Source organism: Triturus cristatus, chromosome 6 (assembly GCF_964204655.1).
Source record: "Triturus cristatus chromosome 6, aTriCri1.1, whole genome shotgun sequence".
Taxonomy (NCBI): Eukaryota; Metazoa; Chordata; class Amphibia; order Caudata; family Salamandridae; genus Triturus; species Triturus cristatus.
This window is the reverse complement of record NC_140589.1, coordinates 614,612,351-614,756,529: the sequence shown is the minus strand read 5'-3', so window position 1 is coordinate 614,756,529 and position 144,179 is coordinate 614,612,351. Positions and strand designations below refer to the sequence as shown.

The following is a 144,179-nucleotide window of genomic DNA, read 5'->3' as shown; positions in this document are numbered from 1 at the left end:
TGCGGGGTCACATACAAGTTCACGACCCCATATCACCCTCAGGGGAACGGACTGGTTGAGCGGTTCAACCGAACATTGAAAGGGATGATCCAGGGCCTGGAAGAACCACTCAGGAGGAAATGGGATGTCCTGCTGCCCTGCCTCCTGTTCGCCTATCGGGAGGTCCCGCAGAAGTCCCTGGGGTTCAGCCCGTTTGAACTATTGTATGGACACCCGGTCCGCGGACCGCTCAGTCTGGTCAAGGAGGGCTGGGAGATGAAGCCCCGAGGCGCCCCTCCTGACGTCTACCGATACCTCCTGACCCTCCGAAACCAGACCCGCAAGTTCCGAGCCCTCGCCGAAGCCAACCTCGAGGCCAGCCAGGAGGACATGAAGCGGTGGTACGATCGCAACACTTCTACTGTAGAATTCGAGCCAGGTCAGAAAGTATGGGTCATGGCCCCGGTCGAACCCGGCGCCCTCCAGGACAAGTGGACCGGGCCCTTCAAGGTGGTGGAGAAGAAAAGTCCCGTCACCTACTTGGTCGATCTGGAGTCCCCCCGGAACCCCCTCCGGGTCCTACATGCTAACAGGCTAAAACCCCACTTCGCCCGGACCGAACTGAGCCTGCTGCTGGCGACCGACGAGGGGGGCGAGGACGACTCCGAGCCCCTGCCCGACCTCTTGCAATCCGACATTCACGATGGATCGATCGAAGGGGTCCAACTCGCCTCGTCCCTGACCCCGGAACAGCGCAACGACTGCCAGCGATTACTGCGGGACTACGCAGCCCTCTTCTCTCTCACCCCGGGGGTGACCCACTGGTGCGTCCACGACGTCGACACCGGGGAGAACCCCCCCATACGACACAGAGCCTACCGGGTGCCTGACCGAGTGCGGGCCTGCATCCAGGCCGAAGTAGCGAAGATGCTGGCCCTGGGGGTCATCGAGCCTTCCGACAGCCCGTGGGCCAGCCCTGTCGTCCTGGTGCCCAAGGCCGCAGCTCCCGGCCACCCCCCGGAGTTGCGATTCTGCGTGGACTACCGAGCCCTGAATGTAGTAACCAAGACAGACGCACACCCGATACCCCGGGCCGACGAACTCATCGACCGCCTAGGGGCCGCTCGCTACCTGAGCACGCTGGACCTCACCGCCGGGTACTGGCAAATCCAGCTCACCCCCGGCGCCCAAGAAAGATCCGCCTTTTCGACTCCGGATGGGCATTACCACTTTCGGGTGATGCCCTTCAGAATGAAGAACGCCCCGGCCACCTTCCAGCGACTGGTGAACAAGGTTTTGGCCGGGCTTGAGGCCTTCAGCGCGGCCTACTTAGATGACATTGCCGTGTACAGCAACCACTGGGCCGAGCACCTCCTCCACCTAAAGGCCGTCCTGTCCGCCCTCCAGCGGGCCGGGCTCACAATCAAGGCCAGCAAATGCCAAATCGGCCACGGATCCGTGACCTACCTGGGCCCTCAAGTGGGGAGCGGGCAGGTGGCCCCCCTCCAAGCAAAGATAGATGCCATCCAGACCTGGGAACCCCCCACTACCCAGACCGCTGTCCGGGCCTTCCTGGGCCTCACCGGATACTACCGACGGTTTATCCGGGACTATGGGAGCATTGTCGGCCCCCTCACAGAGTTAACGTCCAAAAAGCAGCCCAAGAAGGTACACTGGACACCCCGCTGCCAAACAGCCTTCGACACCCTCAAAACAGCCATGTGTACTGCTCCGGTGCTGCAGGCCCCGGACTACCAGAAGGAGTTCGTGGTACAGACGGACGCCTCCGAGTATGGGATCGGGGCCGTTCTCTCCCAAACTGACGAAAAGGGGCTCGACCGACCAGTGGCCTTCATCAGCCGGCGACTACTGCCCCGGGAGCAACGCTGGAGCACTATTGAGCGCGAGGCCTTCGCTGTGGTGTGGGCCCTCAAGAAGCTCCGGCCCTACCTCTTTGGCGCCCACTTCCGGGTCCAGACCGACCACCGGCCCTTGCAATGGTTAATGCGAATGCGGGGCGAGAACCCCAAACTGCTGCGATGGTCCATCTCGCTACAAGGGATGGACTTTGACGTCGAACACCGGCCCGGCAATGACCACGCCAACGCCGACGGCCTGTCCCGCTTCTTCCGCCTTGACGAGGAGAATCCCCAAGGAGATGGGTGACTCTCCATGCCTTCGGCTGGGGGGGACGCCTGTTGGACCCGGCCTCGTGGCGTGGTCCTTAACCCCCCTGGACTGTGGCCGTTCCCCGCCCCGGCCTTCACGGGCCACCCGTCTGAACTGCTCCAAGGCCCTTCACCTGGAACTGCACGTGGTCGCATGCTCCTCAGGGCTCCGCCATCTTGTTGGCATCTACGTCACCCCGTACACCAGCCGGCGCGACCCCGCTCAACCCGGCCTCGACCCCAGCGAAGCCCCGACATCGAGGCACCACGGACTGGCCAGGGGGTGCCGCAGGAACCATTCATCGCCCCCGGCGGAGGACGGTCTCGTTGGGACCCCCAACTGTCCTTCCCTCTCGAGGTGTGATCGCCCTGCAAACTCCCATGGGCCTGGCGCCTCTCCTGCTGGGCGTCTGGCCACCTCCACCCGGCCACTCCGCCCCCTCGGGCGCAAGGGTCCGGACATCAAAGGGCTCCAGACCTATATCTGGGGCGACCCCACCACAGCTCGGCAGTTGTATCCCGGAGTCGAGAGCCCTGCTGATCGAATCGCGGCTGACCCTACGGAGAAGAACTCTTGTCGGAACCATCACGAGCCCTGCTGACTGCGTCGCGGCTCCCTCTTGTGAACCTTTCCTGAACCACCTGGAACATCGGAGCCCTGCAGACGCCGTCGCGGCCCCACCTCGCTGAGACCTTCCTCGGAGCCCTGCTGACGACGTCGCGGCTCGAGCTGAGCAGAAACCATCTTGAGAGCCCTGCTGATTGAATCGCGGCTCTCCACGAACGGTACGCCAGAGCCCTGCTGACGCCGTCGCGGCTCGACCCCTCCGAGATCGGAGGTCCTCCAGCTTGAGGATACGAACTGGGCCCCAGGTACCCCCGTACCACATTCCTGCCAAAGACTGTCCCGCTACCCCTACCCTTCTAAAGAGACATTGAGACTTTTGGTGGATCCCTCGATCCCTTCGTGTAAATATTGAACTCGTAACCTTTTATTGATGATAAAGAATTGCTTGTCTTGAGACAACCTCCTTGAGTCCGGTGTGGTGGTGTTACTGTGCTAGTACGTGATAGGAGAAGGATCTCTCAGGAGACTTCTCGGCAGCGCTCGGCTACTTCGTGCAGTGCGAGGGCCCCCCCCTTGGTGGTCTCACCAACTCCTCGGGGTCCGCCTTCCAACAGGAAACCTAGCAAACCTACACATTTTTTTAAACTAGACATCCACGGGAATCCAAGATGGGGTGATTTGTGTGGCTCTCACCAGGGTTTGTTACCCAGAATCCCTTGTAAACCTCAAACTTTGTAAAATAAAAACACGTTTTCCTCACATTTCGTGATGAAAAGTTCCAGAATCTACGTGGATCCACAGACTTCTACCCACCCAGCATTCCCCAAAGTCTCCTGATAAAAATGGTACCTCACTTGTGTACGTAGGACTAGTGCTCGCAAAAAGGAAACATCCCAAAATGTAATGTGGACACATCACATTTTTCCACATAAAACTGACCCTTTTTTTTGCACTGTGCCTAGCTGTGGATTTGGGACCCTAGCTCAGCCAGCATTAAGGCAAACCTAGCAAACCTGTACATTTTTCAAAACTAGACACCCAGGGGAATCCTGGATGGGGTGACTTGTGTGGCTCTCCCCAGGTTCTGTTACCCAGAATTCCTTTGCAAACCTTGAACATTGTCAAAAAAACACCTTTTCCTCACATTTCTGTGATGGAAGGTTCTGCAATCTGTGTGGATCCACAATCCTCCACGCACACAGCATTCCCCGAAGTCTCCAGATACAAATTATACCTCACTTGTGTGTGTAGGCCTAGTGTCCGCGACAGGAAACATCCCAAAACACAAGGTAGACACATCATATTTTTACAGTGAAAACTAACTCTTTTTTTTGCAATGTGTCTAGCTGTGTATTTCGGACCCTAGCTCAGCCGGCACCTAGCAAACCTATACATTTTGGAAAACTGTAAATCCCGGGAAATCCTGGATGGGGTGACTTGTGTGGCTCTCACTAGGTTCGATTACCCAGAATCCCTTGCAAACTTCAAACGTTGTAAAAAAAAATGAACATTTTAATCAAATTTCTTTGATGGGAAGTTCTGGAATATGTGGAGAGCCACAAACTTCCAGTCACCCAGCATTTCCCAAAGTCTACCGATAAAAGTGGTGCCTCTCTTGTGTGGGTAAGCATAGTATCCGCGAGATGAAATGGCCCAAAACGGAAGATAGACACATCACATTTTTCCAGTGAAAACTGACCTTTTTTTTCGAAAAGTGCCTAGTTGTGGACTTTGGACCACAGCTCTGCCGGCACCCAAGGGAACCTAGAAAGCATACACATTTTTGGAAACTAGACATCCAGGGGAATCTAGGATGGGGTGACTTGTGCGGCTCTCACCAGGTTATGTTACCCAGAATCCCTTGCAAACCTCAAATTTATAATAAGAAAAGAAAAAACACACATTTTCCTCACATTTCTGTGATGGAAAGTTCTGGAATCTGTGGGGAGCCACAAACTTCCACCCACCCAGCATTCTATAAAGTCTCCCAATCAAAATCAGTTGTGTGGGTAGGCCTATCACTCGCAACAGGAAAAAGCCCAAAACACAATGTGGACATATTACATTTTTCCAGAGAAAACTGACCCTTTTTTCTCAATGTGCCTAGCTGTGGATTTTGGACCTTAGCTCTGCCGGCACCCAGGGAAACCTAGCAAACCTATACATTTATGAAAACTAGATATCCAGGTGAATATAGGATGAGGTGTAGCATCACACCCTTTACGTCCCGCCCTAGAGATATATGGAGCCCATTTCGGAGATATGTGGAAGCAACTATGCAGGCCTCAAACTCTCAATCAGAAAATGGTATTGTGCCTGAGGGAGTGGGATGATTGAATCAGAATCATTAACGTACATGTTGAGGGTGACGATCGGTGATGTTGTATTACTATGTGCCTACACTGAAGGTAAACAAGAAGATGGGAATCCCGCACACCTGGGACACGAAATGGGGGTGGGCTAGTGGTAGGGCTATTTGGGTAAGATATTTACTGTTATGATGTGTCATTGTACTAGACGTGCCAACTACACTTGCTATTGTACTATCAAGATAGACATGTAGATCTTGCGAAGTGAATGTTTACGACTTGATGGACGTGGTGACTTATATGTAACATTTGTATGTGCTATATATTTAAAAAAGCCCTCAACCAACCGGCCATCGGGCAAAACATGAAAAAATATATATATATATAGGATGAGGTGACTTGTGTGGCTCTCACCAGGTTCAGTTACCCAGAATCCCTTGCAAACATCAAACTTTGTAAAAGAAAACACATCTTCCTCACATTTCTGTAATGGAAAGTTCTGGAATCTGCATTGATCCAAAAACTTCCACCCAGCCAGCATTTCCCAAAGTCTCCTAATTAAAGTGGTACCTCACTTGGGTAGGTAGGTTTAGTGCCCGTGACAGGAAATGTCCCAAAACGCAACGTGGACACGTCACATTTTTCCACAGAAAACTTACCCTTTTTTTGCAGTGTGCCTAGCTGTGGATGTTGGACCCTAGCTCTGCAGGCATCTTAGGAAACCTAGCAAACCTATACATTTTTAAAAACTAGACACCCAGGGGAACACACAATGGGGTGACTTGTGTGGCTCTCACCAGGTTCTGTTACCCAGAATCCCTTGCAAACCTCAAACTTTATAAAAAAACATTTTCCTCACATTTCTGTGATGGAAAGTTTTGGAATCTTCGTGAAACCACAAACTTACACACACCCAGAATTCCCCCAAGTCTCTTGATAAAAATGGTACCGCACTTGGGTAGGTAGGGCTGGTACCCGCGACAGGAAACAGCTCAAAACGCAACATGAACACATCACATTTTTCCTGTGAAAACTGACCCTGTTGCGGGGATTCTGCTCATGCACAGAACTATGCACAGGAAACCAGGACCTCAGTGAATTGTGGTGTACCAAAAAACTCACCTCAGTACCCTGAACCCCTATCCGACTAGCATCAGTGTCTCATTCGTTCTCCGTATCATCTCGAAGCTACCAATGATTAGACAACCCAGAACAAGCGACTTAGAGTACTCTCAGGAATGGTGGGAATCAGAAACACCTTTTCGTTATTATTCTCATATCAGTCCACAACAAGAGTAATCAGAGACACAGAAAAGTTTAAAATGTTTATTTTTAACTACGTGCTCTAAGGTGCAGTACTTTGGCTAATATAAGCAGGCAAATGATTAAACACAAAACCATCAGCATTGTTACAATACCATAAAAAATGAAGGGAGAAATCATATTAAAAATGATAGTGGAAAACAAGTCCTTTAATACTCTGTGAACCACACTCACTTCGCTAGTAAACTAGTTTTATAAACTAATAGGTCTCTAGGTTTGAATGGGGAACCCCATACCTCAAAGATCCGCTTAGGTGAATCACATCACAGGATCAGCTCTGCTCTCTGTGTCTGGAAAGGTTTTCTCCAAGTGTCTGAATCATGCATGCAAATGCAGTATTAAAGGCACCCGAGTTTCAGATATTTGCAGCTGTGTGCATGTTGTGTCTAGAGAGTGGGCCGATCAACCTGAATTCAACAGCATACATTGTTATTTGACCTTGATGGATTCTGAAAAACAGTGTTCAGACTAAGGTCGCGGTGCATGTCTAGGGATGTGAACAACAGACCGTTCTCACGTGAAGAAAAAACAAGCAAGCAGTTTTACTTGTAATAACAGCTACCTGTAGTGTCGTGTGCAAAATCAGCAAAGTGGCAAGATGGCGTTTAGTTTCTAAAATGCTTATGCTAACATAGCAATGTGTGTACATAAAACACCGTCCTCACTACACCCCCCCTCGATCGGACCACAAACAGAATAGGGAAGCAATGTAGGAACGCAGAGTTCAAGTTCGAGTGAGAGAGAACCAAGTTCATGTATTGCCAAGCCATATTATTGGTAGTAAGAGTTCGAAATATTTGTTGGTAAAAGTAAAAAATTAAAACATCTCTCAGGGGCGGTATACAGCCCAATGTTGAGTAAAAAAGAAAAATGCAAAAATCTGGAATAGGACATGCGGAAGATGGACAACTGACAATTTAATCCATCAACGTGTAGGCACAGTAAGTTGCAACTGCCTCCAAGAGGAAGTCATTATAATATTCAGTAAAAGACTCAGCCATCCAGTCAAGTAAAGTAAATGGGGAGCCTAGCGCTTGACCAAGATGGCCGCGTGAGCTTAGAGCTCCCGAGACCCCCGCGCCCTCCGTCGACTATCCTGTCTCTAATCCTGATGGTATGCATGGCATCGTGTTGTTGAGTTGTCAGGGAGGCAATTGATGCTACCCGCGGTCGGATCGCCCATCGGGAACCGGACTTACGCCTGGCGGACGATTGCGGCCTATCCCCCCGGGGATGCCAGGGACTAGAGTTGGCAGGATGCCCGGCTCCTAGTTGATCAACAACGGCCAGGCGAGGTGTGAACTGTCGGACGGAGGTCCCCGCTCTTTCACTTTCGATTTCGTTCCCTTTGTCGGCCCGGACACTGGAGAGCTCTGGGTGGCTTTATTACCCCAAGGACGCTCGGCGGGCTACTCTGGCAGCATACGGCAGAACTGCTCACTCCTTATTCCTCTCCCTGAGAGGGAACAGTCTTAACTGCACTGGACTGCCTGGAGTCCATTATGTCGGGCAAAGCAGAAGGGGATCGGCTGAAGACTAAGTCTACCAGGCGGGGAACATATACTCAAGTCAACAGCATGGACCGCTACGCTCTCCAGAAAGCATCACCGAGTGGATCGAGCCAGGCACCGGATGCCCAGAAGGAGGACTCGCCTGTGACACCGGAGCTCTCCCTACAGGATGTCATGGGCGCGCTCGACGGGATGCAGACCTCGATAGGGAGACAGTTCGAGGCCCTGGCGCATAAGGTGGATGCCATCCTGGTGGATGTCAATCTGATCCGCTCGGACCTGGGCAAGACGAACGAACGTGTTAAGAACCTGGACCTCAAGACCACGGGCCTCACTGATGATGTTGCGGAACTGCAGACCGAGGTCCGTAAGCTGAGGGCCGAGAGTGACCTCGTCGCCCGCCGGCTGGAGGACTTCGAGAGCCGGGCCAGGCGCAACAACGTGCGCGTCATCGGGGTCCCGGAGTCCTCGGATGAGGCTTCGGCGGACCTGCTTGTTGAGGATTTGGTCCTTAATCATCTGAAGCCTAGGGGCCTTGGAAAGTTTTTTGCGGTGGAAAGGGGCCATAGGGTGCCGGGCGGGCGGCCCAAGGCGGGTGCCCCGCCGCGGCCGATTGTCGCCCGGCTCTTTCATTTTCGAGATCGGGACGCTATCCTGCAAGCATCGAGGGTGGCGGGCCCAGTTCCTTTCCAGAATGCGTCGGTGAATTTTTATCCGGACTTCACCCAGCAGGTGCAGAGACAGAGACAGAGCTTCCTGGGGGTGAAGCGGAGGCTTCGGGAACTGGATCTGAAGTATGCCATGCTTTTCCCTGCCAGACTACGGGTGGTGCACGAAGATCGGACATTCTTTTTTGACTCTCCTGTTATGGCCGACGAATGGCTGGACGCTTTGCCCCGGCGACGGACGGGGGACGACACAGCCGAGCATGGAGACAGTGGCCGGGATGGACAGGGCTGATATCTCAGAGCCGGCCTGACTTGATTTGACTATACTTGAGAAATTGAACAGAGTGCAGTAACTGTGGAGGGTTGCGGGAGGACGAGGGGTGCTCTTTTCCTCCCTTAGGGTACTTTTTGTAGACTTTTGGTTTTGTAGGGCGACAGGCACACTGCAAGTTGGGGGGGCTTTGTAAGCTGCAGCAGGGGTGCAGGGTGGGGGGAGTTTCGGGGATTTGGAGTTTGTTGTTGGGGGGTTTATTTCTGCAAGGCATGATGATTATCCTCAGGGCTGTTCCATGGTGGCTCCTCGGGTGTGGGGTGGGCCTCTTTCCGTTTGAGGATGGGGGGTAGAGGCTTAAGTGTTATAAGCTGGAATGTTAATGGTTTGGGGGATCGCATCAAGAGGGGGATTGTTTTGCAATTTTTGAAACGCTCAATGCCAGATGTTGCCCTGCTGCAGGAGACGCATCTCATAGGTAATACGTGCTATGCCCTGAATAGGAAGGGGTATAAATTCATTGCACACTCGGGATTCTCTTCTGGGTCCAGGGGTGTGGGCATCCTAGTTAGAGCATCGTTGCCTTTTGAGGTGGACTCCACCATTGTTGACGATAGAGGGAGGTTTGTGGCGGTGGCGGGGCGGTGGGAAGGAAGGACTTTGGTTTTGGTTTCGGTTTATGTCCCGCCGGCCCTGCAGGCCTCCACATTTGCTGATCTGGGCAGGGCTTTGCTGACTCTCCCGAGGGGTATGCTGGTAGTGGGAGGGGATTTCAACGCTGTGGGCTCCGGAATGTTGGATAGATACCCGCCCAGGGACACAGGGGGGGCTCAGAAATGGCTTCCAGATTTCCTAGACACGCTTGGTCTGATAGACTGCTGGAGGCTCCGGCACCCCACACAGAGTCAATACACGTTCCACTCCGGGGCGCATGGTAGCCTCTCCAGGATTGACTACCTGCTCACTCTTGCCGCACATGCCTTGTTGGTATCCGAGGCGAGGCACATGGCACGCGGTATCTCTGACCACTCGCCAGTGTGGATCCGGCTGGATCTAGGTCGGGCGGGAGGAGGGAGGGTGGCCCCCATCAACCCATGGTATTTCCGAGACCCCAAGATGCGCAGCGCCCTGGTAAAGAAGGTAGATAATTACTTCAAGGACAATCTGGGAACCGTGGACTCGGCGGTGTCGCTGTGGGAAGCTTTCAAGACCGTGCTTCGGGGGGAAGCCCTCTCCCTGGTGGTGGCTGCCAAGAGTCGGAGGAATGGCGAGGTACGGCAGGTAGAGGAGGAGATCGCGGCCCTTGAGGGAGCTATGGAGGAGGGGGTTACAGAGTCCTCACTGCATGAGCTTTGCTTGAAGCAGATGGAGTATAGGGACCTGGTGACGAACGCCGCTAAGACCCTCAGTAGGGAACAACAGGGCCGCCTGTATGATGTTGGCGATAAGGCAGGGAAACTCCTGCCGTGGTTGGACAGGAAAGAACGGGTCAATAGAGTGGTGCCAGAGTTGACGGGAGAGAGGGGAGAGGCGATTGTGGAACCTGAGGGGATTGTGAAGGGTTTCGCGGAGTATTTTCGTAGGGTTTATTCCTCTGTGTCGGACAGGCTGCCCGAGGACTCATCGGATCTCCTCCGTGATATCGAGTTGCCCTGCCTCTCTGACATAGATAGGGACGATTTGGATGGTGATATAACGGTTGACGAGGTGGCGGGGGCTATTCGCGCGTTAAACTCGGGTAAGGCCTCTGGGCCGAACGGATTGCCGATCGATCTGTACAAGCTGTTCCCGGATAGGGTCGCCCCTCACCTGCGCGCCATGTTTTTGGAGGTGCGGGGGGATGGGATCCTTCCGTTGGATCAGCGGCTAGCGTCGATCGTGGTCATACATAAAGAGGGTAAACCCCGAGATAGGTGCGCCTCCTATCGGCCCATTTCACTCCTCAACGCTGAGCCGAAAATTCTGGCTAAACTCCTGGCGACCCGTTTGATTAGGGTACTTGGCGACTTGGTCCACCCGGATCAATCCGGCTTTATCCCGCACCGAAACACAGCATTAAACCTTAGGCGTCTTCATGGCGTCATCGCCAGGGCGGGCACGCTGCGTGAACCGGCTATTGTGGCGTCTCTTGATGCCACGATGGCCTTTGACACGGTGGAGTGGGCATACTTATGGGCCGTGCTGGCCAAGTTTGGTTTTGGTCGCGGATTCGTGAGTTGGGTTAGGTTGCTGTACGAGGGGCCGCTAGCGAATGTTGTGGTGAATGGTCGGGCATCTACTCCGTTTCGGCTTGGTAGGGGTACTCGGCAGGGTTGCCCCCTGTCGCCTCTGTTGTTCGCCCTCGCCCTTGAGCCGTTGGCTGCGTGGATACGTTGGCACCCGGATATACGGGGCCTTCGGTGGTCGCCTGATCACGAGGACCGTATCTCGCTTTATGCCGATGATATCCTGTTGTATCTTGCCTCACCTAAGAAGTCACTTATAGTGGTCTGTGACGTACTCGCATCGTTCGGTAGGAACTCGGGGCTCGTTATTAATTGGGGCAAATCGTACTTGTACGTTCTTAGTGGCGAGGTCCCACCGATCCCTAGAACATGTTCGATACAGGTCGCCCAGCAGGGTTTCGTGTATTTGGGGATCTTTATATCCATGGACCCTGCTGTGCGCTACGAGAAGAATCTGCTCCCCCCCCTGGCACGCTTGAGGCGAGATGTTGAAGGTTGGCGGAGGCTGCCGCTCTCCCTTGTTGGGCGTGCGGCCCTGTTCAAAATGATGTCTCTTCCCCGCTTCCTCTACGCCCTCCAGAACACTTTGGACTGGGTACCGGCCAAATACTTTCGGGAGGTCGAAGGCCTCCAACGGACGTTGCTGTGGGATGGGAGGCCGCGAATAGCTATTGCAAAGTTGACGCTCCCGTGGTACGATGGGGGCATTGCGCTCCCAGACATCCGACGGTACTATTGGGCCACGCAGCTGAGTGCGATCAACCATGGGTTTTATGGCCCCGCCCTCAGCCCTGGGTATGCCATGGACAGGTGGTTGCTGCGTGGTGGCAACTACTACAGGGCGTTGTATTCGCGGTCCCTAGACTCGTCCCTCACGGGGCCCACAGGTGTGGCGGTGCGTGTGTGGAAGATGGCGACTGACTCGCTGGGCTGGAAGGATAGGCTCACCCTCGCTACCCCATTGTTTGAATCGGAGAGATTGGGAAGGCTCTGGCATACGAAGGGCTTTGATAAGTGGGACCTGATAGGTATATCCAAGGTGGGAGATGTGCTGCATAAGGGGAGGGTGAAGTCCTTCGAGGAATTGCAGACTGAGTATGAGCTGGGGCCCTCCGAGTATTTCAGGTATATCCAGCTGCGCCACGCCCTCCGATCAGTCCTCGTGGAGGGTGAGAAGGTGCCGGAGTCCTCTCCCCTTGAGGACCGGGTCCTTGATGGTCATATGCCCGAGAGCACGATCTCGCTCATATATAAGAAATTGATTAACGTCCGGGCAGACATGCTTTTGGGGCTGAGAGAACAGTGGACTAGGGATGGCCTTGAGTTGGATAATGAGGACTGGCAGTCAGCGGTTTCTTCTCCTAAGGAGGTTGCGATCCCGTCGTGTCTGAGGCTGGTGCAGCTTAAAATACTGCACCAGGTGTATGTGACGGGGCCAAGGCTGGTCCACATGGGATTCTCGGAGGACGGCCTGTGCAGGAGGGGTTGTGGTATGGTGGGTACTTTCCTGCACATCATTTGGGAATGTGGTGTCATTGTGGAGTTCTGGAGGAGAGTCCATGCAGTTATGGGGGAGGTGACGGGCATTGCTGTGCAGCCGGAGGCGCGGTGCTGCCTCCTGAACGTCTGGGGGCCCACTGACCTCGATGAGGCGCAGACCCAATGGGTGACTCTGGGTAACATGGTCGCTAAAAGGGATATCGCGCGATTGTGGGGCTCCTCGGGACCCCCTACACTGACCGCGTGGAAAGAGAACATGGACTGGAGCATGTTTAGGGAGAAGACGGTCTATTGCTCCAGAGGTCGCCCCCGGAAGTGGCATGCCATCTGGGGGCGGTGGAACCAATACAGGGGGGGAATATGTCTTGCCCCGGATTTGGAACCTCCCGAGGAACAGCTTTCCCCCTGACCTTCTTTCCAGCACAGTTTGGCTTTAGGAACCGTTTTGGGCCTCTGCTGTCCCCCTTCTTCCTCCGTACACTGTCTTGTAACTAGTAGATGAGTGGGGTCCGGCCTCCCCTGGGGGCTTTCACCATGGGCTTTCAATGTTCTTGCCTTGCTGGGGTTTGTTGTGGGTTTTTTTTGTGTTTACCTAAAATTGGACCTTTGCACTACTCTTTGTACTGTACTGGGGACACATCACTGTATCTAACTCTCAATGCTGCCGAACCTTCGGGCTGTCGGCTGAATAGCTGTGTCCTGATTTTTGAAATAAAGGTTTTTCAAAAAAAAAAAAAAAAAAAGTATAGTAAATGAACATACATGTTCTTCGATAACAGGAACCTCTAGCACTATCAGAGGACAACTTGCGTGGTCTTCAAGATAACTTCTCGCCAGGAAGTCATATGCTGCCGCATATATATCCCAATTCCTTAGGACTCCGTGCGCCGCTCTACAGGCCATAATCCCGATACCAGAACAGTCCAACTCATGAGCCACTAAGGGACTTATTAGTCGATCATAATCCAGGGCAGGAGACGTCATGTTTGACAGATACAAATCCAGGGCCCATTCGAATGGACAATATAGGCAATGGAAAACAGGTTGCACGCAAGTAAAGTATGAGAACCGGAAGGATAATCCATAGGCTACGCTCAAGGTGGCCAGTGGTAATGTTCCATAGTATTCAAGCATCCGGTTGCGCAGTTGAAGCAGCCGGGCCAGGCTGTCGTGTGATACAGATCGTGCAGCCATTGCGGAGCAAGCAAACCAACAGGAGCACACCAGCAGTCAAGGCGAGAATCAACGGAAACCCGCCGAAGACGCTGGAAAAAATAGAATGAAAAAATGCCGGTATCACACCAAATATTGTTTAGAAGGAGGTCACAAGGCCGGAGCCCACAACTTTGAAAAAATGCACAAAGCCAGTTGTTGATGAGGCATTGAATATAGTATGAATCAGAGCACCGAAATGAAGGAGGAGATTAGTATTTAAAAGCGCATGCACCTCAGTGCGGGTGTTTGCTACGTGAAGGCCAAATGTTTCACGGGAGGAAGTCAAGGCGACTTCTTTTTGAGACAATAGAGCCCTTATTCTGCTCATTTTGTTGAACTCTGCTTTCAAGGTAGGTATGGAAGGCCAGATGGATACATCTAGTCTCCCATGCGGGGGTGGGAAGAGGACATTTTTACAACAGACTACGCGTTGTGAGACAGTTACAATGTACGGAATCCCCACTAGCATCCCATAGCATGCCTCATTATTTAAAAGCAAATAACTACTGTTAGCTAATAACGTAAAAGTTGGTGTAATTGCTGGCACAGGATTTCCCTTCAGAATGCAAGCTAAATTCGGTGCCTGAACGTTGCGTGCGCCATGCAATTGGATGTTCCTACAGACTACTGAGTGATCAGGTGTGGAAGTGCAATCCTCTCCTTTCAAATAAACTTCCTTACCCTCTCTCAGGCACCTGTATGTAAATGGGAGTGACCAAACTTCATGCTGGAAAGCAGTACCCAATGGTTTGTATCTGCCTAGGGCATAATCTTTCATACATGAACTGAACTTAAACAATGGAAATGGTAAGGTGATTAAACCATGGATAAGCCACACAGCTGAGTTCGATTCGGCCACAGAGAAAGGTAAAGGTTCCAACTTTTCAATATGCAATAATGAGTATGTTGCATCTTTCATGGACATGAACTGTTGTTAAGCAGTCAGATTAAACGGCAGGAATAAAGATGATGTGTTCATGTAGTCCCATGGAACTTTCCCAGCTTTCAATATTTGTAAAGTCCATGCAAACTGCATTATAGACCGCAACTGATTTTGACCATGGTATAAATCAGACATATCATCCTGAACAATATCCACAACAGATGAAACAATATTATCTAACATATAAATTCTGGAAGAAAGGGTGTTAATGCTATTATCGATGACAGCTAGCACTTTTTCTAAATTGGCTTGATCAATAGCCCTTAATCTAGAAGCAGCTTCAATTTGAGATAATTTCCAAACTTCGTTGTATACAGCATACACCCATCTTTTGGACCAGCCACCCACAGGGCCTTTAACGAAATCATTTAAATCTACCTTGTGATTCAATTTTGATAAATGAAGTTTAACAGATGCCAAGGTGGAATGTCGCAGCCAGGTTTGACATAACTTTCCTACAGAATAAGTAGTAACATAATGGAAAGATTCAAATTGGGGGTCCACCCTAATGGGGTCCAGCCCATCTGAGCTTTTCTGCCATATTAAGAACCCTTCAGGGTCTAGGTTGGAAATGTTGAAGGATGTATTAGTAATAAATGACTGCAATGCATCAAGGGACAGATCTGTGCGATTATCCCATCTTGGATAAGTGCCCAGATCAGGAATAGAGGGCGAATTCATCTTTTTAGAGGTAGCCAATCCAAAACAGGTGGTCTGAAAAATGGTGGAATTCAAAAACAACATGTGGTTTGGGATAAGGCACGCACGATGCAGAGCTTCTGTACCCTGTACCTGCCAAGTCTTAGAACCCCAAACTGATTTAAGATCAATGGTATCTTTCCACAGCTCATAGCCCCCTATAGCTAATTCATCCATAAAGGAATTGGAATACAATAATTTAGTGTGGGTCAGCCTAACCTTGGAAGCTGACTCAGCAGTCAATTTAAAATAAAAAGCTTCAGGTTTATAAGCACTGAAATCAGTAAAATATGTAATTTTTCACTAGAGTTTTAGAGCTGCCTTCAATTGGTGCTGGACAATGTTCCCATTGCGTATAATTGACGATATTTCTAAATGTATTTGCTTTATGCAGGAAATGATTGCCATAGTGTTGGTAGCAAAACAACTCTCCATAATTTGCTGCGTCTAAATACAAATCTTCAGCATCAAATGCAGCATAATATTTCAAATCAGAAAAAAGAGCCTCTACGGCTTGGACATCCAAATCATCAGAGCGTATGTTTTGTTTCACAACATCCCCCATAGAAACACGAACTACATTGGGGACATTTATCACCTCCGTGGGACCATGATTCTGAAATTTGACAGCATCCCATACAACCCCATCTAACACAGGCCAAGCAGTAATATTCACAAAAGTCTGGTCCCTCTTCATGATGTGTGATGAGGAGTGGGGTGCCAAAGTTCCATCAATTAATCTAATTGCAGATCTTTCGGTTAGATGGTGTCCATTTACTAGACGAAAAATACAACCATAAATCCAATTGACATATACAAAAAAATAGTTATGAGCAGTAGCCAAATGTAAGTCCAAGGGGGAATTAAAAAATGTCTTTTAAACCAAACAGCAAAAATAGAAATTTTCGATGGGGCATTGGAAGTAATAGAGTTAGTGTCAATTGAAAAACGTGACTGGTCCACAGCACTTGATTGTAAACCAGGCAACGACACATCTGTGGGATAAGTATACTCAGGATCTTCAACTTGACCACCAGCCGGTGGAGGCAATAAAGGATTAGTAACTGTATGCATCTCGATGGCAATGTCAGGCCGGTTGGTAGTCGACGGAGCAAAAACAGAATTCCTCAGCATTGCTGGACAAGAGACCGCTGGAGTCATACTAAGAATCGGCCACTCGTCGCAGTTTGACATTGTCAATGGAGATGTACCTGTTATCCTTGCGACCAGGAAGTGGAGTTAAAATGACTGTTCTTGTACCCTGCATGCCAAGCACTGGAAGCGGTGCACAATAAGAGGGGTCAAACTCCTTCTTGTTCTCCACCTTCTCACGTACCAGGTCACCAACTCGAGGTAGCCAACCGCCTACCGGAATCTGAAGCGCAGCATCAGTTGTGGAGTGCAAGTGTTCCTTTGCAAGACTGTCTCTGGTCTCTTGTAGATTCTGTAATACAGCAGAGTGATCGTCTACGTCAAATGGTGCGGCCGATGCCGCCATGTCTAGACCATCAAGGTCTGGGACAAACATCTTTATGCCAAAGAGCATTTCGTATGGGGTCCGCCCACCCAGAGACCTTCTAGGGAGATTATTAAGTGCACGTTGAACGCTATACAAATGGGCCAACCAGTTCCTGCCAGTACCTAAAACCCTAGCTGTCAGGGATTGCTTTAAGTCACGGTTCATTCGCTCCACAACGCTATTGCCCTCAGGCTGGTATAGAGACGAAAATTTGACTCGGACCCCCAAAGATCTCATGGCTTCCTTGTACGCCTTAGAGGCGAATGCTAGACCTTGGTCGGAATGGACGGTATCACACGCAAAAATTCCTGCAAATCCCTGATGACAGTTCGAGCATCAGCACTCCTTTGTGGCCAGACCCATAGAAAACGTGTGCACGAATCCACTGCAACTAAGATGTACTTATACGCAGTATCAGAGGAGAAAAGGACCGCAGTGATCTAAATAAACACAGCCAAGTGGTTTATTAGATATGTAGAACTGTGTTTGTGGCGGACGCGCAGCAGTCGAAGGTTTAATCTGCTGGCAAATGTCACAATTAAGAACATAAGCACGAGTCTGTTTATATAATCCCCGCCACCAGTAACGTTGTTGTAAGATAGGAACAGTCACAGAAACGCCGGCATGGGCAGAAGCCAATCTTCGTGAGCGGCTGTTATCAATGAAAGTCTGCAGTCCGCGTTGGGAATCAGTCTGCCACCAACATCGTTAATTCTCACATAGGGAACTTTATCAGGACTTAAATGATAAGAGTATTTAGAAGGGAAACCCCAAGGGTAATTATCACTCTTCTCTGTTGCAGCAATTGCTGCCAAGATGTCATCATCAATCTTACTTTTCGTTCTTGTAACTGCTGCTACTAGATATGTTGCCACTGCTGTTTTCGCTGGTTCGTCAGCTAAGCTGTTTCCGACAGCGTGGACACCTACGCGCTGGTGCCCAAGAGTGTGAATCACATTCACGAGCGGCAGACGTTGTTTAAGGTCTGCGACACGAACCCAAAGCATTTTATGCTTGATTGTGCTACCTTTGGAATCACAATACTCATTTTGAGACCAAAATAATAAATTGTCGTTGTATGACTGTTAGAAATGGGGGTCTCTAGTTGGCAATGGCTGGCCACTGTCCAAGTAGGGACTCTTCTTCCTAAGTCAGAGTAAGAGGGCTACACCCTTTGATAACCCCTGCTCAACCCTGTGGTAACGTAGCACGAGCAGCTAGGCTTATCTCAGAAGCAGTGTGTCAAGCATTTATGACCATACACAGTAACACAGTGAAGGACACTACAAAGGGACACCACACAAGTAGTTATAAAAAATAAGTATCTTTATATATAGACTTCGCAACACAAGACCAATAACAGTAAAAAGCCACAATACTAGAAAATAAGGTTACTCTTGAAATGCTGCAAAAATAATTCAAAGTGTGCACAGAGGAGTTCAGTTCAAAGCAGTGGTCTCTGCGACCCTTTTACTTACAAAGTACCTGGATTTCGTAGCAAACCAAACAAAATGTCGCAAACGAGCTGTAGCGATGATTTTCCTCACGCGAGACCGGCGATGCGTTGAATCCTTGCCGCAAGGGAGGATGATGCGCTGATCTGCAGATGCGTGCGGGACAAAGCGACAAACTTCTTCACACTAAGCCGGCGATGCGTTGAATCCTTGCCGCAAGGGAGGATGATGCGCCGAACCTGTTGCGTGTGCAACCTTGTTGCGATGAGAGGAAATGGCGCTACGCGAGGGAACGACAATCCTGGTGCGATGCGATGAAAATGGCAGACGCCCGGCGTCCACGCTGCGATGTCGTGAAGCGATGAACTCGATGCGAGGATCTTTGATTAGCGAGCCCTTGACAGCTCGTAAACGTGCGATGCGATGATCTTTGGGTTAGCGAGCATTTGGCAGCCCGCAAACGTGTGATGCGATGATCTTTGGGTTAGCAAGCATTTGGCAGCCCGCAAACATGCGATGATCTCCGGTAGGGAGCACTCAGCGGCAGCAGCGCGATGATTTTCCGTGTGCTTTCAGCTGCGGCGGCTCGCAATTTCAGCACTCTCTTCTCTGTAGTAGAACTAGGGGCCCTGGAACTCTGCTGAGAGGAATCAGGAGGCTGGTGGTGGAGTCTGATGTTCCTGAGACTCCAGCAGGAGGCTAGCTCTGTTCTAGGCCTTGGGTGATTGCTTTAGCAAGTTGAAATAAAAAGTTCTCTCAAAGTCCTATTTAGGTCTCGCCTGACCCAGCGCATGCGCTGGTCTGGCGAGACTTATTGAGAGGGCTCCAAAAAATGCTACCAGGCCAGCCTAGAGCTACAGTGTACGTGCGCGGGCGCGCACGCCACTTTTACCGAGATTACTTTCACTTTAGCGGCCGCTTTGATGTGTGATCGTGATCGCGATCACTTTCGCTTTTGGGACCTTATAAGTATTTAGTTATGCAACTGTTGCATAGCTAAACACTTATAAGGTCCCAAATGCGAGACCTATTGGCTATGCCAATGCTTGTTCCTCTTCTTCCTAGTCCAGTGAAAACTACTGCAGGCCAATCCAAGAAACAGCACACAAGCACAAGGACAGTCACCTCCTGCAGATTCCTTCAGTTACACGGTCAGAGGTTCCTCACGTTGTCCAGGAGCAATACAAATTGTAGGGGTTTCAGCACAGATATTTATACCCCAAACGTCTTTGTTCTCAGAAGCTACAAGTCACTGAACCCAGCCAGAACCAGTTCTGCCCAGTCCTGGAGCACTTTGTTTACCAGGCTGCATCCTTCCTTTCAGAAAGAGGGGGTCTGTCATCCGACGCTCAGTAGGAGGTGGAGCCAGCATTCACCTTGCCAGGCACAGCCCTATTCAGGTCAAGGAGCTACCCCTCCCCATACTCCAATGCAGATCTCTCTATTCAACCCAGGTCAGACTCAGCCTGCCCTGTCCCTCCAAAACCAGACAGCCAATACACATAACAGCAGAGCACACTGGAAGGGTTAGGCAAGAAAATACCTACTTTCTAAAAGTGGTATTTTCAAACACAGAATATAAAAAATAAACTTCACTAAAAGATGTATTTTAATATTCTGAGCTCAGGCATACTAAATTCGTTTTTCTACCATGTTCTTTGGGTCAGTTAGGACTATAGAATGTAATAGTCAAGCCTCCCATTCTGGCCTATGGAGAACAGGTAGCCTTACAGTAGTGAAAAACGAAATTGGGTGTAATTCACTACCAGGACATGCTACACACATCAGGGCATGTCCTACCTTACACATACAATCCACCCTACCATAGGGGTGACTCACATGATGCCAAGGGAAGGTTCAGGGGCTGGGAAGTGGGTGCACTTCACAGCCAAGATGGCAGTTCTGGACTGCACACAGACTCTGCAGTGGCAGGTCTGAGACACACTTTACAAGCTGCTTCTGTGGGTGGCGTAAACCAGCGCTGCAGGCCCACCAGCAGCATTTGGTTTACCAGCCCTGGGAACACACAGGCCACGCTACTAGGGACTAACAGGTAAACCAAATAAGCCAATCATGGATATACCAATTCACATGTCATATTTACACAGGGAGCATCCTCACTGTGGCACTGGATGTCAGTGGCACAGCGCCCCCAGAGCATCTAATACCAGCAAAACAGAGGAGACAACAGTGAAAAATGGGAGACCCACGCCAATGGTGCCAGGTCTAACAATGACTGAACACAGTAAAAAGAGTCACTCACTATAAGAGTAGTCACACTTGGATCAGCAAACTCCAGTGCGAGCACCAGAGCACGAAGCTCTGCCAATTGGGCAGTACAATCACCCAATGTCTGCATGTGCACGACATCAGACTTGAATTCACCATTGACGAAAGTACCAGCCACTATTGCGCAGGCCGCTGAATAAGCATGCTTAGAATCCATTGCCGGTTGCGCCGAACCGTCTGTGTAAATGATACAATGGTAATCCTCAAGCGTGTGCAAGGACAGAGGAGCTGGATGAACAAATTCATACTGCAAATACTCCTGAGTCTGCAATGAGGCATCAAAGATGTAAGTGAAATCCGGAGATGTCAAAGAAGCGGCCCATTGTATCCAACGTGGATGCAAAGCTTTAGATATTTGGTACACTGGCTTTCGTTACTGCCTCTAGGGCAGGACATGGTGTGACAACCAACGTGCGTTTCCCTTGCGACAGGGCTCTCTCTTTCAGAATCGCCATCTGCACTGCAGTCAAAACTTTTTCGACAGTGGAAAAGCGCATTTCAGCCGAAGTGTACAGGTGTGACTTATAAGCAATAGGGACTGTGTCACCCTCATTGAACGTCAAGTACGTGAAACCCACTGCGCCACCCACGGCACGATTCTTATTACCAGGTTTGTGTGGTTATCACGCGTCAGTAAGTATTTAGAAGCAAGAAGATCAGCCTGCAAAGATTGCAGGATAGCTGAATGTTCTGGCAGCCAGCTCGATTTGGAAAAAGTTGGTTGTACCAAGGCATATAGCGTCTTGATACGCTGGGCATAATCGGGAATGTAAGTACGACCGAAATTTAACACACCTAGCAAAAACTGTAGTTTCTACAGTGTTGTGGGAGCGCGCAAACATGCACATTTCTCAAGGAAGTGAGATGCTAAACCTCTACCTTCGTTGTTGAGTTCATAGCCCAAAAACGACACTGTATACTCTGCAATGTGTGATTTTGCAAAGTTGAATTTTTAACCGAAGTCCGCAAACATAACAATGATGCGGTCGGGGGAGGAGCCTAGCGCGCAACCAAGATGGCCGCGTAGGCACAGGGCTCCCGAGGGCCTCCACAACTTCCCACGTCTATCCTGAATTTATCCTGATTCTATCGACGGGCTTCTACGGGCGAACCTACGTGGAGGTGATACCTGCTGTCCAAATTCAAATCGGACATCGGGAACCGGTATAGTATCGATTCCAAGTTGGCGGCCTACTCCGGACCTTGCCCCGGACTCGAGTTGGCATGGTGCCCGGGCAGAAAGTGAACAACAACGGCATGCAGGACTTGGGCCGGTGCGCACCCCCTACTTTCACTTTCGGTTTCGGGTCTCCTCGCTGAAACTGAGGGGCCTTGGATTGTCAGCACACATTTATAGTGGGACGATTGGGTAACCTGCCTGCTCCTGGACACTAGCCGGGACTACCCTTTGGGATCGCCGAGGCTCCCTAGATTGGTTCTCCGGGGATCGCTCATCGTGTTGGTGGCCGACACCCTTGACGACCATCAGACAATGGCGGCTAGATTGGACGGAGATAAGCAAAAATCCAAGACGACTAGGCGGGGAGCTCATACCCAAGCTAACAACATGGACCGCTATACCCAGTCGAGAGGTTCCCCTGGTGGCCCGCATAAGTAACCGGAGAGACCCAAGGATGGCCCGGGATCGTTGACGGAGTTAACATTGCAGGACGTCATGGGTGCCATCGATGAGATGAAAGCGGCGGTCGGCCAGCGATTCGATACATTGGCCCATAAATTGGACACAGTTTTGATCGACGTTAAACTAGTCAGAGCGGACCTTTCACAAACGAATGAAAAGGTCAAATCCTTGGGTCTGACGACGTCGAGTCTGGTAACGGACGTGTCTGACCTGCAAGCCGAGGTCCGTCATCTGTGGACGTCCACTGCTTTGTCTGTCCGTCGACTGGAGGATTTTGAAAGTAGGGCTCGGCGGAATAATGTGCGCATAATCGGGGTGCCGGAGAAATCGGAGGTCCCTGCGGCTGACCTCTTAGTGGAAGACCTTGTGATCAACCATCTCGCACCCAAAGGCTTGAGTAAATTCTTTGCGGTTGAGCGGGCCCATAGAGTTCCGGGTGGTAAGCCCAAACCGGGCGCTCCCCCACGGCCCATCATCGCCAGAATTTTTCATTTCAGGGACAGGGATGCTATACTGCAGGCCTCGAGGGTGAGTGGGCCGACAAAGTTCGAGAACACTCATATAAGTTTCTACCCGGACTTCACACAATTGGTCCAAAAGCAGCGACAGGAGTTCATGGGTGTCAAACGGCGACTGAGAGACATGGACCTGAAATATGCGATGCTCTTTCCGGCCAGGTTGCGTGTTGAGTTTGAGGATCGGACGCACTTCTTTGATCGGCCGGAGGAGGTTGGAGATTGGCTTGATACCCTGCCTCAGCAACGACGTCGAGAGGGACAGACCGAAGGGAACGGAGTGGGCTCGGCTGGACAGGAGTAGACTTTTGGTTCCTGGTGACTGACTATTGTGATGGCACTTCCATATTTTGGTTTGGTGTTTCTATTCAGCGCTTTATCCTTCAATGCCCGGGGGTTGTGGGGTGCTCAGTGAGGCTCTTTCCTCCTCTGGGTTTTCTTTTTGTAGCGTAGTTAATGTTAGGGCGACAGGCACACTGCAAGTTGGGGGGGCTACATGGGCTCACGCAGGGGTGCAGGGTGGGGGGAGTTGTAACGGGAAGGTTGGTGGGGAGGGGGGGAGTTGGGGAATGTTTGTTTGTTTCACAAGGCAATGTGAGGTTAGCTGCTGATTTGTCCTGGTTGTGTTCTCCGGGATGTGGGCATCATGCACGGGAGCGGGGTGGGGGGTAAGGGATTGAGAATACTTTCGTGGGATGTGAACGGACTGGGGGATAGGATCAAGCGCGGGGTGGTGTTGCAATTTTTTGAACGGATCTCGCCCGACATTGTTTTCCTGCAGGAGACACATCTGATTGGGAACTCCTTCCATGCCCTGAATAGGCGGGGCTATCGCCTTGCTGTTCACTCTGGTTTCACTTCTGGCTCTAGGGGTGTAGGTCAGGGCCTCTCTCCCGTTGGAGGTGGACGAGGTGCTCCACGATGATAGAGGGCGATATGCAGCATTGGTGGGGAGATGGGAGGGTAGAACTGTTTCGCTCGTTGCTGTTTATGTGCCACCGGGATTGCAGACGGCTACATTTGCGGATTTGGGGCGTTTGGTCCTGGGACTCCCTGGGGGGGTTCTGGTGTTAGGGGGTGATTTTAACGCTGTTGTATCCGGTATAGAGGACCGTCACCCCCCCAGGGATCCCCCTAGAGCCCAGGCCTGGCTGGGTGGCTTTCTAGATACTTTAGGACTTAAAGATTGGTGGAGACTGATGCACCCGGGACAGGCACAATACACCTTTCACTCGGGGGCCCACGGGAGTCTCTCGAGACTTGATTATATACTTATGCCGGCGTTCCAGGCTGGAATGATCGGGGAGGTGCGTCATTTGGCCCGAGGTATTTCTGACCATTCCCCTCTACTGTTGCAGATGGAGGTTGTTCCTGGGGCAGTGGGAAGAGTAGCGCCAATTAACCCCTGGTATTTACATAACCCTAATATTCGCGCTGAAATGGTCAAGTCCATTGATCACTACTTCAACGATAATGTAGGGTCAGTGTCGTCTGCTGTCTCCCTATGGGAAGGTTATAAAACGGTGATCCGGGGGCATGCCTTGTCTCTTATTTCCCATGCTAGGAGGTGCGGGAGGGAAGAGGTGGTTCGCCTGGAAACTGACATAGCTGAGATGGAGGGGGATTTGGAGCGGGGTTTTGTGGATGAGAAATTGCACGTTCTCAGCCTTAAACAGTCGGATTATAGAGCGCTGGTCACGGATGCTGCTAAAAGGATGAGTAGAGAGCAACAAGGACGACTTTATGATGTGGGAGATAAGGCCGGAAAGTTGATTGCTTGGTTGGACAGGAAGGAGAGAGCGAGTAGAGTGGTGCCGGTTGTGGAGAGAGTGGATGGCGTGTGTGTGACTGACCCGGTAGAAATTGTTGACTGCTTCGCGGATTACTTCCGTGGGGTATACTCTCCGGTCTCTGGGCGCTCGGAGGAGGACTCTCATATGTTGCTTAGAGATATTGCATTGCCGTCCCTCTCGGAGGCTGATAGCATATTGATGGAGGCGAAGTTGTCGCCGGATGAGATTGCTCTGGCCATTCGCTCGATCGCTTCTGGTAAGGCCATGGGTCCCAATGGTCTCCCCATTGAACTATATAAGTTGCGTCCAGATAAGATAGCACCGTATCTCCGTGACATGTTCCTCGCTGCCCGGGCGGTGGGCTCCCTCCCCCTTGACCAACGTCTTGCCACCATAGTTGTGATACATAAAGAGGGGAAGCCGCAAGACCGCTGTGCCTCCTACAGGCCTATCTCGTTGTTGAACGCGGAACCCAAAATTCTGGCTAAAGTATTGGCCAATCGTCTAGTTCGGGTCGTGGGCGACTTGATTCATCAGGACCAGTCCGGTTTTATACCTCATCGTAATACCGCCCTGAACCTGAGGCGGTTGCATGGCGTGCTTGCTAGAGCGGAGTTTATGCGTGAGCCGGCCATCTTGGCGTCTTCGGACGCTACCATGGCGTTCGATACTTTAGAGTGGCCGTATATTTGGGCTGCATTAGCGAAATTCGGGTTTGGCCCTGAATTCATTGGGTGGGTAAAATTACTATACGCTGACCCATTGGCGCAGGTTGTGGTGAATGGTAGGGTGTCGGCTCCCTTCGCGCTGGGGAGAGGTACGCGACAGGGCTGTCCGTTGTCGCCCCTCCTCTTTGCACTTTCTTTAGAACCTCTCGCTGTCTGGTTGCGTTGGGAGCCGTCGTTGCGGGGCATTAGATGGACGCCGGAATTTGAGGACCGTGTCTCCCTTTATGCGGATGACATCCTTCTGTATCTCACCTCTCCTCGACAGTCGCTAATTGTATTGGTGGACGTATTGAATTCCTTCGGTCGTAATTCTGGCCTGGTTATCAACTGGACCAAGTCATGTGTTTACGTCCTCTCGGGCGGGGCCCCCTCCTGCCGCGGGGGTGCCCTATTCAGATTGCTACATTGGGGTTCAAATATTTGGGAATCTTCATATCACTGGACCCCGCGGTCCGCTATGAGCGAAACCTTCTCCCTCCACTCCAGCGATTGAAGGCCGACGTCGCGAGGTGGCGACGGCTTCCGCTCTCGCCGCTCGGACGGGCGGCATTGTTTAAAATGATGTCGCTGCCTCGCTTCTTGTACGCTTTACAAAATACGCTAGATGTCGTGCCGGCCCGTTACTTCCGTGAGGTGGAGGGTCTTCAGCGCCAACTGTTTTGGGACGGGCGACCGAGGATCGCTCTCGCCAAGTTGACACACCCTTGGTATGATGGGGGTGTTGCCCTCCCCGATATTAAAAGATACTATTGGGCGTCTCAGTTGGCGGTGGTGAACCACGGGATATACGGTCCTGCTTTGAATCCGGCCTTCGAGATGGATAAGTTATTACTTCCGGGCGGGGATTACAATAGGGCACTGTATTCTGCGACTCCGGATGCACGGTTGACAGGACCAACGCAAGTTGCGGTACGCGTGTGGCATGCGGCGAATGCTGCGATGGGGTGGAGGGATCGCTTGACTCGAGCGACGCCGTTGTATGCCTCCCAGCGCTTGGGTTGTCTGTGGAAAACGAAAGGCTTTGAGAAATGGGATATGATTGGTATAAGTAAGGTGGGTGACCTCTGGGCGAAAGGGTCCTTTAAAACGTTTGAAATGCTCAAAACTGAATACAAATTAAATGATAGGAAGTACTTCCGATATGCACAGGTCCACCATGCGCTGTGTTCGGCTTTTCCGGATGTTGCTGCTATCCCAGAATATTCCCCGTTGGAAGATAGAGTGTTAGATGGCTATGTGCCCGACAGCACTATTTCTCTGATCTATAAAAAACGTATTAATGATCGTACGGACTTGCTGACCCATCTGCGGGAGGCGTGGACGGCCGACGGATTGGAACTGGACGATGAGGATTGGGTATCGGCGGTGGCCTCCCCGAAAGAGGTGGCGATCCTGGCCCGCCTTAGATTTGTGCAGCTGAAGATACTCCATAGAGTGTATGTCACAGGGCCTGGTTTGATACGGATGGGTTATTCGAGGGATGGAATGTGTAAGCGTGGCTGTGGCTTGTTGGGTACCTTTCTTCATATCCTATGGGAATGTTCGGAGGTCGTACGATTTTGGAACGGGGTACACACTGTAATGGAGGAGGTCACGCATGTCGCTTTGTTACCAGAGGCCAGGAGGTGTTTGCTGAATGTCTGGGAACCAAATGACTATAATGCGGCGCAGACGCAGTGGGTGACTTTGGGGTACATGGTGGCTAAGCGCAATATCGCACAGTTGTGGGGTTCCCCGAGGCCGCCTACGATTTCGGTATGGAAGGAGAATATGGATTGGTGTATGTTCAGGGAGAAGATGGTGTATGTGGCGAGAGGCAAGCCTGGGAGGTGGACTAAGGTGTGGGGTCCATGGAATTCCTATCGTGGAAATATCTGCGCTCCGCCTCTGCCGCGAGAGGTCGACGTCGCTTTGTCCCCCTAGCCGCACATTCTACGTAATTGTGTGTGCTTTGTCCTCTTCTCCGCCGCCCCCCACTACCACCTCCTGTCAAGAGTTATTCCAGATAATGTGGATCTTCCCCCGTCCTGGGGAGCGCACGCTGCTATTTCGGACTCTCATTGCCTTGTTTGTGTGTTATTGTTTGTTTTTTAATAGAAAATATGAAACCGTCCTTTTTGATCGCCCTTGGACTATGGCCGCGGCCTGTTATATGTGCTTACGAACTTTCGGGAGCTTTTGCTTCTGGCTCATTTGAATGCATGGCGTTGCCTTGCTGGCTCCCGAGCTTTCTAGCGGCCGGCCCTTGTGGTTGTAGGCCCTTGTTTGTATCTTTTTAATGTGTAATAAAGGTTTCTTATAAAAAAAAAAACAATGATGCGGTCAACGGGACACAGATGTGGCCATAATTCGTCGTCTGTGAGATAGATATCATCAACATACGAGTACGCCTCAGGGTCAATGCTCTCCAACAGAGAGACTACATGTGCGGCAAAGACACCTGGACTGTTTTTGTAGCCCATGGCTAATCTTTTAAACTGTTTCTGTTTGCCGCCAGAAGTAAAGGCTGTCTATTGACTACTAATAGAGGACAGGTTATGGCTATAAAAGCCATATGAGATGTCAAGTGTGGTCTTAAACCTTTTTCTCACAAGACTATCAACGAGGGCAGAACTGTGGGTATTCTGTACCGCGCACGTCCGACAATGAGAGTTCAAATGCCAATAATCCTAAAACTAGGCGGTACGACCCGTCAGGTTTGGTTACAGTGAAAAGGGGATTATTCATGGGTGACACACATGTTTCAATTACACCTTGATATTCCAATTGTTCAAGGATTTCTGCGACATGAGATCTAGCTTCACGGCGCATGGGATATTGGGGTTGTGGCTGTGGCATAGACCGTAATGGAATCTCATGGTTAGGGGACCATCTACCCAACCCAACCTGAGCACGGTACAATGCCGGAGCAAGCACCTGTGCCCATTCTTCTGCAAAGTTCTGAGCTTGCTCCTTCGGCACAGTGTGCGCGAAAGATGGGAGGATTACCTCCTCCCCTCTGGGAGCGCCCAAAACGATAGCTGGGGGCCAGTCTGCCTCTGCTAACAGAATGTCATATGTAGAGGTTACATTTTCCCAAAAAATCCCTTTTATGGTACGTCGTATGTCACCTTCTATTAAAAGGACTATATCATATAGTCTGTCAGGGGGAGCCACTCTAGTGTCAGCAGTTTCTACAGTGATGAATGTATCAGTTGCTGTCGCCTTCAGATATGGATGCAGTGCTTGCCGCACTATAGTAACTTCCGCCGCGCTGTCTAGCAGCGTTAGTGCCCATGTCAGGTTCCGAAGCTGCGTTCTCACTATCTGTGGCATACCTCGCTGTTAGTGCAGCAACCTGAAACGGGGGTCGCTGACGTGCAAACTCTTCCTGCTTGCCTTTACCATCAGCCTGGCGGGGCTGCTCACGTCCTAGTTTGGCACCCCGACCTTTGCCACGTTCTCCTCCACCGGACTGTGAGACCGATGTTTCCTGTGAAGAACGAAGAGAACGTTGTTCAGGAACCTGAAATCTATCAGGAGACCTAATTCTAGTGCGATCACGCAATTCATATGTGCGTTCAGTAGTCACTTGTACTGGCGAAGCGGGGCGAGACCCCTGTTTATGTTGCTGCTTCCCCTGTTTCTTAGTTTTCTAATTTTGTTTAGGAAAAGCTGGACGGTCGTCTTTAGGAGGCGTAACCGTCTGAGTTTGCGGTTGCGCTATTGTTTTAGCAAAAGGCTTAAGCCCTAACTATTGCGGCCAATGGTCTTATAAGCCTCCGCAATAATTTTCGGTAACTGTCGCGTTTATCGACGTTGGCGACGAAGCGCAGCTCATTCGACACTTGAAAGTTAGCCGCATCTCCCTTGACGTTAGCAAGGATGAGATCAGCAACTATGTCGACAAGCCTCATTCCTAACTCGACTGCCGCCTCCAGACCGTGTTGATCTTGAACACGCTTGATCATGGAGGGTAGTACAGTCATAGACGGTGTGCCGAAGCACTTCGAGTAGACTGCTGCAAACACTTTACCCCAGTTTTCACAATCAGTTACCTCTGGGACTAAGTCTTTCTGCAAACTAATGGTAAGGATCCTGTGTTTTTCCTCAGGAATTGAATTCGGACAAACTGCTTCCAGCTGGTCAAATTTCTCAGCAAGCCAATAAGGCATATCGTCCTTATTCTGGGGGCGCTTGCCCATTACCGAATTAACCATGACGGGACTAATAGTGGTCCCGGCCGGGCCAGCTGGTTGCGTCGCAACTCCAGGTGCCCCCACCTGGACATTGTGAGAAACGTATTGCACTAAAGTCCTATGTACTGTAATCAAGGCCGTATGGAGTTAACGTAAGTCATCCAGTGGGACTTGCAAATAACGTCGATGTGGTGTAAACCCGGCCAAGAGTGGCCAAGTGGCCCCTGGAATGGACAAGGGACCCAAACGAACTGGTGTAACTGTGTGGGGGAGGGCGCCATTGAACCAAATACGATGCTGCCAAGTAGAAATGGGAAATTCCTGCATCCTATATGGCGTGTAATTAGCTGGGACTGCCATAGGAGTGTATGTGTGAAACGTATGATCATCTGCATTCACCTCCGGCAAAGTAACCTAAGAGTAAAATAGCTCATAGGGATACGATGCATCGGCACTCACTACAAAGGTGATAGACATCCCATCGTCAGGCACCCCGAACTGCGTCAAATGACGCCGGAGAGGTGCGCGACTATGCGCTGCAATAGCGACTTCAGCCATAAGGATACAGAGAAGAAAAACAATCTATATTGATTGTAGCACAAAAGGGTATAATTTAAAACAAAACCTTTTTAATTGTCAAGCTTGAGAGAACCTATATATTAACTATTCAGGTAGGTTTAAACCATCCCTCCCGTCAACCGGAAACAAGAGTGAGGGTGTTGTGGACAAATATAAGCACTACTAAGGCGTCTCAATCATAAGACCAAAACGTTAGGTGCGCCATGTTGCGGGGATTCTGCTCATGCATAGAACTATGCACAGGAAAGCAGGCAAAAGATTAATAACAAAACCATCAGCATTGTTACAATACCATAAAAAATGAAGGGAGAAATCATATTAAAAATGATAGTGGAAAACAAGTCCTATAATACTCTGTGAACCACACTCCCTTCGCTAGTAAACTAGTTTTATAAACTAATAGAAGGTCTCTAGGTTTGAATGGGGAACCCCATACCTCAAAGATCAGCTTAGGTGAATCACATCACAGGATCAGCTCTGCTCTCTGTGTCTGGAAAGGTTTTCTCCAAGTGTCTGAATCATGCATGCAAATGCAATATTAAAGGCACCCGAGTTTCAGATATTTGCAGCTGTGTGCGTGTTGTGTCTAGAGCGTGGGCCGATCAACCTGAATTCAACAGCATACGTTGTTATTTGACCTTGACGGCTTCTGCACACAGCGTTCAGACTAAGGTCGCGGTGCACGTCTAGGGATGTGAACAACAGACCGTTCTCACGTGAAGAAAAAGCAAGTAAGCAGTTTTACTTGTAATAACAGCTACCTGTAGTGTCGTGTGCAAAAGCAGAAAAAGTGGCAAGATGGCGTTTAGTTTTTAAAACGCTTATGCTAACTTAGCAATGTGTGTACATAAAACACCGTCCTGGATGTGGATTTTGGACCCTAGCTCTGCCAGCACCATAGGAAACCTAGCAAACCTATACATTTTTAAAAAGTAGACATCAAGGGGAATCCAGGATGGGGTGACTTGTGTGGCTCTCACCAGGTTCTGTTACCCAGAATCCCTTGCAAACCCCAAACTTTGTAAAAACATAACACATTTTCCTCATTTTCTGCGATGGAACGTTCTGGAATCTGCAGGCAGCCACAAACTTCCACCCACCCAGCATTTCCACAAGTCTCCCGATAAAAATGGTACCTCACTTGTGTGGGTAGGCCAAGTGCCCACAACAGGAACCGCCTAAAGCGTATTCTGGAGACATCAAAATTATCGATTACAAAAAGACCTTGTTTTGCGAGGGAGTAACCTGCGTTCTTGATCCTGGGCTACGCTGCCATCTAAGGAAACCTACCAAACCCACACATTTCTGAAAACTAGACACCCAGGGGAGTGCAGGGAGGTTTGGCTTATATGAATCCCCAAACGTTTGCCTACCCAGAATCCCCATGCAAACCTCAAATGTAGCTAGAAACATATTTTCCTAACATGTCAATGTGGAATCACCGCGCCGGCACAAATGTTATACCACTCATTGTTCTCCTTGGTCTCCTGATAAAAATGATACCTCATTGGTGTCCAATGCAGAATTGCCTAAAAACATATTTTTAAAAAATATAGTGCTTAGAGTTTACTGTGCTATCCCCTCAATCCCTTTGTTTTTAACCCTTCCCAGTCGCAGGCCCTTGGCCCAAACACACAAATGAGATATCATTTTACTCAGGAGACTGGGAGGAATGCTTGGTAGGTTTCACTAGATAGCCGCCGAGCCCCGGTGCCCACCTTGCAAAACCGGGTCGTTTTGTGATAATGTTGATGTATCCGCAATACGTTTTGGGCCATTACCTGCCGTGGGTACTTGGTCCATCTACGCAAGTGAGGTACCATTTTTATCGGGAGACCTGGGGGAATGCTGGGTGGCAGGAAACTTGTGTCAGCCTGGTGACCCCACAACTTTCCCACACATAAATGTGAGAAAAATGTGATTTCTTGAGCTAGATTTGAGGTTTGCAAGGGATTCTTGGTAGGAAAACGTTTGAGGGATCCACGCAAGTCACACTTCCCTGGACTTCTCTAGGTGTCTGGTTTTCAGAAATGTCTGGGTTTGGATGGTTTCGCTAGATGGCCGTCGAGCCCGGGAATAAAAAACGAAAGTGCCCACCTTGCAAAACCAAGTCATTTGGTGATAGATAATTTTGATGTATCCACAATACGTTTTGGGCCCTTCCCTGCCAAGGGTACTTGGCCCACTCACACAAGTGAGGTACCATTTTTATCGGTATACCTGGGGGAATGCTGGGTGGTAGGAAACTTGTCAGCCCTGTGATCCCACAACTTTCCCACACAGAAATGTGAGAAAATTGGATTTTTACAGCTAAATTTCAGGTTTGCAAGGGATTCTGGGTAGAAAAACATTGGGGGAGTGTTGGACCTGGCCCTTTTGGCCGGATGGTCCCTAGACTTTTCGCCTTCCACCTGTACTTTTTCTGACCTGTTGTTGGCTATTTTATGACTCTGGGCACTTTACCACTGCTGTTCAGTGCTAAAGTGCATATGCTCTCCCTATTTAAAATGTATATGTTGGTTGGATTCCATGATTGGCTTATTTGGTTTACTGTCAGAACCCAGTAAAGTGCACCAGGAGTGCCAGGGCTTGTAAATACAAATGCTGCTGGTGGGCTTGCAGCACTGGTTGTGCCACCCACAGAAGCGGCCTGGTAAAATGTATCTAAGGTCTGCCATTGCAGAACCTGCATGCAGTCTGGTACTGTCATGCTGACTGGGCAAGTGCACACACTTGCCAGTCCCTAAACCTTCCCTTAACTTCATATCAGTCACCCCTATGGTAGGCCCAAGGGCAGGGTGCATTGTAAGCATAAGGTAGGACAAGGCCGGATGTGTGTGGCATGTCCTAATAGTGAATGACAGCCATTTTCGTTTTTCACTATTGTAAGGCTACCTGTTCTCCATAGGCTAGAATGGGCTGTTAGAATTGTTACATTCTATGATCCTAACAGACCCAGGGAACATGGTAGAAATTCGAGTTTAGTATGCCTGAACTCAGAATTCACTAGATGGCCACCGAGCACGGGAACGAAATCGCAGGTGCCACCTTTCAAAACCAAGTTGTTTTGTGATAGATAATTTTTATGTCTCCACAATATGTTTTGGGCCCTTACCTGCTACGGGTACTTTGCCCACCCACACATGTGAGGTACCAATTTTATTGGGAGATCTGGGGGAATGCTGGGTGGTAGGAAATTTGTGTCAGCCCGGTAATACCACAACTTTCTCAGACTGAAATGTGAGGAAAATGTGATTTTTTAGCTAAATTTGAGGTTTGAAGGGGATTCTGGGTAAGAAAACATTGGGGGATGCACGCAAGCCACACCTCCCTGGACTCCGCCCGGTATCTAGTATTTAGAAATGTCTGGGATTGGTAGATTTCCCTAGATTGCCACACTGCCAGGGACCAAAAAAGCAGGTGACTCCCTCGCAAGACCAAATCTTTTTGTGATAGTTAATTTTGAAGTCTCCACAGTACGTTTTGGGCCATTTCCTGTCACTTGCTCTAGGCCTAACCACACAAGTGAGGTACCATTTGTATCGGGAGACTTGGGGGAATGCTGGGTGGGTGGAAGTTTATGTCTCCCTGCAGAATCTAAAACTTTCCATCATAGAAATGTGAGGAAAATGTGTTTCTTTTTACAAAGTTTAAAGTTCGCAAGGGATTCTGGGTAACAGAACCTGGTTAGAGGCACACAAGTTCCCCATCCTGGATTCCCCTTGGTGTCTAATTTTCAAAAATGTACAGGTTTGCTAGGTTTCCCTACGTGTCGGCTGCGCTAGGGTCCTAAATCCACAACTAGACACATTACAAAGAGAAGGTCAATACCTAGTGGGCTTTCTGCCGCCCGGGTAAGCCAGATAGGGGACAATTGCCCCAATATGCCCCCAAAGGGGGCAGAAAGACTGTGGGCACTTTATGGGGGGGCATTGGCATGCCCATTCTGGGCAGACCACACCCCTATGTATTAAAAAAACAGCATAATCCCTGGCACCTTGTGGCCTCTTTGCCACCTCTGGGGGGTGGGGGCAGATCAGGGGCTAATGTCCCATCTGCCTCCAGGGGGGCAGAAAGACTGTGGCAATGTTTTTGGGGTGGGGGCTTTGGCATGCCCATTCAAGGTGGCCCCTAAGTATAAAAAAATCCCTGCTGACAAGTGGGCTTTTTGCCGCCCCCCCCCACACTCCCGGGCGCAGATCAGGGGCTATTGCCCCCATCTGCCTCCTGGGGAGGCAGAAAGACTGTGGCATTTTGGAGGGGGGCATTGGCATGCCCATTATGGGCAGGCCCTACACCTATGTATAAAAAAAACCTAATCCCTGGTGCCTAGTGGGCTTTCTGCACCCCCTACCCCACCCCAGGGGACAAATCAGGGGCTATTGCCCCAATTTGCCTCCTGCGGGAGGCAGAAAGATTTGCATTTTTTGAGGGGGGTGGGGGCACTAGAATGCCCATTCTGGCAGCCTCCACCCCAGAGCTTTGAAGAAAAAAAAGCTCTGGTGCCTAGTGGGCTTTATACCCTCCATGAGAGACAGAAAGACTGATTATGGCAATTTTTATTGGGGAGTAAAGGCCCTGGCCAAAGGGGCCTCTCCCCCCTCCCCTGTGATTCAGTTTTTTGGGGGCTGAGATAGCCCCACGAGCACCGCATCAGTGCACTGTGTCCTCGAATAAGGGCAGTAAATGTGGGGCAAGCATGGAGGAGTACATCTTAAAGAATGCAGGGGGTGAACAATTAATGCCCAATGTCTTGCCTGACAGCATTAAGACAATATCCTATGCACCTCCTCCACCGTGATAGAGAGGTCTAGGTCAGCCCCTTCCTCCCCAGTGCTCGCCAGTCAATTGTTGGAAATGGCACTTTCTGCAGAATCACCCATAATCTTTTTGTCTTCCTCCTCCCCTTTTTGCTGAATTCGTTTTTGTTGGCTTTAGGACCCAGGGCACTTTACCACTGCTAAACGGCGCTAAAGTGCATGTGCTCTCTGCTTAAAACATGGCAACATTGGCTTATCCACAATTGGCATGTTTAATTGACTTATACGTCCCTGGCAATGTGCACTACCTGTGCCCAGGGCATGTAAATTAAATGCTACTGTTGGGCCTGCAACACTGATTGTGACACCCACTTACGTAGCCCTGTAAACATGTCTCAGGTCTGCCATTGCAGAGCCTGTGTGTGAAGTTTAAACTGCCATGTCGGCCAGGCTCAAACTTTCCTTTTTAATACATATAAGTCATCCCTATGGTAGGCCTTGGACAAACCAGTGGGCAGAGAGAAGTATATTGAAAAAGTAGGACATGAGCCCAGGTGGTGGTGAATGGTAGAGTGTCGGCTCCTTTTGAATTGGGTAGGGGCACGCGACAGGGTTGTCCGCTGTCGCCTCTCCTCTTTGCGCTCGCCTTGGAGCCCCTGGCGGAGTGGCTGCGGTGGCACCCTTCGATTCGTGGTCTCCGATGGACTCCTGAGTATGAGGATCGAGTCTCTCTCTACGCGGACGATATTCTTTTGTATCTTGCTTCCCCGCGTGAATCGTTGATTGTGTTAGTGGATGTGCTGAATTCCTTTGGCCGTAACTCAGGCCTAGTCATCAACTGGGCTAAATCCTGTGTATATGTCCTCTCAGGGGAGGCCCCTATCCTCCCGCGGGGTTGTCCTATCCAGGTTGCTCAACAGGGATTTAAGTATCTGGGTATTTTTATTACCCTGGACTCTGCGGCCCGATACACACAGAACCTACTCCCCCCCCTCCAACGTTTGAAGGCGGATGCGGCGCGTTGGAGGCGCTTGCCGCTCTCGCCGCTCGGCCGGGTGGCGCTGTTTAAGATGATGTCGTTGCCACGGTTTTTATATGCCTTGCAAAACACGATGGATGTCGTTCCGGCTAGTTACTTTCGGGAGGTGGAGGGTCTGCAACGCCAACTGTTTTGGGATGGGAGGCCGCGGATCGCCCTCGCGAAGCTGACGCTCCCGTGGTACGATGGGGGGGTCGCCCTCCCCGACATCAAACGTTATTACTGGGCCTCCCAGCTGGCTGCGATAAACCACGGGCTTTATGGGCCCGCCCTTAATCCGGCTTTTGAAATGGACAAATTGTTGTTGCCGGGTGGCAACTACAATCGTGCGCTCTACTCTAGATCGCTCGACGCACGTTTGACTGGTCCGACACGGGTCGCGGTACGGGTGTGGCATGCGGCAAACTCGGCGATGGGGTGGAAAGATCGGTTGACCCGGGCGACGCCACTGTATGCCTCTGAACGACTGGGTTGTTTGTGGACGACGAAAGGCTTCGAGAAGTGGGACACGATTGGCATTAGCAGGGTGGGCGATCTTTGGACGAAGGGGGGATTTAAAACGTTTGATGTGCTGAAAGCGGAATACCAGTTGCATGACAGGGAGTACTTCCGGAATGTACAGGTTCGCCACGTGTTGTCGTCCGTGTTCCCGGAGGCCGCGTCCATCCCGGAGTGCTCCCCCTTGGAGGATAGAGTGCTAGATGGGCATGTACCGGATGGCACTATCTCATTGATCTATAAAAAGCTCATCAACGATCGCTCGGGACTGCTGGCCGCCCTCCGTGAGGCATGGGTCGCTGATGGATTGGAGCTGGACGATGAGGATTGGGTATCTGCGGTGGCCTCCCCGAAAGAGGTGGCCATACCGGCCCGCCTTCGTTTCGTCCAGCTCAAAATACTCCACAGGGTTTACTTTACGGGACCGGGCCTGATGCGCATGGGATACGCGGTGGATGGGATGTGTAAGCGTGGGTGTGGCATGTTAGGGACCTTCCTCCACATTTTGTGGGAATGTCCGGAGGTGACTCGATTCTGGCGTGGTGTGCATGAGGTGTTGCAAGCAGTCACGCATGTTGCGCTGCTCCCCGAGGCTAGGAGGTGTCTGCTGAATGTGTGGGAGCCAACTGATTATACGGTGACGCAAACGTGGTGGGTGACATTGGGATATATGGTGGCCAAGCGTGACATAGCACAATTGTGGGGCTCCCAGAGGTCACCCACGATTTCGGTATGGAAGGAAAATATGGATTGGTGTATGTTCCGAGAAAAGGTTGTGTATGTGGCGAGAGGTAAGCCTGGGAAATGGGTAAAGGTGTGGGGCCCCTGGAACTCCTACCGCGGCGGGATCTGTACCCCGCCACTGACGCCCGACCTGGCGGCGGCCCTGTCTCCCTAGTCTGCACATTCTTTTGATTCTGTGTTACCGTAACCACTTTGTTTCTGCCCCTGCCCTTCCCCCCCTCTTATTCTTGTAGGTTGGTAGAGCCCTCCCGAGGGGAGCACATACTGTTGCCTAGATTTTTGCCGCCTTGTGGGTTTGTTTCTCGTTTTTTCATTTAAAATGAAACCGCCATTTGGGATGTTTGGGCAATGTGGCCGCAAATGATTTTTTGATCTGTGGGACTTTTTACTGCTTGCTGCTTGTGTTTCTGAATATGTTTCATGGTCTCACTGTCTACTAGCGGCCGGCCTGAAGGTTGTAGGCCCATACTTGTATATCTCTTGAAATCTGTAATAAAGGTTTCCAAAAAAAAAAAAAAAAAAAAAGTAGGACATGTACTTTTAAATTTTACAAGTCCTGGTAGTGAAAAACTCTTAAATTTTCTTTTCACTACAGCAAGGCCTATCTCTCCCATAGGATAATATTGGGATTACCTTATTACATTTTAGAAGTGTAAGTTCCAATTGGAAAGAGATTTGACCACGAGGTTTGGTGTCTTTGGAATCACAATTTAAAATTACAGTTTAAGGTGAAGTTGGATTTTAGATTGGAATTCTGAAAATGGCACTTTTAGCCATTTGGTGCCTGCTGCCTGTCTCTGATACACGGCTGACGAGTGACAGCTGGACTTTGTGTATTCACCCTAAACAGCCACACACAATGGGAGCTAAGGTGTGACTTGATGGGCCATCCTGGCAGGATGGGAGGGTGGAGCTATACCAGCCTCGCTTACATCTGAATAGGCTGTATCCTGTCCCCACACAAAGGGCTGCATACTCCCCTGTGGTGAGCCTGGAGCCAGGCAGGGCGTCTGTGCACTTCAAGGACCTATTTGAAGTCTCCCAACTTTATATGCACAACTGGGTAAAAGTACTAGACCTCAGACACCACCAATTCAGTATACTTCTGGACCTGTGGATACTCTGCCAAGATGAAGGGCTGCTGTGCTGCTGAAGGACTAACACTCTAGTAGCAGCTAGACTGCTGCCCTGGAAGAACTGCAAACTTGCTGTGCTGAAGTGATTTCTGCTGTTTTCTTATCTGGAGAGGAAGAAATGAACCTGGAACCTATCTTGAACCCAGGACCCCAGAGTGACTCTAAGGGCTTGTCTGCTGACCTCCTGATTTGAGCTGAAGGGACATAACAGGCTTCCACAGCTCCTGGACCAGTCTTAAACAAGCTCCTGACCCCCAAGAGGGGCTTATCAGGTCCAGGACCCTTGGAAGTGATTTTGGTTCCTTAAGTCAAGCTGTTGGGCTATTCGCGAACACAAACATGAATGGGCCCGTTCTCGACGGAAAAGCGCTGCTTGCACAAAGAATCAATGTAAGCCACCGCAAGTCTGTCTCTTCACACAACAAGCATCGTCTGGAGCATGGTTTGCTACCGCGAGGCTCCAGCCCGCCCGTCATCAATGCATGGTCTGCTATTTGCATCACGCCAACCACCGCCAGCGACACTCTCCTTGCACCCAGTGACCAGCCTCTGCGCAAACAGGACTCTAGGCACAAATCTTGCGAAGGTAAATCTTCAACGGGACGAATCTAGGACTGTATCCAACATGAGCTCCATTACGGTAGGCCTGAACTTTTGGATTTGACCTGGTCTAGTGTATCCAGATATTCCTGGTTGGCGCTTTATGCTTTTCAGCACTATTTCACAGTATATTCATTAAAAATTCATATCTGCGGTTCTACTAATTGGATTTGTGTTGTTTTGGTCTTGTTGTGTTCATTAAATTAAGCTCTATTTTTCTAACCTGGTGTGGAATCTTTTTGCATGGGGTTTTCAGTGTTTTGCTGTTTGAAGTGTTGCACAAATACTTTACACATTGCCTCTAAAGTTAAGCCTGACTGCCATATGCCAAACTACCCGGGGATGAGCACAGGTTAATTTAGGGTGTGTTTGTGACTTACCTTGACTAGGAATGCAGTTACTGCTTGAACAGGGCTTATGCCCCAGTCAACAGGAACCCAATTTCTTACACCAATGGAGTATCTTCCCGGCCTTGTCTCTGAGTTCATATATCCTTCCCTGAGAATGAAACCCCGCCCCCCCAAACAGGCCAAGTCCATGAGCGCCTTTCGGAGGGCCAATCTGGCCTGGTTCTCCTCGTCTCTGGTCCAGGGGATAGAGAGGGTCACATTGCAGTGTACACCCGATAGTGTAGTAAAAATAGTGGAGACCAAACGCTTCCTTCTTACTCATTTCTTTTTTATTTCTTCTTATATAAGCGCAGTATTTTATATAGAATAATGCTTCTTCTCTCAACTTCTTCTAGGTTCTTCAGAGCAGCTTCTTGTGGCTCCTGTCACCACCAACGCCCATCGGAGAAGACAATGTGGCTCAAGTAAGTTATTTGTCCTTTCCTTCTTATCCCTGCATACTTTATTAGGGCTGGAAATGAGGGGAAGAAACTTTCTTTTCACCCAAACCGTCACCAGTGAATTTCTTAAATTCCCTTTTATTTAGGGTGCCTTGGTAAATTATTGGTCCCTCTTCCTCTCTCTCTTTTCCCCACACCCCAGACCTCCCTAGTGTTTGGTTTTCACTCTTTTATTTGACAATGCCTCGTAAGCGGCTATGCACCTGCGAGAGACACTTTCCTCCTGGAACAAGGTGGACCCCTCTCGGTCCTCTTCGACTCTCTCTCTCTTGCCGTTTTCACCATTCTGGATTATGTAGACATTTGTCAGTTCTCGAGTCAATACTTATTTTACTTCGGCTTCTTCCTTCTTTTGGCATTCTGGGCTTAAGTCCCTTCCAGCGTTTACGGGGACCGCACCGTCACAGCCACCTCCGGGGTTTTTCTTAAAGGGACATCACCCCTTTTAGTATCTTCCTGTGGCAGTCTCATGCCCACTGTATTGTTTTCTTTTGTTTTGACATCAAAGTCCTTGGGGAAGGACGCGGGCTGTAAAGAGGGGAAAGGAGAGATATAAGGAGGTAACATGTCTGTTTCTTCTTCTTCTCCTGTAGCCTTGCTGTCTATGGGCCCCTCGTGACATGTCCCACCCCCAGTCTTTTCCTGATCAGGGAAAGGAAAGCGAGAAAGTCCACATTTACATTGTCAGAGCCTTTCCGATGTTTGATTTCAAACACAAAGAGTTGTAGGGACAAGAACCAAAGGAAAATGTGGGGATTATTCCCTTTGTTGCAACTCATCCATTGCAAGGGCGCATGGTCAGTATACCAGGTAAAGGTTGATCTTTTGCATTAAAATGGAGGCCTGCAGATTGTAAGGCTTCAAAGACCCTTCGACAGTGTTAGAGATGTTGCTCCCAAGTGAGACTGAATATTACGATGTCATCAAGATAAGCAGATGAATAGGACTAATGATTCTGGAGCACTTTATTCATGAGCCTCTGAAAGTAGCAGGGGCACCATGTAAACTGAAAGGTAGGACTGTGAATTCAAAAAGGACGGCGGGGTACTGAAATCGGTTTTTCCTTGATCCTCGGTCCGTAATGGTACCTGCCAATACCCTTTTGTAAGATCAAGGTTAGAAATAAATTGAGCTTCTCCGAGTTTTTCAATTAACTCAGCAATTCTGGGGAGTGGGTATGAGTCAAATTTTGATATTGCATTGACTGCCCTAAAATCGATGCAAAAACGAATCGAGCCATCAGGTGTTGGCACAATGACAATGAGAGAAGACCAATTACTTTGTGATGGTTTATGATTCCCATTTTTAACATGTTCTCTATCTCTGTGGATATAGCTCCTCGTCTAGCTGCTGGAACTCTATAAGGACATTGTTTCACTACCTTCCCTGGTGGAGTGATTATAGTGTTCAACAAGGGTTGTTTTACCTGGGATGTCTGAGGGAGGGGAGGTGGTTAGGACTTCTTAAAAGCAAACTTTTTGGATTTCAGTTAATGCTTCATTGATAACCAGTTGGTTCAGGGAAGAGGGAACCGAATCCAGGAATATAAGGTTGTTGTTCTGGGGAGGGGTTCCTAACCATGTTTTTAAAAGGTTGATGTTATACATGTGTGTTTTTCATGGAGAAATTTGTACTCTATATGTTGTAAGACCGATCTTACCTACAATCTATTAAGGGCCCTTCCACTCTGTTTGGTTCTTTGTTATGGAGGGGGGTTGAAGTATTAACCCCCAATCATGGATTTCTAGATGTCTCCACTTTTTTCCTTGATTATAGAGGGTTTGTTGACGTTTTTAAGCTTTTACAAGATTAGCATAAGCAAAGTCTCTTAACTTGTATAGACGAGTTCTTAACCCTTGTGTGTAATCCTGTAGATTGTGAGTATCTTCTGTTTTTTCTTGTTCCCAAGCCTCTTTTGTCATCTCTGGTAAGGTTTGTGGTTGTCTCCCATAGCGAAGTTCAAAAGGAGAAGCTCCAAGGCTACTTTGTACATGGCTCCTGATGACAAACAGTGCGAGGGGAAGGAGAAGATCCCACTCTTTTCCTTCAGTTGACAGCATTTTCTTGAGTGTTAGTTTCAATGTGGCATTGTATCTCTCAAAAAGACCATCTGTTTGCAGATGGTAAACCAATGTCTTTATGTGGGAGATATTGAGGGTCCTACAGATTTGTCCCATAAGACGGGACACAAAAGGAGTACCTTGATCCGTTAGGATTTCTCGGGGAAATCCTACTCTAGGGAAAAAATCTATCAACTTATCACTTATGTTAGTGGTGGTAGGAGCTCTTAAGGCAGCGGTGTCAAACACAAGGCCCGCGGGCCGAATCCGGCCCGCCAGACCTCGTCATGTGGCCCGTGTAGCCGCCGCGAGAGATGCGATCATTTCAGCCGGTGCTGCTCAGTGGGAGAGGAGTGGGTGGAGTGACGCGAGCTCCATTGACTCGTGCGGCGATCAACCCCGCAGGAGCAGCACTTTCCCTTTGACCCCCCTCCCTCCTCCCTCCCTCCCGCTCCGTGGCAGCCCATCTTCCTCCCTCTCCCGCTCCTCAGGCCGGCCGCCATGTTACTGGGGAGAATGTAACTGCAGCTCCGAGGGGGACCTGCTGTCGCTGTCCTTCCTGCGGAGCTGGGAGCGCACCACGCACTGGAGAGAGGAGTGAAAGGAGGAGGGGCAGGAGGCGGGCAGGAAGGTGCAGCAGCCCTGGGAGCTGCGAGTGCAGCACGCGTCCCTCTGCCCTGCAGGGCCCCAGCCGGCGCTGACTCTGCCCCTTTGCTCCGCAGGCTCCTGGTCGCTGGTCTCGGCTTCTGCAGCCCAGGCAGCCACAGTGTGTCACTGTTTGTGTGGATTGTTGTTTAGCTTCTTGTCGCTGGCCGCGGGCGGGCAAGCGGACTCCTCCAGCGGCGCTGCCAGGGAAGGCTGCGCTGAGATTTCTCCGGGCTGCCACTGAACTAGATCAGATGAGCTGACTGCCCCGTCCGCCCGCGCAGCGCCTTCCCGCGCCCCAGGTGCTGGCTCGGCTGAGCTTTCCCTTTTCATTTCCTGGATTGCGAGCTGGGATTGCCCCGCACGCAGGATCCCGAGGAGGAGGAACTTATGTGACCCCCGGCCCGGAGCTTGGATAACGCAGGTAAGCTCTCCCTCCACCCCCGTGTCCCCTTGTTTCAGGAAATAGAGGGGTGCTGTCCTGTTCCTCACCCTGAGGGTTAGTGTTCGGGTTGCCTTCACTCCATTTATTTTTTAAACTGATTGCTTTTCTGATTGCTATTGTAAACTCAGTTAGCAAACGTATCTTGGTGTAGCTTGAAGAAGTCGCATGAGCCACTATTTAAAAGAGTTTTTTCGCAACAACTTACTGTGAGGCCTTTGCAAACATTTGTATTGCCTCTTTTTTGGTTAAGTCTACCTATGGACAGTTTTCAGCGCATGCGCGGCCGCCTCTTCAGCGCATGCGCGGCCGCCTCTTCAGCGCAATATTTGTATGTTTAAAAATTACTGTCTGTTACCAAAAATCTTTTTTCAATAAATTGTACAATAATTGTACATTTGAATATCTACTTGCCATTATTCTGACTATGTTTCTGCTTTCAGAGCTAGTTATTACATATTATTACAAAAAACAGTAATAATTGAATTCAGTGACAATAATTTATGATAATAAAGAGTGGACACATACTCCTACAGATACAACCGGCCCTTTGAGGGTGACCAAACTGCTGATGCGGCCCCCGATGAATTTGAGTTTGACACCTCTGTCTTAAGGGAAACGCTTCTGGTATCTTGTTGCGTAATCTACTAGTATCAATGCGTATAAGTTACCTTTTTTGTGAGTTGGGAAGGGGACCTATAAGGTCCATACCAACTCTCTCAAACGGTTTCTCTATTATCAGAAGGGACTATAGGGGTACTGAAGGAGGTCTATATGGGTTCTTTTTCTGGCACACTTCACATTCCTGGCAATATTTGGTTATATTGGAAAAGATGCCAGGCCAATAAAATATTCTTAGGACGGTTTGTGCAGTTTTCAGGGCTCTAAAATGTCCGGCGAAGAGGTGGGTGTGGGCAAAAAAGAGGACATGTTCACGGAATGTTTGGGGCACTACTAACTGGGGAGGATCATTTTGTTTTTCCAGCCGGTATAGCAAACCGGTTTTGATGAAGAAATGGGGGTAACAGATCGAAGAAGATAAAGAGTTCTGCGCTTGTTGCCAGGCTGCCTAAAGCATAGGATCCTGGGTTTAAGCAAACCAAAAACTCCTGTCAGAAGCCCACTCGACCTGCGTAAGTAGGTTTGGAGCGGGAGTTTGGTTGGCCACCTGTTGTTTAATTCTATCTACAATAAGGTTAAAAAAAGTAGGATTAGCTGTTCCTTGGATAATCTTTTTCAGGAAGAGTGTCCATCCCCCCTACTTTAATCTGCATTTGCGGCCCTTTCGATGTTTGTACTGGGATACTTGCTAAGGGATATGTTTTAATATCACTGTGAACACAATGTATAGGAACATAGGCATCAAGATGTATTTGAGAGGTTTTTACTAAGGCTTTTTGTAGGACCGCAGCCTGAATCTAATAAAGCAGAGACCTCTTCCCCGTTGACGAAAAGACTTACGTAGAAGCAGGAACCAAGTTCTTCCGTGTATAAAAGGGACCTGGGCAGATAGCTGATGTCAAATGGCTTCTCCGTATGCTTCTTGTGTGGGCAGAGTCTGGCTATATGCCCCCACTCACCACAATCAAAGCACTGTGGTCCCCTAGAGGGCAGAAACTCTGTCTTTGGTATTCAGCCTTTAGGTGGTTCTATAAGGTTTTGGGATTCTTCTTTTCTAATTTTCTGTGTGTTGATGATGGACGGGTTTATCTCTCCACTTCCACGAAATGGGCTTTTGGTTGAAGACGCGCAAAAATAGTTGCCATTTCCACAGCTTGTTCGACTGTAAGATGAGGTTGTTGTCTTAGCCAACGTTGAGTACCATATGTGAGGGCTTCTAAATATAGCTCTAAATAGATATGATCCATTAGCTCTTCTTTGCTACTTTCCTGTGGCCTGAGCCATTTATCTGCTGTAGCCTTCAATTTGAAAAATAAGGATTTTGGACTATCACCTGAAGAGCCTCTTCCTTTCCTGAATCTTATTCTGTATGCTTCCGGATCCAGGCCCAGATGATCTAATATAACCTCCTTAATCTCCTTATAGGAAGTGTTTCCGGTGGGGTTAGCGACTTGATACACCACCTGAGCTTCTCCTGATAACAGGGGAGCTAGAAAAAATGGCCACTTAACCTCTGGCCATCCACAGGCTCTTGCGGCCCTTTCGAGGAGACACCAAGATGTCTCCCAGTCTTGGTAGTCCCAGCTATGGTTAATGAGGCGGTTATTTACCCCTCTGCTTAGGGATTACAGTTAGGGAATTGCACAGGTAGTCCACACAGAGGGATCGTTCCTGGCTTCCCCCACTCACCCCAGGTGGCTCCCAGACCCTGGTGTGCCAGGCCCACCACAGCACGACCTTCACCAGCCTCTCCCAGTTCTCACTTCCTTAGTACCGGGGGAAGGCCTCAGTCTTGCCATTGGACAAGTCCACACACAGGGGCATGCAATAGGAAATGCCCCCCTGTGGGGCTTCGTCCTCTCACCTCTGGCACAAGGTATGGAGTGGGCTCCCATCTGCTACCCGCCACCTCTTAGGGGGCCACACCTGGCACCACAGCCCCGGGCCCAATGTCCTAGAGGGCCACTCTGCTGTGTTGTGCAGGCAGCAGCCATCCCTAGTGTGCAGAAACTCTCCTTCTCCTCCCAGACTGCCTTAGCGGGAGAGCACCCGACTCAGGACCATCACGGGGCCCCTAGCCTGACCAGGCTGTGCCTGAGCAGTCACTACGGCAATTCCAACGCCGCCACCAGGCACTAATCAATGGCTCCAATGGGCCCGTCTGCCGTTCAGGAATGCAGCAGCTCCTGGCGGCACTTAAGGCCTCCTCTTACTTACCCTGGGGGTCACTCCCATGAGGAGAGCAGCAGTTCAGGAATCTGCTGCCGCCTGTCACCACACGGCACTGCTGGCCCCGTATGGCTGCACCCGAGCCGCTACACAACTGTATGGCATCTGCAGCTCCTTGGCTCGTCCTCCCTGTCCAGCAAGAACTGCCAGGCCAGGTCCTCCCTGAACTGGAACACAAGCAACCCAGTTCCAGTTTCACTCTTCTTTGGGTCTATTAGCCGGGTATACGTTGGTTCCAGTAGCACTGTGTGCATGGGACCCACTTCTGGGCATACCTGCCCCACTTAGGGTTTCACACTAAAGTATACAAAAATTGATGGATGGAAGGAGAGGATCAATCTCAACCATTGATAATTACTCAGGGCTTCATCCAAGTTCATCATTTCTTTGTACACCATGCCATCTCCGTTTTGGTTTATGCCCAGACGTGGGTCCCTTGTTCACTCTGAGACTGGAATAAAGTTACACCCAACAGATGAGCCCCAATCAGGGCAAAACTGGTCATGGGTTGCTTGTGTTTGGTTCAAAGAGGACCTGGCTTGACAGTTAAGGATGGAGTGTTGCTGTCGGAGCAGGGTCAAGACTGATTTGCATATGGGGGGTCTAATCTGAGGTGGCATAGTGGCAGTGGTGGCTGGTGACATGTGAAAGGGGTGAGGCGTAAATACTGCCCTGTGGCGAGCGAGCCCGAACCACCTATGGGGTTTTCGGGCAGTTCTCCCCCTGGGAAAATATTGAAAAAAGAGTGCGCAAATGGTGCATTTTCAAGCAAATTTTAGAAAGAGGTGGCTTGGCGAACACATCTCTGGGAGTAGCCAGACAATGCTGCAAAATTTATCTCCACACTTCATGGATGCCAAAGACACTCCCTCGCTAATGGCACTCTTTGATATGCTGCCGCGTCCTCCGCAGCACAACTTGCTGTCATTACTGCCAATTTTCAAGAGAACTAAGAAGTGAGAAGATAGTAGAGAGCTGTACACATATCTGAAAGATGGGTAGAATGCAGAGGGCTGCACAGAGAGTTAAGGGTTGGGTAGAGAGCAGGGGGTTGGGCAGATAGCTCAGAGATGGGTAGAATGCAGAGGGCTGAGCAGAGAAATTAGGGATCTGACGCGTTCAGTGCTGTGCATCGCTGTGAGCTGTGCAGGTGGTAGATGGCTACGCAGAGTGGCGGGTTGTGCTACAGGCGGAGGGCTTCGCAGTGCTGTGAAGAGTGTGAGGGTTGTGCTGCAGGTGGCGGGCTTCTCTGAGCTGTGAAGAGGGTGGCGGGTTGTGCTGCAGGTGGAGGGCTGAGCTGAGCTATGAAGAGTGTGGTGGTGCGCAGAGAGTGACTAGGCGAAGCTGTGGTGGGTGAGTGGATCGGAGGTATGTGCAGAAAGTAGCGGCTGTGCATAGAGAAGGAGGTTGTGTGGGAGCGTGTTACTGTGCAAAGAGTGGGGCAATGGTAGTGCTGGACAGGGAGCGCACAGGCACTGGAGAACTGCGCAGTCAGAGAATGATTGTGAAGCACCAGGCTGACCTGAAAGTGGACGTGTACTGCTGGTGCCCTGTGCGTCAGTGGCTGTGCTGTGGGTGGGCACAGGGGGCATACCCTGCACAGCTGTTCTGAGAGAGTTGAGTAGAGATGTGCACACAGCATGGCTCTGTAGAAAGGGGGGCACTGTGCGAGATGGTAGAGAGTGTAAAGAGAAAGAGAGCTCCCGGGGGCGGAGGGCTGTACACAGTGCTTGCCTGGCCGAGTGGGAGCCGTGCAGAGAAAGGGAATCTGTGCAGTGAGTTTAGAGCTGCGTGAACGAGGATGAGTATGCAGAGACTGTGCATAGTGGGGCCAGTTCTAAATTTCAGGAGGCTGCAGACAGCACAGAGCTCTGCTGGTGTGGGATGTGCTGATCCATTAATGGCTATGCAGGCAGTGCAGCACTGCCTGTGCAGTGAGTGGGGGTACGTTGTGCACGGGGTTGCACATCGAGGGTATAGTGAGTGCTGCCTTTGCACAAAGAGGCGCTGTTTGAAGCCAGCATGCATAACGAGTCCAGCAGCCGTGCAGACCCAAGGAGCTGTGCAGAAATCAGCAGCCATAGAGGGCACCGCAGCCCTGAAGACCCTCGGACACCAGTTGCGCAAGTCCCAGCAGTCCTGCATACCTTGGCATCTGTGCAGACCCGAGCAGTCGTGCAGACAACTGCAGCTGAGCAGACCCAGCAGCTCTGCAGTCCACAGCCACCACGCTACCACCTACAGTGGTACAGACTCTGGAGTTGTGCTGAACCAGGCATCAGTGAAGATATCGACAGCAAAGGAGAACCCCGCAGCTGTGCAGACCTCAACAGCCTCGCTGTATCCAGCAGCTGTGCAGGACCCGGAGCCGTGCAGGCACCTGCTGCCGAACAGCACCGAGCAGCTGCGCAGAACCAGGAGCCGTGCAGACTCCGGCATGTGGGCAACCAGGGATAAGTGCAAACACCTGCAGCCGAGCAGACCCAGCAGCTGTGCAGACCCGGGAGCAGTGCAGTCACTTGCAGCCCAGCAGATGCCAGTAACTGTGCAAGCCTCTAGGGCATGCAGACAAACTTAACTGAGCAGACCCGGCAGCTAAGGTGACGACTGCAGCCGCACCAACCAGCACAGCTGTGCAGACCCAGGAGCCATGCAGAACTCAGCGGCTGTGGCGACCCATGAGCCCCGTAGACCCAGGAGCCGTGCAGCTCGCCAGCCGGATACCCAGGTGAGCTCCTCTTGTTCTTCTTGTTCCTTTCACGTCATAACTTCTCCTGGGACCCGAGTGGCGTAAAGCGCTGTACGCAGCTTAAAGGTGATGCAGGTTAGGACGGATCATGCATTAGTGAACCGGAGTTGGCCCTGGAGCTGGCGCGGGGGGACAGTAATTAAAATAAAAAACGTACCTTCCTCCGGATCAGCACCGCCGCCGCCTCAGCTCCTGCTGCTCCTGGCCGCGTTTTGCCTAGGCAGACTCCCCCCCCCTAAACCAATCATAACACTGCAATGGCAGCGTTGTGATTGGTAAGGCGCAGCGCAGAGCCCCCATAGCCGGGCGCCTGTACGGAGGCCATTTTCTCTTTTTAGGCTGCATGGATGCAGCCTACATAGAGAAAATGTAGAGTGCGCATGACAACTTTGATCGGCCCCAAGGCAGACGAAACAGTCAGGGCACTCAGAGTACTGCAAGCCACTCCCCCCCTGCCCTCGAGCTGAACCCCCCCGCGCCTGCCAGCCCTCAACCAGGCACTTCTGCTTTCTCGCAGTGCGAGAAGTAGAAACATAAAATGGTAGTTTTACCATTTTATGCTTCTGCTTCTCGCACTGCGAGAAAGCAGTGGGGCAACGCCCCAACGGAGGAGCCACCACTGCATGGTGGGCAAAATAACTTTGGGTTGGAATGCTGCCCAAGCGATTGCCAGTGGTTAGACATATTGCAAGCATCCTTCAATCTTCTTTTGAGTTTTTAATGTAACACACTTCTGGGTGGGCACACAAGCTCTGAATTGGGTAAGAATGGTTTACACCTCTTGAATTTGACTGTGGCATTAAGATTGTTTGCAGCAGGGCAAACAGGAACTGCTGAAAAAGTGTGCAGGGTTACCCCTGGGAACTTTTACTCCATTGATTAATGAGTGCCCAGGAGATACCCCCACCCACAAGATTGTGCCATGTACAAATGTGGCACCCTAAAGGACAATAACCAGAACACTTTATGGACCTGCAAAAGATACAAAGAGGACTGGACCGGCTGTCCGTGGCCAAATAGGAGTCCTAGTCCTGAAAGACTGGACCTGCTCCCTCGTGTACCCAGGACAAAGATGTAGACTTCAAGGGTCAGTTGGCTGACCTCTTCTGTGGCTACAGGGACACAACAAGCTGCAGGAGGCTTTTTTTCCTGAAGTGCTCAGCTGACCAGTGGCAGCTGGACTTAGACTGGACTTTGCTGTTACTCTCTGTCTCACACCCTGAGAATCTCTAAGTGCCTTTCCCTGAGGTCCTGTTGGCCTTAGAAATGTACTGCTATGGTTGTTTGGGCACGAAAAGACAGTTAGACATTTTTTGAAAACTTTTCCTCCAGAGCTAATGCGGACCTGTGGGAAAAAGTATCCTTCAAGCTGTTCTACTGCGTGGGATTGAATTTCAGCCTTGTCCTGCTCAAGGCTCCCAACACCTCCAAAAAACCACTAAGACCCATTCTGTTTCGGAACTTAAAACATTTCCAGCGAGAAATCTCCAAACCTCCAGCAGGACCAGCCTGTTTTAAGTATCAGGTCTTCAGTTCCACTGCAATAGCCTGCACAGGGAGGATATTTCGTATCTCATCAACAAATGATCCACTACCCTCAATGTCCTTGTGAGAAATTAGATCTCTAGCTGGCAGTGGTTTGCACCCTGTCCGAGCAGCGGCCCACACTCTAGACAGGGTAAGTGTGGTACACACTAAATTTACCTGTGCTCAACCTCTAGTAGCATGGTGCAGAGCAGTCAGGCTAAACTAAAGAGGCAGTGTGCAAAGTATTTGTGCACACACACAGAGTAACATAGTGAAAACACCACAAACGTACTCCACAACAGTTTGGTAAAAATACTCAATATTTATGTGATTAAACCTAGAGCAAAACAAACATTCAACATACATTTCAATGAGTAAATAAAGTTATAGCACTCTGAAAACAATAGCTCCAACTGGGGCTATCTGGTTGCTGTTGACCAGAACAAACCCACTTGTTCAGTCCAACCACGATAGAGAACAGTACGGCTGCAGGAATCATGCAGACCCCGGTACAGTACCTTGGATGAGTTAAAAATCAAAGATGATGCGTGGTGCAGGAGAGGTGAGGCGTCATTAAAGCAGTTGGTGCGTCAGTTCCTTACTGCTGTGCAGGTCGTCGGCATGTTGGTCCCTGGTGACTGTGCATTACGCAGGAGGTGATGCTTCACTTGTAGTAAGTGATGTGTTGGTTCCTTGAGGCGATGCAGGGTCATTGAGCAGCAAACGCCCTGGGACGATGTGAGGCGTGGGGAGGTAATGCATCAGTTGCAGGTGTGATACCTCGATACTATACTGCTGTGCGCTGTCAATGATGAAGTAGGCGCCCAGGGACGATGTATTAGGCACAGGAGGTGATGCGTCACTTTTGGCAAGGCATCAGTCTCGATGGCGGTGCTGCGTCAATGAAGTGTCCAAGATCCAGCAGCGATGCGTTGACTGCACGGTGTCAATGCAGGTGCTGCGTCGGAGTCGGAGCAGCACAGACTTCGGTAAAATAGTGCTCGAAACTCATGCAGTAGCAGTTCTTCATAGATGTAGCATCATGGTCATGGCTTGCATTGGAAGTCGTGGTCGTTGCGTCGAGCGGGGACCATGGTTTTGGTGCAGGCAGCAGCGATGCGGCGAGTTTTACAGAGATGCGCCGGTTCCGAAGTGAAGCTTGGAGTTGATGCGTTGGTTTCCTCTATTCAAATAGAAACTCACTTCCAAGGGCCCAGAACTGGAATTGGCACCACTTGGCAGAGTAGGGCTGTCAGCCGAGGAGTCTAGGTGCTGTAGGTGAACTCTTTGATGGCCCTGATACCTCCAACAGGAGGCAAGCTCAAATAAATCCCTTGGAGAAACTTAGAAAGCAGGATGTAGAGAGCAAAGTCCAGTACTCTCACTTCCAAAACAGAAGCAGCAAGCAGAAGAAAAGCAAAGCAAGCAACAGAGTGGCGGTCCCTCCAGATGCAACACAGCTCTTCTTCCTGGCAGACTGTGCTCAATCCAGAAGTGATCTGAGTATTTGGTGTCAGAGATCCAGTATACCTACACCCATGTTAGCCTTTGAGGTTGGGAGACTTCAAAGAAAGGTCTATGTAGTGCACAAAACTCTGCCCTTCCTGGCCCTGGCTCCAGACACACTACAGGGGACTAAGTCGCTCTTTGTGAGGGGAGAGGAGCAGCCCTATTCAGGTACATGTGTCAGCTCCTCCCACCTCTCTAACTCAGGAAAACCCATTAGCCTGGTGATGGGCCATTAGGATATGTAGGGTGCACCTCAGCTCCCTTTGTGTGACTGTCTAGAGTGAATTTACAAACCCAACTGTCATCCAACCCAGACGTGTATTCTAGGGACAGGCAGAAGCACAGAATGATTAAGTAAAAAGATGCCAACTTTCTAAAAGTGGCATTTTCAGACCTGCAATTTAAAAACCAACTGCACTAAAAGATGTGTATTAAAAATGTGAATCCAGAGACACCAAACTCTAATTTTCTATCTGTTTCCAATGGGAAATTACACTTGAAAGAGGTTTCAAGACAACCCCCATGTTCACCTATAGGAGAGACGGGCTTTGCTGTAGTGAAAAACGAATTTAGCAGTTTTTCACTACCAGGACACCAAAATACATGTCCTACCATCGACAGACACTGCACCCTGCCCTTGGGGCTGCGTAGGGCCTACCTTGGGGTGCCTTAAATGAATGTAAGATAAGTGAAGGTTTGGACCTGGCAATAGGGTGCACTTGTCAGGTTGATATGGTAGTTTAAAACTGCACACATAGGCTCGGCAGTGGCAGGTCTGAGGCACGTTTGCATAGCTACTCATGTGGGTGGCACAAGCAGTGCTGCAGGCCCACTAGTAGCATCTGACTTACAGGCCCTGGGCACTTCTGGTGCACTTTACTAGTATACCAATCATGGAATTACCATCATACTTTAGTCACAGAGCATTTGCACTTTAGCACTGATCAGCAGTAGTAATGTGCCCAGAGTCCTAAAACCAGCTAAAATGAAATTCAGCACACATAAAAAACAGCAGGCCAGAAGCAAAAGGACTGGGGAAACCACACGATAAGATGCCAGGTCTAACAGCCATCATCCGGTAGTAACCACTCACCTCTCTGTTTAATGCCCATCTGGCCTTCTCTACTGACACTGTTTTCCTAACTCCAAGCCTCACTCTCATAGGCAACATGTTCATCCAGCCCACACAACATCTAGGCAAAATTCTAAAAATCTCCAATAAGTCCTTCATCATTGTGCTGGTCCAGAAATATGCAACAAATTATTTTACCACAGTTGTATCAACAAATAGGGTTCTCTTCTCTTTTCCAACATCTCACACAACATGGCAAGAGCTGGAGACACCTCATTCCACCCCTCCCCGACTAAGTCACCCCATCCTCTTTAAGAGGCGACTACAACTACCTGCCAAATTCTCGGTTGTTCGCGTGCTTCCCAACCTATCTCGCAACCAAATGCCCGCAAATCCATATGTTTATCTCATTCTCACAAATGTTCACACAAACAGTAAAGTTAAAGCAAAGCCACTAAATTCCATTTGTCTCTGCAGTCACGTAACCCATGTAAATGTCCAATTTCTCTTTTAATTGTGTCTGAACCTCATCACCTTCCTCCTAATTAGACATATTTGTACTGCTTCAGTGGCTGACCCTATAGAAGAATACATGCTCCAGCAGTACACATCACTTCAAACCTCTTCTCATCACCACCAGTAGCTGGCTACTTTTCACTTGTTTTCTTGTCTGAAAAAAGCTACCCATCTTCCCTTTTTGTTTCTAGCCAAATGCCTTCATTATCACCAAATGCCATCATTACCTTCAATGGGCACATCAAACTTGTATCCAGCTTTATCAACCGTAATGTTGAACTTACGCTCTTCAGGTCCTTCTTGCTCTTCCTCATCCAGTCATAGCCACTCTTTGTCCATTTCCACTTAGTCCTTCATCAGCCCTTTGTAGTCCTTACTGTCAGTCAATTCAGATAACCAAAATGCTTCAAATAACATTACTAAAAATAAAGTCTGGAACAAATCATACTCCCATTCTGAATAATAAATCTCACCCAAACATTCCACCAATCTCCTAAACATCAGCAGCATCATCGGCCTCCTAGTACTTAAGCTTACCCATCCTTCCAATATCCTCCTACACCGTTTTCCCACAATGGGCTCATCTCTCTAGAACAAACCGACAAAAAACTGCTGCCCTGATATCTTCTGCACTGTTGTGAATGGTGCTAAACCTCTCTTCACCAAAGCTAACACATATCCTTCCATGCCTCTTCTTCTCAACCACCTTCTATTACTTTTTTCCTGTCTACATCTTGCTTCTTCTTTCACAAATTCTCCCTATGTTGCCTCATAGTACTCAGAGTGGAAGTCACCAGGGATACTTCTGGTAATCTCTCTGTTTTTGATGTCTATTATCCATAGCTCATCTAGCAACTTCAATGGTCTGGCATCCTCCTCCGTTGCCAATCCATGAAACCTCAGCCACTGTGAACGAGAAAGTGCATCAGAAATGTCGGTAGACGATCCAGGCACATGATGTACATGCAACATCACATTCAGTTTCAACCAACTCAAAACTACAGCCCGGTACAAATTATGGAACCACTTGTCACTTGCTGACTGTGTGTTCAAAACATACACCACTATTTCGATGTCAATAGAAAAATACACTCTGAAATTACAGAACTCCTTGCCCCAAGTTACCATTGGCATTAACTATATATGCCAGTGTGTTATCTCAAAAAGATCTTGCACAAAGTGTATCCCTTTTCAAGTGTATGGATGTAATAAGGGAGGCTTATGGTTGTCTTAGGTGAACAGCATGATTGTGTTACAATAAAAAATATAGGGCAGGGAAAGGCGAAGATGGAAGTGTGGTCTGAAGTAGACTGGATAATACCCTGAGGTTACACCAAAATTGGAAAGCATTCCAAATAGGCAATACACTGCTTCCATTTTTTCCAGTTATCGTGCCCTTCCCCCGCTCACCAGAAACCATTCCGGTATATACCAAATTTGCTGACCCTGTCGCACCTGAGCTCATCTTCAGTTGCCACCCCTCACATCCTCATCCAGAGACTTGCATTCTCCATTAAAATCACTCTGAAAAATGTTCCACCAATTGGTTCAAACATACTCTATGCTGTAACTTCAGAACTCCTTGTGCCAACTGTGCCAAACTTGTGCAGAATTCTCTATCTTTTCCCTCCACAGTGCTAGCCCTATTTAGGTGCCCCATTAACTGTTGCACCAGCCTCAACTCATAAGAATTCAATTGTTGCACACTGTCAATCAATGTTTTCAACTCAACACCTTATAACCTGGCCGTCAACTCTCCATTCCCCATGCTCAAAAACACCAATCAAGTGTCATGTCCTTTGCTTTCCCTCTGCTAAGGTCACTGCGAATTTCTTTGCCACTGTCAATAATTCCTGCAGCATATTGCCACACTATTCTTCCTCATCATATGGACAAGAAATGATCCCAGTAATATAATGGTAGATTCTGACTTGACCTCCACCTCCCAGCCTAATCCACAAACTTGCTGGAATTTTTTCAAAGACTATGACTAAAACAACTATTGGCCCTGCCTTGTCACATAGATCCATCCATCTACATGCACAACCAATAGACAAAAGCCATCAGGATGTACCAGTAACAAATGTAAGGCTAATTTTACAACGTATATTGCTATGTCTGTATTTCGCCTAGAACTCCTTATCAAATATATCACCTTATCTACGATTGGGTACATCCTCTTGGTTGAATAAATCATTCTCTTCTCTTGCTGATGCACATTACAACACTGCATGTTTCTCCCATGTTTCGAATTTTTGTGTTGAAATTTAAAGTATTGTCTCATGCTTGATCATTTGTTGAATCACCAACACACACATTCGTACAGTCCGGGTGTTTTTCCATAGTTTTCCATCCCTGGCTGGGGGGTGCGCCTTAGAAAAGGGGTTTGGTAAGCAGACATCAGCTGCCAGTCGCCGTCTGCATCCTCACAAGGGGTCTTGTGGGTGTCATTAAGTGTAACCACAGGTAATTGTTCAGTTTACTCCAAACCACACTTCCATCTTCGCCTTCCCACACTCTATATTTTTTATCGTAACACAACCATGCCATTCACAGAAGACAAGCATAAGTATGTCTATTACATCCACATACTTGAAAAATGATACGTGTTGTGCAGGATCTGTTCGACATAAAACACTGGCATATATAGTTAATGCCATGGTCCAGTTTTTAAGAGTGGAGTACTTCTTGACAACTCTGCACTTTATCTTTCAATCCCTTTTTAGATCTAATCTCCCTGAGCAGTAATTTAAAAATATCTATGTATTCCTTAAACCATACATTTTCCTTTGTGACTACCATGAGATGCAAGTCTAGTGTTTCTTTTAAACTCATACAGGGTAAACTAGCTTGTATAGAAATAACCTCTGTCAGGATGCAGCGTAGGATGCGCTTCTCATGTGCTGGTTCAAAACAATGTTCTACCCCGAAGCTTATGAGCATGCATATCTTCAGGAGCATTTGAGGATGGAAGAATGCACAGGGTCTGTGCAGCTGCCAGGACAGAAGCCTCACCTCTTAGAAAGAAATGTTTCGTAAAACACCTGAGTAAAGACAAGAAGGACAACATGTCCCATAAGCTTGTAAAACTTTGGCAGGAGGCACTAGCGTCTCCACGAGAGGTTGCGATTTCCTTCAAACTGGTACCGTTAAAAATCCTCCATCGCATATATTGCACGCGTATCACAATGCACCGACTAGGCCGAGCACCCACGCCCCTATGTTTGCAGCAATGTGGATTGCCGGGTACGTTTTACCACATTTTATGGGAATGCCCGCGGATCGCACCCTACTGGGAGACGATCATGAACACGATCTCACGGGTAGGTGGGGGGGATGTCCCGCCAGAACCAAAAAGAGGTCTCCTCAATATTTGGGAGCCTACAGATCTGAACTTGAGGATGCAGGATTGGGCTGCGCTAGGAATGATAATTGTGAAACGTAACATAGCCCAGAACTGGGGTACAGGACTGATTCCCACATACCGACAATGGAGCAGTGATATGGACAGTGCAATGGTGGCGGAAAGAGCAGTCTATATGCATAGAGGATGCCCCAAGAAGTGGTCGAGGGTGTGGGGGTAAATGGAATGCATTTAGAGGCAATATATGCGAACCCCCACAGGAAGAATCGATTTCTGATATCAGTGATTAATGGGTGTGTAACGAGTCTATATGTATTTCACTGTAATGCTCTGCAATGTGCCACAATTGATGTAAAGCTTTTAGAGACGAGCCAGCGGCAAACACTATTATCTTACCATGTAATGAGAGAAGCTTACCCCTTATCGTGTACTGTAATCATAAGTCATGTTGACTGCAATTTCACAAATTATGAAAGATCAATAAAAATATTTATATAAAAAAAAAAGCTTGTAAAACTTTCATAAGACTTGTCGAAGGTGACTGCCATTTTGAAGCAAAGAGTCAAAGTTCCTCATAGTCTATAGCATCCTTGATGAAAAATTGTGATTCATAGTTGCTGCAACAGGACCCTCTTGGAATCTTGTTATTTGTTCTTCTGTGAAGTCGAACAATATTAAAACGAAATTGTATTTCAGCTCAGACGAAAGACAGAGCTTTATCTGTAATAGAAAGCAGACATACACAGGATGTGAACAGGTACTTCTTTAAGTTAGAATGTCAATGTTCGATCTGTAGTTATATTAAAGCTGTCCTTTGCATTTTAAATAATAATTCTCTGGTAGCGCAGGTTAAGCCCAGCTATGCAACGAGACGCGTGATGATCTCCAGTATCTGTGTTTTGCCCTCTTGTTCCATTCCCCTTTTAACAGGTCTAATATATAACACCACAATAAAGTTATAGAGTTCGCTGTGGATGTGACGAAGTGTAGAATATACCGCCATTCGCTCTAAAACCTCGAAAGAAATAAACCTTTAACTCCATGGTTTACTGAAAACTTCAGATTACATAAACAGGCCTCTAGAAGGCAGGAACGGGTGTGGAGGAAGGACTATGATTCCGCTGAAAGAGAATAATATAAAATCAGTCTAAATGCATCTAAATCTCTTCTGCTTAAAGAAAAATCTGCATTCTTTACGCAAAGTATCCAGGAAGTGGACAACTCCACTAAAAAAATCTTTAGGGTAGTCACCAGTTTGACCTCACCTCCTTTGAACTCAATCACAAATCAAAGCCAGAATTTTTGTGATAGTCTAGCCGATTTCTTCTTAGACAAATTGGTGCACATTTTTTATAAATTCAACCAATACTCATCTGCCAATACCGAATCAGTTCCTCAAGCACCCATGGATTCGACAGCACCAAAACTTTCTAAATGTTCTTCCTTATCCAAAACCCAGGTTATCTCTCTCATCAGCTGTACTAAGTTGGGGTTGCACAGAGACCCTTTCTCTCGGTCTATAATCTTACGGACAGAAGACAAATCAGCATTAGGTCTTACCAATATCTTCAGTCCCATGATGACTTCAGGAATTCTTCCTAAAATCTGGAAAGAAGCGTTTATACTACCCTTATTGAAAAAAACGAACTTGGATCCTAATTACCCAAATAACTATCGCCCATTATCTCGCCTACCTTTTTACGCCAAAATTATAGTAAAAGCATTATTCTTCAAATAACCCAATTCCTGACAGATCATTGTTTACTTGACAGTACCCAATTTCCCAATTTGGATTTAGAAGCAGTCATAGTACCTAAACCACTCTAATCAAAAGAACTGAAATCAGGTCTAAAGTTAATGATGGTGGTAATGCTGCACTAGTACTCCTCGATCTTTCGGCAGCCTTTGATACAGTTGACCACAAGGTTTTGGTAGAGCGTCTCCGGGCTGTCAGGATCAAGGGGTCTGCCCTCAAGCTCCTGGAGTCCTTTCTATCAAAAAGATCGCAGGTTGTGGCCTATGACCCTTTTGTGTGCAAATCTTTTTCTCTACCTTGCAGAGTCCCACAAGGCACCGCTCTCAGCCCAACATTATTTATATCAACCCTCTAGGCTCCCTCATCAGATCCTTCGGGCTAGACCTTACATCCTATGCAGATGACACCCAAATTGTGGTGGTTCTGTCTTCAACAAATAATATGGTGAATTACAATTTCTGTGACTGCATGGCTGTTGTAGGAGATTGGATGAACATCAGCTGCTTAAAACTGAACTCAAGTAAAACGGAAGTTATCATGTTTGGGTTTTCACCTTCCCTATGGTCCCCAGTTTTGCTGACCTAAGGAATTAGGCCCTCTTCCTACTCCAGTCTACAAGGCAAGAAATCTAGGTGTTATTATGAATAAAACACGTACTTTTGGTTTCCAGGTTAATGTGGTTACATTCTCGACTTTCCATGTTCTTAGGCTGCTCAAAAAGATCCTCCGTTATATCCCGGTCGCTGTCCAAAAAATGGTCATTACTGCACTAATTCTTTATAAGATCGACTAATGTAATGTCTTATACCACAATATGCAGCAACAACATCTAAATAGGCTACAGGCTCTGCAAAATGCTGCTTCTAGAATGCTAACCGAGATCCCCAAACAGCAGTCAGTGACCTATGTCATAAAATGTATTTATTGGCTTCCTGTCAGACAACGTACTGGATTCAAACCTCCATGTATAGCCTATAAAGCTCTGCACAGAGGCAGCCCTGAGTTTCCTAGGCATGCCTTCATATGGTAGGTTCCAAAAAATGCTTGAGATCCTTGGGCACTTGGAAACTTGTTATAAAGAGATTGGAAAGAGCCAACTGGGAAAAAGATCCCTGATTAACAGGATCCCCCAGCTGCCCCCTCACCCCCAGTCCTAGGAAGCCAAGAGCAATCCCAAGTGGGCCCCCTTCCAGATGTTTCTTTTGATTTTAGGGAATTGGTTGGGCCAAAGGAAGTGTTGTTTGTTTGAATTTTGTTTGTTGTTTTTATTGTGTCTTGTCATTACATTTGAAGGTCCTAATCCCTGCTCTCGATCCATGTGACAATGCTCCTTGTTCATCTATCTACAACAGATATTGTTTTTTTTATATTCCTGGAAAATATTTTATATACCTGGAAAATATTTAATAAAAAGATTTGAAGTAAAAAAATAAAATTCAGAATGACATACAGATTAAAATAAAAACATAAAATGAACACCATGATAAAAAACAATGTCGAAGTGAACAATATTTTAAACTTCAATATTGTAGTGCAACAGTCAGAAATTATACCTTGCCTTCGAAGGCAGGGGCAGGTACCTACAAAGGGAAACTGATTCCCTTTCACGTGGCAAAAGGCCCATGGGGCCATGACTGGGCCATGATGATGTCATGAAAGAAGGAAAAGAAATAATGGCTGCTTCTGTTGAACCTAATGGCCAGATTGCTTTCACCATAGACTCCCGTTGGAAGAAGGGGAGGCTCCATAAACCCCAGAACGACACCCATAATTCCAAATCTACCCCGAGACTCCCACGGAGATCCTAAGAAATATTGACCATTGAACCCCAAGACGGAACCATTTAGGTACAAAGTAATTCCATAAACTATATAGCTTGTCTTACTAACTCAATCTAATATATGAATTATCTTGCGAACCCTTAAGCCCCATTTAATCCTACAGGGGGATCAGGGAGCCCCAGTGGAAAGAGACAGGTCTTCAATAGGCAATATAGCTATACAAAGTGAAGATATGGTAGAGAGACTACAAGTGAACGTGACAACAATGTGGAAATGGAAGATAAGAAGGAATTGTATGCTCCCCCCCCCACGCCCCCCCAGAGGCTTGAGCTGATGTGTGATTGTTACGCAAGCTACCATGGCCACCATATCTGTTTAGAACTCTGGGTGCAGAACGATAATGGAGCACTCAAATGGTTAATGCCAATGCTGGTGGGGGGATCCAAAACTTTTACAGTGGTCCACCTTTCTACAAGTAAATGTATTTTTCAGCTGAACACCATGCAGGAAGAGAGCACACTAATGTTGATGCTCTTGCAAGGTTTTCCAGCTTAAGTGTATGGATTTTATCCATACTGTATTCACTGCTCCGGGCGGAGTTCTTTGCCATTTTGGTTATCCAGGAAGCCCCACTTGTAGTTGCTCATAGCCTATGTTCTGGGCCGTCACATTGCCGCAGCATCCTTGTGCCAGGCCATCTTTCTTCCTGCGTATTTCGGTAGGTATGCAGGGAATTCTGGGGCACTTTTCTCCCTACAAGCAGGCATATCTGAAATGCTGCTTACAGGGAAATTTCTTAAGGCCTACAATGTTTTATTTAAAAAGTCATGGAGGTAACATACTTAATTAATAGCATTCTTCTGATAAAACATCATATATATTTGAACAGTTACTTGTAAGTATTCCTTATTAGTTACTAATATCTTTCTCAATCTAAGATGGCTGAGCCAAATCTGAATAACATCACGTCCTGTTTTTTACTATATAACGGGAGTCCAATTTGAGTTCAATTATATCACAATAATTTTTGCTTGAGTGCTCACTCAATAGATTCGTGGAACCTCTGCCTTCTCCAGTTCTTGCTTGTTTTCTCCTTGCTCTTCACCTTGCAGCTTGGCCTGGTTGGTTGGAAGGTTTTTCTAGTCTCGAGCTAATTTTTTTTTGCTTCCTACTGGATATTGTTTTGGGAGCAATTCTAAGCCCCCAGTTTCATTCTGGCATCTGGGTTTCTTTCTGGAGATAGTTGGTTATTCCTACGAACCAAAAAGACAATACATCAGTCGCCAAGAAGACCTGATAGATCAGATCTAGAAATTGTTAACAGCTGTAAACAACTTGACTCTCCAACACCAAAGCCTGATGACTGAAAATACTTCTTTATGTCAATCTCTGGCTGTCCTGCTGTGGAAATTTAGCTTGCAAACTGAACATTATCTGCGCCATCTTGTCTCTCCCCAGCGCGACACACAGGAAAGCGCACGGCAGCCATTTTAGGCACCCTGGTCTCTCCCTGCTCATTGCCGATCGTCAGCGCGTCCCCCTGGCGCTGCAAGCATCCCCCGCGCGCCGGCCACCCCCGCTCTCTCATACACGGACCATAAACCCTCTCCTTCTGCGCGACCCTGCCATGGAACCACATCCCACGCCTGACCGACATCCCATACATGGTCATGCATCTCTTTGATAACCCCCTTCCTCTGCGCCCCATTGTCCGAACCGATCCCAGGCCATCACCTAGCCCTGCGGATGCAGTTTATTGCCCCTACTGTAAGGGAAACACCCCACATCAAAGGGATTACAGTAGATCAAAAGCCCCTACCCCCTGAGACCCGGCCGGTCGCACACACCCCCGGGAATTGGCGGAATGTCCAGCTGTGTGATAGCCATCTCCTACTGTGGATGGGGTGGGAACTTCCACTGTAGATATGTGTGGGAACAAGCTCGAAGTGGGGATTCCGAGGATGTTCTTTCATGTTCCAAGACAATCTCAAGAATGTGCCATGTATGATAACCCTGCAATAAAGTCATAAACCTGTGTATAAGAGGCCAGGCCTCAGAGATGCAGTTAGAGCACCTCGTGACGATACCTTGCTGTCTGATCTGATGTGTTCTGCAACGACGGAATAAAAGCTTTGTTTCCTGCCTTCCAGTCTCCGGCGTCTGCCTCTTTCATTGGTAAATTATCGAATGGTATGAGAGGCGATTTCCGCCGGGCAATACTTGAAGGGTTATCGACTGAAACTGCCGCTACCATTTAACACTGCAACAAGGTTCTCTGGATCCTTCTCTGGCTGGCTTGGTGGAATTAAAAATTTGATGGAAGCCCTTGAAAGTTAAAGGAATTTCTGGACACTTGTCCAGTCCACTTTACCTTTAACCCCCCATATTTATGTCATAAAAAGATTTTTAAAAGAACTGTCCTTTGGTATTAAACATTATACTATAGTTACTAATCCAGTGGTTAACGTGCACAATGTATAACCAGAACATCTGTGTTTAAATAACAGCTTTGCTGCTTGAACAAAATGTGTGCTCTTACTCAAATCTCTTTTCTATAATGGGGCTCAATTTCCTTTATAGTCATATTTGAGAGCACATTGAATAGTTCAGTTCAGACTGTGTCCTAATAAAATAACCTTGCTGTATATGGTTTAAGAGACTATAATGTTGCACTATCTATATAAATTTGACCATCTTTGAGGGCCACATGACAATTGACTTGTTTCTTAGTTCAGTCATGCCATTGAGAGGGTCATGAACGTTTCTAAATTCATGTTGAGAAATGTAAAATTTTCATGTCACTCAATGCAGTGATATAATCTAAAGTAATAAACTGAAATGCATTTAAGTGTTAAAACACACATATTAATTCATTGTAAAGCTTGTCATAATTGGATTTCCATATTAAACATATTGTTTCATCAGTTAATGCTTTGGCTCCTAGTGCCAAGCCAGGTGCGGAGCAATCCCTATTAATTTGCGGGATTGATCATCTCTAGCTCCTGCTTTAACAGAAAAAAAGTGAGATCTCTAGTTGAAAAACTTCATTAAAGTACATATTGGTGTAAGACCAGATCACACAACACAAACCAAACCCGGTGCGTATGATTTTTGCCCTGTGTGGGTCTGACCAGAATAGTCCCTGCTGAGTTTGACCTGTTTAGGGCGGGGAGGCCCTGCCCCATACAGCCACGTTGTATTGGCCTGAATACACTTTTGTTGTTGTCAGTGAGAACTCCAGCCCGGCAGGGGCACAGATTGTGTGGAAAGGAGCATTGTTGAACACAATAAGGTCAAGCTCTGTGTAATTCTCACAAACAAGATTCCAAAATCCCTAAATGAGAATTGTTGGACAGAATGATGGGCATTGTATTAGCCGCGTGCATGCAGAAGAGTAACTGATAGTTTAGAAAGGAGAAAATATAAAAACAATTCGAAACAGCAACAGGTTTGTCAAAAAACGGAATCGCCATTCTAAAAACTTGTCATTTAGCAGCTCGCTCTGGAGTAATCTCACCCTGGCTCAACCCCATCTCGTTCAGTTACCCAAATGGAAAATACAATTTGTGTGCACCAAATATTTTTAATGCATAGCTTTTAAATCGAAAGTTCGTGAACTCAAGAGCCTTAGCATGCTGTTGCCTGAAACCGAGGCGGTTACGCTTCAGGTTAAAATATCAAGAATATGTGCTCCAAATTGCTTGGTGTATCCTGAGTTTATAGTGTACGATGTATCAGAAAGTGCCATGTGACACAATCTCCTCTAGCCAAAATCACATCAGCCCCAAAGGCCAGGACTCACCCAACTTTTTTTCTGTTCACGGGGTCACGGAATTCAAACACCGTTCTACTGATCCCTGGGACATGGAGTTCTTCTTTTCGTTTAAACGCGCTAGACGCACCAGCAGCTCGAGTTGCAGGGACTGCATGACCCATCATGCCAAGTGTATTTTCACCGCCGCGTTGACGTCAACAACATCCCAGCTGTGCGTGCCGGCGTTTTGAATGAGCGCTGGCGTTGTTGTTGACGCCATGTTGTTACTGGCGCCGCAGCGGAGGATCACAGAGGAGGTGGCTGAGGCCCAGGAGCAGTACCGGGCAGCAGAGTAACACAGACCGGCGCTCGCCTGACCTCGCACACCCCGCAGAGCACCGGAAGAGCAGCCCCTGGGGGCAGAAAGGAGCCGCGGAGCCCCCCGCAGGCAGCGCGCGGCCCGGGCATGGCCTGCGGAGCGACCCTCAAGCGGACTCTGGACTTTGACCCTCTACATAGCCCAGGGTCCCCCAAGCGCAGGCGCTGCGCCCCGCTCTCCGCGCCCAGCACCCCCTCATCCTCCGGGGCCTCTCCACAGAAGTACCTACGCGTGCAGCAGCCCTCACCCTTTGGAGAGGTGTCGGCCAAGCTTACCACAGGTGAGCTCTTGGCAGTAGGGGTCTGGAGAGGGTCGCGCGGCGAGAGCTCTTGGATTGATAATCTCATTGTTTCTTCCTATGAGTTGTAGACAATCTCAGACTTTCGTGTGTCATTCTAATTGTTTCTTCCTATGTGTTGTAGACCATCTCAGAATATCGTATGTCAATCTGCTTGTTTCTTCCTGGTGGGTTGTAGGCAGTACCACACTATCGTATGTCTGAGTTGAGAGCAGCGCATGTGCAGCTGTAAAAGGCCACCGGGCGTTAGTGGTGCTCCGTGCACCTTGCGCAGAGGGTGGGCTTTTACTGACCAGTTTTGCGCTTTGATTGGTGTATGCTGTGCAGTTTCATCTGATCAAGCCCTTTTCCTGAAGCTGGTAACTTAAAAAGCTCCGGACATAGTTATTGCCAAACTGGGAGTGGCGTGACCAGTATTTCATGATGCCCACCAGGGATGTTAGCGCAATTTTACCACTTCACCGAAACCATCACTTGGCCCGATTGACTGATTTACGCAGGGAGAGCACCTCCTTCCCTGTACACGTCCAACCTCGACTTTTAGATCGAATATGATGTTTCGGTAATAAAGTGTGTGAAACAAGTGCATTGTCACGCACCCTAAAGTGTACTTGTTGATGCATCCCCGTAGAGCGTGCACTTTTGTTACACCCTGCTGCGTTGCATCACTTAATTGCACGCCCAAAACAGATCCCCTTGTGACTGGAAGCGGTTGCACCTATGAAAAGGTGCCTTTGATTTTACAGTACCCATTATTCTGTCATTTAAATGTATAGGAGTAACTTTAACATATGAAACCTTTGAAATTCCGTTGTCATTTTCTTCCTGTTGAAATTAATGTAGTAGGCTCGACGGGCAGTGTTGTACATTGTTTTTGCCAAAGCTGAGCATAGTATCACATTAGTCTATTAGCGTCACATCACTCCTCGGTCTCGAGTCGAGGGGTTTGTAAATTACTTTGACCCTGTTGTCAAAATAACCAGCTAGACTGTTATATTTCTTGAAGGCATCATGGATTACATTCTAGATTTTGTTAATTTACTCAACGTTGTCATTTCTCAACTGACAGCTAAGCATTGTTACAATGGAGACCCGTCAACATTTGACGTCTCCTTACCACAGAAAAGTAACTGTGAAGGTTCGTTTAGGCAAATCTCCACTGCTGGCAGTGCATGGTAGCTGGGTCCCCTATGATGGAAGAATATGTTGATTATATGGCGTTAGTGAGTGTAATCCAAATACCTGTCCATGTGATAAATAAATGTTGAAGGTGATGTTCCTGGTTGTCTCGCGAATACCACATTCTAATTATCGCTCAGTAGAGAAGGTGGTCAACTAAGTTTGCGTATGATTTTCATTCTCGAATGTTTTTACCGCAAATATTATGACTCGGAGTATGTCTTGCACGTTTAATTTTTTTAAACTGTATGATCGTTGATATTTTAAAAAAAAAAAAGTTTGCAAGATAAGTTATCCACCAGGCCTAGCGCCAGGAATGGAGTGCGTGTATATGGGGGGGGGCGGCAGGCGAGGTTAGATTGCTTGCAACCAACCACCGCTTTGACACAGATTATTACTTTTGCATGTCTGGCCTAAAGAGAGCTTTGTGTGTCTTTCCAGCCTCATGGCCGCCCCCACCCCCCAAAACCATTCAAAAGTACATACATGTGTAGAGGCTCTAAATCAACACATCTTTGTCACTGATCTGCTCACTCTCACCGCAGCACAATTTATAGGTCATATGGGCAAGCCAACTTCAGTCTTTTAAATGCCTTCTCTTTGAGGGACTGCGTTTTCCTGTTGCACATGTGTACACCTAAAAAAAAAAAATTCCCCCAAAATAGAACTTTTTAGGCACTTGTACTTCCCAGTGACTTATAGTCCCTATGTATAGTCGGGTGTCATCAACTATTTTCATAGCACACAAGACATTGTAAGTTGCAATGCGGACTCATCGGGATCCATCAGCTTGGTGTGTTTATCCTTTTGGATAACGAGTGCAATGCATTAGAGTAGTAAGAGTGCAGATATCCAGGTTGAAGCCACACCCCTTATGCCTTGATTGCAATTTGAAAACAATTGCTTCTGAGTTAAGAGGGACCCCATTTCACAGTTTGAGTAACCACAGCAGCTTTGCAGCTCTTGCTCTTTCCTATACACTTGTGTTGCAGTTGTATGTATTCACTGGGTGCAAAAATTCCAGGATGTTAGTCATCCTGTAATAGTTGTGTAGTTGGCATTCTCCATGGGGTGATCATCCTGATGTATAAAAATAGTTTGATAGTGGGAGTTAGTCATGGCAAATGTGATCTTGCAGAAGTTAATGTTTGTTTGTTGCACTTGGAAAACTTGGACCTAGGTGCAAAGCAGTGTTTGAGGTTTTTTCAAGATGACCATGCTCTCGTTTACATAAATTGCACTGCAAAAGTGTAAGGATGCACACAGGAAGGGCTATGAACCCATTGCACTCTTCCGTGGTGACATCTGTTGGTAAAGTGCAACTGCGGCTTTCCGTCTCCATTGTATTAGTATGAGTCCCTCTATTTTTAGTAGACTGCAACTTCAAAATTCAAGCACCCTTGCATCCTCTGAGGACAACTGTTTATAGTACATTGCAACAAGCTTTCATCTGCATTGTAGTCTCCTGTGAGGACATCTGTACGCTGCACTTGTCTGAGGCCTTGAAGTGCTAGTAACTATATACAGGGCAGTGCTGTATACGTTTTGTCATATGTCAACTGGCGAGAGGATGTGGTGGTGCGGCCGTACTTGCAGACTTTGCAACTGAGGAACCAGGTTCGATTGTGGGCAAATCACTTAATCTCCCCCACCAAAAAACAAAAAATCTGGCCTTGTTTAATGTTACTGGGTGGTCTTGTAAACCGATCCTATGCCCTTGGGCTGGGTTTGCGCTATATAGAACAGCAAACAATTGAAAAACAGGTAGACTTTCGCACCAGCAGCACCCCATTGTTAAAGATCACACCTCAATTGCTGATTCCATCGTGGTGCAAATGTATCTTATTAAGTTTGGTAGACTTGCACCTGTTCAATGCTAGGCTACCCTCCCGGGTGATATTGTGCTCTACAGATCTGCTCAACATAACTGTCAGTACGCACCTATTCCCTTTTATGTGGTACCAGTGTGGCTTCGCATTTACATAGAATAAATACAAATTGTGTAACTCACTCATTCTATGCGTGACTAGTGCAAAAAGGCCAGATTTTTATTGTGTGTGTATGTGTATGTGTATATATATATATATATATATATATATATATATATATATATTCACTGAAAAAACCATAGGTTTCACACATGTTATAGTTAGTGGAAATTTTACTGATAAAAAACCAATGAAATTGCCCCGTTATAGTTAGCGCAGGCAACTATAACTCACGCGACCGCAATCCTCTGCTGATGCTAATACTGTATTTAGACACTTATTTGCCCATGTCTTCTTCCATACATTTTTAGCTATACATATATTACAAATATTTTTTTTTCATAAAGACACATATGTCATCAGCAGAGGATTGCGGTCGCGTGAGTTATAGTTGCCTGCGCTAACTATAACGGGGCAATTTCATTGGTTTTTTATCAGTAAAATTTCCACTAACTATAACATGTGTGAAACCTATGGTTTTTTCAGTGAATTTGCAAGGTTTTTTAAATGCTAATTCCTAACTATAACGTGTGTGAAACCTATGGTTTTTTCAGTGAATTAGTACGGTTTTTTAAATGCTAAGTTTTTTTCCCTTATAATAAGCCCTGTACATTTGGTGGCCTACGGCCACCAAAAGCACAGGGGGTGGGGTAAGTGTGGATAGTGTTTTTTTCCATTGTAATAAGCCCAGCACATTTGGTGGCCTTCGGCCACCAAAAGCACAGGGGGTGGGGTAAGTGTGGATAGTGTTTTTTTTATTTTTATTTTTTTACCGTACGCTTACTGTAAGCGTACGGTAAGCGTACCCCGCGAAATTGCCGAAAAAAAAATAAAACCGTTTTTGCACTTGGGGGATGTTTGGGGACTCCCTCAACATGACTATGTGGGAGGGAGTTGTCAAAACAGCCCCTTTACATGTTTTTGGGCTTCCGATTTTAAAAATCTCTCTCAGTGCGAGAGACAAAATGGCGGCCGCCGCTTCCTGGTTTCGGCCGATTCGAATGTTTACTAAGATCTAAGAGCCAATCAGAATCGCGCACGCCACCGTACGCTTACCGTAAGCGTACGGTAAGCGTACCGTAAGCTGGCTCAGATATATATATTGATTTAAAGGCTATTTTCTCAGAATCTACTGAACAGATTTACACCAAACCTACAAAAGGCACTTCCTTGACCTAGGGACTACCTCTCTGCCAAATTTTGAGTAATTCTGTTCAGCCATTCGGGCTGTAGCTCGTTCTAAAGGTCCTATGGAAAAATGCATGGGAAAAACGCGTTTTGGGACCCCCCTTTTATCTCAGCCCCCGCTTGACGAATCCCCCCGAGACTTTCAGGGTAGGAGCGGAGCGTAGCGCCCCACCTATTTTGAGAAATTCGCGAGGATTCGTCGACCGGCGCCAAAGTTATTCAAAATAGAATGTTGAGGTTTTCCTATGGAAACGTGGTCCTAACTATAACTACCTACTGGCTATCGCCAGTAGGTAATATATATATATATATATATATATATATATATATATATATATATATATATATATATATATATATATATATATATATATATATATATATATATATATATATATATATATATAATTTTTTTTTTTTTTTTTTTTTGTTGTCTGGAACTATTGTTCCTGTGTATAGTTAATAAGATTGCAAATCTCAGAATGCGAGGGAAAAACTTGAACTGGACAACCCATATAAGTGGTAACTCAGGAAGATCTATAACACTCGGAGCGCGTTGCCATCCCTCTGAATTTTTTTTGCCGGCTTTCCTGCCATTCTTGTATTCTTCTAATTTATATGAGCATATCAGTCTTTCCTCCAGTACATCTGTATCCTTCAGTATATCTCCAGTCCTCTATCGTCTGTGAGGACAGCTGTCAGTAGTATAGTGAAACTGAAGCATTCCCATCTCCATTGTATATCTATTGGCTATATAGTGCAACTTCAGCTTTCAAGCAACTGTATCCTCATTTGAGGTTATCTGTGAACTTAATAGTGGAACTGCTGCTTTCCTGGTCCTAGCATGATAAGCTAGTATCATCGACATGACACTGTGGGTAAAATGAGCACCAGCCTTTTTAGGTCTTGCTGAGCCAGCCCATGCGCTGCTCTGCGAGAAATTTAGTGTGTGGGTTTTCAAAGTGCTGCCACAGGCTTTTGGTGGGCTAGTGCTTGTGTGCACGCTCCCAGCCGCCATTCTGTCCTTCCTCCCCCACCATAGATCGCTTCGCTCGCCACGCTTGATCGCTATCACTTTCACGGGCCGCGCAGCCGTGTCACTCTCACGGCCGTGCGGCCAATGCTTGTTAAGGATAATCAAAAGTGAAGGATAGTTGGGCGCCCATAGTTCAAGGCTGTGTAGTAGTAGATGGAATCCCAATTTGGAAAGCTTGAGTCCCCCGCTGACGTGTCAATATTATGGATACAATTGTGAACCAATTTTTCGCGGTCCATATATTAGTTTCTCATTAAGACTTTGTTTAAATACCGCCACTCCACTTCTGTGCGGTGTGGTCTAAGCAACGTTAATAAACCCAGTCATCGTAACGGTCAGTGTAGCTTTAGCTGCCAACAGCGACATCCCAAATCCCGCCACACGAGGGCACCAATGACGTTCTCATAAATGCCAAAGGCAAACTGCACTAGAAATACTAATAGGGTGCAACAACAATTTAAAACTAAGATAACCACTTACCATAACAATCGTTTTGGATTCCATTTTTTTTTTTTTTTTTACCAAACATTATTAACACTCAGCACATACGCAGCGTCATTGCTAGCTTCTCCAGCACAAAGACCCAGTGCTACGCAGGTAAAGAGGGAGGGGGGGCAACAATCTCACAGAAAGCAAAAGGTGCCGTATGTGGAACAGAAGCACAAGCTTCAGTCACACACATACAAGCTTATACAGACACACGCCATGTGCAGCAGAAGTGCGAGTTTCCCCTCATAGAGTTGTAACAGCCGAAGCGGCAGTAGCATAGCACAACACTACATACACTCAGAATAAGTGCAGCAGCAATGAAAGCTTTAGCGAATGGAAGAGACATTGTGTGAGATGAAGTTTCGTAATGCTCGTGGACATCTAAGAGCTGAGGACCAGCAAAAAAATATAAAATGCTTCTTAGTACTCTGAATCATCACACCGTTATCTCATAGGCATGGAATGCACATTTTACCTAGGGATCATAAATCATAATCACAACCCCTTTCAAAGAAGGGAACTGAAGAGCCTTATGGAGTACTGCAAGCAAGAGAAACAAGCATTGGCATAGCCAATAGGCCTCGCCTTTGGGACCTTATTAGTGTTTAGCCATGCAACAGTTGATGTTGTTGCACCAAGGATATTGTGCTGCATAACTAAATACTTATAAGGTCCCAAAAGCGAGACCTATTGGCTATGCCAACGCTTGTTTGAGCTTTGGGTTGTGCAGACTCTTGTCTCCTAGTCCGCTGGTGACAAAAACAAATTAAAAAATATCCTGCTGCAGAGTAAAACAAAAAAAGTTTTGTGTAGAATCCATATGAATGAGAGAGAATTTTTAATGTGTACTGAGTCTGCCTCTCAAATAGAATGTAAAATAGCTCCTAATGCATTCCACAAAAAATAGTAGGGCACATCTAAGCTGATAAAAAGATGTGAGAATAAAACGGTATAGTGGAATGATCCAATATGTTTAACAGTGCCTCATGCCAATAGTGGAAGATGGGTGACCTGAACCACTTTTCTACATGCATGGAGTATGTACTGGATATAATATGCTTGCTAAAATGCCGCAAGCACCTTTACACTACCAGATGTAATATTGGTGCAAGCACCATTGTTCATGAAACATAATTATGTTCGCATTCTTTAAGTACATTTATAATCCATTCGTATTGCCCATTCAATATTGCTATCTAAAACACAGTTGAGCCAAACATTAGTTTTCCAGTGCTTGCTTAGGTCTCGCCCAAGGCGCAGCGCATGCACTGTCGCTCGCGAAAGATTTTATTTGTCATAGTGGCTTGAAGCCTATCTATCACTGAGCATGCAATGGAGTCATTGTCACTCCTTTATTTGCTGGCTCTGGATTGGTCAGTGCATACCGGTTTTACTTGATTTGTGTCCCGTTCCGTGGCTCATGGACCAAGTACTGATGGATTCTTTTTAGGTCCACCCTGGACAGCGCATGCAATGCTCTGCAAGCCATGCTACATTAGAGTATGGAGTAGAAGCTCCACCCACACTGGTCTGACTTGTCATTGTCCTTCGTAAATGCTGGCTTCTGATTCATTATTAGGCTTGTTAGTCCCTCCTTAGTAATTCCTTGTCTTCATTCGTAACCTCCCATGAGGACTGGCCCTGTTACTCCAGTTGTTACACATGGATTCTTTTTAGGTCTCGCCTAGCGACGCAGCGCTTGCGCTGATCGCTATGCGAGATATATTGTTGTCAACTTGGGTTTGGAAGGGGGACAGGAGATGTGCACTTGCCCGGACAGGCGATGTGCATGCTCACGGCATCTGACGCTTCAGCCCAGACAGCCGATGTGCACGCGTATGGCTCGCGGTGTTATTACAACTCCTGCTCGCACCATACGCATGCACATCTCCTGTCCAGGCGCGGCGCTCTTACGTCGGTACTCGTATGGCTCGTCTCCCTCAACGCGCGCAGGGTGTGCTTTCGCTTTCCCTCCTTCCGGCATTTCAGCACACGACCCGTGATCAGATACACAGCGCCTCAGTGGGACCGCAAAACACTATGTAAGAGCACACGCAGTGACCGTCACCGGACACACTGGCAGTGTAACGGTAAGTGTCTGTGTGTGAGAGGAGACACTGGCTGCGTGTGAGGAACTTGTCTCTGGGTGCCCTGCCGACGGAGCCCGCAACTGGTTTTTCATTCCACTTAAAGCCCTGTCCTTAACCCCATTCATATTTGCTCTTCTACCACTCTTTCCTCCCGCTTTGACCTGAGACGTTGACGTAGTTGTCTGGGCGAGGTGATTTCGTTATGACCCTGGATGAGGAGCGTCGGTTTGTGCGGGATCTGTAGCAGCGCAGTCTTGAATTCATTTTTTGGGAGTACTTCTTGTTGTTATTATATCATAGGCTGGGCGTGTATTGCACAGTACCTGTCACGAGCACACCAGGGTGATGCTACCCGTAGTACACGCGTGCAGGCCCGTGCTTTGTATATTTACACACTTGCAGCACTAGTCAATAAATAAAGAGTGCGCGGGAGGCAGAGCCTAGTACGGCACCATGAGACACAAATCGCGTGGTTTTTAACTTGGAGCGAGAGCTGCCTTTATAACTTTTCTGTCGCTATCACGCGCGAGGCTTTCCAATCAAAACCATTCTTTAGTGGACTTCCTGTTTATCTTCAATGGTCTGCCTTCAGGAAGCGTGGTCCCCCCTTCCCGTCGCACAACCCTCGCCCCCTGGTCTGATGTGAATACTGCACCTGGAGCTGTGTAAGGCGAACAGCTGCCAGTGGCAAAGAAGCGCACTGTGATAACATGATGTAAACATGTGCATGGGCATTATGGTTCGTGTCAATTTAAAAATATACAGTACCGGTATCCATGCTGCTTAAAAAAAAAAAAAAAACCTGCAGGATATAAACTTTTAATATGCCTCGACTATTTTTTTAAGTCTTTCTTATTTCTCTTTCCCGTCTACGTGCCCCATCAATGTCTCCCACCTGCCCCCTCCCTTCCCCTCTCTCCCTCCGAGACTGCCCCGTGGCGAGAGCTGCATACAGCCACTAACGTCCAGGCCAAGACAGACACGTATGAATAATTGACAAACAGGCACCCAGAAGATTAGACTCCCTAGATTATTTTAGTTTGGAATTTTCTATATGTCTTGGGCCACGTCTGACGGTAGCAGTGTGCTTAAGAAAGATGCGCTATATATATATATATATATATATATATATATATATATATATATATATATACCTACCTTCCTGACAAGGGCCTTGAATATTATCAGCCAGATAGATTACTAATAGGAACATGACCGTGTTTGCGTAAAAGTATAAAAAAAAAAAAAAAACGCATAAATGAATATACAGAGTAAAGACAAGCAGAAATCCATACATAAACACTGATTATCTCTTTTCTTATTCTCCGTAGACGTACCTCACATTATTAAAGGGAGACTAATGTTTGGAAGATGCTCCCTCAGTTGATGGGTGTAGGGTCTGGTAGGACTCCTTGGGGGCAGCGTACAAGGTTCTTCTTGGCGCCGATGGAATGGGGTTCGACATCTTTACTATCTCTCCCGAAATGATTGGTTAAGAACTGTTTGACGTTTAAATCTGAATATTTATTGAGCCAGCATTTCTGTGTTTCAGAAATTTCAGCTTTTCCCTATAATTGTAAATTTCTCTGTAAGGCGAGTCATAATGGAGGGCCTGGTGTGTCATACAAGTAGTTCGCAGAAAGCATGTTAGCCCCAGGGGGCCAGTGCAGAGATCTTAGAAAGTGAGGTTTATTTGTAAATCTAGAGAAACTAGAGGGTTGCATGCCCAGCCTTTACTTATTGTTGAACAACCTGATGTAGGTGCACGTGGCCTGGTTGTACACACATAATCTTTAAGAAGTTCCTATCTCTGCACACAGACATTGAGTGTCATAGGTTGCCAAGATCTGCTAAACAAGCCAATAACCAATGCATTGGCTATTTGTGAATTACACACCAACGCAAGAATGCCACACCCAGGGTGCATGGGCAAGAATGACTTCAGCTACGTGAGGGTATCGCTCCTCGACCAGTTTTCTGGGGGGGTGGGAGGGGGGAGAACGAACACAGGGAGGGTGCTTTATTCTTCCTTTCATATTGCTCTTCACACAAATTTCCTGTTTCATTTTATTAGCACAGTGCCACTTCAGACACCGTGCTCCAGCTTCAAGCAAGCTTCCGGAGTCCACGCCATTTTCATAATTTATTCACGGCATGGTAGCCGTGGCGTGGGTGTGAACTAATCAGCCGCTTGGGACAGCACCCTTTCCGAATGGTGAGAACTTCGGCCTAGCAGATGTGACGTCCATGTCCTTCATAAAATCACCCTATGCAGGTTTCCTTTAGCCCCCACCAAACTAATAAGGGCCACTCAGCAATCTCACCGCAACCCACTGCTGCCCTTACATGGCAATGAACACCCAGTGGCCAAAACATATGCATTGCCAGCGCGGAAGGTACTGGCAAAAACAGCATGCCACCCCCATCCAGTACGGGAGACCAACCAGCCTAGATGCACGCATCAAAACACAAGTAAGGTACTTCCACATATGTAAGTACAAACTACCACTTCTAAAAAAAAAAAAAAAAAAAAAAAATTAAAAAAAATTGTCTCCTATAAAGTGACACTTAGCCATGGTGAAGCTGCTTGAAGTTAACTGTGGCAATTACAAACAGTATTATTGGTAGTTTAGCTTTTTTTTTTTTTTTTTTACATTGTGCGTGTGTAAATAATGTTCAAAGAAAACAAATCCCTCTAAATATCTTGAAGGCTGTGGGCTCAAAGTTTTAACTCTTAAGGAACGCACCTACAGCGAAATGCATGTTGCATGTGTCTTTAATAGCTACAACAGACAATTTTGTACTTTAAATGCTAGCAGAAATTTTCAAAGTGAGGCAATAGCGTTAAGATGATTCTGGCAGCAAAATTGCTATGTTGGTAGTGGGTCTTAAGTTCTTAATGAGGCGACAAGCAATGAGGTTAACAAAATGTAGATCACAAATCCGTTCCACAATATTTATCACAGTGTATATGTATGACCTTGTTAGGAGGGCGAGCAGGTAACTCCAGGCCCCAGTGGAAATTATTCTTCAAATCCTTTTCCAAATCCTAGTTTTGGGTTTGTTGGTTACAGTGGGCACCAGTTTTGGGTTTGTTGGTTACAGTGGGTACTAGTTTACACCCGCTCTGGTGTGCAGCGGTTCGCCTTGCTGAGATTTCATATAGATTTTGTACAGAGAGTCCCACCGCATGACCATTTTCAGCTCAGGATTGACACTAAAGGAGTTGGTCACCTTGTCAGTCCCATTGCAGCACGACTTCCCTGATCCAAGTGTGTCATCTTGACTTGGATAGCATTTATGGTGGTAAACATCAGTGCTTTAACGCCTTCGCTGCTTTGTGTAGATCCATCAAGGTCTCTTTATTGAAACTAACAGTTAAATATAGGAAAATTTGAAAACTAGTTAAAAAAAAAAAACAGCCTTTTGTGTCAACGTTTTTACCCTTAACTTCTAATTATGCAAAAACCAAAGGAAATGATGGACGGCGTGTTGAACATTGCAAGCACTCACCCCCAGTCAACTGATCTGGGTTTAATCCATCGCCATTCTTTAGCCCACTCTGCCACCCTAGTTCAGACATGGCCATATGCAAATCAGTCTGACCCTGTGCCTCATGGGAACAGTCCAGCCCGAACTGCCAAGCCATGTCTTCCCTGGGCAGGAAACAAGCTTCCTAGGACCAGTTTCTGGCATTTCAGCCATCTTCAGCCAGGCTTGCTTGAATCCAGTGGCAAAGTGAGCAAGGGACTCACGTCTGAGCATACCCTGCCAATTTATGGCGAACAAAGCAAAAACCAAAGGAAATGATGGACGGAGTGTTGAACATTGCAAGCACTCACCCCCAGATCTGTTGACTGGGTGTGAGTGTTTGATTGGTTCTGATGCTCCGTCCATCACCACCCCCTTTTGAACCACTTCTTCTAATTATGACCGCTCTTTGAAAGCCATATACTGTTACATCCGCTGGACCTTCCTGGTTGCGGGGATATATAGGACTTGTAGGTTCACCAAGAACCCGACAAACCCAGTCAAAAACTGAGCAACAATTTGCAATGGTTTTTTATTATGTTCCGGGTATATAGCAATTATTGTGGGAAAATGTATACATGGAAAAATCGGTATGAAAGACACCTATGTATTTCTGAAATGGGAACAAATTATAGAGTTTAGAAACAGTACATATTTGCACATTTTCGAAATTGGGAATACTCGTACTAGCATGAGAATTATCGGTCATTTTTCAAAATGACATCTTTTTTACACAATGTCTTTCATTTGGAAGGCAGAAATGCATCAAAAATCAATAGGTAATAACAGTTGCTTTACAAATCTGGATTACGTTAAGTCTCCCGATAAAAAATGGTACCTCACTTGGGTGAGTAGGCATAGTGCCCTCGACAGGGAAATGGCTAAAAACCCAACGTGAACACACCACTTTTTCACAATGAAAATGTACCCTTTTTTTGCGAAGTCTCTAGCTGTAGTTTTTAACACTAGCTCTGCTGGCACCTAGGGAAACGTAGCAAACCTATAAATTTTTTAAAACTAGACACCCAGGGGAATCCAGGATGGGGTGACTTGACTGCCACCCACCAGGTTCTGTTACCCAGAATCCCATGCAAACCTAAAAAAATTGTCCCAATAAAACCACATTTCTGTTGTGGAAAGTTCTGGAATCCGCGTGGATCCACAAATTTCCACCCACCCCGCGTTCCCCAAAGTCTTCCTAGACAAATGGTACCTCACTTGTGTGGGTCGGCCTAGTGCCCGCAACAGGAAACTGCGCAAAACGCAACGTGGACACATCAATTTCGCAGTGAAAAATGACCCTTTTTTGGCAAAGTGCTTAGCTGTAGTTTGTGAACCCTAGCTCTGCCGGCACCTAGGGAAACCTACCAAGCTCACACATTTCTGAAAACTAGACACCTGGGAGCTTCCAGAGGTATGGCTTGTGTGGATCCCCCAACGTTTCCTTACCCAGAACCTCAGATTTAGCTGAAAATCACTTTTTTCACACATTTTTTTGTGGGAAAGTTGGGACGTCACCGGGCTCTCACAAATTTCCTGAGCATGGGGCCTAAAACACAGGTGACACCCCTTGCAAAACCATATCGTTTTGACATAATTAGTTGTTTGTTTCTACAGCGTGAGAATTTCGGCACAATATTGCAAGGAAAATGTGACAGACAATTTGAGGTTTGCAGGACATTGTGGAAAAAATAACTTTTTGGAATTCACAAGAGACATCACCATGAACTCCCATGGGTTTACGACAATATCTACAGTTGGTAGGTTATTCTTAGATGGAATGTACACCTTGGCAGAGAAACTTAAAAAGACAAAGATTCCTGCACAGCCATCTATTCCTCAAATGCACACACATACTGGTTGGATTTGGCGCGAGTGCTGGTTCAGTAAATACAATTTTATTAACCAGAGATTTCACAAAAATAAAATGCACTGTCCATAATTAAATGGACAAAAAAACGAACCAGCTCGTGAGCTGTAAAGCCACCGCAAGGCACCAACCGCTTTACAGGCCATTCACACACATTTCATACGTGATACACACAAGACCATTCACACCACCAGGCACAAAAACAATCCATTACAACATTCAAACAAAGGGACAAGGTACACCCTGCTTCAGAAAGACAAATATTACTGCACAGCCATCTAATCCTCAAGCACACACACATACTGGTTGGATTTGGCACGAGGGTGAGTTCAGTATATACAATTGTATTAGCAAGTGATTTCACAAAAATGAAATGCACTGTTAATAATTGAAAGGGCGAGAAACTGAACCATTGACTCACAGCTTGTGAGCTGTAAAGCCACGACAAGGCACAACCTCTTTACAGGCCATTCATACCCTTTCATACGTGTGACACATACAAAACCATTAACGCCGCAAGCCCATCCCATTACAACACTCACACCAGCAGACAGCGCTATTCAAGGACCCGTCACTTTCACACGCCCACATTCCTGACACAGCAACTGCACAAGCTGATGGATTGCGTGGAGTGGCACTCAGTTAGCAGTGTGTGTAGTGACCAGCAGCAAGTCACTACTCGCACACCGCCAGCCGAGCGCCAGTCCAGGCACACCGCCAGCCGAGCGCCAGTCCAGGCACACCGCCAGCCAAGCGCCAGTCCAGGCACACCGCCATCACATTTAGGATTTCTTTTAGACAACAATAAAAACACAAACAAATTGCAAATAGATACAAATCTACTAACACAAAATCTGAAACTAAATACATTGCACTAATGCCAACCTTGAAACGGAATCACATTTTTTAAAGAATACAGACCAGGCAGTTCACTTTACCACTCATTGATGCTTCCAAAAATTATTTTGCGTGTGGTACACTCTAAAACAAGCAGGGACCCACAGCCCGGGGTTAGGACACTCTGGGCAGTACATATGAGTCTCCTTCTGCGTACCTCTTCGCCAACAGACTCTACATCTCCTAGTGGGAAAGTCTTTTGAGGATGTGGGAGGAATGAAATCGGGAAAGTGGCGATCTTTCAATCGAGCCACATCCTCCACCACTCCAACTCTAGGAACACTTGCCTGTTCCACAACAACAAGGCTGCCTATCACAGATTGCTGAAACTGAACAAAAGTCAACTTTGATGCAGGAGAACACTCCTTGAACACAACCAAAGCATTGAAAGTTGCTAAATTAAAGATCTGGATGGCCAACTTCGTATACCAAACGTAAGCCTTACGAATAGCAGTGTAAGGTTCCAACCTCTGATCTACTCTTATCAACACCACCCATGTGCTTATTGTAGTCTAAAATGCACACAGGTTTGCGCACTTCATGTCGACAAATTTCACAGCTAGTAGTTCATCACTACGCAAGGAACTGCACTGTCGCCTCTGAAGTTTTCTGCAAACAAGCTCTTTTGTATAACCTTTACGGTTAGAGCGGATTGTGCCACAAGCAAAAGTGTCCACTTTGAAACATTCCTTAAACAATTGCACAGCAGTGTAGAAGTTATCAAGGTACAAATGGTGGCCTCTGTTAAACAGTCCTCTAGCAAGATCCCACACAATTTTCTCAGACACTCCAAAAGTGGACCGACAACCAGGGGGGTCAATAGTGGAATCACTACCAGTGTACACACGGAAATTAAAAACATATCCTGTCCTACTCTCATACAACATATAAAGCTTAATTCCATAGCGTGCCCTCTTGCTAGGGATGTACTGCCTAAAAACCAAACGGCCCTTGAACAAGACCAGACTCGTTAATAGATATTTCTTTCCCTGGAGTATAGATCTCTGAAAATCGATCTACAAAGTGATCAAGAACAGGCCAAATCTTGAAAAGACGGTCACATTCAGGGTGATCTCGTGGCAACGCCAAAGAATTATCAACAAAATGCAGCATCCGTAGCAAAAGTAAATACCGATCACGAGTCATAACTGCAGGAAATATGGCTGTTTCCTTATCAAACCCATCAAAGTCAAACCCAAAAACTTCTTCATCTTTTCCAAATTTGTGGGAGTCCACCGGGTAGCTCTAGAGTGGGGCCTAAGTTTGTCACTGTTGTCCCTCAAAAACTATTCCGCATACAAATTAGTCTGCTCCACCATCTCACCCAAAAATACATCATCCATAAACAACTTAAAAAAATGTATAGGCAAAAAATGTTCACAATCCACTCTACACCCTGCATCACCACTAAAGGCAGGCAGCACCGGCTGCACCATGTTTGGATCAACCCAGAGTCCAGCACTTCCAGTAGGAAGCCTAGCAGCCTCAGGCTGCAATCCAGATGCCTCTTGCACCATCGGCACAGCAGTATCCTCCTCTAAAACAGGCACTTCATCCGCACTGAGAGTAGCTTCATCTGCACTGAGAGTACCTTCATCATCCGATGATTCCATGTGGAGAGAACTCACTGCCTGAATCTTCCCCTCCCTCCTCTCCCTCAGACGCACTGTCAGTCTCATAATCCTGCTCAGAGGAAGATTCAAGAAGCATACCAACCACCTGCTGATCAGTCATTCTACGGCTAGCCATACTGCTTATTAATAAAAGTAACTTGTCAAACAAGTCAACAACAACAAACACTTTGAAAAATAACTAATAAACAAAATGCACCATTATCAGAAATACCTATATAGTCCAAAACGATACCACTCACTTGCCAGAAGCAGCTAAATTCACCACCACCTACTCTGCACAGACACAGTATGGATCAACAATATCCCACTAAAAAAAAAGGGAAAGGAAAATTACACATAAGACAATGCAAAACACATCGCAAAGAATTCCATGCACAAAACACTAACTAAATAAGCTGCCATTATGACACCACTTACAAAAAAATTCATCCATACGTGACAAAAATCCTCATTTGGAGAAAATACAACAAATATTTTTCTTACCAAAAAAATGCAACTGTGCAAAACTGCAGAACACCACTGTCGAAATAGCAAACAGGAATCAAAAGCTTTACACTAGAATAAAACATTACAATCACATATGCAAATAATGCACCAGCACCAGTCAACACACATTGCACCAGCCAAGCTAAGGGGTAGGTGGGCCTAAGAGTATAACTAAAATATTCACCCCCGTAAAAGGGGAGAAACCCTTGCCCTTGAGGCCACTCCCAAACACAAAAATTAAAAAAAAAAAAACAGGCGTCTAGTGGCTTCTGCCCCCCTTGAGGGCAGATGCGCCTAAAACATACTGCTATTCTGCAACCCAAAGAGGGCAGAAATGACCACAATCATCCTCCCATAAAGGGGAGCTACCCTTATCCAAGGGGCCGCTCCCCAACATAAAAAAAAACCCAGGTGGCCTAGTGCCCCTACAAAAAAACAAATCGGCCGATCTGCCCCTCGGGGTGGCAGAAACGGCCAAATGAATGCTCACCGAATGGGAGCAACCCTTGCCCAAGGGGCCACGCCCTACAAAAGAATCCCTGGTGGTCTAGTGGGCCCAATTTTTTTTAAAAAAGCATGGCGATCTGGCCCCCTGCGGGGCAGCCACAGCCACAAATATTGACCCCAAAGGAGAGTGACCCTTGCCCAAGGGGTCACTCTCCACAAATAATCCCTGGTGGGCCCTACATTAAACGAGCATTTGCAATGCAATCGGTCTCGCCTTTGGGACCTTATATGTACTTGGCGATGCAGCACATTAGCCTGCGCCCTGAAACATCTGCTGCTGTTTGACATGGAGGGAAAGCAAGCACCAAACTGCGTGACACGCCAAGTATTGGAACACACAGGGAGAAATATTGCCTTTCAGCGGGAAATGGTATAGTCCAAAGCTCTGTTTTTAATCTAAAATCTGGGCCTTCGGTGGTCATATCACTGAAAATACTAAATTAAAAAAAATATTGTCTATGGGTGCTCATGGAAGACAATTTCTATGGACTGAGAACTAGAGAATGCTGAAGTGATTCTGGTATTTTACTGACCTCTGCTGGTCGTTTTCTATCAAGAAAGTTAAATAGTCAGTTGATCAGAAAAAAAAGTCCCTAAGCGGAAGCAGGCAAGTCCTAGGGCTGATCTCCAAAGCCCACAAACCATATAAAAATATAAGTATATACAAGAGGTCTCGAATGCTCGGCCTCAAAATAGCGAAATATGCCCTCTTCTCTCTTTCCCCCCCCCCCCACCCTACCCCCCAATGGGGGCAGACTGCCAAAATCATAAGCCCCCAAAGGGGAGTGACCCTTGCCCAAGGGGCCACTCCCCACTGCATTAATGTTGAATGGCCAAAGGGCCGATTTAAAAAAAAAAAAAAGAAAAAAAGTCTGCACCCCCCCCCCCCCCCCCCCCCCCTTACGGGGGCAGACAAAGCAAGGATATATTGCACCCAAAAGGGGGAGCGACCCTTGCCTAAGGGGCCGCTCCTCTCCCCCACACAACAAAATCATGGCTCTTTAAAAAAGAAAAAAAATCCCTGGCGTCTAGTGGGCATCCCTACTGCACGATCGTGCAGCAAGAATGCACAAAAGAAGCATTGAGGGAAAGGAAAACCCTTTCCTTTCCCTCGATGTCTCTTTTGAGAAACCCCCCCCCCCCCTATCCCCCCACCCCAGCCCCAGGACTTACCTCTTAGTTCACCGGCGCGCAGGAAGCAAATGGCTTCCTGCGCGTCGGTGATCCAAGGGAAACCTCAAAGATGTCAGCGCGCCTCGCTCGCTGACGTCTTTGATGACGCAGGGTGAGGCAGGGGAACTTCCCCAGAAAAAAACCCAGATCGGCCGCCCACGGGGGGGGGGGGGGGGAGCGCCAGCGCTTCCCCCCCGTGGGTGGGTGTCATGACGAGCTGGGCTCGTCATAAGCACACGGCGACTGTGTGCCATGACGAGCCCAGCTCGTCATGAGCACCGAACGGGTTAAAACAAGGTGGCATTAATAGAATGTGTACCCCTGTAATCTGTCTCTCACAGTTAATCATCCACCAAACTGCATCTCCATACACACAAACTGCAACTCGGTCATCACACGTCATGGGAACACTACCCACATAGGATCAAAACAAAAAACCTGCCTTTTAACACACTTTACACGGTGTAGTGTGCTACCCATGTAGGCAAGCGCGTTGGCACCCATACATAGGCAATGTAAGAGCTGTAGAAATAGTGCAATAAAACTTCCTCAGTAAATACACTACTCTACCCTAACCACCACCCTGCTACCACTACCCTTACCACAATTCTACCAAACCCTAATCATCCCCTCGCGCCCTTCCGCCACCCTTTCGCTCTGCATGGCTCTCAATTCATGTAGAAGCACTTCCTTTTTTTTACTTTTTTTTTTTTTTTTTTTTTTTTTTTTATATATATATATTTTTTTAAAACAACCATTTTCAACTTTTTGCTTGCATGTTGTTTTCATGGAAAGTTGTGGTCTACGTTTTTGTACTTTCGAGTAACTTGTTGGCTGAAACTAGGTATCTAGTAATGATTAGTTTTTATAAAAGATAAAGAAACATTTACATGTCGTAACAGTGGTTACTGTATCTGTGGCGGGTATTGCGGGTTTCCATTTTTCTGTGCCACAATAGTAGTTGCTCGTAAGTTGGCTCACTTAAGTTAACCCCTTTATGTACTTGGGTCAAGGTGTGTTTTAGTTGGTGGTAGTGATTTTGAAATGCCAGTACAGCAGGATGTAAATAAAACGCAATGTAATTTGCCTATTATGATCTGTCACTTTAAAACTAATGAGTCCAAATTTACATGGAAGTAAAATAATTTCGATTTTATAAAGGAGCAGCTGGTACCACCTTTTGATTTTTGAAAAGAAAGAGTTTGTGTTTTCACCAAAACATTTTCTTTCGAGCTACGGAACTCCATCTGTCGACCTCTGCACTAAAGTGGTTAAACTCACTGAGCTGTCTTGTGTCTGCGAGCTGGCATAGTGAGTGAAATTGTCACCAGGGCCCCATAATACACAGGTTTCCCACTTATCTTTATATTGCTGCAGTTATCACGAAACAGCAACATTTATTGCAGACTATTAGAGAAATACTGAACTGTTTGTAGCAAAAGGTTAATTATAATGGTCAAAATTGTATGCAACATTTAGACTGTCAGAATATCCCGAAGGATAGTAAATAAAGGTGAGTATAGTTTTATTTGCGTTCCTAACTCATCTATTTATCTTGAAGATATGTATCTTTGAGGTATGTAGATGTAGAATTTGGAATTAAATCTATACTTGCCTTTATATGTCCATTTGTGATATTGGATTTATTAGTCAATATTCTGGATTTGATATTTTGACTTCACTCAATATTGTGACATACATATGGGTAGTCACTACTTGTAACTCTGCACTGTGTGGCCGCTGTTGTGATTTGTCTCTAATGTGGCCACTACTGTTAACAATTGTCTAAGTCCTTAGTAGCTCAGGACTGTTTTCATCGATCAGAAGTAACTTGTTATAGAAAAGGCTGGAAACCCTCAGCTTTAAGCCAAGTTTCTAAAACTTAGTTCAGCCTTTGATAAGAATAATTAAGTTTCTTACTGTGATTGAGAAGTCTGTCAAAGCGTCTTTTAAGCGGTGCCCACTGAGAGCAGCATCCCACCTTCACTTTACATCAAGGACACCCAACTGCTGGCGTTCTACACCTTCAGATTGTCTCTTCTCGAAAGATCAGCTCACTTTGGATCGAAGAGTCTCACTCTTCTTTATTTTATTTTTTTCCCCAGCAGCAAAAATATCACACTATGGGCATGATCAATATTTTTTGAACTCCTGCATCAAAAAGGACGACCAGGAGGATTTCAAGCGATCTCGTGGGACTCCGTTATTCTCGGGTTGTCTCATTAGGTGAAAGAAACAATTTTTTCAATTTGTAACTATTTATGGACAAATGGCATCAGTTATTTTCAATTTTCCACAATGCCTTTTTACTAACGATACATACTGTGAAAGAGCTGAATAACAATAGTTGTTGCATAGCCATTTTTGTGCATCATGATATAGCATGAGTTTGAGTGTGCCAAATAGATGGACTTTTATTACCTGCTTGGAGTTTAGTTGAACATAACATTTGCTAGTCTGTCAAGTAGTTAGAGTAGTTCAAAGGCTCACCAAGCAGTAGTGACTTGACATCAGGTCCCAATCCCTATTGCCTGTGTAGTCCGCCAAGGTTCCATATTGTCTCCTGTCATGTTCAACCTTTGCATGGTGCTGCATAAAATAAATGGCATTAACATTCATCATTGTGCTGATGATCCACAACTCTGCTTAAGTCTCCTGTGCTTCAGACATGGCAACGCCACAGACACTACTTGCACTGCATTCCAGACCTTAATGTCCAGCGGCTACTTGATGCTCAACCCAACTGAGACAGAATTCCTTTTGCTTGCCAAGAACAACAAACTTGCGATACAAACCTTGCTCGGTGACTCAAAGCTTGATGGCTTTAAATGTCAAATTTTACCGAATGTCAAGTCACTTGGATTTGTGGACCACCAACCTTAAGATACACATTGCTAATAAACAGTTGATACTAGCTTTCCCCTTAAAAAAAATAAATAAGTCAGGCCATTCATCCAGAAAAGGACTTCAGAACTGCTGTCCAACACCTCGTACTCTTGCATCAGGATGTTGATAGTGCCCTACTCCATGGCCTTCCAGGCTCTATGGTAGTACCTCTTAGGAGCTTACTACTCGCCGTAGCAAGTCTCATTTCGGGGGCAGAAGAAATATCACATTACTGCTAGCCTGATGGAACTTCATTGACTCTTTATGCAGGCCTCACCATCTTTAAAACCAGTTTTAAGACTTAGTCATAACGACCAGCACCGCTGCTTATCTTGCAGACAAGCTCACCATCTCTGGTAGTTTCCAGCATTCCCACAGCCAGGACACAATCAGACTGCAGACTCAGAAGTGTGATTTAAGAAAAAGCAAGACCGCAGGCCATGTCTATGCGCCCATGATCTGTAACGGCATCCTGTATCCATTAGCATCGCCCAATGCTACCCTAATTACGGAAAGAGTTGAAAGAACACCAGGTAACGATGCATTAATAGTACCCCCCCACCCACTTCCTCGCCCATTACTCGTTGACTTTGTGCTTGTCTGTGACCATATACAGTGTCCGCTGCCTTTTGTGATATAGAAATACATATACATGCATACATTCTGTTTTCGATTAGAATCTTCACATTTTGTTTTTCTTTCATAAGGAGGGTGAGTTCCACTGCCATTTTTTCATTGTTTTATTAAGTAAATAAATTTTCATGCTTGGACACTAATTTGGTGGTGGTAAAGATGACGTCAGCCATTCAAAGAAAACTACATTCTGAACGTTATGGAAGACTAGTTATGGGTCCAAATACATCGCCTTGAAGTATGTGCATTGAAACTATTATTATTTGGGCAGCAAGTGACTAGAGATTTACCTCCATACTATCTATGGAGGCAACCCCCCACTCGGGTTGTCAAACTCTTGAGTTGTGAAATGAGAACTTTAGCAGGTTTGAAAGATCCACCGAACTGCAAACTGCTGACCTTTAAGTGAGTTCCTCTGAATATAAAACCACTTTGCAGATTGAAATGATTGCTTTTCCAATAAAATTGAAAGGACAACAAACTCTCCTATGGTACACTTTCGTACTTTGCTTCTATTCTTCTGAATGCATTCCCTTATTGAAGTGAATTCTGGGAGCAAAATTTCCTTCTTCAAACCTGTTTATTGAAATGGTCAGCAATGCAAGCCAAGCTTGCTGCTCACCATATTTCCTTAGGACTCACTCTGTTAGTAAAGACTTCCATTAATGAACACTGCCCGTTTGAACATCTTAAGTATATGGATTCATGTCTTACTGTAGCAGCAGACAGCACTGTTTCCCATAACCAGACTATGGCACCAAACTGGCGATTTTAAAGAGTGTGTGCTGCAGGGACTGCACCTATTTGTGAAGGGTACAAAATAAACCTGAACACGGAAAGTTGTGAATTATATTTTGCCATGAGCGCATATAAATACATTTATTTGCCCATGCCAAAATCTGCTTCATGATTGCGAATTCTACCTGCCCACACCACCCTTTTCTCACCCCAGAAAACACATCTCCTGCCCATATCCAGAGTAAATTTCCAACGTGGAAAGAGATTGGAGTTAATCAATACCTTTTTAATATGAAATGGGGTGCAGAATGGGTTTTCTATTAAAAGCCTTTCTTCTAAAAATTAGTTGACTTGCTTGTTTCACCTATCCTCTTCTTAACATCCGCCTCCTAAGCATTGGCAGAGCCAATAGGTCTCCCCTATGTAAGACCTATTGGCTTTGCCAATGTCTTTCAGCCATTTTCTCCAGCAATGTGGCCAGAAGTTAGTGGCGTATAGTAGTACATTTATGGTTGCAAGTAACTCAAGAATCAATAGATACAGCAGCGTTAAAGCAACATAAATTAGCTGTGTTCATGTGTTAAAAGTAGAAAAGCACATTGCACGTCCAGGAATAATTCTGAAACGCTTATAAAATAAAGTGTGTTGCAAAAAGAGGAGGAAGAACACTTACTTGGTCCGTGCTCCAGTGATGAGCTAACGCAAGAAAGGAAGCCTTTGAGAGCAAGCAATCGAAAGATTGCAAATGAGTGACAACCGAAACAACTAATGGTTTGATGGGACGGGTTGTATGCCCACTGAATTGTAAAATAGGTCTCACAGCACATGCGCTGTGTAGTCGAGACCTAGAAATAAGAGGCATAGTGCTCCCAGCAGTGAGTGGCAGATGGAGCTCTAAAGTAGGTGTAGAATCCAGAGTTGTCATTCAATGCAGCCTTCTTTTAACTTTCGAGTTACTGGACGCTCGGCACCTTCCCTGTAGCTCACCACTTGAATCCAACTGAAAGTGTAGGTATCTGGGGGTGGAATCGAAACAGATCTGTTAACTTCTACTGATGCTGCACTAATTACACGTGGTTCACCTGTTTCCTCAGGGTGTTTTATTGGTACTTTAGATATCTTCAGCACAAGAGTCTTGCTTGAAATGTGCTGATGTGCAGTGCGCACCACTGCACGTGAGACAGTGCAGCGTACCCGATGAGCAGAAATATTGGATGAGGTTGGAAAATGTCTAGTACCTAGCCTGATTATATATACAAGGCACTTTTTATGCCGAGGGTGGTAAATATATAGCACTGTTTCCGAGAAAAGGTGTAGAGTTTCACTTTTCCCCGGTTGTGGGATCATGTCGGGGGACCTGGTCATTCCAGCACTTGGAGATGGCACTGTACCTGGGGAGAGGAGGTGGGTTAATTTCTGGAAAGGATACAGATTCCTACGCAAATACCTGATCTCTCCTGTATGTCCAGTGCAAACTGACCGCTGTACTGTACTTTTTAAGGAGCTACTTTTTAGGTCTCGCCTGACCCAGCGCATGCGCTGGTCTGGCGAGACATTTTGTGAGGGCTCCAAAAAGTGCTACCAGGCCAGCTTAGAGCTACAGTGCATGCGCGCGCGCCGCGATTGACCTCAATAATTTTCATGTTTTTGATGTTTGATCGCGATCACTTTCGCGGCCGCTTGTTTATTTTGCAAATGCATTTTCTACAATTATGCAATATTCATCTCCTTAAATTTAGAAACTATATTTGGTGGTTTATAATCCTCTTCGTTACCAAGCAGCGGTATTAAACGCCTGGTTTCATGATTTACTTATTCACTATTAAGTTCCAGCTCTTCTTGGTATAATTAGCATGAAGCCCCCACAGGACATTTTATCAGAAGTTGAATCATCTCTGTTAAAAGACCGTGCGCCTCGTATCGCCTTTCTTTTCTCAAGTGGTGTTAGTTGTATTCTCGGTGTCAGAGACTTTCTTATTTCCCAGCTTAACTATCACTTACTTCTGTGTACTAAACGACTACGGGGGAAATTGTATGTGGGATTAGGCCATTAGGCGTGCCATAATTGATGAAGTGCTGTTATTGTTGACGTCTGCCTTTTCCAAAACAAATGTATTTGGGGTCAAACCTCATAAAGCATAAACAAGTGAGTTTTGCACTACTATAACAAAAACACATTATGATGATAAATGTATAACCATCACATTGCGTTAAAACCATATTAAAAATCATAATAAAATTCAGTTTCATAATTTAAATATATCCTTATACATTTTATATAAAATTTGTGGCTGTGCTCCGTAAAAAAAAAAAAAATGCCAACTCTAGCAGTTTCTAGGATAAAGACGTTTTAGTAACCATGCTTACCATTTCTATTAGACAATTTCTTCATCTGGTATCACTTGGACAGAAGGAATCTGGATATGCCAAATACGTATACCTCTCCAGTATCCGCCCTCAAAACTCTTAAGGCTGATTGGTAGTGTCTTGCCAATCGAGCGACATACAGGTGCTATCCATTTACTATGTTGGATGTTATATGCTATGCAAAACCAGCATTTGCAATGCAATAGGTCTCGCATTTACGCAAGTTTAAGCTATTGGCATTGTAAATGACAATGCCTTTTATTTATGGTTTTGTTTTTGAAACCTAAATAAAAGGTGTCATTTACAATGCCAATAGCTTAAACTCGCGTAAATGCGAGACCTATTGCATTGCAAATGCTTGTTTCTTTTGGTTCACGCATTCCATCCGAGTGAATGTTTTCTAGTTCTTTCTCGTATGCTTCTTCTTCTGCCAAATCTACCATGTGCTCTGCGTTGCAGTCTTCCTCATGTTGCAAGCTTTGTACTTCTCCCCTGCTGAACTCCCTGTCGCTCTTTCCCCCAGTGTTGCTTTTTCGCTTGTGCGCATCTACCCACCTCAAGTGGCTCTCTGGCGCTGTCTCTCTCGAAATTTATTTTCGTGCCAGGGTCACTTCAGCTGTGGCCAACGTGTTTTATCAACATAGGGGCATTACAAATTGACATAGCTGTTTACATTACGGCTGGCACCCCTGCCTGATGCCCTGAGGTGATCTTTGCTGATGATCTTACAGATGGAGGCCACTATTGCAACGGTAATAGTTTTAGTAGCTCTTGCTAATTGTCATTGAACATAAGTAGCTGTTATGCAAAAGGTTGAAGATCCCTGATCTAGTTCATAACGTTTTGTTTGTTTCTTTCCCTACTGGTGTTCTTTTTAGGCCACAGCTGCACAGCTTTAGGTGTATGTTGGTCATACCTATCATTTCCAGTATACCTATTGGTGTTGGTTCTCTTTATCTATTTTAGATATTTTCTCTTCTCTTAATGACTTTATCTCCATTCTCGTTTGTCCAGCTTAAAAGTATTTTGATCTTGTGTGATCTGATTGCTTGATTTGCATTTTTCCACTGCTGATGTTGCTTGCATGCAGGGAACTACGTTAGTTTTCATACAGGTGCATGTATACATCTCTCTCTCTCTTCTGATTGCTGATACGCCCCTTTCACTTAGGCAGAAGTGTTGCATCATGCTCGCGTCGAGAGGTGATGGCAATCTTGGAATGGTTATCCTTTTACAGAAAACCAATTCTTGGGTTGCCAGCCAGGCATTCACATGTCGATCCAGACAAACCTTTACAAAGCCAATAGCTTAGCTACTTAAAGTTGACCTATTTGTTTACTAATGGTTGTTAAAACTGAGATCCTGATTCAACAGATCAGGCCTTGAGTTTTAATTAAGAGATTGTGCTCACTTGGCAGACTTCTATTGAGTAGATGCAGGAAAGGGATTGGCTGGTGCTGGAGGGCATGTAAAACTTAGTGTTCCCACCTCATTGCAACTTGATATTTAGTAAAAGTGAACATATGTTTTCCTACAATGGTGGGCTTCAGGTGCATTGGTCCAACTGTCAGTCCTGATTTTCCAAGAGGAGGATTTTTTTTTTTTTATCAATCCTGAGACAAACGTAAGACCAGTGCATTGAAATTACCATTTGGAAAGATAGCTAAAGCAATCTAGTCGAAAGGATTTTTTTTTATCACATAAGTATATCTGAATATACAAACCAGCTTTGGGTTGGTAGCCTTCATGCTTTGGTCTGTTCAACTGTCATTTACATCCACAAATTTCATCGCTCTCACTTTCTACCCTTCTCTTGTGCTGCCACAGACTTGCTGTTCATTGGCAATGTAATCCTTCTTTCTCTTTCTCACTCAGTTCTTGTCCCACTACATTGCCCCCAGGTCCACCCCTTCATTATCTCCAGCCCTCCCCCATCACAATTCTTGCCCTCCAACCTCAATTAGTCCGCTCTTCTGACATCATTCTCCTCTCTCTACTCTGCACCAAGATTCTGTTTTTTGTTTGGTCTTTTAGGGTTGGGGGGTTTGTCCTTTACTTGCCAGTCTGTCTGTATTCTGTCATCCAGCCCATGTAATACCAGTCCGAACACCACCAATCACACTTTTTTTACAACCTGCTTACAGCTGGGATTGCAGAGTGGTTTGTCAGTGCTTAAAGAAAATCCTTGAGCCTTATGCGATCATCGGATATACATTTTCTTTTCCATCGCCTGTTTGTTAATTAGGCCCTCTATACTCCACATAGGCCCCGAGTCTGATGTGGTCTGCTCCGACCGCAGCGGAATTGCCCATTCTAATTACTTTCCGACCGAGCCATTTCGATGGGCTCGGTCGGAAGGGAATCTGAATCGCTTTTCCGAATGGCCTCCGGCTCATTCCACCGGAGGGATTACGATGGCAGCTTCTGTGCTGGTCTTTCCGACACAGCAAGACATTGGACAATCGTCTTTGGGAGCCCCCAGCAGGGCCCCCATGGGTGCAAGGTTGCCGAATGGTGGCCTAGGGGACACTTATGGTACCCCCCGTTGATCCCTGCATCTGGTGGCAGGCACCTTGAGGTGCCAGCCAAGAGGTGCAGGGATGAACTGCACCTCTGCTCTTTGATGTGAGAGCATGCATTCTGTTTGGAATGCATGCTCCCCTTGTAAAGAATATGCATGCCACTGAACAGGGTTCTGTCGCATCCTACTTCTTGGGCTGGAACTGACGACAGGAGGTCATTCGGTTCTAGTTCCAAGCCAATGTTTGGCGGACTCCAGTCCATGCGACATTGCAATCTGGCCCATAGTTTTAAAAACAAATGTTTGAAATGCTGTGCAAGCAATAGTAGTCCGTTATGTGCAATGGCTAGGGTACACCTCTGCCTCCTCTCTACAGCATTCCATACCAAAGTTGAATTGGCTTATCAGAATACTAACGTTTTGAAGAAATGTGGGCATACCTTATTAATGCTTAATATGAAGGTTGAGTGGAGAATTCGTGGCTCTGAGGACGTGATTTATTCTATCTGTTAACTTTACTTCCAATGTTGGGGACTTATAAGCATGCCATGTTTTTGATGATTGGCTTGTTTCTTCCAGAACAAATTCTGTACAACATTAAACAAGAGTATAAACGTATGCAAAAGAGAAGACATTTAGAAAATAGTTTCCAGCCGACTGATCCGTGTTCTACTGATGGACATCCACACCCTTTTCTCCTCACAGGACCAGCGTTGCCCAGTGAGTCTCACATTTATTAAATTGCCTTCAATGTTATGTAGTAGTATTTTTTTTTTTGAATGTTCTATGCTTATTTTTTTTTCTCATTCCCCCAACTTTCCTCCACACACCCCTCCCAGCTTTTAAAATCACAGACTAACACCCAGCATCTATTGTTGTATGCCTACTACGTCCCATTGTATGGCCCAAGTCCATTTTGGGACCACTGACTGCATGGGATGGGTTCTGGTACATGGGTATACACACTATGAGGGAGGAGAACAACTCACTTTACCAGAATTTTGTACAAGGTGTGGAAGGCTTTTCAGAGGAACATGGTAGAAATTTGCTCCTCTACAGCTGCTCTTACCAAAATGTTTGCCAACTCAAGGTTCCTTTATCTGCCGAAAACGCATCCTATTCTTTAGATAGATTTTGCTATCTGGCCTGGCTGTGGACAACTGGGGCATTGCACACCCTAATTTTTCTGCTATTCTTGGGCATCACAGTTAACAGTAGTTATTGAATAGGCATTTGCATCCCAGCTGGAAGCAGTCTTAAGGACTGACAGGCATGCAGTTCGAAGTCAAATATACCCAATTGTGCTGTATGGTACGATACAAGGAGAGGCATCCACCTCACCGCATTGGCAGTCAGAAATTGGGGCGAGGTAACCAAGAAGATGTGAAAACAAAATAGACTGCCACTTACATGCTGCTATGGACTTGCAAGAGTCTTAATGAATTGAGTAAGCAACGGATCCCCATCAATGGGGCATTATTGTTATTTCGACCATGATAGAGGTGCCTAATACAAAATATCTATAATAATTTGAACCTTTAAAAAGAGTTTGATCTGTACTCACGTAAATGTTCAGATACCTACAACTCAGACATGCCCCGTCTGTGTATGTAGAAAGGAATACCCTGATGCAGAATGGTACTCTTTGAACCATTGATCAAAATACTATCTAATAAACAAAACCTTGACGAGCAATACGCTCAGTGACCTAAACACTTTAAAGGATAAATGACAGCAGGTACTTGGGAAAGGATAAATGACAGCAGGTACTTGGGAACTTGGATGACTAAGTGGAAGGAGGCCCAAATGTACCCTTTGACGGTTGTGAGCAAGGCAAGGTTTTGACTAATACAGTGAAGGTACTGCATAGAATATGCAAAACTTGAAATTTATTGTACCAAATTGTAAAGGTAGATAATTGACTATGCTTGCGCAGCTGTGACCATGTGGAACATTTTTCACTTAGTATTTATCTGCCCGAAGCTAATAAGTAAATACGGAACTGCTTGGTTCATTACATAAACAAAATTAGAAGGTGCAAAAGCAGTGGTCTTCGAGTTTGGGACAAGAGCACACTGCCAAATTATGCAAAAAGTCTCATGAGACTTTGTCGTAATGGTGGTACGCAGAGACTTAGCTAAACAATGGGGCAGCTATAGAGACCCAAAAATGGCAGAATGACTGTTGGGCATGAATTGGTTTATGGCAGTGGGCTAGTGTTGTGTGGTTGGGGTGGGGTATGGTGTCGTGGTTGGGATGGTGTGGCTGAGTTGGGCTGTTGTAAGATGGCTGGCATTGGGTGGTGGGTCTGGGCTGGTGTGGCACTGGTGTGACCAGATTGGACTGATGTGGATAGGTGGGTCTGTTTTGTGTGTGGCAGTGTTGGTGGGGTGTAGCTTGGTTGGTGGAGTGGCTGGTTCGGGGTGGCAGAGGTGGGGGTGGGGGAGTTGGCACTATTTCTAACCGTATTGTTACTTTGAACAAAAAGGCACATCACCATCATCTCCGCTGAAAAAAGAGCAGCCGCTTTTTACTCTGAGACAAGTTGGTATGATCTGTGAGCGTTTGCTGAAAGAACGTGAAGAAAAGGTCCGTGAAGAGTATGAAGAAATTTTGACCACAAAACTTGCAGGTTGGTTATTTATTTGGCTTTATGAATGTTGCTTGTGTTATCCATTCATGCCACTTAGTTTTGGAGCGATAAAAAGAGACTTGTGTGCTACCTGGTTTACGAGCTTTGCCATTGGTTGAACTACTGAGGTATGCTAGAGCGGTGCTGTACAAAACAATTGTGTTGATAACCACAGTAATGGTTATTCGTGCTTCATCCATGGCATTGCTGTGAAATTCTGTCTCTAAAATGTTGGTATATGTCATTTTTTCCTTGGTGTTTAGGAAGCAGTGTCATTGTATTGGCTGACTGTAACCCATATACCTCATGACCCAATAGTTCTACTGCAGAGAGTGCTCCTTGGTAGGGAACTTAAGTGTCCCCCAAAGCAATAAAATTAAAAAAAATATGTAATTTCCCATTAACAAAAACATATTGTCAGTCTATGTGTACATTTGTACCCAGACATAGCTGCCAAGTAATTAAGATGTTGTCTTCCGTTCAATTCTGTTTTTTATCTATATAACTCTGCTGTCTTGTAGTTATCTTTTTAGCCAAAAAATCAGGTTAGGCTGACTGTTGCATCACAGTAGTACCACTTAGCAATTCCACGGAGTAACTTGTTTTGGGGTCATGTTTTTACGTAAGCTGTGTCCCTTGTCTGCATGACCAATAGTCTGTGTGAACATGGAAATATGACTGATTTTGCTCTGACTGGGCGTATATTTCTGCTTGTCCCATTGTACAGTAGCCAAAACTTGTGACTTTATCAGTGCTCTTGCAGTAGAAAGCTATGGCATAATTTAAAGCAAAGAATTACAGTAAACACAGCACATTTAAAAGATAGAATGAATATATATATATATCTCACACCATTACTTCCAAGCTATTTTTCTCAGTTTAGTAGTATACATTTTCTGGCCAGCTCTTAAAAGTTAAATTTTATGTGTCCTACTTGATAATTGGGTGTGTTGGATACTGTAAAAGGTGTCTGAGTCCATCTTGGTTTGTTGTAGTGTACTGCGTGCATGAATATCTGAAAGACACGTTAGTGATAGATTCCTTACCTTAGAATATCCCCAGACGTCAGACTGGATCCGGAAAGTTTTTAGTCTGCAGTACCACTGCGCGTCAGAAGGTGGCGTTGTGCGGCTCCGCGTCTTTCGTATGCGCCGAGATGTCACGGTGACTACTTAGACGCCACCCATGCGCGCTGACGTCAGTTCTTTCTTTTTCCGCGCCAGCAAGCGCAGATCCGGTTAGAGCTCGTACCCTAGTCACTTTTTGACTAACTTTTTTTGGGAGACTTTGTCTCCGCTATTTTGAGTCTTTGACTCCTGGTACCACGTAGGGATGCCTGGGTTTAAATCCTGTGGGGCCTGCCACCGGTGGCCGACCCCCAGGGCGTCTGTCTCTACTGTTTGGAGCGCGACCATGACTCTGGTCATGTTCCGACTGTCAGTCCATGACTCTGAAGGCCCTACGGGAGCGGTCCCGTAAGCTGCTGGAGGCCCGGCAGTCGTCTCCACGCCGTTTAAGATCCAGGGGTCAATCAAGGGACCGACCGCAGAGCAGTCATCGCTCCTCTGGGTCGAAGTCTTCACACTCTGAATCGAATAAGAGACGTCATAAGAAGTTGAAGAAGCGTTTGTGCTCGCTGTCCCCCCTGTCAGTCTCCGGATGCGAGGCCCCCCCCCCCCCCACCCCCTCTCGGCTCCGTTGGAGCCTGTGAATCCCGCAGCCTACCCACCTTATCCGGGTCTGTCGGCGACTCCAGCCCAGGTGCAAGATTTTCTTGCTGCCATGGACTGCCTTTTCAGGCCTAGGGCTCCCACAGGCCGCCTTCAGGCCCCGCTTAACCACCTGAGGGGCCTTCCTTGCAGCCGGCGGCTCTGGCCCCAGCACCGCAATGGGTTCCGTTTATACCACCTCTGCCCTTGACTGGGTTTCCGGACAATTTTGCTCTGGGTTGGGACCCTAACTAGGATATGGAGCCGGACCGGTGCTGTTGGACCCTTTATATTTCCCTGTCCCTAACCCGCCGCCTGTGCCTCGGGCAGTGGAGGAAGGGGATGACTGGGAGGGGTCTTAGGACCCTCTTGAACAGCAGTGCGAGTCGGAGCAGGTGTGGGCAGAAGAGTCAGAGGATACAGGTGGCCTTGACCTCTCCTCTGAGCCTGGTTTCCTTTCTCCTTCTGCTGTGGCCATGGAGGAGGGCGCCACATACACTGCGGTGCTCCGTAGAGCAGCTGAGGCCTTTGACCTTCACCTGCCTATGGTAACTCTAAAAACAAACCTCACTGAAGTCCGTCAGCTGGCGGCAAGCTCTGTGGAGCCTCTGCTACCGTTCAGTAAGGCGTTAACGAATGTGTAAATGGGCACCTGGTCTAGGCCAGCCACGGGACTCCCTGTGGATAAGAACGTGGCCAGGTGTCATCGCCCGGCCCCGGGTGATCCTGCCTTTTAACCCCTTCCATGCTCATGACGGAACGGTTCCGTCATGAGCATCGGTTGAGCTGTGCTCATGACGGAACCGTTCCGTCATGGCCCCGCCCGCGCTCGAACCCTTCAGCACCGCGGGGGAATCCGCGCAGCGCTAAAGGGGTTAACGACCCGCCCCCAACTCCGAAGAGCCTGGTCATCCAAGCCTCCACCTCCCAAAGGGCATTCCCAAAGCGCATTCCCTACAGCCCCGCTGGATAAGGACTCTAAGAAGCTGGAACAGATTGGCAAGAAACTGTAGTCCTCTGCCAGCTTAGGGCTGCGGACGGTGAACACCGCATGCCTCTTGGGCCACTACTCTCACGCTGTGTGGGACATGGTTGCGCAGCCGCTGCCTCAGTGTCCGGAGGAAGTTCGGGCAGTGCTTTCCCAAGCTGTGGCTGAGGGGAAAGATGCCGCAAAGTTCGCCATCCGGTGTGGACTAGACACCGCGGACTCTTTGAGTAGGGCGATTTCCACCACTGTGGCCCTCTGTCGTCACGCCTGGTTACGGTCCACTGGGTTTTCAGGGGATGTTCAGAGTTCCCTTATGGACATGCCCTTTGATGGGACCCGCCTATTTGGTGATAAGGCAGATAGTGCGCTGGAGCGTTTTAAGGATTCCCGTGCTACGGTCAAGTCCTTGGGTCTCTGCACCACGCGCCCAGCCACGTCTGCTTTTCGTTCCTTTCGTGGCCATGGATGGGGCGCCCGACACGTTCGTTCAGCCAAAAGCATGCACAGAACCAATCTCAGCGCGGCCGTGGTTCCCGCTGTGGCAGGACAGGGGGCCAGCGTGTGGGACAGTCCACTTCCGCTCCCACAGTATCCGCCTCAAAACCTTCCTAGTCTGAGCTTTGGGGTGCAGCCCACATCGGTGAGCAGCAGCATTCGCCATCACCTCCTCCACTGGCATTCTGTCACTTCAGACAGGTGGGTGCTGCAAATAGTCCGAAGGAGCTACTCCCTCCCCTTAGATTCAGTCCTTCCCCCCCCCCCCCCCCCCCCCCCCAAAGCCATGCCACCTCAGTTCCACCGCATGTCGAGGGATCACTTTGTGCTTCTCCAACAGGAAGTCACGCCCTCTTGGCCAAGGGGGCCATGGAGTGCGTTCCTGGGCCAGAAGTAGGACTTGGTTGTTATTCCCACTACTTTCTGGTCCCCAAGAAGGAGAAAGGAGGCATGCGCCCCATCTTGGACCTCTGAGGTCTTGGCTGCCCTCGACCCTGGAAACTGGATTGAAGCTTTGGACTTGCAGGACGCATATTTTCATATCTGCTGGCGTTGCCTGCGGTTCGCGGTAGGCCTAGAGCACTTTCAGTTTGCCGTGCTCCCCTTCGGCCTCACCAGTGCCCCTCGGGTGTTCACAAAAGTGTTGGCGGTGGTCGCAGCTCATCTGCACAGATCAAGGGTTCCAGTCTTTCCCTATCTCGACGACTGGCTATTGAAGGCAGGCTCGCCCCAGGCAGTCGTCTCCCACCTCCAGACTACAGCTGACCTCATGCATTTGCTGGGGTTCTCCATCAACGTGCCGAAGTCTCACCGGAGTCCCTCTCAGAAGCTCTCCTTCATCAGAGCGGTTCTGGATTAGACGAAGTTTCGGGTTTATCCTCCCGAGCAGCGAGTCCGGGATATTCAGGCTATGATTCCGATCTTTCAGCCTCGATCCCGGGTTTCAGTCAGGATGACCCTCCGGCTCCTGGGCCTCATGGCCTCCTGCATCCTGTTAGTGCAACATGCCAGATGGCATATGCGGGCTCTGCAGTGGGACCTGAAGTACCAGTGGGCACAGCATCAGGGCAACCTGTCCGATCATGTCCAGATCTCGGAGGGCACTGCACAACAATTGCAGTGGAGGCTCACGAATCGCGATTGGGTCAATGGCAGATCCCTCTCCCTTCCCCCAACTGGAGCACACAGTGGTGACGGAGCGTTCCTCCTGGGATCGGGCGGCCTCTTGGAAGAGGCGGAGATCAAAGGCCTCTGGTCTCCGGCGGAGTCCCGACTCCATATCCATCTTTTGGAGCTTCGGGCGATCCAAATTGCACTGAATGCATTCCTTCCCTTTGTCTGGGGCAGTGTGGTGCAGGTGTTCACGGACAACACCACCGCCATGTGGTATTGCAACAAACAGGGCGGGGTGGGGTCGTGGACCCTATGTCAGGAGGCTCTGCGCCTCTGGACATGGCTGGAACATCAAGGCATTACCTTGGTGGTTCAACATCTGGCAGGTTCTCTGAATGCCAGGGCGGACAAACTCAGCTGCCGGCGCATGATGGATCACGAATGGCGTCTGAACTCGGACGTGGCGCAAGGTCTCTTTCTGCAGTGGGGAGAGCCTTGGTTAGATAAATTCGCCACTGAAGAGGACGCGCAATGTCATCAGTTCTGCGCATTGGCATTTCCAAGGTGGCACTCGCTTGGTGACGCTTTTCAGCGCGAGTGGAGCTGCGGTCTGTTGTACGCCTTTCCGCCTATACCACTTCTGCCCAGAATGCTGCCTCCAGCCTCCACCTCCATGCGTGGAGATTGAGCGGCGACAGTTGACAGCTTTCGACCTTCCTCTCGAAGTCTGTTATTCTGGCACCCAGGCGTCCCTCCACTAAAACTGTATACGCCTGCAGGTGGAACAGATTTGTGGCATGGTGCACAGCAAAGACTGTGGATCCCCTGCCCCTCTTTCTGAGGTCCTTCTGTTCTTTCTCTCTTTGGCCCAGCAGGGCTATGCTCTGGGCACTATCAAAGGTTATTTTTCAGCCATCTCCGCCTTTATACAGCTTAAGTTCCCGGTGTGAGAAAGTGCCATCTTTCTTGCATGGTATGACCCCACTTTTTGCTGAATGTACTTTGACTGCGTGTGCCCTGGACTCCTGCCAATCAGATGCCCAGGGCCTATGTTCCTTCCCTAAAAACACAAATTGGCAAACCCTGGCCACATGTCAGCCCCTGGTAAATGGTACCCTAGGTACCCAGCGCCTTGTGACCAGGGAAGGCCTCTAAGGGCTGCAGCACTCATTGTGCCACCCTTAGAGGCCCTGTACCCTTACACACACACACACACACACACTGCCCTTGCAGGCTGGGTGTCTGGGTGCAAGACAAAACAAAGAGTCGACATAGCACACATCCCTGTGTGCCATGCCCATCACCTACTCTGCCATGGCGTATATCAGCCACCCCTCTAGCTGGGTGCCCTATGCCAATGGTGTGGGCACAGGAGCAGGAGCCCTGTGCCCCTACAGTACCCTACCAAGGTCCATTCCTGGGCACTGTAAGTGCAGTGCTGCCATTTAAGAGTACATGGTGCTGAGAGCTCGTCAAACACGAACTCCACAGCACCATAATGGTAACACTGAACATTGAGAATTTTGGTATCAAACTTCTCAGCACATTAAACCCACACTGATGCCAGTGTGGGATTTAATGTACCAAGCACCCCAGAGGGCATCTTAGAGATGCCCCCTAAAACCTAACCTACAATCCACGTCTGTTCTGAGGCTGCCGAGGCTGCCACACAGCAGACATGATGCTGGACCCCTGCGTAGGAGAGCCCCTTCTCTCCTGGGCCTGCAACAATGCACATCCTGTGCCAGGTGCTAAATCTCCTCCCCAGGATGGGCAGGGAGAAGCTTCAAAGGCATGCCGCCTCTGTGAGCTTCCCCAGGCCACTGCAACCCCCCACTCTGGCGGGAAGCTTGGTCGGAAACCCCAAATAAGGACAGGGCATGTGCCAGCCTGCCTACCCCACCCCTCAGGTGGGGGAGGCGAGGTGAAGCACATCTCCGGGCTCCCGCCATCTTGAAGATGGGAAACCCTACCCTATCAGGACTAGGCTACTGCCCCCCTCCCACAGGAGAGAGGCAGGATAGGGGGTGTACCCACCCCAGGACAGGGACCTATTGGTCCCTGCCCTTCACCTACCTGTAACGCCCCTAAATCTAGTATTTAGGGGCACCCTGAACCTTCCTTCCCCAGATTCCAAAATCCGAAGAAGAGCTAGAAGAAAGAAGACCTGCCCTGCAGCTGCTAAGAAGAGGAAGACACAATCTGCTTTGGCCCCAGCCCTACCGGCCTGTCGACCCTCGAACCTGCTCCTGCTCCAACCTGGCATCTCTTGTGTCCAGCAACCTCACAAACCCCGGAGGACCTGGCTACCTTTTGACTCTAAACCCCTGGGACTTCCATGAGTAGAGGCTCTACTCAAAATCTACTTCTAATCCCTGGCAGCAGCCCGGAACCGCGAACCCAGCACACTCTGCACCAGCCTGGCCTGTGCCGGAGTGAACAAAGACCACGAGGACGGCCCCACGGCGACTGTGACCCTGAGTCTGGCACCCAAGGACCTCCCTCGACACTCTTGAAGAAGCCTGCAGCCTCAGAACAAGGTGCCCCCCCCCCCCCCCCCCCCCCCCAACCGCGATCAACAGATAGTAAGATTTTCCAATACCAAAAGGCACCCGGCGCCCTGCGGCTCCCTGTGCCCAATTCCAGGGTACCTACCTATCCTTCAACTACCCAACTTACCTCTCAAAGTGATGGTGGCACCTGAAGAATCTTCGTCCCCGAGCTTGCAGTCTTTTTCGAAACCGGAGATTTCCCATTGAAATCAATTGAGCGCCCGAAGGCTCAAAAGCACCCTGCACCGAGCCGCCCGAGTGGCCCTGGCAGTGCAACCTCTACACCGATCTACTTCCCCACTTGCCCTGAGTAAGTGACCAGGAGCCCAGCTCCCACAGCCGCGTGGCCTGCTAGTCAGCAGCCACCAACCAAGGCCCCCCCCTACCTCTCGTTGGATAAGATTGGGCCTAACTCTTACCTTTAAACCGATAACTAAATTTTCTTCATAGGGTAACATTGACTGGCTTTTTCCTGAAATTTCTTCTAAGTGTGGACTTTTAAAATCTTAAAATATTCACCAAAAATCAGCCGAGTAACGAAAACGAAAATACTCACCTGCTCCTAGGTGAGCTTCCAGTGCTGGATCTTGGTGCCCAGCACTGACTCTGAAAAATACTTACAACTGTACTTACCAGTAACCCAATTTTCTCCCATAGGAAATCATTGACTGTTTTTCTGTGAAATTTCTTCTAAGTGTCAATTTCTTTAAAAATCGTATAATATCTGAAAACGTAATTACTTCCCTGTTTTGGATAATGGTCCCAGTACTGAGTCTAGGCACCCAGTACTGGATTACAAAAGTAACGAGAACATACTATACCTGCAACTTGAATTTTCTGCCATAGGGAATCATTGACTGTTTTCTATGAAGTGTCAACTTTTAAAATAGCAAAATATTGTCTAAAATTCTTCACAGTAATTAAGTCGACTTTTATCACGTGATTCCAAGTACTGAATCTAGGATCCAGTCCTGGAATTCCAAAAGTAAGCCTAAAAGTAATCTGTGGCAAATAACTTGAAACTTCCATTGAACTCAATGCCTTATTGTGGTTAGAATTGTGTTGCCTATTGCAACCACTTGTAACTTTCTACAAAAGTCAATTGCATATTGCAAAAGTATTTATATAAAGCATCTCATTCTGAGAAAGTATATTTTAATACCTATTGTTGGTTCTAAAATAAAACAAGCATATATTTTTTTTTTATATATAAACCATTGGCCTAGAGTTCAGTTATTGTGTGTGAGACCATTTGCTGGCTGAGTGTGTGCAACAAATGCTTTACACTGTCTGATACTGCCTTTCTGCTCGACCAAGCTACCACTTTAGAGAGTAAGGTTATATCTAACTTTAGCCTCTGCCAAACCTCTGGGGACTGTGGACTCTGTACACCATGTACCTATTTGGGAACAGTATATACAGAGCCACATTCTCACACCCGGTTGTTAATCTCTTCCTCAAATGCATTACACACACGTTTCCTCCCGTGCATTTCATAATGCCTCAATGGGACTTAAATCTTGTCTTTACTTATCTGATGTGCGCTCCCTTTGAGCCCCTTCATAACTGCTTTCCTGGTAGCCATCATCTCTGCCAGAAGAGTAAGTGAGCTCCAGGCTCTTTCTTCTAAACCTCCTTTTCTTTCTGTTCATCCGGGCAATGTGGTTTTAAGGGCTTGTCCTTCGTTCTAGCCAAAGGTTGTCACACCCTTCCACATCGGGCAGACCATTACTTTGCCCACCTTCTTTCTGCCTCCGCATCCTTCAAAAGAGGAAGAGGCTCCACCATCTGGACCCAAAACGTGTGCTCTCGTTCTATTTAAAGCGCACACAACAGTTCCGGGTGGATGACCAACTTTTGGTTGGCTATGTGGGCCCCAAAAAAGGTCGGGCCGTGCACAAACGAACCATCTCTCGGTGGGTTGTTCTGTGAATCAAAGCATGTTACTCGTTGGCTAAGAAGGAGCCTCCTGTGGGTCTGCGTGCCCATTCTACCAGGGCAACGGCAGCCACTACTGCCTTGGGATGCGGCGTTCCCTTGCAGGATATTTGTCAGGCAGCTGCGTGGGCTTCGCTGCACACGTTTACCAAGCATTACTGCCTTGACAGTCCAGTCCGGAGAGATGGCTTTTTTGGCAGTTCTGTTCTCTGTGACTTTCTGGTGTAATCCTATTCGCAGACCCACCACCGGGGTTGGTATTGCTGGGGTATCTATTCTAAGGTAAGGAATCTATCACTAACGTGTCTCTTTCAGATGCACAAGTTACTACTTGTGTAACGATATATCTGTAAGAGACATTAGTTAGTGATACAATCCTTACCGCCCCACCCTTCCTCCCCGTTCTGCAAACTGATTTCTAGGGTTAAGGTCATCCCTTTCAGGGCCCTAGTTTCATGGCACCAGTGGTCAGTTTCTGGCATGGCTCTGCGCTCCTGGCGCGGAAAGTCGTGTACAGAACTGACGTTAGCGAGCATGGGTGGTGCCTAAGTAGTCTCCGTGACGCCATCTCGGCGCATACGACGCCAGCGACCGACACGGAGCCGCACGATGCCACCTTTCGACGCGCAGGGGTACTGCTGACGAAAAACATTCCGGATCCAGTCTGACACCTGGGTATATTCTAAGGTAAGGAATCTTATCACTATCTAATGTCTCTTACAGATGTATTGTTACACAAGTAGTAACTTGTGCGTTTGTGCCGTAGGATGTTGGTTGCCAATATGTACTATTGCCAGTTCATTGAAATACTAAATGGCATATCTGAGCTATGTTGGATGCTTGCAATAAGGTCTCTTTACTGTACGTGTGGCAATAGTATGATTTCTTGGTAGTGGATGCATTTAGTAGCATCGTAATAGCACACTACGAGAAATTTGTTGAAAACATTGAAGAGTTTGTGTCGCACATGTTTAGTTGGATGAAAGGCTCTCCCGTGGGAGCAAAACAGCCAGTAAAAAACTTTTGTTTACATTCATAGATGCACTGAAAACCAGTTATTTAGTTAAAATATCGAAAAGTAAAACGTTGTTTGTAACACCTATGAAAGTTATCCCGCAAGTGTGTTGGGGAACATAGAAGGTCCAGGAGAAAGGATTCTAATTTTCTAGTTGAGTGAATAAACTGGGTTAACGGAGACCAACTGTTTAGTATAATAAAAGGTTACGTCTAAGAAGATTACTGCACATCTCAGACTGCAGCTCTAGGACTTCACAATCCCCATGAAGTACTGCACTCTAATTTCAAGCTATTACTGCACAAATAAGTGGAGAACGTCAGGGTTTCATAAGGGAGTGGTGAGAACCGTGGTGTTTTTACAGGCTAACCCCTATTTCTCCCTGGCTGAAGTGAAAGGAGGCGCATCTGAATGACCACGGTATGATGAAGGGCTAATTGTGAATTCTACACACCCGATTGTGAGTTGCTGAGGGTGTGATTAATTGGACAAGTCTGAACAACCTCCCTCTGTAAAGTATTTTAATGATAACCTTGACTAAGTCAAGTGCATACCATTTGTTTCAGTAAGTGGGTGTTCAAGTTAGTACACATTAACTAGATTCATCAGCACACAAATGATCAAAGGAAAAAATAAAATTAAACGTTATGTACCTTTCTGGTGGATACTCTAGCAAACAGCAGAGTCTTCATTTTGTAAATATTCCCCAGCACCAGCCTGGAACTGGAAACTCAAAAAGCAGTGCTCCTGCACACCAGTAGATGCCGCCATGTGGTTGTGTGCCAACATTGTTCTATTCCTGAAGTGACAAACTAAGCCCCTTCTACCCCCCACATGCACAATTGCAGGTGTTTCTTTCATGAGCTTGTCTACGCCCCTTGATGTGGAGCCTAACAGCAACGTGGAACAACCAATGTGCGGATTCCTAAATTGAGACCTTTTTAGTTGGAAAAGGAGACCATTTCACATAATGGGTAGGTGAGAAAGCCGTGAGTAATCTCTGGTTAGAGTAATTGCCAGAAAAAGCATTATGAAGGTTAAGTAGCTTGTTGTTCTGATGGATACTTCTAACTGCAGATTCCTTACTTTTTTTTTTTTATAAGAGAAACCGAAGCAGTGCCTTCCATAGAAGGGGGTCTGTGGAATGGCTTGGATCAAAAAGTCCTGCAGGACTAAACAGTGACTTGGCTGTTAAGGCAGTCGTCCTTGGTGAATGTGTGTACTGATGCCCACGTAGCAGCCTAGCAGATATCCAGAACAGGCACTCTGTATAACAAAGCAGTGGTAATATCAGCTGGTCTGGAAAGAGCCCTCACAACTTATGGAGGCTGTTTCTTGGCCAATACTCAGTAGCGATCTTAATGCTGAGAGCTATACATTGGGAGATAGTCCATTTCTGTACAGCCATGCCCTTCTTTACACAGGGGAACCCTAAAAAGAGCTGATCGCCCACCTAATTGACAATCCGTTGTAAAAGCTCTCTTGTGCTCTAAATGGTGGAATCCCTCTTCTGCTTACAAAAGATGAGGCAGAGCACAGAAAGGTGGAAGAGCGATGGTTTCTCCGATGTAAAATAGTATTGCGACTTTCAGTAGGAATGTTCCTCCGGCTCCTTACACCAGTTGGTGGGGGTTGTGTATATGGAGTTGGGACCAGCAGGGACTGAAGCTCGCTCACGTGTGCTGTTATTGCAAACAGAAAAGCTTTTTTAGGTTTTGCCTGCAACAACGCATGCGCTTTCTTCCAATAGATAATGTATACAAGGTCCTTGCAGCTCGACCATTTTTAAACTTTAGTTGGCAAAGACAACCGGTTTCACCTTTGAAACCATTGGCTCTGCCATTGCCTTTTGTTAATGCTGTACAACATGGGCATTTCAGATATTGGGAATGATTTGTTGCCAAGCTGCATAGCAGCGTGGCTGTATAGGAGCACGGCTAAAAATAATAAATACTAGACTGATGCATCAAGCACTAATGCACTTTAAAAAAAAAAAAAGCGCATTAGCCTGGCTGCATCTCAACGCTCTCTTAAATCAGTTTCAACCACACTGGAGAGTATTGCCGCTCCTGTACAGCACGGCTATTAAGCAAATAGTTCTTATAGGTGCGACTTACTGGTTTTGCCAGTGTTCATGGTTAATTCCTCAACGTGGGGTATACATGAGGAAAGTGAAGATTGTGCCCCACTATGGCATCATGAAGGGCTGTGGTAGAAACCTATGTTTCAAACCTTTGAGAACTCATCACAGTGGGTGATCTAAGCAAGGACCGCTGGACTGGCAAATGTAAAAAGACCAAAAAATCAACCAAAAAAGTTAACCCTTCCCACAGAGTTCTTGCTGGCTCGAAGACAAAAATAAACTGCGGTACATCAGACATGTAGGCCTGCACCATGTCAGTCTGGTTAGTGCGGCACCAAGCCACAAACTTAACCCAGCATACACTGATATGGACGGATTCCTGGCTTCGATGATCACATCAACGGTTTGTAGAGAAAGGTAGGAGATTAGCCACTGGCGCTCAGTCTCCAAGCGTTGAGGTGTAGGTTGTACAAGCCTGACTGCAAGATCCTGCCCTGCTGCTGCAGCAGACAATCCTCCGAAAGCAGCAGCAGCCTGATTGGTGGACAGATTCTCGGACCCAGAAGTTCCAGGCATTGCACTCTCGTGAACACAATCCATAGCTACTTGGATGCCTTGGTCCGGTCGTGTCTGATCTTTTACAGAACCCTAGGCAGAGGGAGCGGCACAAAGGCATACAGGAGTCATGTCTCCAGTCCATGCGGAATGGGTCTCCAAGGGAGAACCATCTTGGCAATTGCACAAAAATGACACCGCACATTCTCCGTGATACGAAAAGATCAACCCATGGTTCTCCCCATTGATGGAAGGCCTGCATATGTCATCGGGTGTATGGTCTGCTAGCAGGCCAAGAAGCCTCAGCCATTATCTCTGAGGCCCAAGACAGAGCTAGGAACATCTTGATCATAGCCAACATGTCCTATACTCTTTAATCAGAAGGAAAGGCCATAAAGCGCATTGTATCCAGGGTGGCTGGTTGATTGCAACCCCAACGATGCCAAGAGGTTTGTGGGCATCTGAAGGTGATCTACAACTGACTGTGACTAGTCTGCCTTCAACAGCAGTCATAGAGGTTGAGGAAGACTGGTTGGTACCGTTGACATCCTAAGATGGGCAGCAACCACTGCTATTACCTTTAAGAGTACCATAGGGATACACATGAGACTGAGAGGGAGCATAGAAAACTTAAAAAGCTTGTGACCCACCTTAAACAGGTAGCTCCGGGATGCAAAAATGAGTCCTGCAGGTCCAGTGCAACTATCCAGGCTCTGTGATCCAGGGCAGAGAGAACCTAAGCCCACGTGAGCATCATGAGTTTGACCTTGCACAGAAAGATGACAAAGATCTGTCCCTCTGCGCTCTAGGAAGTTGTGGGAATAACTTTTAGATACTACTACTGAGACTGGAATCTTCTTGAGGGCTCCTTTGCCAAAAAGAGCCCGTGCCTCCTGATGGAAATGATTCTGTGAGCTGCTCTGATGTAGGAGACGGTGACACTAACCTAGTATTTAGTCGGGTATCAAACCCATTGGAATTCTGTAGTCCTTGTGCCAATCGTCTTGATCATAAGGCTGTTGGGTGGAGGGGGCGGGGCAGCAGTCCATTAGTATCTCTATATGGCTGGTTTTGGTTAGTCTGAACCAAAACGTCGGTGTATGGCCTGTACGTGATTGCTCTATAAAAGAATAGCATGAGTTTGGGGACTGAGTATTGGCTGCGCCACATCAAGAGAGCTGGGTGCTGCTTCTCTTGAGGTGCATATGAATTTGGCTCCGAGTCAGAGACCACGATGTGTTCTTCTTCCAGCAGCAACATTCGTAGGACCTGTGCAGATTTTGGCACCGAACCCAAAATTAGGACAGACTATTGTGCAGAACCCAGAGCTGGTTCAAAGGCCCAGCCTGTGCAGAGGTTTAAGACACTGGCAGTAACCGGACTGGATACCCCTGCAGATCCTTGGGGCCCAAAGGCACACCAGAGTGATCAGTCAGTGTTCCAAAGATGCACGGAATGACCTTGAAAGGCTTCAATTTGCTGTGACGTTTGTAATGGACCGGGTAACTCTGGGTGCATCGGACCAAAGATTGAATCTGATCCTCAGTAGGGAGTGCGACCTAGAGGAAAGGTGATGCCTTCATACCTTCTCTGGAGAGTATCAGGAAAGGACTCCTCTTATGCTTTGCCTTGGAGTTGTGCCCCGAACCCAAACTCCAGAGTCCTAACATGGGTATCCGTCAGACATCTGTTTGTGACCAGACCGCAGGGTTTAAGCCTTGTAGGAACTAAGTGAGGGCATGTTCCCATGTACACTGACGTTTTTTTTTAAGAAAGATTTGCTTCACAGAGCAAGAGGAGCTGAGCTCCGGATCCACATCTGAATACATAAAGAAAGGAACTGATGTCAGTACCCATTGGTTGCGCTTATGTAGCTCCATTCCCCACTTTGGAGTGGGATAATGTTGGGGCGCAGCTCATGGCTCCACATATTGGTGCGGAGGAGCACTGCTTTGAGTTTAGTGACCCTGGGTATAATCACAAGGCGAGGAATCTCAGGTTAGAAGTGTCAATCAGAAAGAAAGTTTAACTATTAACGGATGTATAAAGATGACAGGTTCCACCTTTTCGAGTATGGGCTGGAAAATGAATGGTAACTTGAGGAATCTCACACAGGAATATGTGGCAGAGGGCGCTGTAGAATCGGAATTGAATAACCGAGATAGGGGCGCACTTTGATAGCAGGTTGGAGGGTTCCTGAAGGAGCAATGGTGTAATACTTTAACCATGACCTGAGAACTTGATATTTGACCTGAGGATTGTGAAGTTTCAGTAGAATCGTTTAGAGTGCTGCTCTCCATCTTCTTTACTGGTAGGTGCGTTGTCTTGCTGCCAGGTGGCACTCAATCAGTCTTAATATTTTGGCACTTGGAGGCCTGCCTTTGTGCACGAGGTATTATTCTTAATTCACCCTGTTGACAAGAAGCTCCATCAATCAAATGTTTTGTGGTTTGGAAGCCATCTCCGATTCAGCTTGTTATACAGTACTCCCATCACAAACTATTGCCATTTGCTATCCAGTCTGTCATGCAATATGTCAATGTTCATTTATATTTTTTGTGTTCAGTTGGTCATGTGGCTGGTTTGAGAGTGCTCATGCTGTGGTCCTGTCGAACGTATTGCCCGTATACACAGCTCGAGTGGTAATAATTCACAAGTTGACCTATCGGCTCGTTTTTTCAAACATGTAGAACATTTCAGTACAAATGGGCATTATTAGGTTGGGATAGTAGGAGTAGTGTTAAAATCTACTCCCCGTTCCATGGTGTCCTTCTCAATATCATTTATTTTCATGAAGGCTACTTAGACCATTTTTGCAGTAACTGCGATAAATGTAAACACGTGGATTAGAATACTCATAATGCAAATGCTAGCTGAGGCATAATTAGTGAAAAAATAAAAGTACCAAGTAAACTGATTTGGCGAGAATCATTGTCCTAGTTTGTTCTCAGATTTGCAGAGGCTTTGAAAACCTCTTTATGATTCATATGACTTGGCCACTAGTTTAGCAGGAATGCCCTGGGTACGGGCATGGTTTTTCGTCATATTGGCCTCTTCCTTCCCTTCCCCCCCCCCATTATTAGAGGCATGGCTCTATAGTCTGTCTGAGCTCTTATATGGTGAGCATGGTAAGCTATTGGGTATGAGAGCTTGGCAAACCATTCTTGGGTGAGAGCATTTGATAACCTATTGGTGTCTTCTTTCTGCTGAGCAGTTGCCTGGCAATTAACATATCCTAGAAAGTCTTACAGAAATCTAGGGTTAAAGCAGTTATTTAATGTGTCCGGATGACGACACAGCCTTTATATAAGAATATACTGTTGGCACAATCATGTTATGGCAGCATGCCTTACTGTGGGCCACATATACTTAAACCCAGGGGTAGCTAGTGTGGGCAATTGGAACTATGCTCTATAACCTCAGTCGTCATATAATTTGGAGATGTTTTAATTAAGTAGGGCTGTTTTTCTTATCTATCCATTCTGTTGAAATATGTGTTTGTGATTTCCCCATGTAAGCTGAGCTGATCAGCGTTTCTGGATGAAGCAAAAGTCTCATGTAGAGGTGCACATCTTGCCGAATCTGTGGAGTACTATATAATTCACTGTTGTATTTCAAGATCTTCTCAATTTGTGCATTTCTCATATACATGAATTTGTTTTTAAGCAAGTATTCACACCATGTTTGTTAATGTTTTCTGTAGAACAGTATGATGCATTTGTGAAGTTCACACACGATCAGATTATGCGACGGTATGGAGAACAGCCTGCCAGTTGTGAGTATTTGTTACTTTAACATATTTGTTTTTTTTGTGCATGATTCTAAAGTTTCTTTCAGATAAATGTTTTTCTTCATCCCCTTATAAAAAGCTACTAGGTTGTCATGTGTTGGGTGGGGATTTGAGTGCAAAAACACCTATTTCACCCTAGCATTTAGTGCCACATCTGCAGTTTAGGGGTTGTCTAAACTGAGTATTCTCTTCCAATACATTTACAAATTACATTCTTATTCTTGGAATACCGAGCTTCTTTGTTGCTCCCCTGATGTAAAAACAAATTAAATGTGTTCTGTCCATTACTGAGGTTTTACAGATTGAGATTTTTGAATTTGTTTGAAGGGTTGTTTTTATTGTTGTAAGAATCAGTTTTGTTTTATTTCGTTTTATTATTCAAGAAAAGTACAACATATCACACCTATCACCTGGCCAGCGGGTCAAATGTCAGGAAAGGGAAAATACTAAACTCAGTTTAACTCTGCCCAAAAGTGTTATATTTTTTTTTACCCAAAATTGGCATAATAAATTCTAATGCTTTGCATATTTCTGCCATTTAGCCGCAGCGCGTTTAAGTTAATTACATATTGTATAAAAGTCCTATTGTGGGTGTTAAAGAGGTTTTCTTCATATCGATAGTGAACACACATGCCATTGCCACCTTCGGTTTATCACAAGGAATTTGTGTAGATTATTGTCGAGTAAAATGAAGACGTGATCTCATGGTCTTGATTTTGAACTTTTTTTTCTGCAATCAACAGCAGACCAGTCTTTATAAGAATGTTAAATTCTTCGTGAATACGAGAAAAAAAGTGTAGCAAGGCAGCTTTCTGGCACTGAACATTTTCAAACACTCACTAACCTGTATTTGTCTTTGGACCCTGCAGCTTATGGAAAAGAGATCCAAACACTTCCATTCCGGCGACTATTGTTTGCTGTGGCCACTGTGGTAATGGCATCGGCAAGGAGGCATTCAGACTTTCTCGTGGCCTAGGCTTTTGGAAGAGGTGTGGCTACAGTATTAGGCAGTGTTTCTTTTTTTGGGTGAAAGCCCCATTCTTAGAAACGCAAAAAGATGGTCTGAATGTTGAACATTGTCAAACATTTACCCCCATTCACAAATGTGGTATAAATCCATTTTGTTTTTTTTTATAACCATGCATCCCCAGTTTGGATGCAGTCATATGCAAATCAGTCATGATCCTGCTCCCCATGGGAACAGTCCAGACCGAACTGCCAAGCCAGGTCCTCCCTGGACCGGAAACCAGCATCCTGTGTCCGGTTTCGGGGTATCACCCCTCATCAGCCATTCTAGCATGAATCCAGTAGCACAGTGAGCATGGGACCCACGCCTAGGAAAAACCCTTCCCATGTAGGGCGAATCAGTCTTGACCCCAGTCTTCTTCAGTGCCATCATCCCCCAGAACAGAGTATCTCTAACTCTTAAATCAAGTTCAGTTTGAATTATGTGACTTTTTAAAAATATTTTCTGGAGGTTTTCACATGGAAATACTTCTCACAAGGCAATGTCATTTTATCAGCTTGCCATTTTTAGGTCCATAAAAATGATATGTTCAGTTTAGATACGTCGTATCAATTTAATTCACATTTAAAGACTGCAACCATCAACAAAGCTAACTTGTCGTTGATTTTGGACAGCATTTCCCATGTATTTTCACATCTGTCCATGGGGACTCATTGATCTATGTGTTGGGCCATATTGAGGTATGAGTGTGGAGTCTGCCTTGAGAAACTGGGATGTAGAGTAGTCTGGAATGCTGGACCATGGTGTTTAGAAGTATAGTATTAAGGATGGGGGTCCAGGCAAGACTCCTATTGATACTATTTGTCCCACTGAAACATTCCCACTACATGCATACTGTGCCCCGTTGGACAAACTTCCAGAAAGGGATGCAAGCCCTTCGCAGTCTGGATGACCAACAGCTGCCTGAAGCTCAACGCCGAGAAGACAGAAGTCCTCGTCCTTGGTACCACCCCTTCTGCATGGGACCGCACCTGGTGACTGACTGCCCTCGGAAGCCGACCTACCCCCCCTCAGACCATGCCAAGAACCTAGGCATCATACTAGACTCATCTCACCATGAACTGACAGGTCAACGCCGTCGCCTCCAGCTGCTTCAACACCCTCTGCAAGACCGTCAAGTGGATCCCCCCTGAGTCAAGGAAGACAGTCACCCACACACTCATCACCAGTAGACTGGACTATGGAAACGCACTTTACACCGGCATCAACAAATCCCTACTCGGGTAAACTCCAGACAATACAGAACGCCGCCGCCAGACTCTTCCTTGGCATCCCCCGACATGAACACATAAGCCAACACCTACGAAGTCTCCACTTGCTCCCCGTGGAGAAAAGAATCACTTTCAAAATCCTCACTCACGCTTACAAATGCCTACACAACAACGGACCCAAATACCTCAACGACAGAATCAACTTCTACATACCCAAAAGAAACCTCAGATCGTCCAACCTTGCATTGGCCGAAACCCCGCATATCCACAGAGCCAGAGCAGGCGGAAGATCGTTCTCTCGCATTGCAGCCAAGACCTGGAACGAGCTACCGGCAGACATCAGACGCGTCCCCTCCCTGAACATCTTCAGGAAGACCTTCAAGACCTGGCTCTTCGGCTAAACAGATCTGCGGACCCCACCCTCAGTGCCTTGAGACCCTCACGGGTGAGTAGCGCGCTTACAATTTCCTGATTAATTGACCACCTGTTATGCCCCTCAAAGAGGGGGATGGAGTGGGGAAGAGTCATCAGCTTTAAGGGCCTGCTAAAAGATTTGCAATAGTTCTTCCCATATGTGACTTGATTTAAGTAAGATTTATAGAGCGCAACACATGCCCGTAGGCGTCAAGGCGCTATATTCTTGGTAGTTCAGTTTTAGCCAGAAAGCAGTTAAGCAGAATTACAAAACGAGCTGGGAGATCTCCCTATATGGTGAAAATCCAGGTCTTCAGGGCTTTTCCAAAGGGAGACTGCAATTTGATACAGGTCAGATGATTAGGAAGCAAGTTCCACCGCGATCAATAAAAGCTCTGTCTCCCCATCTCTTCTTCTGAACTCTAGCTAGGCACTGTCACCAAATTAAGGTGAGATGAGCGTAGATTTCTCCCAAGGATATACCAGTGAAACATTGCCTTGATTCCATCCAGACTGACTTTGTAATCCATTGGACACCGACTGTTTTAGAATATACAAAGTAAGCCTAATGAGTGCGTTCTGCACTACCTACAGTTTTAAAGGGGGGGAGGGGGAGTGGTGGTATCTAAATACAGCGCTTTGGGGGGCAGATTTACACTGGCCTGATTCATATTACCTGGGGGTGGGTGGGGGGGGTCGGCAATGTTTTGGGTGGTTGTAGACAAGTTTTTTGTTGTTGTTGTCGGTATTCTTATGGCAGCATTGTGCTGCTCTGAAAATCTATGTAGGGTCCTCTGGTGTTTTGTTTTGGGCAGCGGCATGTAGTGTAATTCTGCTAGTCACAGCTGAACACTTCACTCAGTTCCGATATGTTATGGCTATCCGGCCAGCAAGATGACTGTTGAATCTTAGCCACCACTTCATAGAACTTGAAATATGATGTTTACATACCACTCAGTAGCTGAAAGAATCCTATTATCCAGTACCTTTAATATTCAAAATCAGTTAGCCTAACAGTGAATAGAGTTCCTTTAAAAATGTTGTGGGAATGAACAAGATTGTGGCAAACCGGTATAGCAGCATGAGAACATCAACATTTAAGAAAGGGCCACCCTCCCTGCAAGTGATAATGGCAGTGTTGTGGCTCCTTTTATCAGGAAGGGACTTGTGTGATGGTTTAAGGCAGGCTTCTCCAACGAGTAGCTCTTCTGTGGGCAGCCCTGTGAACTTGGAAGCTTTGCTGAAATAGTGTGGGTATCCTAAAATTGAAAAGCATGTATATCGTGATTTAATTGTGTGTTTTTAGAACTCGTAAGTTGATGTTTGGGGGAAAAATGGTTTAATTTCCAAGATACATTTGAAGCGGATATTTGAGGGATAAAAAAAATGGTATTGGAAAAACTTATTACTAATATTAACTAGAAGGTAGAAGTGGTGCAGCATTGACTGTTAAAATGTATACCTGCCGAGGCATTTCACGTTGGCAAAGCATTTTTACATCATTGCTGGCAACCATTCCTAATGTACTGAGGTGATCACAGCTGGTAATCTTGCATATGGTGGGCACTCATTTTGTCTTACGTTTCCCATTACATCCCTAATATAAGTAGCTCAGGAGGATGTTTATTGAACATAAGTAGCTCTTATTTCAAGAAAGGTTAGAGACCCCTGGTTTAAGGTGTCCACCAGCTTGCAAATGTTCAGAATTAACAAATGTAAGAATAGTTTCTTGTCCTGCAACTCGGTGGCCAGGTACCCACAAGATGATCAGAATGAACATGGAGCTCAAGTACCAGTCACTATGAAAGAAACTGTCCTTTGGCAGCTCTACCTGAGATCCATATACATGACTTCCTCCTCATCACATGGGAAGTCGCAAATTCATGGCGAATGCAAATTAAAGAGTCTGTGATGGGATTGTGGTCTTTAATTCAACAGTCCTAAGTCATTTGATGTTTGCCTGTGGTCCAGTTATACAATACAAAGCTGAGAAACAAGCCGCAATTCCAAACCCGAAAGGTACATGGTTAAATCGTGCATAGAATGTGTATCTAAAATTAAATTGCTCTCTTCTGCATGTTCCTAAGAGGATCGGTGATTGAGATTGGAATGTATTCCAGGAGACTAGTTCTCTGCTAATTGCCATCTGGACGTATACATTAATAAATTCCTTGGTGGTATTCATCTGATTTAAGGACTTCCCATCCACGATGATGGTTGTAAAATGTTTTCGTGTAAACAAATTAAATTGCAGTATTACGCAGCAACCCGAGTTTAACATTGGTCTTGTAGTAATTTAATGCCTTTATTTCTCTTATTTTCAGATGTTTCATGATCGGTTTTCTGCATTTGTGGGCTGCCCTGCCACCAATAGGCTGCTGTTTCCAGTTAAACCCTGCAGTTATGCCATATTTCCTATCTTATTGCACCCCTGTATATGCAGGAAATTTCAAGCTTCTGTCAGTGGCAACTACTCTTAATGCAGCAACTGGTTTTGGAGTGCCCAGATATTCGTGCCACCTGGATGTGAACTCTTGCTACCTCTAGTGGTAGCCTCATTTGCTCTATCATTGAAATGTGGTTTCTTATGCTAATATGTTTAAAGAAAAGGATTAAATGCTGGTATTCTAGAACATGTCATTTGGTTATGTAAATAAAAATGGAATGACTCTACTTTCCTGACTGAGGTTAGTGTGGTATTCGTACCAGTGCACTACGACAAAGTTGTGACCACAGCCCTGAAGATGGAATGTAATCCCAGGACAATTTTAAGAAAGTAGCCTGCAGTACTGCCTGTAAAAGGGCATTTGTTTTTCAGGATATCTTTTTTGTTTGTGGAGGGGTTTGGGTATCGTGAGGGAGGGGGTGGGGGTGCACAAAGACTAAGATGGGTTTATATGATTTCCTTTTTTTTTTTTTTTTTTTTTTGTAGTTTTTATTTATTCTATCAATCTTAAACAAATGTTTAATGCTGCTTTTTTCAGTGTATCATTGTTTTACTGCCCTTGTAGTACTGGAATTTGGTTGGAAAAATAAAAGGTTTGTTCCTAAATTTGTGTTGGATGTCAAATTCCAATAAGTGTCTTGCAAAGTTCCAGCATTGCCACTTTACTCTGCACCATGTTCAGGTTTTTTTTTCTGACATTACAATTTATTTTGAGTAGGCGTGAAGAACATAAGATACATTCTTAAACTCAGATAAGCAAAGCCGACGTCCCTTTTTTGTCAAAATGGATAGTGGCATTTTTGACTTCCCTTTCTGCAAATTTCGAGGATGTATACAATCTAGTTCCAATTCTTTAGTGGTGACTATTAGCTCCTCATGTCCCGTAAACGGAACAGTGCTTTCTGGATTCAGGAAATTCTGGGGTTGGAATGATTCTGTAGCTGTGATCAAACATGCTACCCCTGAGGGAAGAAAAACAAATGAGCCAAAGTGAATATTTATGTACAAAAGGAAGGGATTCCACTCTGTGTATAGACAGTAGCTTAGAGCGTGGAAACCCGTGGCGGCTATTTCACGGGTAAGTATTTGAAAGCTTCCATACACTGCTAATGCACTCCCAAGAAAACCATTGAGTAACAAACACCCGGATCAAAAAATTATCTATAGACACCTTTAAAGTTCTATCAATAACTTTTGCAGACTGGGTCAAGGGAGCAGTGCCTTACAAAGAAACTGACGGCAGCATTTTTTGGGTACAGGAACACTCTTGGTTAATGTATTTGAATGGGATGTGTGGGGTAGCAGCAAGAGCTTTGTATCCATAATGGAGTGGTGGTTGAGAGGCAGTGGAGGGTACTGAAGGTGAATCTAAAGGTTTTCAGGTGGCAGCAGTGCTCTACCCACTGCTACCTTTTAGTGATCTACTTAACAGATTCCTGTAATAAGGTGGATAAGCAATGCTTAATTTTGGAATGGGAAACAGCTTCTCCAGTTGCTTAAGCTGAGCTATCCATGCCCTTTCTATAGTCTTACACCTTATACATGTGTGCACGCTTACAGCAGGTCCTTTTAAAGTAATTTATGTAAGGCGAGTGGTTAGTGGTGGATTATTATTGTTAAAGCCTATGCCCCAGGAGTAACTGATTCCCAAAAGTGAATGTAACTATATCGTACTTGTGTCCTTTGACCATGTTTTCAATATGTCAGTATATTCTACAGGATACAGAAAATAATTGGACCCAATAACTCTGTAGAACCACTGGACAATTTTTGATATCGCATGGCAAATCTCTGCAGAACTAAGATCCTGTTATCAAATGTATCTTGGGGGACATTGTTGTGGCTATTCATGGCAGATGCTACTAATGTTGCCTTTGTTCTGGAAGGATGCTCAGTCACTAATGGGTGGGTATTTCCCTTGTGGTGTAGAGGTGAATAAATCATCTGGATCTGGTGATCTCGGCTACTGGCAGAAGAGGTTATGAAAAGCTGATCTATAGCACACGGATAGACCTACACATGGTGTACAAAAAACTGGTTGAAAAATGTCAATTCAGTTGGAATTTAGTCAAAAGCTTTGCTACAAAAGTCAAATATTTTCTAAGTGCCACTTGTCCATGTAGAAGATTGTACAGTATGGAGACACAGCACCTGCAGTTGTTGCATGATGTGGATTTCCGGATCTTTGAGGATATAAATAAACATAGTATGTTTGTGCGCCAAAAACATTAGTGGAAATGTTTTGATGCAGGTGGAATGATTGCTAGTACCACGTGGTTCCAGCATAATGTACAGTTCCGGGCACAGAGCCTGCAGTCACTTGTAAGAAAATTCTTTATTGTAACATATTTAAAATTACAAAGGAAAATAGAACAATCTAAACCTAAACATACTATTTATTTTCAATTTAACTGGGGTGCATCACTGCAGGTCTTAAATTTCAAATAAAAGTGATGTGAAAACAAAGCTGCAAGAAAGAGATTGTAATGCGTCCTTTCGGTGCAGCAAAAACATCTTGATATTTTGCGGAATAAAATTTCTGCATCCATTATTAGACTACTTTTTACAAAACTATTTGTAAATTTTTCGCATTCAAACATAAAAATTTTTGTAGGGTTCAAACAGTTCTACAAGACACCTGTACATCTTGTTATCCCATTGCATACAAAAATGTCTAGTAGCTTTTCTTTCACCACTCAGTCGTGGCCGACAACAGAGCAGATGCAGTGTACTCTCTTATAATGAGTGGTTCTTAACCTTTTGACTTGTGCAGACCCCCACTTGATCATTACTGGGAACCCCACTGAATAACTATTTTAATACGCGTACCTCAGCGACTAACTGGAAGCCAAGGGACCCCAATGTAAGGATTTTAGAGTATTTGAACTGAAAAACAATTTATTAAATACAAACAAGCATTCATCTAACAAAGAGAAATGATGAAATATTTTATTTAACAAATAAAAAACAAATACAACTTTTAATGGCAAGTTTGGAGTTTTTCTAAATAAATCTGAGACCTCTAATCTTCCATACTGTATTCTGTTTGTTGCACTTCTGCCCCAAATTAGTCTGAGGATACTTAATTTTTAGCCTCCAATTATAAATTCCTTCACGTTTTCAGAACTTTAACATTTTTACTTTTACAATATGCACCTTTATTTATGCTTTTCTACAACATTACTTAGCATTCTTTTGATTATACCATGGTAATTTGAAATTTCGAACCGGGAATAGTAAGCACATGCAAAATTATGCTCTGTCTGCTGTATTTGCAGAGTTGCTCTCAAGTAGTATGGTTTTCATATTACTACAAACTGATTAAGCAGTTGGCATGCTTCAGCTGTTTAAATTCAGCATAGTTTACTGCTTGCCAGAGAAGCGTTAGCTGGAATTTCAGTGTCGCTTTAAAACCGTTTTAGAAGAATTGTATGCCCAGTGTGTTGTACTTCAAGATAGCCAAATCAAAGTATTCCCCTCAACCCCCCACCGCCCCCCCCCCAAGTATTTGGGAAGGGTTATTGTCATAAAGGGTCGACTATAGTGCTGTCTTTAGTGTCCCGTTATCCAGTCCTAAGCTAGTGATTGTATTTTAAACATGCAGTTTAACATTAAATAATTTGCTTCAATAGCCCATACAAAGGATACTTTTTCTGTAGCTCATAATCCACAATAAATGCAGAATTTAATGAGAGCAAATTCATCGAATAAAAACAAATTGGCCAAAAACTGTTCCCCATAATTTGGGTGTTGAGCATCTTGCACTCCCGGGCCCCAATGCAACTGTAGAACTAATGGCTGTGATGGTGTTTTAATAAAAAAAATAATAAACCCGCACTCAACAGCCCCCGCCCCCCCGCGCTCCCTCCTTTCCTTTCTCTTAGGAAATGATGTCTGGTCATTTGTTAAAGCGTACTCTTTAGACCCTATCCATGGAGCTGGCTCCTTTTCCCCCGGGGCCATTATTTAAGGCCCTAGGGGTCTGGAGGATCAAGGCTCTGCAAATGAATGTAAACCTGCTGGCCTCCTCCATGCCACCCCTTGGGCTCTCCCTTTCTCAAAAATAGAAACAATAATACCTGAAAGATTAAAACTGAACTTGTGATGCCTTTGCAGGTCTGGTGCTGCAGTCCGCTGCTGTTGTTGCCCAAAGAGGAGGACCCACTGGAGCTTTGCGTTGAGTCATTGCGGGTGGTCGATTCTCGGCGTGAAAGTCACTTCATGGTCAAAAGGAGCCCAACACATCTGTACCGTCACTTTTTTATTTTTGTTGTTTTTTATTTCAGGAGTACTCTCTAATGCCAGCCATGGGTCCTGGACTTGGGGGCAATTCTTGGTGTTCAGAACATACTTCGGCAGAGGCCAGCAGCAGGGCTTGGGCAGGTCCAGTTGGTACTGGTCAGCGGGGCAGTTGCAGGGAGGCCTATGGATGCTTACTGTGTCCCTGTAACTCAAAACAGGTTAGACACCTGACCCTTTGAGTCCCTTCTGGAGAGTCTAGGTTCAAGGCAAGCAGGTCCATTCTTACTTCAGGCAGCAAGGCAGTACTCCTGAATCTTCCACAGATCCAGGAGTGGTCTGATGAAAGGTTCTGAAGGTGCCACATTTTTACCTGGTGCCAGCCAGTGTGTGTGATTTCCCAGACCTACCCACCAAAACTGGTTCTGGTTTGCACTTCCCTGGCTCCAAACTCTCTGCAGTGACAAAGGCAAGGGCAGGTCTAGTGTCTGGTTCCTTTGTGTATGCTGCAGATTGGGTCCTTGAAAGTGTAATCCGAGCAGGTCACATCTCCTCCCCAGCTATCCTTTCAGGAATACCCTATCCTGCTACACCTAGGCCTCCTTTGTCTCTATGTGCAATATACAACTCTCAACAAGGAGGGCCATTCAGTCCGGTAACCCTGGACACTGGTAACTTAAAATTCAACATTAACACTAAAGGTGATTTTTAAATTCGAATGTAGGCAGCATATATTTATCTGGTCCCAAACTGAAGTTGGCACTTATTGGATGTTGTAATGTAACACAGTCAATGGTAGAGATTGCCCCCCTATAGCAGTGAAAACGACTTTAGGAGTTTTTCCTTCCCAGGACATGTAAAACTTGAACCAACATGTCCTACGTTTTAAAAACCATATCCCATAAGCCTATAGGGGTGACTTATAAGTATTTAAAAGGAAGGTATAGGCCTGGCTAAGGGTTGATTATGCCAGGTAAAATGGCCCTTTATAATTTCACTACTGAGACAGGCCTGAGATGTTTTACACTGCTACTTTAGTTGGTGGCACAACTGGTGCTGCTGGCTAGTAGCCGCATTTAAAATTCAGACCAGAGTACATGTAGCACCATTTACAACCGACTCATAAAACTTAAATGTACCATCAGTTGTAGGTAATTTTACCATGTTAAATGAGGGCACACGCACTTTACCAATGATCAGCAACAGGGAAAAGGGCTCAGAATCTTAAAAGCCATCAAAAACTGATCCAGCAGAGGAAGACAAATATCTGGGGTGATATCCTGTAGCACTATAAACATACAGGTCACTATTCCCCACTGTGCTAACCAGGATTCAATTCTCTCTGATCACCAACATCTGTGCTGATAGCATTAGCCAGCTGAGGTCTCGAAGTGTAAAAGTACATCTCACTGATTCGTGGTTTTTAAACTGTATTTTATTGGTTTTAAGCAAACCACAAAACAGTGCATGTGGACAGTTCCATACATAGTCTGAAATTAAACACATGACCGAGGTAGTGACAATCAAGAAGCGTACTGGATCCCTGGGTTGGATCGTCCACCCACCCCTCAAAGCCCCAACTGTACATACAGAAAACCAAGGCAAGAAGCTGATCGTTATACAAGGAAATCCCGTTATTTATTTAGCGCTGGCTGTCCCCAGAGGTATCGGCGCTTTACAGGAGCAGTCCAAAAAAGCAATAGTTAAGAGCAAAAGAGAAGTGAAGAGCAAGCACATCTCTCCCTAAAGTCGGGGGCGGCTGAATTCAGGGTGATTCACAGGTTATAAACATCTAAATAGTAAAAAGGAGGTGACGACTCATAGCAGCAAAAAGGGGTATCAACAGGGAAGAACAAATTCTAGAGGAAGGGGGCAGGGGAACAGGGGAGAGTGCCCACAAACAGCTCGGAAGTTGGAGCTGCAATGCTAGCAGGGAGAGCTAAGGTCATGGGACTAAAAGGGAGAGCGAAAGGAGAGCCAGGTGAGCAGAGAACCCATGCAAGGGAAACTAATAGCCTGGTCGGAAGACTCCAATATTTGTTGAGATGGTGATATTTTAGGTCTTTTTATTTATTTTATTAAAGCTGATGTAAGAGGGGTTGCAGCGCAGGTCCCGCGGGATGGCATTCCAGATGTTCAGACCATTTCCAGAAAAGGAGCGAGATTGGGTGGATTTCTTTTTAAGTAACGGGGACAAGGAGGAGCGCAGTGGTGCTTCTCATCAGTCTGGAGCAGCCCGCTTTTTTGAGTTTGTTGGGAACGACAGGGATTGTTGGTGTAGAGCTTTGTGCGTGATGCAGGCAGTCTTATAAAGGCATCTTCCTTCGATGAGCTGCCAATTTAGGGATTTAAGGACAAGCGTGATGTGGTCAAATCGTTTATAGTCTGTAATGAACCTGGCTGCCAAGTTGAGCACAGCTCTAACTGGGGCTAGTTGGACTTTGGGGGTTCCAGTGAGGATAGCGGAGACGTAGTCCAGTTTGGAGAGGACTAGTGATAGTACAATCCATTTGAAGCAGTCGAGGGATGAAGGGTTTGATTTTCTTAAGGTGTCGGAGTGAAAAGTGCTCCTTTGGGCGAGTAATTTATATGGTCCTTAAGTGCCAAATTTTTATCGAGTGAAACCTAGGGATTTTGCCGAGGTAGATAAGGTGAGCAGACAGTTGAGGGCCGAGATCCTGCCTTTGATGGGGAGGCAGTTGGTTCTTTGGAGAGAAGAATCATTTTCGTTTAATTAGGATTCAGTTTAAGATGGTTGGAGTAAAACCAGTACTGAATCTTGCTAAGGGTGTTGATTAAATTAAGGTCATCATTATGGGATTTGATCTGATAGTTAGGTGTCATCAGCATAGAGGTGATAGTTGATTCTGGCTTGTTTCAAAATGAGTAAGGGGTTCCATAAAGAGAGTGAAGAGAGAGGGGGAGAGAATAGTCCTGGGGGACACCCAGGGGTAGGATTGGAGAGGTAGGAGTGGATTCTTATTTGAGTTCTGTGCTTGAGATAGGAAGTGAACCATTTGAGGACCAAACCATTTAGGCCAGAGCACACTTTAAGCGATTCCAGTATGGAAGAATGATTGACTGTATCGAATGCAGCCGAGAATTCAAGGAGGATAAGAAGGCAAGCCTCTCCGTTGTCTAGGGAGCAGTGAATGGCATCAACAATGTTGAGCATTGCGGTTTCTGTGCTACAGCCTTTCCTGAAGCCAGATTGTAAGGAGTCGAGTAAGTTGAATTTGCCTATGTGGTTGTCCAGTTGAACTAATGTATATTTCTCAAGGGTTTTAGCTAGAAGTGGGAGGTTGGAGAAGGGGCGGAGGTTGTCGGATCATTAGGGTCAGCCGTAAGGTTTTTAGGAATGGGAGTGATTTGCCCGAGTTGGAGGGAGTAAGCGACGCATCCAGTGGCAAAAGAGGTGTTAACGATTTTTGTCCAACATGGGGCAATGTGGTTAAGGTTATGAACTAGGTTAGTTTGGAGTGGATCTTTGGTGTGCGAGGTAGTCTTTAATATCGCAATGATATTAAAGACTTCAAGCTCAGTCATAGGATGGAAATTAGACAAGGAGGTGTTATTTTTCAGTTGTAAGTGGGAAAGGATATCACCAGAAATAAGTTGGAATGGGTAGGTGAGTGGGAGGGTTAGGTGAGATGGACGGTGTCGAAAAAGGAGGTACGTCAATTGTCATTTGGGGGCTAGGTAGGGCCAAAATTTGAGAGAAAGATGTACCCATTCTAGCAATTTTTTCCGAGAAGTTGACTATTTTCTCACATTTTTCTTTTGAGGCCGTCAACTCTGGCGGGGCAGAAGGCGTTTGAGTAAGTCAAGAATGGCTGTCGAGTGGACATTGAGCCAGGTTTCGGTGAGGGAGGCAATGTCTATAGCCTCACTGAGGATGGTTTCTGCAATTTCAGTAGCATGTAGAAGTGCTGATCGGCAGCTAACAAGCATGCAAGAAAGGGATTAGGGTTGTCCTTAGCAGGATTAAGAGAGTGGGTGGTTGCGAGTTGTGATGGAGGTCTAGGTGAGATGGGAGTAGAAGGGACTCTGTTTAAGCCCACAATTACTGGGATGCTGGCGTAAGGGAGGTGATCAGTCATCAGAGGCTTAGGTAGATGTGAGTTGCATAGGTCATTAATGTCAGCAGTGGTGAGGTTGCAGACAGCACAGTGAGGCCTGTGTGCTTGTCTGCAAAGAGGTGTAGTCAGCCATTGGGCATGGGAGAGAAGTTACGAGAACAAGGGAGAAAAGTTTCATAGAATTTGGGGAAAGCCCTGGAGTTAAGGATTGTGATAACCCCTCTGAGCCGAGTTAATTCAGTAGCCAAAGCAGTGAGTTTGCATTCTATGCTGATTTTTGTCTGCAAAAAAGGTTGGTGAGGGGCACGGGTGGAAGACCCACAGAGGAGGAGGATGGGGATGAAGTGGAGAATAAGTTGCATGGGAAGGCAATCTAGCGAGTGGAGAGTGAGCAAGGATGGGGATAGGAAGTCAGAGCAATGTTTAGACTGATATTAAATGGATTCTGCGTGGAGTGATTCGGGTCTGTCAGGGGATGCATAGGGGAGTTGCAGGCATAAACCACATCAAATTGCTTGGGATGGATGTCGTTAGGAGTCTGAGAAGTATACATAGAGGAGAGTGCAGGAGACTACTCCAGGGGTGGACGAATGAGTAGGAAAAGAGTTCAAGGGAGAATCTGGGAGGATGGTAGGGACAGGAGGGGATAGGTCGATGGAAAGAGTGGGAGCTGGACTTAGACATAGAGGTAAAAATGCAGAAGGTGTCCCGAGAGGTGGTAAGTGAGAAGGAAAAGTGGGGTGAGTCTGGGAAGATGGTAGGGGCAGGAGGGGATAGGTCGATGGTAAGAGTAGGTGAGGGATCAAACTGTCGTGAGGGCCGGGGGACCACCGCAGAGGGGAGGGGCCCTGCTAGAGACTGCGAATGAGGTCAGGGAAAGGAGGGCCTGAACGGGGGTGGAGGGTGAAGTCCCATGGGGGCAAGGTCGTTGAATTGCTGAGGGATTTATGAACCAGAAGGGAGAGTTGATAGGCCAGGGTACTGAAATGGCTGTCAAAAATGCTGAGGTGGTGTTCAGATGCTTGAATAAGAATGTTACCGGTTCTGAACATGGAAATATATATTTCCCCGTTGAAGGCAAGGGATGGGGGTGGTCGACAGTTTGATTCCATAGAAATTTTGATAGATTTGGTGATAGGAAGGTGGAGAAGGAGTTTCTTTCCATTTAGTGGGGCATTTGGAGTGGAAGACAGGCTGTAGAAGGTATCAGCAATTAGCGTTTCAGGGTGAAGTTTCAATAATTTGTGTTTGAAGTTTTTCTTGGCATTTTTAGAAAGATTAGATGGCTATAAGATGCTGCATGATTTAGGGCCATGTCTTGCAAGAGCAGGATCCAGGGCAATGAGGGGTGCTTGGGAGAAGACCTGGTAAGCACAATAAGAATGGAGGCAAGGACAGGAAGGATTAAGCAGAAAAGAGCAATAAAGGGAGAGATTCTGGTCAGAAAATAATCGAAGTGGGGAGTATCCACGCAGAGTAATGGGAGAAAGCTGAAGTCAAAATATTGACAAAACACATCCACAGTAAAATAACATCAGCATTGAGAACCGGAAGATCATATTTAGAAAATGGAGACGTATTGAGAGGCGCTACAAAGGGAGCATTCAGGATTAGAGAAATTATCAAAATGGAGGTCATCAACACAGTGAAGGGAAAACGGGTAAATGACATGGTGCTCAAAACCAAAAATTGAAAAAGGAGGGTAGCCACAACAAGTGACGACGAAATGGTAAGAGAACATCAATGTCATAAAAAACATGAACATCAAAAATACGGTAATAGAAGGCAGCCACAACAAGTAGTGCCAAAATACTAAGGAAACCTAAATGTCATAAACCCCAAATACATTTCAAATTCGAAAATAGAAACGGTAAAGGAGAGGAAATTCAGAAGGGATGTTCCTCTGAGATCAATGTAGATAGAGCAAATCTCAGAGAAGGAGCCCAATTTGGTAGCCATATCTGATTGATGGAAGAAAGATTTCTTCTAGTGAAGCTATGGCAGTCCTTTATCCACATGGTAGCCCCAAAAGCATCAAGGCAGTCCTACCTCAGTTTATGCAGGGATTCAGTTCCAGGAGTGTCTTTTGTTCATGTCAATTGTGGTATTCGAGTCGCCTTCTTGCAAAACCACCAGTGAATTATGGAGAGTGAGAAGCACACAAAATGGAGGGGAGGCAAAGGCCCAACTAAAAATTGTATCGGCAATAGGGATAAAGTACTACAGATGCTCCCGTTTCATTAGAGACGAAGCAAAATGGCACATTGGCCAGAGTGACCAATGTCCTAGGGCAAGCCGGACTACGGCTAAAGCATTAAGACTCCAGAAAATCAGACTACCTTACTGACAAACAGCCTGGCCTTGACCAATTCTGGAATCTTCAAATTTGCTCCCCTGCATTACCAAATAGCCTGTCTTTAACGTAGCAGAAACACCGTTCACCTGCCCCCAGTATGTCGGGGGAAAAACGTAGCCGCTGATGTCTGCATCGGCAAAAGGATTGAGGCAACAGGGCAAAAAGCAACCAGAGCACTGGAAGAGAACTGGCCAGCAAAGGAAGCTGTGGGGTGCCAACCCAGTCCCAGAGTTCCTGGCAGCAGTGTGACCAGAGGCTCTGCCACCCAGCCAATCCTGTGCCAGCCAGAAGCACAAATCTAGGGCATCGCTGTGGCGGAAGGAGAGGAGGCAGTGCACGATTGCCCAGGAGATCAATCCTGCAAAAGTGCGGCGAATTCCAAGGTGCATACAACACAGCCGCATAGGAAGCAAAGAGGTGCAGCACGACTGCCTCAGAGAGATCAATCCAGGTGGCGAGTGGTGATTCAGACGAGGAGAGTCACGACTGATCCCAGGAGGTTGACCCTGCAGGTGAGCGCCGTTGAAATCGAAGTTCCAGAAAGATGGAGAGTAGAATGGACGAGACCCATGGCATTGGAAGGCGGATGGCCAGGTTAACCACGGGATACCTACCACTTTGGTAACCCCCCACCCGGGAGATCCCTCGAAGCGCCTACTTGGTGGCCATCTTGTATATCTCAGTCAACACAGGAGTCAGTACGTACTCAGTCAACAGAAAATATACATACACAGCAGTTCTATATTCTAATTAACCCTCCGCTACTCTGAGGCGTTGTCATAGTCTTGAAACATACCCAGCAATTGGGCCCACAGCATAAGGGCCTCAGCAGCCCACTCGCCTCAGCATCCCACTCATCGGTGCGTAACAATCTCATATGTTGTTCCTCTGTCACCCCCACCAGGTCTCTCACACAAGAGGTCAGTAACCGGACCCTCGTGCCCATCCACACAATGGCCATGCGTCTCTTTGCCAATAATAAGGCCAGTTTATATGGGATCTTGCGTTCCTTTGGTTGGACCACCACTCCCAATAAACCAGTGTGCAGTATTCATGCAACACATACCCCCGGTGCCCTGCTCTACGAGCCGCACCACTCCTTCTCAATAATCCCAAACCTGTGCAAAATCCCGTGTTAAGTGCATGAAAGTGGCCCGACTTCCCTGCATCATGCACATGAAGCTCCTTTAGTGAGGTCTATTTTGTTGAGCCAATAAATCTGAAAGAAACACGTTAGTTAGATTCCTCACCTTAGAATATCCCCAGGCGTCTGGCTGGATCCGGAAAGATTTTTCATCTGCAATACCCTTGTGCGTCGCTAGGCGTCGTCTGCGGCTCCGTGTCCGTCGTCTGCGTCGTGATCGCCGGGATGACGTCGTTGGAGTACTTAGTCGCAGCCCTCGCGCGCTGACATCAGTTCTTTTTTCTGCGCCAGTAAGCGCCGATCTGGGAAGAGCATACCCTTTTAGTCACTTTTTGACTAAACTTTTTTGAACTCTTTTGGTTCTATTCTTGTCGACATCGACTCTGGTGCCAGTAGGCATGTCTGGCTTTAAGGCTTGTGACTCCTGTCACCGACTGATGTCGGTCACGGACCACCACCGCCGGTGCCTCTATTGCCTTGGAACCGACCACGACGCCGAGTCGTGCCTCGACTGCCGGGCCTTGACTTCCAGAGCTACTTTCTGTGGTGCTGCGCAAGGCGGCCGAAGTCCTTGGGCTAGAACTGCCTGCTGTGGCCGTGAGGACGAACCACCTCACCGAAGTGCTTCAACCGTCAGCAAGCTCCTTGGAGCCTCTGCTACAGTTCAATGAGGCACTCGTTGACGTTCTGAAGGGCACCTGGTCCAAGCCCTCCACAGTTCCTCCTGTGGACCGGAACGTGGCCCGGTGCCACCGCCTTGCACCGGGCGACCCCAGTTTTCTGTCCCAACACCCCACACCAGAGAGCCTGGTTATCCAGGCCTCTACCTCCCAGACCTCTTTCCCGTCCGCTCCCCCAGATCGGGAATCCAAAAGGCTAGAACAGTTTGGGTAGAAGCGGTTCTCCTCTTAGTTTGGGGATGCGGTCTATCAACACCGCGTGTCTTTTGGACCGTTACTCCCACTGGGATACTGTAGAGGACGTGCTGCCCCAGTGTCCGAAGGAGGCCTGGACACGACTCGCACAGGCTCTTGCCGAGGGGCGGGATGCGGCACGGCATGCCATCCGATGTGGACTGGACACAACGGACTCGCAGGGTAATGTCGACCACAGTGGTGCTTCGTCGCCACACCTGGCTGCGGTCCACGAGTTTTTCCGGGGATGTCCAGAGCACCCTCATGGACATGCCCTTCGATGGTAGTCGCCTTTTTGGTGACAAAGCGGATAGTGCGCTGGAGCACTTTAAGGACTCCAGGGCTATGGCCAAGTCCTTGGGCATTTCGGCCCCGTGCCCGCAAACTTCCGCTTTTCGTCCCTTTCGTGGCCAAGGAAGGGGCGCACCCTCACGTCCGACTAGCCAAAGACCGCAGCACCAACCTCCACGCGGACGTGGATTCCGCCGAGGCGGTACAGGGGGACAGTGTGCCGGTCCGTCCACATCTACCCCAGCAGCATCCGCCTCAAAGCCCTCCTAGCCTGAGCTTTCAGGCCCATTCCACGCCAGTAGGAGGCAGAGTTTGCCATCACCTGCTCCACTGGCGCACCATCACATCGGACAGGTGAGTGCTGCAAATCGTCCGAAGGGGCTACTCCCTCCCCTTCGAGGCGACTCCTCCAGCCATGCCACCGCAGTGCCACCGAATTTCGGGGGATTACTTGCAACTTCTGCAGGAGGAAGTTGCGGCCCTCTAGGCCAAGGGGGCCATCTAGCGCGTTCCTGGTCCAGAAGTAGGTCGTGGTTGTTATTCCCGCTACTTTCTGGTTCCCAAGAAGGGCAAAGGGGGCCTACGCCCTATCTTGGACCTCAGGAGCGTCCATGCCTCTCTCCGGAAGGAGAAGTTCAAGATGCTCACCTTAGCTCAGGTTCTGGCTGCCCTATACCCTGGAGACTGGATGGTAGCGTTGGACTTGCAGGACGCTTATGTCCTCTGTCCGGGGAAGTGTAGTGCAGGTGTTCACAGACAACACCAGCGCCATGTGGTATTGCAACAAACAGGGTGGGGTAGGGCCGTGGACTCTGTCAGGAGGCTCTGCGCCTCTGGACATGGCTGGAACATCAGGGCATCACCCTGGTGGTTCAACATCTGGTGGGCTCTCTGAACGCCAGAGCAGACCAACTCAGCCGCCGGTTCATGATGGATCACGAATGGCGTCTAAACTCGGAAGTGGTATAGGTGGAAAGGCGTACAACAGACCGCAACTCCACTCGCGACGAAAGGCGTCCCCGAGCGAGTGCCGCCTTGAAACTCCAACGCGCAGAACTGCTGACATTGCGTGTTCTCTTCAGTGGCAAATAGATCTAACCAAGGCTCTCCCCACTGCCAAGGTGGCACTCGCTTGGGGATGCCTTTTCGTTGCGAGTGGAGTTGCGGTCTGTTGTACGCCTTTCCACCTATACCACTTCTGCCCAGAGAGCTGAAGTCCTGGCGCGACCGGGCCTAAGTCATCTTGGTGGCTCCGGATTGGGCACGAAGGTACTGGTATCCCGAGCTACTCAGTCTGTCGATCGATTCCCCCGATACGACTGCCTCTTCAGGAGGACCTTCTGTCGCAGCAACAGGGGACAGTCCGCCACCCGAACCTGTCCAGCCTCCACCTCCATGCGTGGAGATTGAGCGGCAGCAGTTGATGCGTTTTGTTTTGCCTCCTGAAATCTGTAATGTTATTCTGGCAGCCAGGTGTCCCTCCACAAAATCGGTATACACCTGCAGGTGGAACAAATTTGTGGCATGGTGCACAGCAAAGGCTATGGATCCCCTTTCCGCCCCTCTTTCTGAGGTTCTCCTCTTTCTTCTTTCCTTGCCCAGCAGGGCTGTGCTCTGGGCACCCTCAAGGGCTATCTTTCAGCTATTTCTGCTTTCTTACGGCTTCCTGATCATCCTTTTCTTTTTAAATCCCCTGTTGTTTCTCGGTTCTTTAAGGGCATTACTCACATGTTTCCTCCTGTCCCTTTCGTAATGCCTCAGTGGGATTTGAACCTTGTTTTGACCTTTCTGATGTGCGCTCCCTTTGAGCCACTTCATAATTGTCCCCGTCCCCTTCGCCTTCTCACTCTTAAGACTGCTTTCCTGGTTGCCATCACCTCTGCTAGACGGGTGAGTTAGCTCCAGGCTCTCTTCTAAGCCTCCTTTTCTTTCTGTCCATCCAGACAAAGTTGTTCTCAGGACTCGTCCTTCCTTTCTCCCTAAGGTGGTAACTGCCTTTCACATCGGACAGTCTGTTACTCTGGCCACCTTCTTTCCGCCTCCCTCGAAAGAGGAAGAGAGGCTCCACTGTCTGGACCCAAAGCGGGCGCTGTCTTTCTATCTGGACCGCACCAAACAGTGCCGGGTGTACCACCAACTCTTTGTTGGCTACGTGGGCGCTAAGAAGGGGCGGGCGGTGCACAAACAAACCATCTCTCTGTGGGTCGTTTTGTGTATCAAGGCCAGTTACTCCTTAGCTAAAAAGGAACCTCCTGTAGGGCTGAGGACCCATTCCACTCGGGCCGCAGTGGCGACCACTGCCCTGGGCCAGGGAGTCCCCTTGCAGGACATCTATCCGGCAGCAACGTGGGCCTTGTTGCACACGTTTGCCAAACACTATTGCCTGGACAGCCAAGTCCGGAGAGATGGCTTCTTTGGCCGTTCTGTTCTCCAGGACTTTCTGGTGTGATCTTGGTTCGCAGACCCACCACCGTGGTTGGGGTATCTATCCTAAGGTGAGGAATCTAACGTGTTTCTTTCAGATGAACAAGTTATTTACCTTCGGTAACGATATATCTGTAAGAAACATTAGTTAGATTCCTCACCGACCCACCTATCCTCCCCGTTTGCGAACCGATATCTAGGGTTGAGGTCATCCCTTTCAGGGCCCTAGACTTTTTTGGCACCAGTGTCGGTCTCTTGCATGGCTCTGCGTTCCTGGTGCGGAAAGCTATGTACAAGAACTGACGTCAGCGCCCGAGGGCAGCATCTAAGTACTCCGACGTCATCCTGGCGATCATGACGACGGACGTGGAGCCGCATACTACGCCTAGCGACGCGCAAGGGTATTGCTGACAAAATCTTTCCGGATGCATGACTCCTGGGGATATTCTAAGATGAGGAATCTAACCAACTAATGGTTTTTACAGATATATAGTTACCAAAGGTAAATAACTTGTTCGTCAGTCCCCAGGAGCTCTTTCTCCCAATTATCTGATGCTGTAAGCTATCTAGCTGCATGCTGCAGATGGGTTACTTAGTAGTAGAACTGCACATCTGGGACCACCAACCTCCCATCCTCCTTCAGTGTTGCAAGTGCCATCCTACTGTGCATACCCACACAAAGGAGACCCTCCAGCAGCCTATCCAGCATACGGGAAAACCAGTCCTTCCGCATAAACAGTTTTCTGCATAAGGTACATACAGCGGGGGAAAAAAATATTTTTGCTATAGCTGCTCTGCCCATCACTGAAAGAGAAAGCCTATTCGAGAAATTAATGGAGTTCTCCAAACCAGTCAGCACCTTATGCACATTCCTGCATTGATTCTGAGCCTCAGTATGTGTAGTCCAGATCCCCAAATACCGAAACCCATCCAGTTCCCACGGGAGAGTGACCTCCAGGAGCTGGTCACTTTGTCTCTCAACCAAACCACTCAAAGGAAACAATAGTGACTTACAGATATTGATCCTGAGACCCCACCAAAGGTATCCAATAAATGCATTAGGATTGGAACAGATTTTCCTGGTGCGGACACATATACCAATGCATCATTTGCAAACAGTGAAACAACTTGGGTAGTATCCCTCAGGGTTCAAGCTCCGCACGGAATAACACCTCGAGGCTCAATCGCGAAAACAAACTGGGTAAAAGAGGGCAGCCCTGTCAAGTATACAGTTCCACTGGCCAGGCTTCAGAGTTCAAAACCCTGCCCCCCCCCCCCCCGATATGTATAGAAGTTTCAATGTATAGTAATTGAATCTATGCACAGAAATTGGGTCAAACCCCATGCCACATAGGACGGTTACACCCCCCCCCCCAGTGCCGTACGCCTTTTCAAGATCTGGTGAGACTAAGGCCTTCTTCCTCTCCAAAGTGTTGTGAATAACATTGGCCAGTCTACGGAGGTTGTGAGTGGTGCTACGTGCTGGCATGAAGCCGCATTGGGCCTCACGGACCAGATCTCAGACCACTCCATGCAGCCTAGTTGCTAGGATTTTGCACAATTCTTTAAGATCGGTATTCAGCATGGTGAGGGGCTTGTACACGGAGGGATCCCTCTAGGTTTCAGCATTAAGCACATCACTCCCTCTCTCATGGTCAGTGGTAGAAGACGTTTCTCTTTCAGCTCCAGGTATCTCTCTAATAATTTCTTCTTGAAAAAGTAGGCACAATAGAACCCAGCTGAGGATCCATCAATTGAGAGCCTTCATGGCAGCACCCACCTCCTCCAATATGAGATCCTTCTCCAATTCTTCTACGGACTCCCTCCTCTGCCGGAGTCCTACCCTAGCTAGAAATAACTCCATCCTCCCCTCAACATTCTGTGGGCCAGCTCTATAGACCAGCTTAAAATGGTCCAGCAGAGCAGACCGGATATCTTGTCCCTGGGATTGCAATTGACCCTGCGCATTCCATATGGACAATATGGGGAGTATCTATTTCCTGCCGTAAGACCCAAGCCAGCAGTTTACCAGATATATCCCCTTACCTATGCAACATCTGACGATAGGAATTTAGTGCAGTTTTGTCTAGTGTGTCCCAAAGGGAAAGGAGCTCTCCATGGGTCACCAGTCTTCTGTTGTATGCACTGCCTGTTTCTGGAGGTTGGCTAATCCGCTCTTCTGGGTCTTCAAATCCGCAATGAGTCATCTGCGCACACCACAAACCGTGCCTATGCACGCCCTCCGCTTACCTCCTTTAATGCCTTCCACTCTAGGGCCCTGGTATTCATGGTCCTCCACTTCTCAAATATAATTTTCGAGAGTAGTCCCCAAGTCTGCCCTACAAGTGGCATCGATAAGGAAGTCAGAGGGCATACGCCATGCTCTAAACCCTGTCAAACTCTTGCCCCAGTCCCGATATAGTAAAGCCGGAACGTGATCTAAGGGGAACCTGACCCTGTGCGTCACTGCGCCTATCCAGGAATGAGCCACACCTCCCACCAAGAAGCAATCCAGTCTACTGTGTTATGCATCCAAGAGTGACGCACACGTTCTTGGCTGGTTGCAACATCTGCCACCCAACGAACAGGCCAAATTCTGCATTGCTCTTCTCAGCGAGTCCACCATCGGTAGTTCAGTGCCTTCCCTGGGTGGAAAACGATCCCTCATCCCATCCAAAAAACAATTAAAGTCCCCTGCCCAGAATATGGGGGAGCCCATGCAATCTGCCAATGTGTCCTACATTCCCTCAAAAAAAATGTTGGCCATCAATCTTGGGGGCATATGAACTTAAGAGCATGATACTGTTCCCACCCAGGGTGCCCTGAAGCAGGACGTACCTCCCCTCAATATCCGCCTCACTATAGGTATGCCTAAAGGGGACCAGAGGAGCTACTCAAATAACTATCCCACTCGAGTAAGATAAAAGGCATAGAACAGTTGACCCCTCCACTTTTTTTGTGTGCAATTTAAGGGTCTCCTCAGCCCCCAGATGGATCGCCTGCAGACAAGCAAAGTGAATTTTATGGCTTCTAAGAAAAGAGTGGACCCTATAGCATTTGGAACATCTTCGGAGCCTGCAGACATTCCATGTGACAATATTGATTCTTTCAGCTATAGACTTTGGGGCAGATTTATGAGCCCCTTGCGCCACTTTTGCGTCACTTTTAACATGGGAAAAGTGACGCAAAAGTGGCGCAAGGGGCTCATAAATCTGCCCCTTAGTATGATCCCATTCCATACCCTGTCACTCAACATGTGCAGCTTAAAGATCGCTGGACCCAAAAGCATTTGGACTGTTGTGATACGTGCACTGCCAAAACACCTAACAAATTACCCCAAACAGTAGGATCCTTGCATAACCCCGGAAATACAGCAGAACAACATTTCACACTACAAGTCCAATATCGTTCTTGCTGTCGACTCGTAGACTAACCCTACTACCCCCAGCCGTTGCCTACCACAATTGTGGAAAGGTTACCCACTAGGACTTGACCCGCACACAGGACATCTTGCCTTCAAATGTTAATCTTAAACATGTAGTCCCAACAGAACGCTTGCCACAATAACTACTATGATTAAGGCTCCCTGTTTTTGCTGATTTTTACAGATGAATACAGACGGAAAACTTTATTTTCTTGTCTGTATTTATTTTAAAATGTGGATAAAACCGGAATTTGGTGCTTTTTGAGTGATACTAAATACACTTTGCTATATCTGCCAGGCCAATAACTGTGTGGATTGCTAGGTAAGGGGGTTAAAAAAAAAAGGAATTTGAGTAAAGAGCTTAAACAGCAGTAGATATGCACAAGGCTGATACTGAAATGTCCATATTTTCATATAAGTGCATTGATTTATCTTCTGTGGGTGTTCATCACTGAAACCTGGAAGGCAGTCAAGCATGACTGCATATTTATTGGTTAAATGAATATGAAAATATACCAGTTTCTGCTTTATTTTTTCACAAGACCCATAATAAATGTGGATAAATTTGACAAAAAATAAATATGGATAAATACAGACGGAAATATCCAAAAAATAAATACCATAAAACCGGGAGCCCTAATTAAGATGTAACCCAATAAATCCTCATACGTGCACTCTTTCGCCCTTCACTCCTAATCAACATTATGCAACAGAGGAATCAATATAAGTCCTTCCTGGATAGGGAAAATATAAGAGGGTTATACAAATGATACACAAAGGACAACAGCATCATCAGTATCCACCCCCTGCTTCAGACTTGGTCAGCAGCAAAGTCTCCCGCGGCATTGGCAAAACTGCCCCCTATACGGGCTGTTGATCCGGGAAGGCCAGTGCCGTCATCTTGTATCTTCACTCTAACTAGATCTGCCCTCTCAAGGGTTCAGCAGAGGTCAATGTCCGGCCTCTCTCTCCCATCCTCCAGTTGGAGCCCTCCAGGGTGGACAACCTCTGAGTTTCAGACCTCCAGAAGCCAGTGTGTTCCATGAGCACCTTGTCTCAGACCTCCAGCCTCTGCCACACATCCTCAGGAGTATCAAAAAGTGTGATTTTCCTCCTGAAAGCATTCTGTCTAGCTTGGTTTAACAACATGTAGTGGAGGCCCTTCAAGCGAAGCTTGGCCTTAGCATGCAGGAATGTCTTCCGGGTGCCCTGAACTTTGTTAGTGTAATCTGGGTAAATGGAGATCTTCTAGTTCTCATATTTGGGTAGTGTCAGTGTCTGGCCACTCTATGGATACAGTCTCTATCTTTGTAGGTTACAATGCAGGCAATTATGGCCTGCAGGGAGGGGACCTAGGCTGCGGCAGAGCCACCAGTGCACGGTGCACCCTCTCAATGATGAACCTGGGGGATAACTCACTGGGCTTCAACAACAAACTGTTCAGTGTTAGCTCTCTCAGCCCACTCCAGGAATCCCAGTAGGTGCCCATTGTTGCAGCGGGAGCGCCCCTCTACATCTTCCACCCTAGCTTCAAGGGCCTCCAGAGCGAGATGTGACCACCACAACTTGCTTCAAGGTACCCTCCTCTGTTTGCAGTTCTTTGATGAAGCCCTCTACTAGATGCATCTTATCAGAGACTTTGCAGAGGTCAATGCGCAAGAGATTGACCTTGAGAGCCACATATATTTTGTTTTCCAGGGCTACCCTAGAGCCCCTTATGGCCTCCAGTAACTAGGCCCTCAAAGGATCCCCTGCAGCCCAGTCAGCGTCCTAATTACTTCAGTCAGAAGTGTGCCATGTAGCCTGTTGCGAGGCAAGGGCTGCGGTTGTATAATGCTTCATGGTGTTCCCCTGAGTGGCCTCTGCCTGCTTGTGGCTCCCCATGATTCAATGAATACTAGGACCACAATGTGCACTCCCACCCTTTATACCTTTCAGGCAGCAGTCTCGGGGTGTCCGCTACTGAGCCAAGAGTGGCATATTAGTTCAATGATCTGCAGGTGGCTGCACCCCAATAGTGTAGGCCCAATCCCTCACTGAGCAAGCATGGTGTCTCTCCCCAGGGCTTAGAAGTAGTCCTGGCCACATGCATCCTATCTCAATCACTGGCAGGCCCAGAGGCCGATGATGCTGTTGCAGGCTCTCACCTCTTGTCCTCAGAGGGCCTGCATGGGGTCACACAGTCTTCCTCACCGGGGCGTCTTTGCCCCAAGCAGTGATCCACAACGTCTTGGTTTGCCCTCAGTTACCGCAAGCTACAGGGGGATGCTTACAGAGCCAGTCCAAATATTCCCAGCTGCTGGACCTTGCACAATCAACTCCCATAGTAGATGGCCCAACCACATCCGGGCACAGTTATACTGACATGCCGCTCCCCTAGTCTCTCCTCCAAGTCCCTACTATTCCACACAGCCATATTGGTCACACAGGAGGATAGAGCACTGGACATGCTTGACAAGGCAGGGTTCCAAACTCCGGACACGCTTACCCCAGCGAGACTTTCATTGCTCTCGCTCACATCCCATACACAATGGCATACCCTGATATTGAAATTCCCATGCTATCGCCTCCAGGCCACCATGTGAGATTTATATCCTCCAAGATCCCAGGGACCCCCTACACGATGTGCCTCAAACCTTACTCATTAGCACTATGCGTAGGAGTCTATTACTAAATTGTATATTGTGGTGCAAAATGACAGGCCTGCACTAGAGAAATGGAATGCAATACTTGACTTGCCGTTAGAACTGGCAGACTGGGTCTTTGTTGAACAATTGTAATTTGCACATTATTTACTTACTTCAAATGTACTATACACCTGTCAAATTGTGTAAATATGGTCAAGCTGGGGGATGTGAACTGTTTGCAATACAGAGCACTGGATGTGGATTTTCTGCACCTAGCCTCGTTATGCCCTCCCATTCAGCCCGGTGGGCAAAAGTTGCAGACATTGCGATGGAGCCGGTGGGATGCAACCACCGGGTGTATAGGCTTTGATTAGCCCATCATTAACTTATTGCAGAAGCCCTGTTACTGGCAAAAAGGACAGTGGCCCTGCATGGAGGCAAACGTGCAGCATCAACTAAGCGGCAGGGGCTATCAGATATGGCCTGCTGCAGGGAACATTTGTAACTGTATGCAGAAGAATTACCAAATGTACTAACAAACAAGAGAGGGAGTGAAGAGGTGAAAACAAAAGGTGGACTCATCCTCTATACGTCATGAAAAACCAAAAAGAGTCCACCCTGAACACAACAAATGATAATATCCTTCCAAAGTATATTTACCACTGTTCACGAAATGTGTGTTCCCTACCAATGTATAGGGAAACACAATGTGTTGTTAAGATAACCCTCACCCACCAAAAGGTCCCTTGGTGGCATGCTTCATCATTGGATTCTTTCCGCCCTGGGACAGGGCATGCTACGACCATCGAAGATCCGGGAGCACTTAGGAGTGAATATACTATGTGTAATGTGAGAGTGGCAGGGTCAGAGTGAGAATAGTGAAGTTAAAAAATACCTGGCTATGTGGAAAACTAATATTTAATACCCCTAGCTGTTATAAAAGGGAGTGGAGGTTGTATGCTGTGATGGTCTACCACCTCTCTAGTCTACATGTTTCGAAGCCATCCCCTTGGCTTTTCGTCAGGACCAAAGGAATAATCCCTACAGCATTCTTAGAATAAAACAATAATGTGTACTGCTATATCAATCAAGCAGGAATAATGCACACAAATAACATGCATTCAATACTGTACCCATGTCTTTCTCCACCCTCTAGTACAGAAGGCCAACACATATTTAAAAGACACCAAAGATGCGCTGCGTCTTCTGCAAGAAGTTGTGTTCGATCCAACCAAGGAATTAATGGTGGGATTAGACGTGGAGAGTCTCTACACGAGCCTTCCTCATGATGAAACCCTGAACATCATAGAGGTCGTCCTATTTGGGATAGACTGGGAATATCAAACACCCTGCAACATTGTAATGGATTACTGTAACTTGGCACTAACGAGGAACCTCTTTGAATATAAGGACACATTATACCTCCAGAAGCACAGGACCAGTATGAGCAGTACTTTTGCCCTAGTATAGCTGGTCTCTACGTCTACCATCGTGAAACACACAAAATCCTACATGCGAGCAACCCTTTCCAAGAACACATCAAGGTATGGAAACGGTACATAGATGACGTGCTAGTCATATTGAAGGGAGACACAGCAACTGCCAAGAGATTCATGTCCTGGTTTAGCTGCCAAAATGATTAGTTGAAGTATACAAGCACCATCTCAAACACGGAACTGGTGTTTTTGGACTTGAACATTTTCCCTAATGAGGGTACACTAAGAACCACGACACATTTTAAAACCACTTAAAAAAATTGTCTTCTACTCTAGGACACCTTTCATCCGCGACATCTGGGGGATAATCTCCCATATGGACAATTCTTACACCTAAGGAGAAACTGCACCGAGGTCAATGACTCCAAGGATCAAGCGGCAGACCTACGAAAGAAACTAGAGAAACGGAACTATCCACCTAAAATAGTGGGAAAAGCCTTCAAACGAGCAAGAAATAACAACAGGGACGCATTGTTGGAACCAACATCCAGTAAACAACAAGAAGAGAGACCAATATGCATCACTACTTTTAACATTGGCTCCAATCAAGTCACCGAGATTGTTGATAAACACTGGCGCTTACTGAACTGCGGCCATCTGAATCTACCCAAACCAATGTTCTCCCACAAGAGAGGAAAGAATTTACGAGACATGGTAGTCCACATGAGACCCAGTGCACCTGCATGAACTGAGGTTACCAGCACCATTTTCCCCACCAGTAAAGGGGTCACCACCCTTGCTGTCTTTGCAGTGTATGCCATTTGACCTAAAATAGCAAAGATATCAAATTCACCAACTGCACAGAGCGGGAACAACGCTGCTTTACCAACTGTAATAGTAAGAATGTAATATACATCATCACTTGCCCATGCCGAATGCAGTACATTGGCATGACAACATGACCAGTTAAAATACGCATAGATGAACATAAAAGCAATATCAAATGCAAAAAACCAACAAAAATGGCATCCCATTTCTTAGAGGTCAATCACACTACTTAGGACATACATTGGACAGTCATCAAACAGGTGAACAACGTGGAAGCACTTTCTGAAAAGGAACAACGCTGGGTGTTCTGTTTGGGAACGCATATCTCAGGAAGAAATGATGATATCCACTGGGGACACTCGTGTAGGATCACGTCCTAGACCTGGTTCTAATTGCGATCACAGCAAGCCATTTTTGGATAACCATTTTTTGATAAACATATCTGTCATACATAGTAGGTGCCACCACACTAGGACTCCTGATGGGCATTTAAGTTGACACATTTACATACCCTGGGGCACACATTATTTATTTATGTGCTCCTTTAGTGTACAAATTTTGTGACAATGTTTTCCCTAGTGATACTCATACATTTGGCATATAGGCGTTACAACTGAGTGGATGCGCTCTTATTTCGAAGTGACCCATCTATTTCACCCTCTTATTTTTCAAGGTCTACGCAATAGACATGCGGCAGAACAACCTTTTAGAACTGCCCTACTCCAGCAGTTTAAAAATGCCATCATAGTGGTTGAATGCGGTATAACCCATTTGCCTGCACTCCCATGATAAGGTGACCCACTGGTAGTGCCTACATGCCCTTCAGGTCTGCGTTATTACAGGTAGGCGGAGCAACTAATTTTTAACAGCTCTACGCCACACGAGACCATCATCATTTTGTGATCACATGTAAAGTTAAATTTAGTGAGGGTCCAATGCTATTGATAAATTCACACACCGATGACTATTAATAAATATTTTTTGACGCGGAAGCTTCCGCGTTTTAGGGATTCTGTTTTCCGATTACAGGTGGCCATTCTGTGTAAGTTTACATTCTAGCAGAGGCACGGGCCGTCACATTGCAATAAGACGGAAGTAACCGATTCCACAGAAAGAGTGTGCCTTCAAAGATACACCCCCGTGTCTCCTATTCTTGAAATAGATACCCCGGAAGGTGAGCGGAAGTACACTTAGTTGGAAATTAACACCGCTTTTCGGCAATATTACGAACAACTGTATGCATCCCCAGTCAGGGTCGAAGAAAGGTAATACGAGGCGTTTTTTGAGGGTATGCAGCTTCCCACGCTAAGCGACGAACAGATAGAAGACTCAAAGTGGCCAATTACGCATATGGAAATTAAAACAGCGATAAATGCTCTCCCCCGAAATAAGTCACCGGGTAACGACGGCTTGCCTATTGAATTTTATGCCATGTATTCTGAACTGCTGACTCCCCGACTGTTAGAGCTGTATAGATTAGCACTGGAAAATGGCTTCCTCCACTACACTACTGTGCAGGCAACGGTGATATCCCTGTGGAAACCGGGTAGATACGGTAGTGATATGGCGAGTTATAGGCCCCTATCGCTGCTCAACACGGATTACAAAATTTTAAGCAAGATATTGGCAAATAGATTACTGCACTATTCTCCCAACTTAATACACACTGATCAGTGTGGATTTGTCCCGCGCAGGAGTACAGCGCTCAACATTCGAAGGCTTCATATGGTGATGTCACAGGTGCCTGCGGATGTTAACCCAAGGGGCTGCATCTCTTTGGATTTGCGGCAAGCATTTGATTCGCTACAATGGGGATATATGTTGACTGCGCTGCCTAGATTCAGCATTCCACTGGAATACACTCGGTAGGTGAGATTACTATATACGAATCCCACAGAAAGAGCTCGCATGGGACCCCATATTATAAGTCAATACCAGGTAGAGAGGGGTTCTAGACCGGGTTGCCCACTATCGCCCTTGTTATTCATTTTAGCGCTGGAACCTCTTCTGCAAAAGATACGTGCAATGGTGGGTCATAGGGGGATAAATATAGATGGGGAGATGCATGTGGTGTCAGCGTATGCAGATGATATCATTTTATTTATTAACAACCTAGACGAGGTCTATGGCCCCCTACCTGAGCTTTTCACTGAGTTCCAAAAACTTTCCGGACTCAAGATAAATGAGAACAAATCCTATGCCTTCTTTTTTAACGACGTGAACAGGACCGAACCAATTCGATAACTGGAGGTCCCAGACTGCGCCAATTACCTTTAAATATTTAGGCATTCAAATATACAGAGATGTGGAGGATATTCTGGATGGTAATTTAACTCGTTCGATAACGTCACTTTGGAAACAAATAAAGTTTTGGACTTCCTTACCGATATCGGTAGCTGGGCAGATAGCCATAGCTAAAATGGTGATGCTACCCAGACTGATATATTATGTTGTTAATCTGCCCATTCTGATACCTCTGCATACATTTCAACTATTAGACACCATGCTAATCGAATTAATATGGGGTTCGGGACGCAGGCGTATAGGACTTGCCAAACTGCAACTAGCCACAAAGCAAGGGGGGATGGGAGTCCCTGACATGAGAGCTTATTGTTATGCAGGCCAGTTACAATGGCTGGGATATTGGATAAAATGCCATAACTTAAGGGAAATATCCATGCCTCCACAAGTGTGGGAGAGAGGGGAACTGCATGTCCTACTGTTACCAGGAAGTAAGGTTCAGTCAACAGCGTCCCTGCTGCTGCGCACAGACCTAAGTTACTGGAAAAGAGACACGCGCTAGACCAAAAGCTCGATGCCATACGCCCTGAACATACTGTTGTTGGGCCTCCCACTTCCATCAGGATGGGTGACACTTCGACATATCAGGGTGTGGGCAGAGGCGGGAGTTTCCACGATAGATTTCTTCACTGATGGTGCACTCATGAATCATGACACGTTTGTACGGGAGTTGGGGGTACCAGATAGATTGTTTTTATTGCACGCACACCTTTTCCGCTATATCAAAACAAAGTGGGCCCCTGAAGGGAACGAACCACAGACTCGTGCGCTAACACACATGCAATACTTGGTGGGCAATGGGGGTCACTTGATAAAATGGCTATATAAGGGTATCGGCACACACACGTCTGTGTCACTACAATTGATTTGAAATAGATGGAATGCGGACATTGGCCGCCCACTCACAGATAAGGAATGGGGGTTACTGTTAGAACACCCGTGTAAGGTGTCCAGAAATCCGAAGTTTAAATTTATCCAACTCATGATAGTACACCGTGCGTTTTTAACCCCCCATAAACTTAGTAAAATGTTTCCAGAGGCATCGGATGACTGTCCCCGCCGCTGTTTCCCAATGCGGGCTTATTACACATGTTATGGGACTGCCGAAGACTACTGAATTATTGGTCAACCGTGCAGGACCTAGTAAATAGGGTGGCGCCATTAAGGAACATCAGGACACTAGACTGCTATATACTAGGTTTAGGTCCCAAGGGGAAAAAGGGAACTCCTATGCGCAGGTTTGTGAACCTTGCATCGATACTGGCCAAAAGAAATATAACCATGAAATGGAAGGCAACGATATCACCCAAAATATTAGACTGGTACAATGAGGTAGTGCGATGGGGAAGGTCTGAGGGAGCGGAGCTACAAAGAGAGGAACAGAAGGGGAAAAGAAATGTGCCAATATCACTGAGTGGAATGCAATAATAGAGGAGTTTGTGGCCAAAGACCTACAGGAATAGTAATAGGATGTATGGCTCAGGAATGCAAATAAAGTCAGTTGGTGTAAACATTGTAGGAGGTATAATATTGTGAATTACATATGTACTATGAATATGCTGTAACAGACTTACATGATGTGTATACCTAAACCCGCATGATTGGTAACTTACTGTAGTGCATACAAATGTTAGATTAAGCCAGAGTTGGGGGGTTGGGAATTGTCTTTTGATTGTTTTGTTTGTATATGAACGCAATGTTCAAGATAAACCCTGTAGCACAAGATGAGTATGTAAAGAGAAAATCAATAAAGATAAGTAAAAAAAATAAAGGTAGAATGTGCCTTCAAGGGCGGCCATTTTGGGTTATTTTGACATTCTAGCTCTTTTTCTCCATTGCGCACATAAACGCGGAAGCAAGGCAATACTTAAACCGGCTCCAAACATTCCCTCCTCGTTCATCGGAGCCACAGAGAGGTAATGTCCCGAGCGAGCGAGCAGCTTTGACGTAGTAAGTACGGCATAGCTGCCCCCCTTAGACAATGAGCATTTTTCTCAAGATTTTCCCTCTTCAGATACGATAAAGATTGTAATAACTACTTTCCCATTTCCTGCAGTGTGTGACTACAAGCACTCCTTCCCTCCCTTGATAATAGCTCAGGGGGCTATAGTGTGGTAATAATAGTGTATGTTAAACTTGTTTTTCTACACTTTTACTTGTAGGGGCATCATGATGCATTTCACCCGCATTTTACGATCATGGCAGTGGTTGCCTGAATCTAGGATATGGACAAACATACGGAATTTATGTTGTGATGTTAGGTACTGGATTGTATGTCATTTTGATGGGCAGACTGGCACTCACTAAACATAGAAATTGCGATGCACTAAGTGAAAAATAATCCTCCTTCCACTTATAGGGTGATGTGGTCCAATAATTATTAAAGTACTGCATTTAGCAATGTTTTTTTATATCCTTCCAGATTAATTTAATCAACAATACCTGTGAGGGTACTGTTAGAGTATGACCAAGCACTCACCTGAAAACCAGGAACGTCTCCAGGGGCGATGCTAGGTCTCCAACCCTACCG

General features: G+C 46.9%; 1 protein-coding gene across 1 annotated transcript; it reads left to right on the top strand.

Annotated features, from left to right (window-relative positions):
- Positions 1-63,977: 63,977 nt before the first annotated feature.
- On the top strand, positions 63,978-116,192 carry AKIRIN2 (akirin 2). The gene is made up of 5 exons (XM_085611099.1): positions 63,978-64,387; positions 92,198-92,338; positions 94,107-94,250; positions 110,402-110,473; positions 115,465-116,192. Exons 1-5 carry the CDS (start codon positions 64,195-64,197, stop codon positions 115,473-115,475), a joined length of 561 nt encoding a protein of 186 aa, XP_085467225.1. The 5' UTR covers positions 63,978-64,194; the 3' UTR covers positions 115,476-116,192.
- The last annotated feature ends 27,987 nt before the right edge of the window (positions 116,193-144,179 follow it).

Coding starts and splice junctions, on each gene's coding strand:
- AKIRIN2 (XM_085611099.1), top strand. CDS start 64,195: ATGGCCTGCGGAGCGACCCTCAAGCGGACTCTGGACTTTGACCCTCTA. Junction 64,388..92,197: donor GTCGGCCAAGCTTACCACAG/GTGAGCTCTTGG, acceptor TGTTTCTTCCAG/AACAAATTCTGTACAACATT. Junction 94,251..110,401: donor TTTGACCACAAAACTTGCAG/GTTGGTTATTTA, acceptor TGTTTTCTGTAG/AACAGTATGATGCATTTGTG.